Source organism: Saccopteryx leptura, chromosome 6 (assembly GCF_036850995.1).
Source record: "Saccopteryx leptura isolate mSacLep1 chromosome 6, mSacLep1_pri_phased_curated, whole genome shotgun sequence".
In the NCBI taxonomy this organism is placed as follows: Eukaryota; Metazoa; Chordata; class Mammalia; order Chiroptera; family Emballonuridae; genus Saccopteryx; species Saccopteryx leptura.
The window spans coordinates 47417560-47561738 of record NC_089508.1 but is presented as its reverse complement, the minus strand read 5'-3'; the positions used below and the strand labels follow the sequence as shown (position 1 = coordinate 47561738).

Here is a 144179-nt window from a genome sequence, read left to right as displayed (position 1 = left end):
GCCTGTGTGGTCAAAAGTACCACTTGCATATCAAATTCATGATTTCAAGAATGTTCATGTCTAGGACAGGGCTAGAGTGGGCATAAATAAAAAGTAAGTCAATTTAAATAAAAATATTAAGAAAAAAGTACTGTAGGTAAAATGTGAAGTTAGGAAAACCAGAGAGTGGCATGCCAATGACTAATAGTAAATAGCAACTATGAGCATAAAAAGGAAACAACCTTACATCTGTACTTACTATGTAGGCAGAATCAGGGTGTTCCGAATTCACCACAGAAAGGCATGGACTCTATCCAGCCAGAACGGACACACCAAGCAGTCAGTTTTGCAATGGAGGTGAATACAGCAAAATAACCTAGTTAGGGCAGTTAACTGGGTCCTGCTTTATAGATGAGGAAACTGAAGTTAAGAGAGATCAAGATCCTGACCTGTGGTGGCACAGTGGATAAAGTGTCGACCTGGAAATGCTGAGGTCACCGGTTCGAAACCCTGGGCTTGCCTGGTCAAGGCACATATGGGAGTTGATGCTTCCTGCTCCTCCCCCCTTCTCTCTCTCTCTCTTCTTTCTAAAATGAATAATAATAATAAAAAAGAACAATCATATCATAGTTCATTTTTGACCTGTGGTGGCACAGTGGATAAAGCATCGACCTGGAATGCTGAGGTCGCCGGTTCAAAACCCTGGGCTTGCCGGGTGAAGGCACATATGGGAGTTGATGCTTCCTGCTCCTCCCTCCCCCTTCTCTCTCTCTCTTTCTCTCTCTCTCTCACTCTCTCTCCTCTCTAAAAATTAATAAAGAAAAAGAAATTTAAAAAAAAAAAAGCTTAGGGAAAGAGAGATCAAGACCACAGTCAAATTAAGAGCAAAGCCATGACTAGAAGCTATAGCATTGCAGAAACAAGAACAACAGAATGTGCCCAGGACACTCACATGGAAAGCTGGACATGCTCCTCTTATCTGTAATCTGTTAATCCTGTGCCCGCTGGTGAAATTCAAATAATTTTTTTTTTTTTTTAGAGAGAGAGAGACAGCGTGGGACAGACAGATAGGAAGGGGGAGAGATGAGAAGCATCAACTCACAGTCGTGGCACCTTAGTTGTTCACTGATTGCTTGTCATATGTACCTTCACCGGGGGGCTCCAGCCAAGCCAATGACCCCTTGCTCAAGCCAATGACCTTGGGCTCAAGCCAGCAACCTTGGGCTTGAAGCCAGCAACCTTTGGGCTCAAGCCAGCAGCCATGGGGTCATGTCTATGATTCCACGCTCAAGGCAGTGACCCCCACACTCAAGCTGGTGAGCCTGTGCTCAAGCCAGTGACCTTGGGGTTTTGACTCTGAGTCCTTAGTGTCCCAGGCCAATGCTCTATCCACTGTACCACCACCTGGTCAGGCAAGATTCAAATCATTAACAACCAGTATAAATCATTTAACAACCTAATGACTTTTAAGTATAAAAAAACAATATACTGAAAGGTAGTTTATTATTTCATGCATTTAATATTTAAATAAGAACAATAAAAGAGGTACATGAAACTAGATGTTATGAGTTTTAAAATATTAATAAAAAAAATAATACCTGACCATAAAAAAACACAATAGCCCTGGCCGGTTGGCTCAGCGGTAGAGCGTCGGCCTAGCATGCGGAGGACCCGGGTTCGATTCCCGGCCAGGGCACACAGGAGAAGCGCCCATTTGCTTCTCCACCCCTCCGCCGCACTTTCCTCTCTGTCTCTCTCTTCCCCTCCCGTAGCCAAGGCTCCATTGGAGCAAAAATGGCCCGGGCGCTGGGGATGGCTCTGTGGCCTCTGCCTCAGGCGCTAGAGTGGCTCTGGTCACAACATGGCGATGCCCAGGATGGGCAGAGCATCGCCCCCTGGTGGGCAGAGCGTCGCCCCCTGGTGGGCGTGCCGGGTGGATCCCGGTCGGGCGCATGCGGGAGTCTGTCTGACTGTCTCTCCCTGTTTACAGCTTCAGAAAAATGAAAAAAAATGGAAAAAAAAAAAACACACACAATAAAACTGTTAAGATATTTCCATATTGCTTTTTTAATATCACTTTTTTTGTGTGTGGCAGAGACAGAGTCAGAGAGAGGGAGAGATAGGGACAGACAGACAGGAAGGGAGAGAGATGAGAAACATCAATTCTTCATTGCGGTTCCTTAGTTGTTCATTGATTGATTTCTCATATGTGCCTTGACCTCCTGGGGGCTACAGCAGACCGAGTGATCCCTTGCTCGAACCAGTGATCTTGGGCTCAAGCTGGTGAGCCTTGCTCAAACCAGATGAGCCCGCACTCAAGCTGGCAACCTCGGGGTCTCGAACCTGATTCCTTCACATCCCAGTCTGATGCTTCATCCACTGCACCACCACCTGGTCAGGAGATATTGCTTCTTTTTTATTAAATTTATTTATTTATTTAAACAATTAAATTTAACAGGGTGACATTGGTCAACCAGAGTACATAGATTTAGAGAAAACATCTCCACATCATTTGGACAGTTGATTATGCTATATACCCATCACCCAAAGTTAAATCATCCTCTGTCACCCTATATTTAGTTTCTTTTTAAGCCCCTCCCCCTCCCCACACTCCACTCCCTCTCCTCCCTGCACTTTTATCTATCTCCATGAGTCTCAATTTTGTGTCCCACCTATGTATGAAATCATACAGTTCTTAGCTTTTTCTGATTTACTTATTTCACTCAGTGTAATGTTATCAAGGTCCATCCATGTTGTCATGAATGATACTATGTCATCATTTCTTATGGCTGAGTAGTATTTCATAGTATATATGTACCACATCTTCTTTATCCAATCTTCTATTGAAGGGCATTTATGCTGTTTCCATGTCTTGGCCACTGTGAACAATGCTGTGATGAACATGGGAGTGCATGTGTCTTTAGATACCCATGGTATTAAGTTTGGGGGGTATATACCCAGTAGAGGGATTGCTGGGTCATATGATAGTTCTATTCTTAATTTTTTGAGAAACCACCATACTTTATTCCATAATGGTTGTACTAATTTACATTTCCATCAACAGTGAATGAGGGTTTGTTTTTCTCCACAGCCTCTCCAGCACTTGTTATTACCTGTCTTGTTGATAATAGCTAATCTAACAGGTGTGAGGTGGTATCTCATTGTAGTTTTGATTTGCATTTCTCTAATAGCTAATGAAGATGAGCATTTTTTCATATATCTGTTGGCCATTTGTATTTCTTCTTGGGAGAAGTGTTTATTCATGTCCGCTTCCCATTTTTTAATTGGATTGTTTGTTTGTTTGTTGTTGAGTTTTATGAGTTCTTTGTATATTTCGGATATTAGCCCCTTATCTGAGCTGTTGTTTGAAAATATCATCTCCCATTTAGTTGGCTATTTGTTTTATTGACAGTTTCTTTTGCTGTGCAGAAGCTTCTTAGTTTGATGTAGTCCCATTCATTTATCTTTGCCTTTACTTCCCTTGCCTTTGGGGTCAAATTCATAAAATGTTCTTTATGGCCAAGGTCCATGAGTTTAGTACCTATGTTTTCTTCTATGTAATTTATTATTTCAGATCTTATGTTTAGGTCTTTGATCCATTTTGAATTAATTTTTGTGCAAGGAGACAAGTTTCATTCTTTTGCATATGGCTTTTCAATTTTCCCAGCACCATTTATTGAAGAGGCTTTCTTTTCTCCATTGTGTGTTTTTGGCCCTTTTATCAAAGATGATTTGACCATATTTATGTGGTTTTATTTCTGGGCTCTCTATTCTGTTCCATTTAGTCTATTTTTCTGCCAGTACTATGCTGTTTTGATTATCGTGGCTCTGTAGTATAATTTGAAATCAGGTATTGTAATGTCTCCAGCTTCCTTTTTTGTTCTTAGGATTACTTTGGACATTGGAATTTTGAGAGGAATTGCATTAAATTTGTATATTGCTTTGGGTAATATAGCCATTTTAACTATATTTATTCTTCCTATCCACGAACAAGGAATGTTTTTCCATTTCATTGTGTCTTTTTCAATTTTCTTTAATAATACTTTATAGTTTTCAGTATATCAGTCCTTTACATTCTTTGTTATGTTTATTCCTAGGTATTTTATTTATTTTTTGTTGCAACTGTAATAATAACTACAATTTTATTTGCATTTTAGTTGTTTTACCATTTGTGTTGCTACTTTAAAACAATTTTTTAGTTCTTTTTCTGAAGTTTCATTGTTAGCATATAAGAAAGCAATAGACTTCTGTATATTAATTTTGTATCCTGAGACCTTACTGTATTGGTTTATTGTTTCTAATAGCCTTTCTGTGGAGTCTTTGAAGTTTTCTATATACAGGATTAGATCATCTGCAAAAAGTGAAACCTTTACTTCTTCTTTCCCAGTAGAAATGTCTTTTATTTCTTTCTCTTGTCTGATTGCTCTGGCTAGAACTTCCAGCACTGTGTTGAATAGGAATGGAGAGAGAGGGCAACCTTGTCTTGTTCCTGATTTTAGAGGAAAAGTTTTCAGGTTTTTACCATTTAGTATGATGTTAGATGATGGTTTGTTGTAAATGGTCTTTATTATGTTGAGGTATTTTCCTCCTATACCCATTTTGTTGACTGTTTTAAACATAAAAGGATGTTGTATTTTATCAAATGACTTTTCTGCATCTGCTGATAAGATTATATGGTTTTTGTTCTTTGTTTTGTTGATATGGTGTGTTACGTTAATTGTTTTATTACATATGTTGAAACATCCTTGTGTTTCTGAGATGAATCCCACTTGATCAAGGTGAATTATTTTTTAATGCATTGTTATATTCAATTTGCTAGTATTTTGTTTAGGATTTTTGCATCTGTATTCATTAGAGATATTAGTCTGTAGTTTTCTTTTTTGTGTTGTCCTTACCAGATTTTGGTATGAGGGTTATTTTGATCTCATAAAATACCATATTTTTCACTCCATAAGATGCACTTTTTCCCCCCAGAAGTGGAGAGGAAAATGCCCATGGGTCTTATAGAGCGAATGTTCATTTTTTTTAGCTGCTGCATGTTCCTGGACAACTAGAAGAGTATCTGAACATTAAAGTTTCTTCTCATTTGTTAATAACAGTGTTAATGGTTGTTAATACTGCTGTTGAGTTTACATTGTTAAAATATTATTGTGGTATATTTTATTAAATATTTTAATACACCATTTGGTTCAGAATATTTTTTTTCTTATTTTACTCCTTAAAACCCTAGGTGCATCTTATGGTCAGGTGTGTCTTATGGTCAAGTGCATCTTATAGAGTGAAAAATACAGTATATTTGGTAGTATTACTTCTTCATTTTTTTAGAAGACTTTGAGAAGGACAGGAACCAAATCTTCTTTGAATGTTTGGTAGAATTCACTAGTATAGGCATCTGGCCCCAGACTTTTATTTGGGGGGAGGTTTTTGATAGTTGTTTATATTTCCTCCCTGCTTATCAGTCTATTTAGGCTTTCTACTTCTTCATGATTCAGTCTAGGAAGATTGTATTGTTCTAGGAGTTTATCCATTTCTTCTAGATTGTTGAATTTGGTGGCATATAGTTTTTCATAGTATTCTGCAATAATCCTTTGTATATCTATGATATCTGTGGTAATTTCTTCTCTTTCATTTTGGATTTTGTTTATATGAGTCCTTTCTCTTTTTTCCTTAGTGAGTCTTGCCAGGGGTTTGTCAATTTTGTTGATCTTTTCAAGAAACCAGCTCTTTGTTGTATTAATTTTTTCTATAGTTTTTTTGTTCTCTATTTCATTTATTTCTGCTCTAATTTTTATATTATTTCCTTTCTTCTGATGGTTTTGGGTTGCCTTTATTCTTCTTTTTCTAGTTTCTTAAGATGTGATATTAGGTTGTTTACTTGGGCTCTCTCTTGTTTTTTTATATAAGCCTGTAATGATATGAATTTCCCTCTTATTACTGCTTTTGCTGCATCCCAGAGATTCTGATATGTTGTGTTGTCATTTTTGTTTGTCTGTATATATCTTTTGATCTCTTCTTTTACTTGTTATTTGACCCAGTCATTTTTTAGAAGTATGTTGTTTAATTTCCACATTTTTGTGGGTGTGTTTATTTCCTTTTTGCAGCTGAATTCTAGTTTCAAAGCCTTATGGTCAGAGAATATGCTTGGTATAATTTTAATCTTTCTGAACTTGTTGATGTTAGTTTTATGGCCCAGCATATGGTCTATTCTTGAGAATGTTCCATGTACACTGGAGAAAAATATATACTCTGACATTTTGAGATAAAATGTCCTATAGATGTCTATTATGTCCATTTGTTCTAGTGTTTCATATAAGGCCGATATTTCTTTATAGATTTTCTGTTTGGATGAATGATCTAGAGCCATCAATGATGTACTGAGGTCTCCAAGTATGATTATATTTTTTTCAGTTTGTACTTTTAGATCAGCTAGTAGATGTCTTATATATTTTGGTGCTCCCTGGTTTGGTGCTTATATATTAAGAAGTGTTATGTCTTCTTGATACTCTGTCCCCTTTATCATTATGAAATGTTCATCTTTGTCTCTGGTTACCTTTGTTGTCTTATAGTCAGCATTGTCAGATATGAGTATGGCTATACTTGCTTTTCTTCGGATATTATTTGCTTAGAGAATTGTTTTCCAATCTTTCACTTTGAATCTATTTTTATCCTTGTAGCTTAGATGTGTCTCTTGAAGGCAGAATACTGTTGGGTTTTGCTTCTTGATCCAATCTGCTACTCTGTGCCTCTTTATTGGTGAGTTCAATCTATTTACATTTACTGTAATTATTGACACTTGAGGATTTTCTATTGCCATTTTATATACTGCCTTCTGATAGCTTTGTATCTTGTTTGGTTCTTTTTTTGTTTTTCTGTCATTTGTTTTTGTTTGGTGGTAATCCATTCTTCTATCTTCTGTTTCTTCTTTCTTTAAGCTATGTGTTTCAGTAGTGGCATTTTCAGAGTGGTTACCATTAGGTTATTAAAAGAAAAATTATCCTATTTATTAGAGTCCATTATTTCATGAGTGCTTCTGCACTCCATCCTCCTTCGCTACTGCTGATCTTTATCCTCTCCTCTTTTATGTTATTGTTGTCACAGATTATCCTTGTTTTTATTATGGTTTTGTTAACATTTTTACTTGTAATTTTGTTTTGTTTTGTTCTTTGTATCTGTTTGGATTACCCCCTTTAGTATTTCCTGTAGTGGGGGTTTTCTGGTGATAAATTCATTCAGCTTCTATATGTCTGTAAATATTTTCATTTCCCCTTCATATTTGAAGGATAGCTGTGATGGATATAGTATTCTTGGCTGGTAGTTCCTCTCTTTCAGTACTTTAAATGTTGAGGGCCACTCTCTTCTGGCTTGTAGAGTTTCTGCTGAGAAATCTGATGATAGCCTAATGGGCATTCCTTTATATGTTATATTCTTCTCCCTAGCTGCCCTGAGGATTCTTTCTTTCTCATTGATTTATGATAATTTCATTATTATGTGCCTTGGAGTAGATCCATTTGAGTTGACATAACTTGGTATTCTGTTTGCTTCTTGGATTCAAGGCTCTAACTCTTTCTACAGGCTTGGGAAGTTCTCATCAATTATTTGTTTCAATATGTTCTCAATTCCCTTTTTCCTGTCTTCTTCTTATAATATACCCATTATTCTTATATTGCTCTTCCTGATAAAGTCAGACAATTCTTGTAGGGTTTTCTCATTTTTTAAAAATTCATGAGTCTCTCTCTTCTTCTCTCTGTAGTATCTCTAGTTGCCTGTCTTCAATGTCACTGATTCTCTCCTCTATCTGGCCTGTTCTATTAGCTAAGCTTGTTACCTCATTTTTCAGTTTGTATATTGAGTTTTCATCTCTGCTTGGTTCTTTATTATAGTTTCAATTTTCTTGATAACGTACTCTTTTTGTTCATTAAGTTGTTTTTTGAGCTCACTAAATTGCCTTTCAGTATTTTCTTGTATCTTATTCAGTATTTTTAGAACTTCAATTTTGAATTCTCTGTCATTAAGCTCCAAGGTTTCCATGTAATTGAAATTTTTTTCCTGGAGATTTTTCATTATCTATCTGAGCTACATCTCTGTCTTGTATATCCATATTTGATTTCCTTTTCCTTGATGGCATTTGTGAGTGGTATTGTTAACAGCCCCAACAAGAGATAATTATTTCTTTTTCTGATAGGAAGCACTGTACTACAAGATTTGCCTCTACTAGATTCTTGAGTGGAGTTCTGCTGAGGCATCACTGTCATAATGATGCAGGCAGGGTCTTTGCATTGGTAGAAGGGGCTTGTTGTAAGGGTTTTGCAATTTTATGGCTCTAGCAATGGCCAACCAGGGGTCCTCCCCCACGTCCCAACAGAGCAGAGGATCAGGCACCCTGGCACCCCCACCTCTCACAGGAAAGAGCAGCCTGGAGACCCAGCTAAGGGGGATCTACTTCCTCCCCTGGAGGAAGGGGAGCAATGTGGGACCAAGAGGCTGGGGTGACACAGTTTAGTCCCTCTTCCGATACCACTCTAAGCACTCAAAGCTCAGCCCTGAGAAGGGCAGGGGCTGTGTGCCACAAGCCAGTGTCTGAGCTTCAAGAGCAGTGCAGCAGAGATTTCAGATCAGGGGCATACCGCCAACACACTAACTCCGCCCGACAAGTTGGTGCCCAAGCTTTGGAGCAGGTGGGCACAGATCCCAGATCAAGTGCATCTGGCGTCACAAGGCTAAACTCTGCCGGCAGATCAAGCATGTCCCAGTGCCCTGTGAGCTGATCTCCACAAGTTATTCGCACACAGTTCTTGGGAGAAAACACCATGGGCTTTGTGTGCACCAAGCGCCTGCAATCACAGATGCAGCAGACATCAGGAAATGGCCCTGTTCCCCATTCTTGTTCATCGCCCCTATCTCAGCTCCTTGCCCCCAGACTCTCGTCTTTTCCCAGCTCTGGCTCTGAGACAAAGCCTGCACCAACAGTGCCTCCCTCCCTCAGGTCCGTGAGGAAGGAGAAAGACTCAGTCTTCTGGCATTTTTTTCTTCTGTGAGCAGATTCTATCTTTGGCCCACCTTCTTGTGCAATCATGCCTTTGTCTATCTGGTCTGTGTATATTCCGGGTTCGTCTGGGGGTTTTTCATCTGTGTATAGTTGTAGAATTTGTTGAAATTTCAAGGGGAGAGATCGGGAGTATCTCTCACGCCGCCATTTCTTTGACATCCATATTGCTTCTTGATTGACATCCTCACTTGCAATTTTCTTCACTTTTATCCAAGCATCATTGGCTTTGTGCTTTATCCTTAGCCATCTTCACTGTAGCAGTAGGGTTCCATTCCCTTAGAAGTAAGCCAATTAGACTAACAGTCACTGTGTTTGATATATTAGAAACAGGCGACCTCTCTTCTCTAAACATATTATGTTCATCTTTGAAAAACCCCACCTCAGAGAGAACTCTGATTACAAGTGCCATTTTAATAATCGGTTCACCAAACTCAACAAAAAATTAGGTCTTGGTTCTGCTGAACTGGTGCGAACCAGCTGAATCCCACCACTGCCTGGGCCCTTCCACCATCCTCACAAGAAATTGTGGGGCCTCTCCCATATCCCATGGTCCTACATGGGGCCCTCCCTCCTCTCCCAGAGTCTGAGACAGCCCAGGCCCTCCCCACAGGTCACTGGCCCACACATACACATGTGTACACAAGCCCTGCCTATAAATTTGATTGCATTTGTTTGACAAATATTTCTTAAGCACTACTCTGTGCTGGGACACTGTTCTAGATAGTAAGGACACAAAGCAGTAAGACACAAACTACCCTCAAGGAGCTCATGGTCCAGTGTTAGGGACAGATAGAAAATAAATACATGGAGTGGTGATGTGGTGAGGAACACTCTACCTGTGGAGGGACACCTAAGGCCACCAGCTAAGAGAGGCAGGTTCAAGGCACCCCAAAGGTGATGACCTGACCTGGGCCCTGAAGGTAAGGAAACTGTACCCAAGAAGAGGGAGGACATGTGGCTATTCTAGACCGAGAGAGGAGTGAGTGCAAAGGGGCAGAGAAGAGAGGTCTCTGTGCACTGCAGAAACCAGTGTTGGTCCAGTGTGGCTAAGCACTGAGTGTGAGAGGAAGTGGTAAGAAAATAACACAGGCCCTGGCCAGTTAGCTCACGGTAGAGCGTTGGCCTGGCGTGCAGAAGTCCGGGGTTCGATTCCCGGCCAGGGCACATAGGAGAAGCGCCCATTTGCTTCTCCACCCCTCCCCCTCTCCTTCCTCTCTGTCTCTCTCTTCCCCTCCTGCAGCCAAGGCTCCATTGGAGCAAAGATGGCCCGGGCGCTGGGGATGGCTCCTTGGCCTCTGCCCCAGGCACTGGAGTGGCTCTGGTCGCAAAAGAGCGATGCCCCGGAGGGGCAGAGCATCGCCCCCTGGTGGGCAGAGCGTCGCCCCCTGGTGGGCGTGCCGGGTGGATCCCGGTCGGGCGCATGCGGGAGTCTGTCTGACTGTCTCTCCCCATTTCCAGCTTCAGAAAAATACAAAAAAAAAAAAAAAAAAAAAGAAAATAACACACAGCATGCTATGTGCCCAGCATCAGAAGCACCCTATATACATACATAAATTCTTTGTATATTAATGCATGTGTATGTATATATATGTATATGAATCATTATACTGTACAGGTATACATATGTGTATAGCATATAGGTATATGTAATATATGTTTGATGCATATAAATTTATATGTACTGTGTGTGTTGAAAGCTTACTATATGCAAGGCTCTTCATTATGCCACGGGAAAGAAAGTCTTAGAGTTCCAGAAGATTTTTTTTTTTTTATAAATTTTTATTAATGTTAATGGGATGACATTAATAATTCAGGGTACATATATGCAAAGAAAACATGTCTAGGTTATCTTGTCATTAATTATGTTGCATACCCCTCACCCAGAGTCAGATTGTCCCAGAAGATTAATATCAGGTAGAGGCATGTAGGAGGTATGATGACACAGTACACAATGATCATAGTACAGTGGCAAGAGGACGACAGTCAGTCTGTGCTCCATGGGGGGCCCATATAGCAAGAAAGATGCCTCCTAGCAGAAGTGGCATTTGAAAGCACCTTGAAGGATCAGGAGGTTCGTGGAAGATGATGAGGGGGAGGCAAGCAGGGAAGGGTGGACTGCAGTGGGCACAGCATTCCTGATGGAGGGAACAGCATAAGCATAGGCACAGAAGCAGAGAAGTCTGAGAACTGTTTCAGGCCATGCTTATAGTTGTTACTGAGTCATAGTGAAGTACGGAAAATGAGAGTAAGCATTTAAAAAAACATAGAAAATTGATGGAATAATTCTATTTCTGTTCAAACTAAGAATAATAAAATTAAGCTTGTATTTAGTTTTCCTTTCATTTTTTAGGTGTTACATTTTTTAAATTATATTTTACAAAAATGTCAGTCTGTAATAGATTGGAAATTTTAAAATTGGTCTTTCATCGCATATAGTTTGAGAATCACTGGGGTTCAGAATGTCAAGTTCCGAGCTTCACACAGTGTTGGATGAGAAGCTAACTGGGAAAAGTGAACTTGAAGTGGAAGGTTGAAGCCAACTGTGGGGGATTTTTTTAAGGTGGTATAAGCCTATTGGTCGGCTCAAAGAAAGCAAGGAGACAGGAGAGGCTGAGAGGAGGCTCTGAAATACATGAAATCTTCTGATTTATGTGTTGGCTCTAAGTTTTGATATTTTTAACTTATTAGTACAGATCAAACAAAACACATCTGAGGGCCCCTGTGGGCCAGCAGTTTGCAACCTCTGATGCAGGCAGATGAGGCTGGCTTACTCAGTTTCAGAGGCTGCAGCTGCCGAGCATTGCTGTGGGCCTACGGGTCCCAGAGGCCATGGAAATGAAGTTCCTGGCGCACCGACGGTGCAGGGGCAGTGGGATGGTCCCGAACAGCTGAGAACCGCAGAGCAGAGAGAACCTGGAGAGCGGGCAGCAGTGACTCGTGCACCAACAACCAAAGGACTGAATGAATGAGGTTGTCCTTAGGGATGTCAAGGGGGACACCTGCCACCCACTCCTTGGCATTTCAGAAGATCCCCCAAATTTAGGTGCACGTCCTAGAAAAAGAGATCAAAATGGATTCATCATATTATAAATCAACTGTGATTTAGCTTCTATCCTGTAGAGAAGGGAGGTTCAAAGCAGAAATTAGGGGCCTGTTTGTGGACTGTTGTATAATAATATATCACTTTCTCCAGCAATGCTTGAAATAGACAGACTTGATTTCTCAGAGGTGCTATCAAAAAGCCCCATTATCAGAAGCAGATCTATACTTTGTTTTTGAAAACCAAATTCCAAATGTCTCCTGACTGTGAGGAGAGAGGATGAACATGGCAGCCGCTTAGGAGACACACACTGCACTGAGCCCTGAAGGCTAAAGCTGCCAGAAAGGTGGGCTCCTTGGGAGACAGCTCAGCCCCTCATTAACAATCCAACTGATTTATTCCTGCACAGTTGTTAGTGCGACCAAGGAGGTCAGGCCTCAGGTTCCAGCAAAGCCATCAGGGAGCCGGTATGGTTAGGGCTGGAAAGGAAAGAATGAGAGAGGTGGCTCATCCTGGGCATTTGCGACACTTGTGCCCAGAACTGAATGTTAGCTACTGAACGCTCAGTCCTCAGGAGGCTGCTGCCGCTCTCATTTGCCAAAGCTGAAGTCAGAATGACCCAGCAAATATGGAAAACTACAAGAAACAAAGTGTTCATGTGTTAGTAAAAGAGCCAAATTTTTTCTCATTACTAACCTGCAATGCAGCAGCACATTTACAATGCTTTCTAGGGAGCTTTGTAAGAGAGAAAGCATATAAGGAAAGTATTGTATATTCAGGAGCCAGGAGAGGTGTGGGGGCCAGCATCTCACTGGAAAATAGGAAAATCTATTTGAGTTAAGAGTCACAATGGGAGAGCTGGGAAATACGTATCCTGACTGATAATAGCTATTATTTCTCCCTTTCTTTAAATGGGCTCTTTCTCTCAGCCTTAGAATTTATTTTTCTGTAATTGAAAAATTATCCAAATGGCTATCCAGCTATTCCAGTAGTGCCAAGTAGTACAAGGGAAGTAGGAAGGTGAATAGTGCATGGGGGTGACTCTCAATCACCCGCAGCAGTGGCTGAAAGAGATGGTAATTTGCAGCAGCTAATCCCTCTCGTAGCCATTGTAATAGTCTAATGCCAGGTTCAGGAACCTTTTTGGCTGAGAGAGCCATGAACACCACATATTTTATTTTATTTATTTATTTTATTTAATTTTTTTTAATTTTTTATTTTTATTTTTTTTATTTTTTACAGAGACAGAGAGTGAGTCAGAGAGAGGGATAGACAGGGACAGACAGACAGGAATGGAGAGAGATGAGAAGCATCAATCATTAGTTTTTCATTGCACGTTGCAACACCTTAGTTGTTCATTGATTGCTTTCTCATATGTGCCTTGACCGTGGGCCTTCAGCAGACCGAGTAACCCCTTGCTTGAGCCAGCGACCTTGGGTCCAAGCTGGTGAGCTTTGCTCAAACCAGATGAGTCTGCACTCAAGCTGGCGACCTCGGGGTCTCAAACCTGGGTCCTTCCGCATCCCAGTCCGACGCTCTATCCACTGCGCCACCTCCTGGTCAGGCGTACACCACATATTTTAAAATGTAATTCCGTGAGAGCCATACAACAACCCGTGTACATTATGCATTATCCAATAAAAATTTGGTGTTGTCCTGAAGGACAGCTGTGATTGGCTCCAGCCACCCGCAACCATGAACATGAGCGGTAGGAAATGAATGGATTGTAATACATGAGAATGTTTTATATTTTAACGTTATTTTTTTTATTAAAGATTTGTCTGTGAGCCAGATGCAGCCATCAAAAGAGCCACATCTGGCTCGCAAGCCATAGGTTCCCGACCCCTGGTCTAATGCGAGACCTGACCACTGCAGCAGCCTCTCAGCTGGCCTCCCAGCTTATTACTCTTTACCTGCTACATTCTGTCCTCCACACAGTAGCCAGAAGGATCTGAAATGCCAGGTCACTGCTTGTCACCCTCGTTTAAAACCTTCGATGGCTTTCTGTTGCACTTAAAATAAAACTCAGACTTTTTGCCATAACCTTTAAGGCCCTGATGACCTGTATCAAATATAAACAAAGCTGGGAAGAACAGATTTTAATCAGTAATAACTATTGCAATAGACAAAGGAGTCCATCCATTGTGAGCTGAACTCAATCTGGATTTGTAAAGGTGAATGGGTGTTTGTTTGTTTGTTTGTTTGTTTTTTACAGAGACAGAGAGAGTCAGAGGAATAGATAGGGACAGACAGACAGGAATGGAGAGAGATGAGAAGCATCAATCATTAGTTTTTTGACACCTTAGTTGTTCATTGATTGCTTTCTCATATGTGCCTTGACTGCGGGTCTTCAGCAGACCGAGTAACTCCTTGCTCAAGCCAGCGACCTTCGGTCCAAGCTGGTGAGCTTTGCTCAAGCCAGATGAGCCCACGCTCAAGCTGGCGACCTCGGGGTCTCGAACCTGGTTCTTCCGCATCCCAGTCCGATGCTCTATCCACTGCACCACCGCTTGGTCAGGCTGAATGGGTGTTTTTGAGAGAGTAGGGAGAGGGGACAAACAAGGGGTTAGTACAGTTAGGAAAGTGAAAAATCACAAAGGGCTAGTCAGTATAAATGGGTGGGCCGGCTGTGTCTGCAGGCTAGCAACTATCAAAGTTAGGATTCTGTCTTCCTGCAGAGATGAGAGACTGCCCCTACCCTTAGGGTGATGGCTAGAACAAAGAGTAAATTTTTCTTTATAACCTTGAGTTTTCTCAGGTAGGCACTTTCAAGGGGGTTAGAGGTCTTAGGGATGCAGCCTTAAAACTCTGTTTGTGGTTGTTCAAGTCTTTATTGACCAAGATCAAGACCTAGTTTAGAAGAGGGCTCAGAGGAGCCTGGCTAGAGTTTGGTCATGGAGAGAATCTTGTCCCCTGCTCTTCCCCTACCATCACTTCCTCCTCACTTAACACCTTGCTCACTGCCCTCCTGCTACTGTGGCCTGCCTTCACTTCCACCATATCACTCCCTTCCTGCCAAGAACTTTTTTTTTCCCATCACCCAAAGTCCAATTGTCTTCCATCACCTTCTAACTGTTTTTTTTTGTGCCCCTCCCCTCCCCCAACACCCTCCCTCTCCTTCCCACCCCATCCCTCTCCTCCCCTCCTCCTCAAAACTCCCACACTCTTGTCCATGTCTCTAAGTCTCATTTTTATGTCCCACCTATGTATGGAATTATATAGCTCTTAGTTTTTTCTGATTTACTTATTTCGCTCAGTATGATGTTATCAAGGTCCATCCATGTTGTTGTAAATGATCCAATGTCATAATTTCTTATGGCTGAGTAGTATTCCATAGTTTATATGGACCAAAGGTTTTTAATCCACTTGTCCACTGACGGACACTTGGGCTGTTTCCAGATCTTCACTATTGTGATCAATACTGCCATAAACATGGGGTGCATTTCTTCTTTTCAAACAGTGCTATGGTGTTCTTGGGGTATATTCCTAAAAGTGGTATAGCTGGGTCAAAAGGCAGTCCGATTTTTAATTTCTTGAGGAATCTCCATACTGTTTTCCACAGTGGCTTCACCAGTCTGCATTCCCACCAGCAGTGCAGGAGGGTTCCCTTTTTTCCACATCCTCGCCAGCACTAATTCTATGTTGTTTTGTTGATGAGTGCCATTCTGACTGGTGTGAGGTGATATCTCATTGTGGTTTTAATTTGCATTTCTCTAATGATTAATGATGTTGAGCATTTTTTCATATGCCTATTGGCCATCTGTATGTCCTCTTTGGAGAAGTGTCTATTCATTTCTTTCGCCCATTTTTTTGATTGGATTGTTTGTCTTTCTGGAATTGAGTTTTACAAGTTCTTTATAAATTTTGGTTATTAACCCCTTATCAGAAGTATTGTCAAATATATTTTCCCATTGTGTAGTTTGTCTTTTTATTCTGTTCTTATTGTCTTTAGCTGTGCAGAAGCTTTTTAGTTTGATATAGTCCAATTTGTTTATCCTGTCTTTTATTTCACTTGCCCGTGGAGATAAATCAGCAAATATATTGCTGCGAGAGATGTCAGAGAGCTTACTGCCTATGTTTTCTTCTAAGATGCTTATGGTTTCACGACTTACATTTAAGTCTTTTATCCATTTTGAGTTTATTTTTGTGAATGGTGTAAGTTGGTGGTCTAGTTTCATTTTTTGCAGGTAGCTGTCCAATTTTCCCAACACCATTTGTTGAAGAGGCTGTCTTTACTCCAATGTATGCTCTTACCTCCTTTGTCAAATATCAGTTGTCCATAAAAGTGTGGGTTTATTTCTGGGTTCTCAGTTCTGTTCCATTGATCTATATGCCTGTTCTTATGCCAGTACCAGGCTGTTTTGAGTAGAATGGCCTTGTAGAATAACTTGATATCCAGAAGTGTGATACCTCCCACTTTATTCTTCCTTTTCAAGATTGCTGAGGCTATTCATGTTCTCTTTTGGTTCCATATAAATTTTTGGAATATGTGTTCTATATCTTTGAAGTAAGTCATTGGTATTTTAATCGGTATTGCATTGAATTTATAAATTGCTTTGGGTAATATAGACATTTTAATGATGTTTATTCTTCCTAACCATGAGCATGGTATATGCTTCTACTTGTTTGTATCTTCCCTGATTTCTTTTATCAATGTTTTATAATTTTCCAAGTACAAGTCTTTAATCTACCTAGTTAAATTTATTCCTAGGTACTTTATTTTTTTGGTTGCAATGGTAAAGGGGATTGCTTCCTTAATTTCTCTTTCTGACAGTTCATTGTTAGTGTATAAAAATGCCTCTGATTTCTGAGTATTAATTTTATATCCTGCCACCTTGCTGAATTCATTTATCAGGTCCAGTAGTTTTTTTGACTGAGACTTTAGGGTTTTCTATATACAATATCATATCATCTGCAAATAATGATAGTTTTACTTCTTCTTTTCCAACTTGAGTGCCTTTTATTTCTTCTTCTTGTCTGATTGCTGTGGCTAGGAATTCCAGAACTATGTTGAATAAGAATGATGAAAGGAGGCACCCCTGCCTTGTTCTTGATCTTAAGGGGATTGCTTTTAATTTTTGCCCATTGAGTATGATGTTGGCTGTGGGTTTGTCATAGATGGCCTTTATCATGTTGAGGTATGATCCCTGTATTCCCACTTTGCTGAGAGTTTTGATCATGAATGGGTGCTGGATTTTATCAAATGCTTTTTCTGCATCTATTGAAATTATCATGTGGTTTTTCTCCTTCCTTTTGTTTATATGATGAATCACATTGATTGATTTGCGAATATTGTACCAGCCTTGCCTCCCAAGAATAAATCCCACTTGATCCTGGTGTATGATTTTTTTCATATATTGCTGGATCCGGTTTGCTAATATTTTGTTGAGGATTTTAGCATCTAAATTCATCAGGGATATTGGCCTATAATTTTCTTTCTTTGTGTTGTCTTTGCCTGGTTTTGGAATCAGAATTATACTCGCTTCATAAAAGGAGCTTGGAAGTCTTCCTTCCTCTTGAATTTTTTGAAATAGCTTGAGAAGGATAAAGGTTATTTCCTCTTTGAATATTTGGTAGAATTCACTTGTGAAGCCATCAGGCCCAGGACTTTTCTTTTTTGGGAGGTTTTTTGATAACTGTTTCAATCTCATTTGTTGTAATCGGTCTGTTTAGGTTTTCTGATTCTTCCAGATTAATTTTTAGAAGATTATATGTTTTAAGGAATTTTTCCATTTCATCTAGGTTGTCTAGTTTTTTGGCATACAGTTCTTCATAGTATTTTCTTACAATATTTTGTATTTCTGTTGTGTCAGTTGTTATTTCTCCATTCTCATTTCTTTTTTTTTTTTTTTTTTTTTTTTTTTTTTTTTCATTTTTCTGAAGCTGGAAACGGGGATAGACAGTCAGACAGACTCCCGCATGCGCCCGACCGGGATCCACCCGGCACGCCCACCAGGGGCGGTGCTCTGCCCCCCAGGGGGCGATGCTTTGCCCATCCTGGGCGTCGCCATATTGCGACCAGAGCCACTCTAGCGCCTGAGGCAGAGGCCACAGAGCCATGCCCAGCGCCCGGGCCATCTTTGCTCCAATGGAGCCTTGGCTGCGGGAGGGGAAGAGAGAGACAGAGAGGAAAGCGCGGCGGAGGGGTGGAGAAGCAAATGGGCGCTTCTCCTATGTGCCCTGGCCGGAAATCGAACCCGGGTCCTCCGCACGCTAGGCCGACGCTCTACCGCTGAGCCAACCGGCCAGGGCTCCATTCTCATTTCTAATTTTATTTATTTGAGTCCTCTCTCTTTTTTTCTTGGTGTGTCTAGTTAAAGGTTCATTGATCTTGTTTACCTTTTCAAAGAACCAGCTCCTAGTTTCATTAATCCTCTGTATTGTTTCTTTAGCCTCTATGTCATTTATTTCTGCTCTGATCTTTATTATTTCCTTCCTTCTACTAGCTCTGGGCTTTACTTGCTGTTCTTTTTCTATTTATTTTAGATGCAGGGTCAGGCTGTTTATTTGAGCTTTTTCTAGCTTCTTGAGGTATGCCTGTAATGCTATGAACTTCCCTCTCAGGACTGCTTTTGCTGTGTCCCATAAATTTTGAGTTGATATGTACTTGCTATCATTTGTTTCTAGGAATTTTTAAATTTCTTCTTTTATCTCATTGTTAACCCATTCATTATTTAATAACATGCTATTTAGTTTCCAAGTGTTTGAGTATTTTTCAGTTTTTCTGTTGTGGTTGATTTGTAGTTTCATGCCATTGTGATCAGAGAAAGTGCTCGATATGATTTCAATCTTCTTAAATTTGTTGAGACCGCTTTTGTGCCCTAACATGTGGTCTATCCTAGAGAATGTACTATAAGCACTTGAAAAGAATGTATATTCTGCTGCTTTAGGGTGAAAGATTCTGAAGATATTTATTAAATCAAGTTGATCTAGTATGTCCTTTAAGTCTGCTGTTTCTTTGTTAATTTTTTTTCTTGAAGATCTATCTAATGATGTTAATGGGGTATTGAAATCCCCTACTATTATAGTATTGCTGTTGATCTCACCCTTTAAGTCCATCAAAGTCTGCTTTATATATTTAGGTGCTCCTATATTAGATGCATAGATATTTATAACGGTTATATCTTCCTTTTGGATTGCTCCCTTTATCATTATGTAGTGACCTTCTTTATCTCTTACTATAGTCTTTGTTTTAAAGTCCATTTTGTCTGATATAAGTATTGATACCCCAGTTTTTTTTTTTTTTCATTTCCATTTGCATGAAATATTTTTTTTCTATCCTTTTATCTTCGGTCTATGTGCATCTTTTGTTTTAAGGTGTGTCCTTGTAGATAGCATATGTATGGGTCCTATTTTCTTATTCATGCAGCTACCCTATGTCTTTTGATCGGATCATTTAATCTACTTACATTTAAGGTTATTATTGATATGTAATTGTTTTTTGCCATTTTATTCTTTAAAACTGTATTCCTCTTTTGCTATATTCTTTTTCTCCTTTGATCTATTTACAACAGGCCCCTTAGCATTTCTTGCAGCCTTGGATTGGTTGTTGTGAATTCCTTGAGTATTTTTTTGTCTGGAAAGCTTTTTATTTCTTCTTCAATTTTAAACAATAGCCTTGCTGGATAAAGTAGTCTTAGTTGTAGGCTCTTGTTCTGCATTACATTGAATATTTCTTGCCATTCCCTTCTGGCCTCAAGTGTTTCTGTTGAGAAGTCACAAATCATCCTTATGGGGGCTCCTTTGTAGGTGATAGTCTTTTTTTCTCTAGTGTTTTTTTTTTTTTGTTTGTTTTTTTGCATTTTTTTCTGAAGCTGGAAACAGGGAGAGACAGTCAGACAGACTCCCGCATGCGCCTGACGGGGATACACCTGGCACGCCCACCAGGGGTGACGCTCTGCCCACCAGGGGGCGATGCTCTGCCCATCCTGGGCGTCGCCATGTTGTGACCAGAGCCACTCTAGCGCCTGAGGCAGAGGCCACAGAGCCATCCCCAGCGCCAGGGCCATCTTTGCTCCAATGGAGCCTTGGCTGCGGGAGGGGAAGAGAGAGACAGAGAGGAAAACGTGGCGGAGGGGTGGAGAAACAAATGGGCGCTTCTCCTGTGTGCCCTGGCCGGGAATCGAACCCGGGTCCTCCGCATGCTAGGCCGACGCTCTACCGCTGAGCCAACCGGCCAGGGCTCTCTAGTGTTTTTAATATTTTCTCTTTATCACTTAGCTTTGGTATTTTAATTACGATGTGTCTTGGTGTAGATTTCTTTGGGTTTCTCTTTAATGCAGTTGTCTGTGCTTCTTGAACTTGTGAGATGTTTTCCTGCCTTAATTGAGGGAAGTTTTCAGCCTGATATGATTGAACAAAGTCTCTATCCTTTGTTCTTTCTCTTTTTCTTCAGGAACCCCTATGATATGGATGTTATTTCTCTTCATATTGTCACAGAGCTCTCTTAGAGTTTCCTCAGACTGTTAGAGTCTCTTTTCTTTTTTCTGCTCTGCTTCCATGCCTTCATTTATCTTGTCCTCTAACTTGCTGATTTGATTCTCAGCTTCATCCATCCTGCTTTTAATTCCTTCCATTATTGTGTTCTTGATTTCTGATATTGTATTTGTCATTTCTGACTGATTCTTTTTTATTATTTCAATGTCCTTTTTTATATTTGCTATCTCTTTATTTAGGTGTTCATAATGACCATCTATTGTTGTTCTAATATCTTTGAGCATCCTAACAATCATTATTTTAAACTCTGTATCTGGTAATTTGGTTATATCTGACTCATTCAGATCCTTTCCTGGGGATTTCTCTTGATTCATTTGTGTTGCATTTCTCTGCCTTCTCATTCTGTCTGTGTAAACGAAGGTTTTGGCCACTGGAGTCCACTGGGTGTGGCCTCTGTGTTCCCTAGGTGTGGTCTGTCTGCAGGCCCACCACTCCCTCGGCTGCTACTGCCTAGGGCATTTGGGTATGGGCGTTGCCGGTGCCTGCCCATTGGGGCTGTTGCTGTGGTCCCTGCCTCTCCTTCACGGGAGTGGCTGTGATCACGTGCTTGGGTGTACAAGCCCCAGTGGCCTTGGCCTTCACCCCGCCCCTGCGGGTGGCATTATGCTCGGCCCTGAGGGCAGGGGTGAGCACCTTTGCACAGCTGCAGGTCTCCACCTGATTCTGGGCTTTCGCCTTGCCCTTGCAGGAGGAGCCCGCTCGTGGGAGTGCTGCAAGCCTTAGCTCCACAGGCTGGGAAGGTCTGCATGCCCACTCTCAGTAGTGAGACTCTGCCTGTTCTGGGCTTTTGGCTCCACACCCGTGAGAGGTGCTGGCTCCCAAGTCAGGCCACAAGCCTCAGTTCCATGGGTGGGGAAAGGCTGTGCTCCTGCGCCCTTGCTCAAGGGTGGGTCTTTGCCCCTTTCGGGGTTCCCGCCCTTCCCCCCGCAGGCTGGATTGCAGATGGCCTGTAGCTGGGACTTGACCGCTTTTGCACACCCCCTCCTCCCCAGCCAGGTAAGACCGAGCTAACACCTGGCCCTCACTGGTGGCCAATCTGCTTCTGCCCTTGCGGACGGAACCATGCTTCAGCGTCCCACCGCCGCCTGCCCTCGGGCGAGCCCTCAGCCGTGTGGATGTGGGCTCTGCAACTCAAACCCTAAGACTCCCTACTGTAGTCCCAAAAGCTCCCTCCTTCTAAGTGACTCTGCTCTGAGTGCCGTGGTAGACCTGGTTTGGCTGGTGTCCTCCTTCTCTTTGCTGGTATCGCTGTTTCCAGAGGAAATATTCACTTCAGATTTGGGGAGTGACTCATCCCAGAGGTTAGGGTGGCTGTCTCTCAAAATGTTTCTCCCTGTGCCTCCTAGATTACACTCTCTTCCTGTTACTCTGGTCCTCTCCTCTCTCCCTGTCCCCTGGAGCCCTGGGTGAGTGGTTGTGAGAGAGGTTTTCTGCATGGTCCCTTTAAGAAGAATCCTGGGTCTGAGAAATCAGTCTCTTTCTCACAAACAGTATCCTGTCTTGTTTCCATCTAAATACTGTCCTTATGCCTCTTCTGGGCTCTGGGGCTGCAGTCTGGGGCTTTGTTCCTGGGACTCAGGACCCTCCCCTCTCTGCTAAACTGACTTCCTGCCACGTGAGTCTCTCCTGGCTGCTATTCACTCCGGGGAGCTGGGCAGCCCTCTCCACGTTTTTGCTTTTCCTACCAGTCTCAGTGTGGCTTCTTCAGTGTTCCTTGGTTAAAGAGTCCTCTTAGTTTAGTCCAAAGTTGGTTTTTCCAGATGATGTTTCTTAAAATTAGTTTGTAATCCACATTGGTTCTGGGAGGTGGAAGTTGGCACGTCTGCCTACTCCATTGCCATCTACCCAACAACTTTTTTTACTTATGCTAGTTTCTCTGCTCTTTCTCTCATCTGGACATCTAGTAACAACTCATATTTATGACACCCTCTGATTGTCACCTCCTCTAAGAGGCCTACTCTGTGCACCTTGTCTAAAGTAGATCCCTTTCTGTTGTTCTTTATCTCCTTTGCCTTGTTGCTGTTGTTGTCTCTCTCTCTATTTGGCCATAAACTCCATAAAGGTAAGAATCAGGTCTGTCTTCATCATTATTATATCTCAAGTGTCTAGGATGGTACATAACAGATGCTCAGTAAATAGCTACTGAATGAATGAATGAATATTCTCCACCCTCATCCACATTTGACTTCCTCCAAAATTGACACACTGTGAGCTACTCAGGGCTTTACATGTCATTTGAGCACAAAAAGAGTCCGGAGACTCAGAAGCAGAAGGTAGAGAATCTGTGTTCTTGCATCAAAATAGAATTTTACTTAAAATATCCTCATATTAGAGAGCCAACATGATATCAGGGCAAATCTGGAGGACTTCACTGACACCTACCTACTTTATAGCTTGCAGATTGAGCTCCAATTCTGTGGTTTACAAGGAGGAACCCTGGGAAGTCTGGATTCAAAGTGAAGCTTAAATTTGATGTCTGCCGCCTGACCAGGTGGTGGTGCAATGGATAGAGCATCGGGACTGGGATGCAGAGGACCCAGGTTCAAGACCCCAAGGTTACCAGCTTGAGTGTGGGTTCACCTGGTTTGAGCAAAAGCTCACCAGCTTGGACCCAAGGTTGCTGGCTCGAGCAAGAGGTTACTTGGTCTGCTTAAGGCCCACAGTCAAGGCACATATGAGAAAGCAAGCAATGAACAATTAAGGTGTTCATTCAACAAAAAACTGATGATTGATGCTTCTCATCTCTCTCCATTCCTGTCTGTCTGTCTCTGTCTATCCCTCTCTCTGACTCTCTCTCTGTCCCTGTAAAAAATATATATTTTTGGTGCCTACCCACAGGACAATGCCTTTTACAAGATGAGCAAATGTCCTTTGAGAAACCTGACTTCTCCACACTACAGGGATTCTTCAGTAGCAGCTCCTGCCCAAATCCCAGCACCCTGGAGAAAGACCAGTTATTAGAAATTTTAAAAAAGGGAAATGGTAAGACTTTGTGGGTGTCTCAGACAGTTAGCAAATCTGCTAACTGGGGTGATGGGGAGAGGGAAGAGAGAATAGGAATATCCATAGGCTTGACCAGGCAGTGATGCAGTGGATAGAGTGTTGGACTGGGATTCAGAGAACCCAGGTTCGAAACCTCAAAGACAATGCCTTAAGCATGGGCTCATCCAGCTTGAGCATGGGCTCACCAGCTTGAGTGCAGGGTCTCTGGCTTGAGCATGGGGTCATAGACATGACCTCATGGTCACTGGCTTGAAGCCCAAGGTCTCTGGCTTGAGTCCAAGGTCACTGGCTTGAGTAAGGGATCACTCACTCTGCTGTAATCCCCAGTCAAGGCACATAAGAGAAAGCAATCAATGAACAACTAAGGTGCTGCAACAAAGAACTGATGCTTCTCATCTCTCTCTCTTCTGTCCCTATCTGTCCCTCTCTTTGTCTCTGTAAAAAGAAAAAATAAAGGAAAAGGAATATCATTGGGAGATCTATAAAGGCAGATTATCTAAAGTTGACTATGTTGGTTAATCTATGAAATCATAATCTCTGCCTTGTTATTGCCTGCTTTCAAACATTCAGTGGTGACTTTTCTATCATTTTTAGGGGAAGCCTTCATAGAATTCTATCACCCAAATGTTGATCTTCATCGCCCCACCCCCACCCCACCTCTCTAAACTCTCTCCTCTCTGTCTTTTGAGATACCATGTATTCCTTGTTCTTTTTATCCTTTCAACCACTTTTCTCATGAAAGTCACTTGTCCATGATTCTTTTTCCTACTCCTGCTTGAGTATGAACACTTAGTTTTCCTAAAATGCAGTCATCAGCTCTCTTTTCTTTCCATGGTTTCTCAGGTAGCCCATTCTACATGTAGGTTTCAACTATGACTTTATGCTGATGACCCCTCAGTTGGCAGCTCTTGTCTGGACCAGTCACTCAAGCTCATTCCTGAATCTCAGGAGTGTTTACAGGTGTCAAAGAAGAAATATAATTTTTCCTTTACTCTTCTGAGTTCTTGGCTGAGACCTCTATATAAGACAGATTAACAAAAGAAAAACAATTTATTAATGCATGCAGAACACATCACTGGGAAAAAAGAAAATGGAGGCTTAGAATTCCAATTTATATAGTGTCTTAACAAAGAACAATACATTTGTAGAGAAATGACAGGACAAAATAGTTCTTTAAAATTTTGCTTATTGTGGCAAAACACACAAAACATAAAATTTAACATCTTAACCATTTTTTTAAATACATAGTTCAGTGGTATTAAGTACATTCACATTGTTGTACAACCAATAATTCAGTCTTGCCCTTACCCTGGCTCCAGGAAACCACCATTCTAGTTTCTGTCACTATGAGTTTGACTGCTCTAGATGCCTCATATAAGTGGAATCTCATAGGACAAAGAAGTTTTAGTCTTCTGGGAGGCCTAAACTATGGGAAGGTAAAGATGTAGAAGGAAACTAACAAAGCAAAGTTTGTTTGCAGATTCCTCTATTGAGTCACTGGGCTAATAAAAGACTGTCTCGAGTAAAATGAGAATTTATATCTCACCTTTAGGCAAAAAAAAAAAAAAAAAAAAAAAGGAGGAGCTCTTTCTGGGTTTGCTGCTTCAGATCAAGATAATTTTTATGTCAAAGAGGCGTATTTTGGGATGACATATACTGGTTTCCTTCATGGGTTCTATCTACCATCACCGCAAGGTGTTGCGCTTGATTCTTCAGCTTCTCTACCTGGTTCATTTTCACCAGTGCTGCTGTTTCTATGCCTGCATCCACTGTTCCTCAAATCTCTGATGTGATATTCCTGAGGTCACCTTGAAGCCATCATTTCCTTCTCATCCACATTCAGTTTCCCCAATCCTATGAATCATTTTCTTTAACATGAGGAATCTGTCCTCATGTTCGGATATTGCAGTTGGAAGTGACAACCCCAACCCTACCTGGCACAAGTACCAAAAGAAATTTATAGGTTCATAGATCGGAACAGCGGGATCTAGGCCCTAGACATTTTCGGGAATTCCCTTTCTCTACGTCTTGGCTCTGTTTTATTCTGTGCTGTTTTCATTGTCAGGCAAACTTTTCTCCAGCAGTACCAAGTGTGGAAGGTAAATGCTTCATGCTCCCAGTTATGGCTAAGAAAATGCCTATTCCACTTCTACCACTAAAATTGGGCTCTACTGGCCTTTTTACTTCTAATGTTAAATCATGAAATTCTAGACCCTGATGTAAAAAACAATAAAGAAGCAAGTCTTTATAATTAACAAAAAGAGTCTCAGATAGACATGAAGATGTTCTCTCTCCAGGAGGCTCCAAGGAAGGAGCCTTGAAGCTAGTGTCACTTTGCATTTACAACTTATTTGAAAAGATCTGATTTAATGGAGTATTAAATTGATAACATTCATTAGAACAGCAAGCTTGTTTTTCTGTGCAGTATGGAGACTTTTGTGTATAGTCCTAAGTGTTACCAACTTGTTCTGTTCACTATCTTTGGAAGAATTACTTGAACAAAGGGGTCTAGTAAAACTGTCAGGACTTAAAAAAAATTTGCCATTTGGAAAATAACCTTCAAAGAGCAACCAGTATCTCTGATTTGTTGTCTTGCTTGATAATGTGTTGGCCTGAAAATAATGGTGAAGTTGCCACCTCTGCTTTTCTGAAACCATAAAGTCTTGCATATATTTTAGTCTTTATGGACCAGACGGTCTCTGTTGCAACTATTCATTTCTGCCCTTGTAGCACCAAAGCAGTCAATAATAAGGTAGCCAATCGTCCTCCTTTAGGGAGAATAGTCCTTCTTTTGTAAGTTCCATCCTCCCTCAAAAGTGTCCTTTTTGATATTGGAAGACTAATCTGTAAATGTCCGTATTTGATTGGTGCAGAGTCAATCCATTGCGTGTGATGTGACGTATTTGTATTTGACATGACGACTCATCAAGGATCAGTACAGTGTGGCGAGATGCGATTATGAGATGCATGCACTCCCCACAGGAGACCATGAGAGAGCGTGAGATATACCAATCCCGCAAATGGCTTTGTGTACTTCTTACTGAAACATGTCATGGCACATACGACATTGTAGACTAATGATTATTTCTTTCTCAGTGAATATACAATCACAGACAGGTAGGCACAATTCATGTTTTATTAATTCATTATTTATTTAATAATTTCCAAATATATATAATTTTACTTACAAGTATTTTCTTGAAATTCAAGTTTTAAAATGGAAATCTAGCCTCAAACCATATCTATTAATAATGCATTTTGATTAAATAGTTGCATAAAACAGACGTTTTTAAATTAGAAAATGATAAATACACCCGAATATCACTCCAAATTAGTGGTTTTGTTTGATATTAATTTTTGTTAATTTAGCTTCTGGAAAATTTACCTACCATGATGTAATGTTTTCAGTTCCTAATGTGCTTGCATCATTCATGTAGCTCTATATTTTATTTTTAATTTTAAATTTTATTTAAGAAATGGAAAAATAAAAAAAGAGAACATGCCATTTCAATGATAAATTGTAAAAGGAATTTCCATTCCTCATACCAAAGAAAGATACCATTGTTTTCTGCAATATTTGTAGTGGAGAATTTTGTATTACAGTTGGGGGCAGAGCAGCGATAACGAAACATTTGACCACCAACAAACATAAGCAATCATTAGATGCATCAGCTTCCAGTTGTAAAGTAACAAGTTTTTTTAAAACCTCAAGTTATTCTGAAGATGAAAAACAGTTGGCTGCAATGGAGGGAAGATTTGCATTTCATACCATAATTCACAAAGTTTTCGTAGTATGGATTGTACAACTAAATTATTGAAAAGTTTCACAATGCAAAATTGCATGTGCTAGGATAAAATGTGAGGCTATTTTGAAATCCATATTTATGAATTACTGTGACAAAATACTTACAGAGGGCTTGGAAACTGCAGCATTTGTAACAATTTTACCTGATGCATCAAAATAATGAAATTAAATTGTATCCATATTAGTAAGATATTTTAATGTTACCAAGGGCATTCAAGTAAAAATTTTAAATTTAGAATCCATTGAGGGTGAAAACTTCTGAAATTTTGTCAAACCATCTATCTATACAGAGTAATAAATAAAAACAATTTGAAATCCAAAGTTGTCGCACTAATGGCTGATAATACAAATACAAATTTTGGTGGGCGAAGACGCAAAGGGGTGAATGATGTGTATGTAAAATTACAAGAGTTACTCCAAAAGAAAATACTAGGAATAGTTTGTAATGCACATATTTTGTCAGATGCAGTCAACACAGCATCATGTGCCATGCCAATTGATGTAGAAGTAATAATAACTACAATTTTATTTGCATTTTAGTTGTTTTACCATTTGTGTTGCTACTTTAAAACAATTTTGTGAAGAAGCAAATGTTGAATACAAAAAACTTTTAGGATATTCAAAAGTTAGATGGCTTCCTCTAACACCTGCTATAGAGCATGTTCTACAATTATTTGAGCCTCTCTGTTCATATTTTTTTAGTTTAGACAAATGCCCTAAAATCCTGGAATCATTTTTCAATAATAAAATATCTGAGATATTAATGTATTTTGTACATAATCAAGCCTCTATTTTTGACAAAACGATTCAAAAGATTGAAGGTGAACACATTTCAGCTACAGAAGTTAGTCTTATTTTGAATGACTTTATCCTTCAATATAAATCTCATTTTGAAGAAAATTTTCTTCCTTTAATTATAAAAAGAAAATTGTCAGACGTAGAGGAATCAAATAAGACCATAACAGAAAAGTTTATAAAAAAAAGTGCAGAATTTTTACCAGACATGTTTTCAATATATTGAAGAATGGTCTGAAACAAACATCATGGGAAATAACAGTTTTCAATGGTGTTTTTTTACTTCATCGCAGGTATATTGAATCTTGTCCTGAGTTTTTATCTAAAGAAATGCCAGACATCAAAATAGACAACAATTGTCTCTTTGAAGAAATTAGAAGACTGAATGTATATTTAAATTCTGAAAAATTAATACAATGGGAAAGTAAACATATTGAAACTGATAAAAGATGGGTGGAAATATTCAGCCATTTCAAAAATGAACATATTCTATATGAAAATTTATTTATTCTTGGTCAATTTACATTGTGCTGCCCTGGAACTAATGCAGCAGTTGAAAGGTTTTTTCAATTGCTAATGATTTTTGGACAAGTGAGAAATCGGATTGAATGTTGATACTCTAGCTGCAGATAATATTTAAATGAGTACTTTTTTCTTACAATTATTATTAAAAATTAATAGGCATGTAAGCATAATTACAATATAAAATATAAGTGTTTTTATTATGCATTTATCATATAGTGTATTATTGTTGCAATGAATAAAATGTTTCTTTTATTTACAATATTGTTTTCTTCGATTTATTTTTGTCCTTTTCATTGTAAAAAAGTTGGTCACCTTATCAATAAGGAAGTGGGCATGGCTATGTTCCAATACTACTTTGTTTATAGACAATAAAATTTGAATTTCATATAATCTCCATATATCATGAAATGTTCTCCTTTTGGTTTTTCAACTATTTAAAAATATGTAAACCATTCTTATCTCTTATTGGCACTGAGTGTTATATCTAGAACTGTCTTTCCCATTTATTCATGTGGCTAACTTCCTTCTTCAAATTTTAGCATTTCACCTTCTCAATGAGACACCTAACTTGACCATCCCATTTAAAACTGCAACTTGTATCATTTTCCATTGTCCCCACTCCTTATTCCTTTTATCTTATGATTTTCCCACAGGACTTTTCACCTTCTATAATACTAAATAATTTACTTGCTTATAATTATATTGTTTGTCTTCCCCTGCCATGTGGCAAGCTCTCCAAAGGCAGGTGTTTTTGTGTCAGAGTTCACAGATGCATCCAAAGTGCCTAGAAGACTGCCTGGCATGCTGATGACACTTAACTTTGTTAAATGATTACACAGATGAATTAATGATTTCTAAAACCTCTGATCAACCATTAGACTGGATGATAATTAATGTTGGTTTCCCCTTCTCGAAACATATGGAGGGCTTAGTCTTCAGAAATAGAATTGTCTGATTCACTTCTTGTTGGACATTTCATTCAAGATAGACTAGGGGACTTCTTCAAATGCAGGAGGAAAAAGGTTTGTTATTTTAAAATGCAAAAAAGAGGTTGAATGTTTATTGCCAAGACCAGCTCAGCTGTGGGTGTGCACAAAAGGAAGGCACTGCAGGACTTCAGAAAAACACACAAGACACAACATATAGTAGAAAAGATGGGTACAGAGGACTCCCAGGCTTTAGAACTGAGAGCCCGGATCTCTGCAGCTTCATTGTATTTATTGGTCTCTTTGCTCATCAAGCAAATGAGCAGAGCCTGGGTCAAATTAGTCTACAATAGATTCAGATGCAAAGAAAGATGACCAACCGATGCCCCAGGTATACAGAAAAATGGCGATAGGGATCAGCTGCTTCCTATAAACAATCACAGTAGTGTTCTCTGGAGCAGCGTTCTGTCCCTGCAGGACTTGGCGTTCTGAAGTCCACACCAAAGACTTGTGGACTGCAGTTTAATCTCTCAGCCATTTTCCTACAGTTTATAATCTGTAATACCGCTTTTCCAAAAGTAGCTTTATCCTCTCCTCAAGTCTGGTAGGTACCTTCAGCCCTCTGTGTGCCTGAATCCTCTTCTAACCTTCCCACAGCACCTGGGGGTGGCCAGGGCTGACAACTTACGTTTCTGAAATAGAAAGACATTAGGAGCAAACAATTTAGCTTTTGCATTAAAGGGTAAATTCCAGAAAATAAATTTTAAGAGCTGATTTTCTCCCCTTAAAAAAAACAAGTATTCTCTGCAAGTGCATATAAGTGATTGCATTATTATTTCCCCTTCCTCGACAGATTTATTTTTGTTTTTATTTTTTTGGCTAATATTTCATTAATTATACAACCAGTGTATAACACAGTTTGTGATTGTAGCTGCAGCTTTGATCAAATTTTGTTTCAGAAGCTGGTTTTCTTGAGTCAGTCTGTAAGCACCGTAACTGGAAAATACATTGTCTCACCAGTGCCTTCTTAAAGCTGTATTCTGATATGACAGCACATTCTGTACTTCTCATAATTTATCATTTTCTAACTCTAGATTATGTGTCTATTTACATGTCTATTTTTGCTATTAAACTTAAACTTCCTGAAAATATCTTACTAATCTGTATGACCCACAAATGCTAAGTGTTTAATTACAATCTGTTGAAATGAAATGAAATACATAGTTGGCGATGTTTATAACTATCACATCGTATTATAGTTATATCTTTATCTGTGGATCACTCCCAACTAGTCTGAAAGGGACCTTGCTAAAAGTCTTTGGACTAGCAGTATTAGAAGAGTACCTATTATGTAGGAGGCATTCAATGAATGAAAGAATGAATTAATACACTGAAAATACTAAAGAGTAATTCTATGATCAGATCAGCGGTATGGCCGATAGTAGAAATTCTATGTATGTATACTCTTCTCTACATGCTGTATCAAGAAGGCTAAGAAAACAGGAGGAAACTGTCTCTCCAGGTGCTTCATTCCTATTGTAAACTAGGAAGCTGACAATAAAGTTTATTTGAGCGTCGACGTGCCCCGACGTGGCTCCGCCTCCCCAGTCGAAGCCGCGATTGGTTAGCATTCCCAGGAAGCCGCCTTTCCTAAGCCACGATTGGTGCAGGCCGCCGTCATTTCGGAGCGTCAAGGCGCCTCGCCACCCTCTCGCCGCGTCGCCGGTGCTTACGCCGCCCGCCGCTCCTCGCCTCTCCTCTCCGGCCGAAGCCGGGGGGACCAGAGCGAGAAGCCGGGATCATGTTCCGACGCAAGCTGACGGCCCTCGACTACCACAACCCTGCCGGCTTCAACTGCAAAGGTGAGGCGGTGGTCCCGGGCCGGCCGCCGTTTCAGCGTCCCCACCCAGGCTCCTTACCCGGACCCTCCGCGGCCCTGTCTTCCCCGGGGGCCCCTGGGCCCGTGCTCTCCTCCTGGCTTCCAATCACCTCTGCTTTCCGCATCCCCCGCCCCTACCCCCACCGCCGGCCACGCCCGGGCTGCGGACCCCCCTCGCCCCCTCCTGCCTCGCACCGTTACTTTCTGCACTTGTTAAACTCCAGACACCCAGCCCCCAGCACACTAGAGGGAAAGTATTCGGCTTCTGACTTATCCCTTCAACTCCGTGGTTTCCTGGGTAAATGGGTGATACTTTGAGCACCTGCTGTGAGCCAGCGCTGAGCTGGACAGTGAGAAAGATGCTGAGTAATTTGTAGAGTGGTATTTTGCCCGCCAGGAACTAATGGGTGAGGGGGGAGGCACCGGGAGCCATCCAGCAGTTTGAGATCAAGACAGTTCCTAATGAAGCCCCAGACCTATACGCGATATAGTAACGGGCTGATTACTTTGTGTGGGGTCGTGCAAAAAAAAAGAAAAAAAAAAGTTGATAGCGGATGAACGGAATGTTTGAATTGTAAGTACAAAGCTATTGGGATTTTACAACTTTAAAAGATTTTTTAATGTGTTGACATTGCTACCCGTTGTTACTTAACTACTATCCACCACTGCGTATTATCTTTCAAAGTTCTTAGCCTGTGATAGATTAGTAAGTTTGAAAGTGATCCAGGTACAACCTGGGATACTTAGATCATTGTGTAATTCTCAAGACTTCAATAATGGAAGCTTGCATTTGAAAGTGGACATAATTTATAAGTAGGATAACAGTGTTTTGTTATCTCCTGTAAAAGCATGTCAAGTTATAAAATCTTGTTTTTCTGCCTTTGCCTTTTATTGAACAAAAAAAGGGTCAGTGCCAATAGAGCTGAGATTGGGATTTGAATTTTTGAGCCTCAGTTTTTCTCATTTGTGAAAGGGTGATATTACCTACCTCCAAAGCGTATAGAAGGTTAAATGAAATAATGTACTTTTTCGTGAGTGCACATAATGTACTGTAACAGTGACAATAGCATGTTTCTTCTCTTTTGTCATTTAATTTTTCTACTTCATTATTACTTTGCTATACATTTAACCCTGCCCCTGTCCCTCTTTCCAAAATAATTGGAATAACACTTACATAGCAAAACTGTCTGGCAGACACTGTTTTTAATATTATGTATTTCACTTAATCTTCATAACAACCCTATAAGGTAAGTCCTGTTATCACCCCCATTTTGTAATTGAAGAATCTGAAGCACAGCAAATTTAGGTGATTAGCCCAAGTTTACACAACCACTGAGTGTCTGGAACCAGAATTTGAATTTAGGCCAGGATATGAGCAGAACAATTTGTTGATCCAAAGTCTGCACTTTTAACTCCTACTTTGAACAGCTCAGTTAACTTATTTTGGAGTTTAAAATATTCACCATTTATTTGTGGTGAAGGAATGGCTTCCATTAATTTATCTGGTATTTTTGTTACAGATGAAACAGAATTTAGAAACTTTATTGTTTGGCTTGAAGACCAGAAAATCAGACACTACAAGATTGAAGATAGGGGTAATTTAAGAAACATCCACAGCAGTGATTGGTCCAAGTTCTTTGAAAAGGTAATAAGTTGGAAAGTAAAATAAAAGTATAGAGAGCTTTTCTAAAAATTATATGAAGACAGACAAGCTTAAAAATAAAAATAATGATCGGTGTTGGAAGAGCTGGATTTCAGTTTAACTTTCTTTTGTTTTTAGAGTAAATTTTATTCTCTTCTCCTCCCAAGATTTTGGTATTAGAAATATTTTTGTCTGGAAACAATTAGGTTTCTCAAATAAACAGTGACATACATATATTCTATAAATGGTAAATATGGCCAAAATAAAAAATTTTATATTAGACTAAAAATGCAGCAATAATACATCAAAATAAGCCATTGATATGCTTGAAAATGTAGATTGTCTTCTTTATACTTGTAGTGAAGGTACACACGTGTCCCTTGTTGTGTACAATAGAACAATAGAAGTAATCCTAAAAGAACCTGTATGTATATCTTACTTTTGTGGCTAGAATAATTTTTATATTGACTTAGTTTAATTTTAATTACACTTTGGTAGAAAGTATTATTTCCAAATTAGAATAAAAATTACATTTTACAGTATCATTACTTACATTAAACATTTTCATTGGTTATATTACCTCACTGAGTAAAGTATTTACCTTTACAAATATGAAAAAGACTAAATTTTTCATTGGCTGTAGCAGAGTGATTAGATACCTTTCTCCTTAGAATTAGAGATTTTATGATTCAGGGCAGTGGTTCTCAAAGTGTGCGCCAGGGTGCACCAGTGCACCCTAGAAGATTTCCAAGTGCACCCTACGGTATTCCTTAGAAATATGTGCCTTTTGAGGACCAAAAAACCAACAGGGTTTTTGCAGTTTAGATTTTGGGGGGACAGAGGTGTAAGGAATTGGCTGTAAGCTGACAGTCTGCCCAACCCCAACCTTACTTGCCTGATTAGGTTGCAGAAAGCTGTTAAGCTGTAGTACTGGATTGTTTTTTTGTTTTGGGGTTTTTTTTTGTATTTTTCTGAAGCTGGAAACAGGGAGGCAGTCAGACAAACTCCTGCATGCGCCTGACCGGGATCCACCCGGCATGCCCACCAGAGGGCGATACTCTGCCCATGGGTGTTGCTCTGCTGCAATCAGAGCCATTCTAGTGCCTGAGGCAGAGGCCACAGAGCCATCCTCAGCGCCCGGGCCAACTTTGCTCCAATGGAGTCTTGGCTGCGGGAGGGGAAGAGAGAGACAGAGAGGAAGGAGAGGGGGAAGGGTGGAGAAGCAGATGGGCGCTTCTCCTGTGTGCCCTGGCCGGGAATTGAACCCGGGACTCCTGCACGCCGGGCCAATGCTCTACCACTGAGCCAACCGGCCAGGGCCTGTAGTGCTGGATTGTTTACACTACCCCTCATGTTCCCCGGAAAGACTGGAGGCAAGTTTCTTCTGTCCTTTATTTGGTGTAAAGTTAAGATGATATGTATGGTGGGGGTTTTCTGTACTCAACACAATTAAGAGTAAAAACAGAGGAATCTTCAATGTATTGAGGAGGAAATGAGAGTTTGCCGCTCAAATATATGCCCAAATATTGAAGAAATCGCTAGGACACGTCAGGCTCATGTTTCTCATAAACACAAGAATGAAAAAACTTAACACATTCGTGCCGAGACCTGCCGAATTTACTAAATCTTCTTAGTATCTATATATAGATATATAAAGATAACATTTTTGTCGTTTTTTAAATTTTTAACCCCTCTTTTTTACGAATTCTAAAAAGCATAACTTAAAAAATGTAACAAAATTTTAATGTCAGAATAAATTTAATTTTGTTATATTTATTGTTTAACTACCATAAAAGCACACTTGGACTTTATCCTTCATCTCACTTCATTCATCTCATAGCATTGTATCACTTCACATCCTCATGAGAAGAGGGTAAGTACAGGTTAACATTTTGAGAGAGAGACCACATTCACATAACTTTCATTAGAGTATATTGTTATAATTGTTCTATTTTATTTGTTATTAATCTCTTACTGTACCTAATTTATAAGTTAAACTCTGTCATAGGTATGTATGGGGGAAAATGTAGTATACATAGGGTAGATAGGATAATATATATTATCCAAGAATTCAGACATCCACGGAGAGCCTTGGAACATAACCCCTGCGGATAATGGGGGACTACCATATAAAAACATTTCTGTTGAAAACACTCAGAATTAACGGAAAGACAGAGATGTTGGAACTTAACTCATCCAGACAGATATCCTTCGCCTTGGTCTCTTTGAAATGATGGTGTCACTGCTTAAAGCCCATTTGTAACTTCTTTTGGAATTACTTTTAGATCATGAGACATCTTTTGCATATCCTGAGTCTTAACAGTTTTTAAACTTTGAAGGTGGATTTACTTTTTAGATTATGACCAAACCTTTTGAATGAGGTTTTGTGTTTTTTTTTTAAGTCAGGGGATAAAATTTTTGGTTAGAAAACTAGTTATGGCTTAAAAGTGCTGATTAATTATCCCCAAAAGGGAGTTCCAGAAGTTCTGAGTAATGGTATTGTTGCTAGAATTAGATTTTAAGCTCCTAAGAGACTCATTTAATGGATAATACTGATTTCAATATATAGTTTCTGACACTTATTTAAAATGTTTGCTTACATTGAACATGTATGTTACATGACTTACTCTCTTAAGCAGCATTTTCATAATATGAAAGTGAAGGTTAAGTTGATAATTGCTTTAGTTTATATCCTCCTTTTTAGAGTCCTTTTTATTGAATTGCTCTTTGTATGTTGAGACCTGGAATCAAAAAGTTTAGATTCAGGTCCCAGATGTAAGTTGTGTAACTATAGACAAGTGTTAATCTGTCTAGGCCTCAGTTTTCTTACAGATTAAACAAGGAAGTTGTTCTAGATCAGTTCTAGATTCCAGGTGCCTTATCTGGAATCTGCAAAAGAAAGATAGTACTAAAAAGCATGATGGAAATATTTCATTTATGGTGGTTGACAGTTAAGTGTTTCCTTCCTCTGGTTTATATAATTGCATCAAAATTTTAGTAATGTAAATGTTAAAAGAAATTCTTTGAGATCCAAACTAGGTATCTTTCAACTTCACAATTTTTTGATTCTGTGACTAGTAATAATGAAACTGAATTTTTTTCCCCTCACAGTATCTCACAGATGTTAACTGTCCTTTCAAGATTCAAGATCGACAAGAAGCAATTGACTGGCTTCTTGGTTTAGCTGTTAGACTTGAATATGGAGATAATGGTATGTTTTGTGGGAAATATGTGTTTTAAAGAAAGAAAAGAAAAGGTGGGAGTGTAAAAATGTAGGGAACGCCAGTTTCTGTTTCTTTGTCTTACTTTACTTGTGGTTAATTTTAAGTTTTATATATCCTCCTCTTCCTTTTTAGCATCTATTTAAAAATTTACATTTTTAGTAACCATTCTTCTGTGTCTAGTACTCACCCCCAAATTCCCAAATTGTCTGGGAAAGAATTTTCTTTTCTAAAATTAGAGTCTCTTATTATCATAAGAAGTTAAAAGCACTGTCAATTCATTGGTATTTAGGGTTTCTTTTTAGAATTTAGAAATGATGTCTTCTGAAGAAGGCTAATTGAATGCCTTCTCACAAAGTATTTGGTAAATTTGCTATCTTGCACAGTCTGTACTTTAGCCTTTTAGGTTAAATTATTAGCAACCCAGAATTAATAGGATTTCAGAATTTTGGTTGCAACAGGTAATTTCACAAGAGACTGAAATATACTATAGGCCAAAATATATTTATTACTTATGTGTAGTGTCATTTTATTATAGATCCTTTTATTTATTTATTTTTATTTTTTCTTCTTTTCCAAGTGAGAGGAGGGGAGATAGACTGACTCCTGCATGCACCACGACTGGGATCTACCCAGCAACCTCCATCTGAGGCCAATGCTCTGCCCATCTGGGGTCATGCTTGCAACTGAGCTATTTTTAGCACCTGAGGCGGAGGCTCCAGAGAGCCATCCTCAGCACCCAGGGCCAATGAACCAGTCAGGCTATGGCTGCAGGAAGGGAAAGCAGGGTAGGGGGTTGGGGGGTGCTGCAGAAGCAGATGGTCATTTCTCTTGTGTGCTCTGACCAGGAATCAAACCCAGGACATTCACATGCCAGGCCGACACTAGCACTGAGCTAATGGACCAGTGTCAGATACTTTTATTATTGTAAGCTTTTGGATGTTAACAGCTGTAGTAAAAGAAAAAATTTGCACTAAACTTGGCAAATACAGTATGTGAATATTCACATATTCTAATATAGAGCACCAACCAGCTTCATAATTAAATTTCAGAAATGTTATGGCAGAAATGTTAAGAAAAGCTTCATGCTCTTTTTTTTTTTTTTTTAATTTTAGTTTAGAAAGAAAATACTTATGAATAAATGTAATCGTAAGCCTTGATAGTCTTTCGTCTGGTTTGACTTGGTAAATACTCCAAAGTATTTTTCAGTTATTCTCAAATGAAATTGTAGTCACATCTCAATTTATTTGTTTTATTTATTCCATTTATCCCATTTTTATAATACTGCATCTTAGGTTAGCTGGGTACCAATAACTGTAGGTACCATGTGGTTACATATCCCTACAGTTGACTATAACTCTTAAGTACAGTTATTTCTCAGTAATAGCATGATATTTTTAATTAATAAAATAAGTGGACTGAGGTTGTATCTGAAATAAAGTAAACTTTTTGATATTGAAAATTAGAGTTGAACTTCATTTGAAATTTTAGTTGAATTACAGTTAAAAGGTAAATGATATTAAAAGTACATATAAAGTCTAAACTAGAAAACAAGTTTTTTTTATAATCTTAAAATCAGTTGTAAGAACAGACCTTTAGGGGAAAAGGCTAAAGTAGTAATACTGTCCCTTATTAGTAGGAGGCGCTGTTGTTCTTTTTTGGTTTTACATGAACATGTTGCACTCTCCTTGGCTTTTAAGTTATTTACAATTTTTATTCTTATTTGATGAAACTTCACATTGTGAATTTTTATTGTACTTTAATATTTTTAAAGCATCTTGCTAGATTGTTGATAAGGTGGTTAAAATCTGACTTAAAATTTAACTTTTTGACATAATTTCAGATTTACAGAAAAATTGTAAGAATACTACAATGAATTTTCTCATACCTCTATTCTGCAAATGTTAACATTTAATTAATTTGTCTTGTGCTTCTCTCCATACATAATATACCTACATAATTTTTTCTAAACCACTTGATACTAAGTTGTAAGTAATTCTCTTTTACCAGAAAGTATTTTAATGTGCATTTCTTAACTGTACATAACTACAGGACAGTTATCAAAATCAGGAAATTAACTTTAATTCAGTACTCTTCTCTATAGCTGTTATTCACATTTTACCAATTGTCTTAATACCATTTTTGATACCAAATCAAAAATGCACTCCTTGGTCATGTGTTGCATTTAGTTGTTAGTCTTTTAAGTCTCCTATCATCTGGAAAAGTTCCAGAATCTTTTCTTGTGCTTCATGACAGTGACATAATTTATAGAATGTCCCTTGGTTTGGGTTTGTCTCATTTCCTCATGATTAGATTTAGAGTTTGTACTTCTGTTAAGAATAACACAGAAATGACATTGTGTTGTTTTCTTTAATGCAGGGTATCAGGAGGCATGTGTTAGTGATATGTCCAATTACTGGTCCTGTTACTCTAGTCATTTGGTTAAGGTTTCTTCTTTCTAAAGTTACTATTTCCCCTTTGTAATAAATACTTCTATTGTTGGGAGGGAATTTGAGATGATGTCAATATGCCTTTGCTCCTCAAACAACCTCCCCTGCTTTAGCACCCATTTGATGATTCTCACCCGAGTCAGTTATGTTGCTGATGATAGCCAAATAATAACGTTTTTATAATTCCATCATTCTGTATACATTTATTTGTTGGCTTTCTACCTTACGGAGGCACTTTCCTGCCTTTCCAGTTTGTTTATTTAAATCAGTGTAGATATATGGATTCTTATTTTACTCAATGGGTCACAATCTTTTTGTCGTGGTGTATTTCGATGTTTCCACTATTGCAGATTTTGATCCTTGAAGCTAACGCCTGATTTAAATTTTAACGCTTTTGTTTTCTCTCGTTTCATTAGCAAATCATGTAAGCACTTTAGCCAAAGATGGCATTTTGGACATTAAGTTTAGTGTATTATTAAATATTTTTCAAGTAAAATTTATAAAAGTCTACCTTTGGAATTCTGGCTTTTGAGTCTCCATGAAATAAATATAGATTTGTATTTAGATTTGTACATGATAATGTATTATTTGAGGTGATAATTTTTTTTAGAAAGCAAAGTTTTTGGGTTCTGTGTACAGTACTCAAAAATATTTGAGAAGAAACTTTTTAGTGAATTTGCATTTAATCTCCTTTAACCTCTTTAGCCTCTTCTCATTCTTCTAGCCCTACTACCTTTCAGAGGAAGTTATGAAAGCAGACTTTCTCTGCTAACATTTAGATAATGTTTAAAATATTGTATATTACTTTTAAATATATTTAAATGATATTGATGAAAAGATACTTGTGTAAGGAACATTTTAGCTTAATCAGAACTCTATAATAACATTTTCTTCTGTTGTTTGTTTGTTTTTGTTTTTTTGTATTTTTCTTAAGTGAGAAGTGGGGAGGCAGAGAGACAGACTCCTGTATGCACCTGACCAGGATCTACTCAGCATGCCCACCAGGGGGCGATGCTCTGCCCATCTGGGGCATTGCTCTGTTGCAATCGGAGCCATTCCAGTACCTGGGCCAACTTGCTCCAGTGGAGCCTTGGCTGTGGGAAGAGAAGGGAAGAGACAGATAGAAGGGGAGGAGGAAGGGTGGAGAAGCAGATGATCGCCTCTCCTGTGTGCCTTGACCAGGAATCAAACCCAGGACATCCACACGCCAGGCTGATGCTCTACCACTGAGCCAACCTGCCAGGGCTTATCTTCTGTTAGATTTTTTAATAGCAAAAATAATTTTGATTGGATGAGTTGTCTTATAACCAGTTTGGCTCAAATTCAGTAAATAAGCAGTTTGTTTACCTTAAGTTGCAGTCTTACAAATTGCATCTTTGCCTATTTTTACAGCTGAAAAATACAAGGACTCAGTGTTGGATAATACAAAAAATGCTGACAGTGCAGCCAAAAATGCAGAGCCATTGATCAATTTGGATGGTAAGTATAGTAGACCCCTTTATTCACACTTTCATTCCCGTGCTTTCAGTTACCTGTGGTCAACTGCTATCCAGAAATCTTAAATGGAAAATTTCAGACACGAACAATTCATTTTAAATTGCACACTGTTCTGAGTGGCATGATGAAGTCCTGTGCCACCCTGCCTGGTCCGTGAATCATGGCTTTGTTCTGCATATCCATGCTCTAGTCTGGGTGTCACCAAACTGCGGCCCCCTGAGGCCATTTATCCGCCCCCCCCCCCCCCCCCCCCGCCGTACTTCCAGAAGGGGCACCTCTTTCACTGGTGGTCAGTGAGAGGAGCACTGTATGTGGCAGCCCTCCAACGGTCTGAGGAACAGTGAACTGGCCCCCTGTGTAAAAAGTTTGGGGACCCCTGCAGTCTAGTCACTTAGTAGCTGGCTGAGTTACCAGATCAACTGTCATGCTATCCAGTGCTTGTGTTCAGGTAACTTACTTTACTTAATGTCACCAAAACATGAGAGTCATGATGTTCGTAATTTGGATATGCCAAAGAGAAGCCATAAAGTGCTTCTTTTTTACATGAAAAGATATGTATGTAAGAGGGAAAAAAATATAGTATCTTTAGGGTTCTATACTATTCCGGTTAGGCATCCACTGGGGATCTGGAAATGAGATGACTATGTAAATACATAAAAATGATCAACATTTTTGGTTTCTTAAATGCTTACTTCCTAGATTGAAATCTGGGTGTATTTGGTTTTAGTAAATTAAGAATGCTTCATGCAGACATTTTCAAGGATGCTTTATTCTCTGGTGTGTTTTGTTGTCAGTAACAATGTGCTTTCTTCTTCCTCTTATAATTGAGTATTAGAATGTTAAAATGCTGTTCTCTGATCTGCGGTAATATAGAGGTTTTTATTTGTAATTAATTTTGCTGATGATTATTTGCCTTCCTGGGTAACATTTTTTCTAATCTGACACTGTGAAAGTGGTAACATTTTTCATTAAGTCCCATCTTTTAGTAATTCTTTTAAAAGTATAGAGTCTAATTACTTAGATTATAATATGTTAAATAATTCTTTCACTGATTCCATGTGACTTATAATTTGAGTTATCCCTGTGAATTAATAAGCTGCTTGGACACTTTAGAGCTGCTGCTTAGAGAAAAGGTTTTGGGAAAATGATTTATTGAAAGGATCCATGTATTAAAATTAATAGCTTTGGGAAGAAATGTTAATTAAAAGTGCTGCAAAATGGGCCATGTAGGAAAAGTCCTAGGACAGATTTAATGTTAGTTAATTTAATCACTTATGCTTTGGCTGGTTAATAAAATCATTGATCTCATCAGTTTGCCTGTTTGCTGATGCCCCTGCACTGCTCCTCAGCAGCAGAGTTAAAAATTGAGGTTTGTTGTTACTGGAGAATTCGGAATGTTACTTGTAAGTTTATATGTTTACATTATATGTCTAATTATGTTTGCAGAGCTCTCAGTTTCCATTTTAATCCTTTCTAGTAAATAACCCTGATTTCAAGGCTGGTGTCATGGCTTTGGCTAACCTCCTTCAGATTCAGCGTCATGACGATTACCTGGTGATGCTTAAGGTCAGCTTCATATTCTTGATTCTTGACGGAAACTGTATATATATTTTAGAAACTTTTATTTTCAAAAAGTTAACTGTTTTTGATATTGAAATTTATGGTTGAATGACTAAAATGTGGAGGAATGTGGGACATAAAGCAGATTTCATCTGTTTTAGATTTTCTAATAACAACTAAATAGAGGGTTTACTGTGTGCCTGCCACTGTGCTTACATCCTTTGTAAGATGATTCCATTCAGTCTTCCCAGCAGTCCCACATAGATGTTAATATCTTCCTTTTTAATATATATACGAAGAAGCAGACTTAGAAAAAATATTTAAGAAGATAAAAAATGATCAAGCCAGAATTTTAATGAAGGCACTGACCTTGTGGTTCATTCTTTTTCCTGTATCACCCTACTTATGTTTAATCAGTCCTTTAAAAAGATTCATGATCTATATTCATTAAGATAGTAGGAAATGCCAAATTAGTAATGATGAATTTGGTCAAAAATACATACTCCAAAATCTTGAAGAGAACGACGAGTATTTCTGTCTTCTAAGTCACCCATCCTAGATAGACCCTCAGTTCACACCTTCACTTCAGGGAACCCAGGGGTCTGAAAGAAGTCTCTTATTTCTGAGAGAAAAAACATACTCACACTTCAGAAGATTTATGCCAAGTAATTGTGATGGTACAGTGTGTGTATGTGGGGAGGGGGGCAGGTGAATGGTATTTAAGATACCAGACTTGGAAATTATTTTAGAAATTACAGATTTTTATCAGAAATCAAAGGTTTAGGTTCTCATAAAAATCTATACTTTGTGCATGTAAATTACTTTTAAACTACTTTGTTAGTAAGTTAAATAATTAAATTTCTCTTTACCCACAAGAGATTAAGCCATAATTTATTCTACTTTTCAGAATTGTATGTATTAAACAGCAGTTACAATAAGGGAAAGACTGTCCTGTTTCTAAATTATTGTAATTCTGTGTGTTGAATCTGAATGGCAACTTGGATTTCCCCAACTCAGATTGGATGCCAAGAGACAAAAAGTTATTTTTTGTGAAATTACAGCTTTTTCAAAGGCTTGTTCTTTACCGAGGCAATTATGTAAATTGCTTTGGAACAATTCAAAGTATTCACATCAGCTTTAATCATAAATGGGGAGAAACAGACAATGTTAGCATTTTGAGGGTATTTTTGTTAAACTTTAAACACCCAATAGGAAAATTTTAAATGATCATAAACTTAATAAAATTCTAATCTTGGCGCATGAGTGTTCTTTTGAGTTATTTTAAGAAGCATTCAAACAATACATAATGATGTGGGAAACATCATCATAGGTTTGCCAAGTGTGAGCATCAGTATATTAACTGTTTGATGACCAGACTTTGCATTTGCAGTCACTGTGAAAGATTGGTTTGATGATTCTTTTCAAATATAGCAGTTTTTTTTTTAAAGATTTATTTATTGATTTTAGAGGAGAGAGAGAGAAAGGTGGAGGGGGTGCGGGAAGCATCAACTTGTAGTTGCTTCTCATATGTGCCTTGACCAGGCAAGCCTAGGGTTTCAAACTGGCGACTTCAGTGTTCCAGGTCGACACTTGATCCACTGCAGCACCACAGGTCAGGAAGGTTTGTTTTTTTATTAAGAAAAGAAAAAAAGAGGCCCAGCGTGTGGAAGCCCCAGGTTTGATTTCCAGTCAGGGAACACAGGAGAAGCAACCATCTGCTTTTCTATCCCTCCCCGTTTTCTCTTTTTCTCTCTTTTCTCTCTTTTTCTCTCTCTCTTTCTCTCTCCCTCTCTTTCTCTCATCCCCTCCTGGCAGCCATGGCTAGAATGGTTCAAGCAATTTGGCCCCAGGCACTGAGGATGGCCCTATGGCAGGCGTCCCCAAACTACGGCCCTCGGGCTGCATGTGGCCCCCTGAGGCCATTTATCCCCCCCCCCCCCCCCCCGCACTCCCGGAAGGGGCACCTCTTTCATTGGTGGTCAGTGAGAGGAGCACTGTATGTGGCGGCCCTCCAACGGTCTGAGGGACAGTGAACTGGCCCCCTGTGTAAAAAGTTTGGGGACCTCTGCTCTATGGCCTCCCCTCAGACTCTAAAACAGCTTTGTTCAGAGCAGAGGAGCAGCCCGAGATTAGCAGAGCATTGCCCCCTAGTGGGCTTGCTGGGTGGATCCTGGTCAGGGCACATATGGGAGTCTGTCTCTGCCTCCCTGCCTCCCCACCTCTCACTTAAAAAAAAAAAGTCATCCCAGCATGCTGAGATCACAGGTTCGATCCTTGGTCAGGGAACGTACGTACAAGAAGCAATCAATGAATGCACAACTAAAGGGAACAACTAAAGTGGAACAAGTTGATGCTTCTCTCTCTCCCTCTCCCTCTCAAATCAGTGGAAAAAATTTAAAATTTTTTGCCCATTTTCAGTTATTTTTGAGTTTTAATTGTCATTCATTAATTAAAATTCCATTAAGAAATCTTTTTTTTTTTTTTTTGGAGTTTGTGCCAGAGTCTGCTGTAATAAAATGGCTTGGGGACAGAAACACTGTTCTGTGAAAGCTCTGAAAACATTTTACTATAATTAAATGAGAAAAGCAAGGACAATGTGTGATATGCTACCCTTTGTGTCAGAGATGGCTTGTGTTTCCCTGAATATGATTGTAATTTAGTCAGAGTCCAGGTAAGGGTTCACAAGGATCTGTTAACAATGCTTGTCTTCTGGAGGGATGGCTGAAGCCTGTAAGAGAACCTACTTTTTACCTTGTATCTTTTATAAAAATAATTTTTTTAACATGCACATGAGTTATTCAAAAAATATTGTAATTCTTTTTTTTAGAGGGACAGACAGGAAGGGGGGAGAGATGAGAAGCATCAACTCATAGTTGCAGCACGTTAGTTGTTCATTGATTGTTTTCTCATAATGTGCCTTGATCGGGGTGGGGCTCCAGCCAAGCCACTGATGCCCTTGCTCAAGCCAGCGACCATGGGGTCATGTCTGTGATCCCGCACTTAAGCTGGCAACCTCAGGGTTTTGAACCTGGGTCCTCAGCGTCCCAGGTTGACGCTCTGTCCATGGCGCCACCACCTGGTCAAGCTATTTTAAATTGTTTTAAGCATCATTTTACATTATTAAATATTAAATATGAAAACTTTTATTACAGTATCAGGGTTTTTTTTCTTTAATGGGGAGTTTGTTAATGAACTGTTAACTTTATCAAACTGAGCATCCTTATTATCTAGACTCAGAGAAGAAAAGCTGACCAATCAGCCACTAAAAACTAAAGTCAGTATTTTTGGGTTTCTTAGGCAATTCGCATTTTGGTCCAGGAACGTCTGACACAGGATGCAATTGCTAAAGCAAATCAATCAAAAGAGGTATGTGTTTTTTTTCATTGTTTTTTAAGTAAAGTCTAAGTTATTAATGAAAGTTTCTTCTGGTATTGTCATGTATTTAAACTGTGTGTATCTGTTTAAGATATCCATTCTATGTTAGAACTGCCCAGAGAAATGATAGCTTACTTCAAGGGTACTGAATTCAGTCCCTAAGCAAATTGTATCTAGTCATTGTCATTGAAAAATAAATTCATGTTTGTCTCCCTTAATACCTTAGAGAAGCTATCAGTAGCACATCCAGTACAAGCCACTGCATGTGCATAATCGAAGTTCATTTAAAAGAATATGTGCCCTTGTGAAATTTGCTGGATTTTTTGTGTGTGTGTGTGAGAGAGAGACAGAGGGACAGATAAGGATAGACAGGGAGAGAGATGAGAAGCATCAATTCTTCATTGCGGCACCTTAGTTGTTCATTGATTGCTTTCTCATATGTGCCTTGACCAGGGGGCTGTAGCAGAGTGAGTAACCCCTTGCTCATTCCAGCGACCTTGGGCTCAAGCTGGTGAGCCTTGCTCAAACCAGATGAGCCCACATTCAAGCTGGCGACCTTGGGGTTTTGAACCTGGGTCCTCTGTGTCCCAGTCCCAGTGCTCTATCCACTGCACCACTACCTGGTCAGGCTACTGGATTATTTTGATTAATTGATGGGAAACAGGACATACTTCCTCTGTTAATAATTTTCTTTTCAACCTAAATCCTGTCCTCTTTTGTTTCTTCAGAAAAATCTCTTCTTCTTTTATCGTTTGTATTTCCTAGCATGAAACCTAAGTTACTTGCATAAAATCACCTAGTTGATAAGTGGTTGAGCTCAGGCAATCTAATTCAGAGCCTGTGCTGTCATGGTGGGTGGGGACAAGGGACTGTGTGGTGGGTTACAGGAACTAGTTGGTGTCCCAGGTGATGGGGAGATTTATAGGGGCTATCAGAGTATAAGGTTCAGGGTACAGGTGACTGAAACTCATCTTTCAGTCCTTCTGTTTAGAATGAGAAAACTGTACCATAACTATCCTGTAATAATTCTGAGACTTTTTAGATGAACTGTACCAGAAATCTAAATGTCCCTAATGTGTTGTTGCCTATGGGGCAGTACAGAGAATGTCCTCATGGGTCAGCAGCAGCTGCGGCAGGTGTCTGATAATACCGCTTCCTGCTGTATAGATGTTGCAGTGAATGCCTTTGGTGTAGCCACCATTCTGGTCCTTGGTCCTTTTTGCTTCCTCCAGTTCCTCAATGTCATTTGTTCTTTGACTCCATCTTTAGCAGGGCCCAGTAACGTTAAAAGGTTATTAATGCCAGGGAAGTGTAGTCCCCTCTGAAAGACACTATTTCTTTTAAAGGTTCTTATTGGCTTATTAATTATGTATGAATCCAGCCACTGGTAATTGGGTTAAAGATCAGCCTATTTCTCTCACACTATAGAACAGACAGTAAATTGTTCTGGCATAATAAAATCATGCATTCAGTAAAACTGTGCCTTTGGTTTGAAAGGCAGTGCAAATAAGGGCAGAGCAAATCACTGCTGCTGTTTGCAAAGTATAGTTTAGTTTTGTTTTCAGTGATCCAAATTAACCTTAGTTTCAATGTCATCTCAAAAGATACCATGCGATAATACAGTGGAGAAGTTTTACAGTTGTGGTCTCATTTGTAACCGATCATAACTAGCATGTGGTCATCTTTAGCCGTAGCTGTTCCTTGGTCTTTCGGCAGACAAAGGGAAAATGGAGCCTCTGGTACCAGACTAACATAGAAAACCACTCAGCACATTCTACTCTTCAGCTTTGCTCACCGAATTGTCATACCCATTTGTTTCTATGGCTTTATTATTAGCTATTTTGAAGCAGATGGCACCTAGGTAGATCTTCTTTTTTCTTTTTAGCAAGAGACAGACAGACAGACTGGGACAGACAGTAAGGGAGAGAGATGAGAAGCATCAACTTCTTGTTGCGGTGCTTTAGTTATTCATTGATTCCTTCTCATGTGCCTTGACCAGGGGGCTCCAGCTGAGCCAGTGACCTTGGGGATCATGTCTGTGATCCCACACTAAAGCCAGATAAGCGACTTCAGGGTTTCTAACCTGGGTCCTCAACATCCCAGGTTGACGCTCTCTCCACTGTGCCACCACCTGGTCAGGCCTTTGGTAGATTTTCATTAATCGATTAGGCAAGAATTGAGTAGTGACGGCTTAGCATTTGTAGCATTGAAATTTAGCAACTTTTTTTCTTTACTGTTAATGATTTTTTTTTACAGAGTAGTCAGCAGAAAGTGTAGATGGCCTGTCCTTATTTTTATTTGCTAGTTTTGTGAACTCCATGTAGTTTGGCATCATCATAATTCACGATCTTTGGTATATTTAGATATAGGTGCTTACTGATTAGCTAAATGGTTTAGATTCTATTCATTTACCTAGATCAGCGGTTCTCAACCTGTGGGTCGCGACCCCGGGGTTATTTCAAAGTAACTTCAAAATGAACAATTATTGTAAGTTAAATAATACATATAGATAATCTGGTAAAAACACTGGCTGAAAAGATATGTATATTTTAGATGTGTGTGATTTACAGACTGTGCTCAGAAATAAACCTGCTTGAGGAAAGGAATATTAAAAGCAGTCCCGTTGCATTTGGCTCGCACACTGCTGCTGCCGTAGGTGAGATGGGATAGGAGCGCCCTGCAGCAGGACAGCACTGTAGCAGAAAGGAGCTGTCGAGATGCCCCGTCTTACAGGCTTGGATGGGTTATGGAACTAGCTTCCCACGGCTTTCAAAGGCCATTCTTTCCCAACTGGTTATATATAGTAGGAAAAAACCTCAAAAGCAAATTTAAAGAGAATCTCAGTCCTCTTGCTACTGTGACTAAAAGGGTTAAAAAAAAAACTAGATGCTTTTCAGTTTTAGATGAGAAAGGAATGTGATACTTGACTATAGTCTCATTTTGTCCATTTTTTTTTAAGGGATTGCCTGTTGCTTTAGACAAGCATACTCTTGGTTTTGACACAGGAGGTAAGTGATCTTGTTTTGATTACTTCAAACTACTTTTAGAGACTAGGTGAACATTTGGGGGAAATGAGTAAATGGTCTTAAATACAGGTTACTGATTAATGCCATGTTTCTTATAAATAGATGCAGTTCTTAATGAAGCTGCTCAAATCCTGCGATTGCTGCATATAGAAGAGCTCAGAGAGCTACAGACAAAAATTAACGAAGCCATAGTAGCTGTTCAGGCAATTATTGCCGATCCAAAGACAGACCACAGACTGGGGAAAGTTGGAAGATGAACATTTTAGTATTTCAGCCTCTCACCTACGTAGTACAGTTGGGAACCATGTACACCCTGGTGTATGTTTCGAAATCTAACGTCACATTTTCATGGGAAGAATCTCAGAAAATTGAGTATGTTCTAGAGATTTACCATCATTGATTTTTCTTTAATAAAGTTCGGGAAAGTGGATTTTTTTTTTGACTATGTGTTGTGTTTATGTATAATTAATCTGCTGCTTCCTTTGTGATTAAGGTATATGTCAACTCCCAATTTTATTGTAGAAACAGTACAGAGCCTCAGAAGTCATAGGAAAACTTAAAATATTTTATTGGAGTAATCTATGAAATTTGGGAACTGATACATCTTTGGCATTTATAAATGTAATTTCTGTGGGTTATTCTATAGAAGGACTTACAGGATCAGAAAATAAAAATTGAAACATTCTAGCACCTTTTAATATAAATAGAAATGCACTGATGCAGAGGTAAAAAAAATCTTAGAATTTTGTTGGGAAACTATAAATAAATTGGGTTCTTTCCCATTAGTTCTACATAGCCTTCTCTAACTATGTCAAGGTTAATATCTTTAGGATTTTATTTTTATACTCATCATGTGTGCTTTAATTTCATGGCCAAAGAGAAACCCTAGTATAAAAATCAGATTTAGGGTCTTAACATATTTCTAATTGTTCTTAGTTGAATGAATTTGACCTTTTAAATAATGATGTTTATAAACAGTTGCTTTAAAGCAACAATTAAAATTCTATTACCTCTTTTAAACTTGCAATAACTTTTGTTTTTAAAAATACAGTAGTAAAGATTGAGGTATAAACTTTTCACAAAAAATACTTAGTCTTTTGGCACTGAAAATGTCCATCTTCTTTGTCCAGAAACTTCTAATGGCCAATTCCTTTATCACTGTCTTCACCTTTGTTTGCTATAAGTGTTCTTTAGGGTCCAATTCTGATTGTAAACTCAAGTCCTTTACGATGCTGTATTTACTTTCTTCCTGTAAGTGGGGGGGAGGGGACAATGGGTGAGTCTTTTATAACTGAGTTGCAACAGCAGATCTTTTAAAGGGAAAATATCCTAATTGGCTGACCTTGTTTTGTATAGTTAAGCTAGATAGACTTAGGTAGTAAACACTGGTCACCCCAATGTATTCGCCATTAACTTTTCCAATTTAAAGCAGCAGCCAATGTCTGGGCCAGAGGTTATCAGTTTCCAGATACCCTTGTCTCCCCTGTTGACCCAGAGGAGCAGCCTGAGGTTCTGGTTTACCTGCTGGGCAGTAGGGGTAGACTGCTGTTATCCCGTAGAGGTGAGAGCGCTGCTCCGGAAGGTACTCGTCAGTAAGCTGGCCACTGTCTCTACTGACTGATATAACACCATCCCTGGTAAGAGAATGGGAGTGTGAAGTCATGGGGACTTAAGGTTGGATAGAAAAAGTTGATTTCAATAGAGAAAAAAATCTCTGCGGCCTTCTAGAATACATATTTTAAATTAATATAACAATGCATGTTGGCCTGTTTCAAGTCTGAAGGTGTGTCTCTACCAGTGGTTCTCAAAGTGGTCTTCAGACCAGCAGCATCTGGGAACTTGGTAGAAATGTGAATTTTGGGCCCTTCCTCACACCTACTGAATTAGAAATTTTGGGCTAGGATCCCATCATGTTTTAACAGCCCTCAGGGTGATTCTGATGTCACAAGGAAGTGTGAGAACTACCCCTCCACTCCAGTGGCTCTCAACCCTAGCTGCAGGTTGGAATCACATGAGGATCTGTTAAAATATTGATGCCTGGGCCTCTTGCTAGACCAATTAAATAAAAATTGCAGGGATAGGGTAGAAGGGCTTAGACACTATCCAGGGGTGGGCAAAAGTAGGTTTACTGTGCCATTATGACAGTCTTGAGTTAAAACTAGTGTAATAATCACAATCAGCATGTCTTCCACACAAACAACAGTAAACCTACTTTTGCCAACCGCATATACATTTAATGGTCCAGTTCCTCCTTGGAGAACTGGTAGACAACTAATAAGTCTACAATGTCATTTAAATAAATAAAATTTAAGTCATATACCTAATATACTTCACGGTGCCCTTTAAGCTAGTCTTATTCTCTGGAATCAGATATAGAATAAAGCACTTTCCTTTTTGGATAGTTGATTATCTATAATGCTCTGCCACTTTTAAGCTACTTGTAAGCAATACAGTTAAATTTCTGGGTAACATTTGAATGAGTTCTCTACTAATGCAGAGGTAACAAAATGAAAACTCCAGGAGAGGCTTCAATTTCTCAGGTCACTTATTGACATTTGGTAACACCAATGGTGTGTCCTCCCGAAGAGGGTGCCTTTTCAGGCCCGCCCAGGGTATGTCAGCTCACCTCCTCCAGTCTGTGTGGTAGAAGTGGTCGGCGTAGCTCACAACGCTGAAGGGGTAGTTGAGGTTGTTGTGAATGACATGCCGTCCACTTCCGTCAGGCAGTGTGCACTCCAGTTTCTTCGTGCCTTTAAAAACATCAAAGAGAGAAAATGAGACTCTTTCATACCCTGGGGGAGGGGGACAGGGACAGGACAGGGGACTTCTTCCCCAAAATAACAGTGGCGGGTAGATTCCATCTTAAAGGTACAGTAAGAAATAGATATTTTATTCCCATTACAGTGAAACGAATTAGAAACTGAAAATTTCCGTTCAATTACCAGTCTTTAGTTTGTTTAATAGAATTTTAGTTTTTTATAGAGTTTAAACTTTTTAAATCCTTTTTTGGAAGAAAGGATTGCATTTAGAGACATCTGGCCAAGTTTCTCCCAAAGTAGGGCATTAGAGATAAGCTTTATTATAATTGATATAATTTCAAGTGTTAGCTCATAAATTGTAAACATAACATTTGGATAAATATTTGGCCTTTGTAAGTAATGTCTAATAGCCAAAGCTGCCTTTTAACTAAACTCAAGTTGTTTTTAAAGACTGTATTGGTTTCTAGGGAGGAATAAAAAGTAAAGTGGCAACATGGCTTATATTTTCATTGTAAAGGAAGTCAATTGTGAAAATTTTGCAGTAGGTAAACCAGTTAAAAATGTCAAAGTTTCACATTTCTTAATGGATCCCAGATTTAAATTTCAAATATTTTTTATAAATGTTACCTATTTGGACAACTGGGTTATCATAGTGACCCATGTGCATTATAGTCCCTTTTATTAGATTACAAATAAGTTCTTTAAGAATGGTTTTTTCCATATTCTTTAGTATATGACTAGACCTAGCATCTTCTCAGTTGTGCTGATAATGAAGTCACACAACGGAGAGCTGACCCGGCCGTTGGCGACCCGAGCTGACGCCGGAGAAGCCATGCTGCCACGCACTTTTCAGACCGTGTCCTCAGCATGACAGCATACTGACTGTTACACAGCTGTTTATAAGTTTATAATAAAGAAAAAAACCACCTAAACCTCTTGTTCCTTTATCTAAGTCTGTCATTCTAACGGTGGGAATATTTCCATTTAACTTAACAAGTATGCCGAGTTCTGGGGGGGGGGGAGGGGGGCAGCAGCACAGAAACGAGCTGGACATCGGACTCGCCCTGAAACCGAACTGCCTGATTCACATTCACACGCCCCCAAACCCTGGGAAGTTCTTATCGGCAAGATTATAAAGTGTTCTTTAAAAGTTGACACCAAAGGAGTAGATTATATATACTGTACTGTTAAAATTTAAGCCAAAAGATCGAAAAGATGGGATTTGGTTTTGTGGTAGAATCTGTCCGTGTGCCGGCACCCCTGCCGTGAGCGCTCTGTGTGCAGCCCGTGTCGTACCTGCATCTGCCCAGCAGAGCAGTTTGGACAAGTGGTCAAAGGTCAGACCATTGGGGAGTCCAATGTCTTTATTCACCAGAATTCTTCTGTGTTCTCCACCTAAAGATGATGTTTCAATTTTAGGAGCCTCTCGATTCCAGTCTGTCCAGTACAAGTTGCTGTGGATAAACGGGATAGAGAAAGAAACACCTTCCTCAGTGTGTACAACTCAAATTTCAGGACCGTCTGAGGTGTTTCACTATTTGTGTGTCAAAGACACTTGGCTGTAATTTAAAGTTGAATGTTTTCTTTACTGATTGAAGGGTTTCCTTTGGAATTTCATTTGGTAGAAGTCCCATTAAATATGGCAAGAGTTTCTCAAGGTACAGAAATCCTCCCTGGTTCTAACAAGTCCTGAAACTGACCAACTCATATGCTCCAGGTGATGGATGACCTTAGTTACGGAGAGGGAAAATTTCATTTTTGATTTTTGCTACAATGAAAGGGAGGCATGAGAAGTAAAATGCCAGGTGTGTGAGTTTTGGTGACCCTCACCATGATCATAAAGCCTCCTGTGGTTTTAACACTGACTTCCTAATATGTTGTTGAGGGAGACCCATGTCACTGCAGTGGGTTCTCAGACCTTACCCAGTCATCTGAGCAAAAGGAGAACAGTGCCTGGCCCCTAGTAGATCGTCAATAAATACTGTTAAATGAAGGCATTGGAGCTTTTCTGCTTTTGTTCTGACCCTCCCCACACTCCATTTAAATCCAGGGGCTTCTAATCGGGAGCTACAGGGAAGGGAGAATTAGGCAGCCCAGCTGACCCTCGGATTGGATCCACAGCGATGGCTCGGGGGTTCACCAGGTCCGTGTGGAAGAGAACCTTGCGTTCAGAACCATCCAGCTTGGCCCTCTCTATCTTGTCCAGACCACTGTCTGTCCAGTACATCATTCTACGAAAGTGGTCAATGGCAAGTCCTTCAGGGCTTATCAGACCTGGAAATAAAACAAAGGTACGACTGGAGTAGGTAAACCTAAAGCAGAGAGATTTATGTTTGAACAGTTAGAAAAGAAAAAGTCCTGAGGGCCTCTTAAGTCAGAAGAGTCAGGTGAGGAACGGGGTCTTTTTACTTTTCCTGTAACTGGTCACCTCTAGTTTCCTTAGACTAACAGACCACCAGCCTGCTGGCACCGGGCAGCCATGAGTGTGGCCATGCCCTGAACTCAGCATGAGCCCTTTCCAATGAGAGCCCTGTTTCTCAATAACTAGGGCTCACAGTGAGAATCACTTCTCACCCTTACTTATGAGCATGTTTGTTTACAGAGTCTTATTCTTTAGCTCAGAAAAAGTGATCCTAACATCCTCCACTGGATGAAAACAGAAGGGAGACTGTGGCATAAAACAGGCAAATAACTTGGACTTAGTAGAATGAAATGAAATGCGCAGTGTCTTCTGGATGAAGCTGCTGACCTGAGTTAATGATTGTCTGGGGCTCTGCTCCTGGTTCCAGACTGGCACGGCTAATGGTCCGTCCAGCGACATCTGTCCAGTACAGCATCCTCTCCCGGCAGTCATAGTCAATTCCCACAACTATGGAGCCCTGTGTGGACCAAACACAGAGTTGGAAGAAGAATTACGACTCCTTTAATTTCCCCTGAGTTCATTCTCGGTTGCCTCACTCATGCATGATATGACTACAGTGAACAACCCTACACTGTAGTCTGAAGGGCAGCGAAGCAGAGTGGTTAGACATGGGTGATGGAGGTCAACTTCTTGGAGTCAAAGCCAAGCTTGGCCACTTCATAGCTGTGTGATCTTGGTGCTTAATTAAGCTTTCTGTGTCTTGGTTTCCTCATTTCCAAAATGAAAACAGTACCTATGCTTCTTGTGGCTGCTACAAAAATCAATGCCATAAATGCTTGCAAAGTGTCTTAATCAGTAATTCATATGCAGTAAGCTCAATTACACTACTCCTGTTGGTAGTAAAAACAAAAGTGACTTCATGAAAAAAAAAAAATCGGCCCATTCAGTGATTAGAGGACAATCGTTAGTCTCAGCAAAGTAAGGTCTTAATATTTTACTGGGCAAAATCTGTTACTCCTTTCAAATGATATCAGCACTTTTTGAACAAGACATTCTAAAAGTTGCCACCATCAGCAAAACCTACTCTCCCCTCCCCAGTGATATGAAATCTCTCCTTAGCTGAAGTGCAAATACCCTGACCCCCCCAACTCTGCCACTCACTGTAACGCAATTCTCTGGTTATACTCTTAGGGGGGGAAAAGTCTGTGGATTCAGGAACTGGGGGAATGGTGGTCATCCAGCTTCTGGCTAGAGAGGTCTCCCCTCCTTCCTTATTGCTAAATAAATTACAAAATCTTTTTTAAAATGCTGAGTCTGTGGGTTTCTTTCCAAAAGTCTGCACAGTACTTGCTTCATTCCATTTCCGACCCAGATTCCTGCTTTGTGAAGCCCAGCAGTTGTGCAAAGCCAGCATCTAGGGGCCATCTGGCCATCCCTGAGGTCACACCAGCTCCTGCTTGCCTAACAAAGCCTGGGGCTGGCCTGCCCTGTGCCTCCGGGAGAGGAGTCAGTACAAGAAACACTACCAGCAGGTTTGGCTCCGTGGAAAGGTGAATATCTTACATGGGGGCGGGGCGGGGCTTTGAAGGTCAAATATAATTTTATCTCGGAGCTAAAAAAGTCATCTGTCTCAGGCAAGAGTACACATCCATTTGGGCTTCCATTAACCCATGCAATGACTTCAAAGGTGTTTGGGGGAAAAGTCTCAGTTTTAAGTAAATTTCCCCAATTTGTGCTTATAACCAATGTTCCATTTCCGTTTCAGTTCTGCCACCATCAGCACAACCACCGCCCTGCCCTTGTCAGGGGCCAGCTCAGAGACACAGTGAAGCCATTCGGCATGGCTAGCATCAACAGGTGGCACGCTTGTGAGAGAGAACGACTTGAGTTTCTACCCCTTAGAGAAACTTTAACAAAAGAGCATGCTAGTGTTTGCCAAAAAACACACTAAAGACTCAAATCTTAAAAAGGAAGGAAAGAAAAAAAAACACATCTTTTTCTGAATACTAGCTGCTTCTACACTACTTTAGAACCAGATAAGGAGTTAGTTCAACAGAAGTAAATGTAAAGATGGACATTGGCCCATTCTTCATAGATGAGCCAGTACCTGGGGCGTGAAGTTTAGAAATGGAATTGGACCATTTCCCATTATCAGGGTCACTGCCTTTCTGGTGAACTCCCTTCTCCTCCACTGTAGAGAAGAAATCCCTCCTCGGAAAGGGAGTGCCTTTGACAGCAGAGAGGCTGCCCCAGGGGCTGCGGCCTCCCTGAGGGACAGATCAGTCCGTGCCTCTTCCAGCACCACACTCTCCTCAGCTCATCTATGACGGAGCCGGGAGAAGATGTAAAAAGAACCAAAATGGGAAGGGACGGGGCTGCAACAGTGAAGCAGACGTAAGGGGTTTCCACCTGGGATTCCCCACTGACCACGGAAACCACACCCTGTAGCCATGCCTGCCCTTCTGGTTTCTAGATCTCTGGAAGTGTCTGGGGCATGAAAAACCCTGGGGACTGGGGCTAAGAAGCTGTCAGGCCTGACCTGTGGTGGCGCAGTGGATAAAGCATCGACCTGGAACGCTGAGGTTGCCGGTTCAAAACCAGGCACTTGCCTGACCAGGCAGTGGCACAGTGGATAGAGCGTCGGACTGGGATGCGGAAGGATAGAGCGTCGGACTGGGACTTCGAGACCCTGAAGTCGCCAGCTTGAGCACGGGCTCATCTGGCTTGAGCAAAAAGCTCACCAGCTTGGACCCACGGTTGCTGACTCCAACAAGGAGTTACTCGGTCTGCTGAAGGTCCCCGGTCAAGGCACATATGAGAGCAATCAATGAACAACTAAGGTGTCACAACAAAAAACTGATGATTAATGCTTCTCATCTCTCTCCGTTCCTGTCTGTCTGTCCCTATCTATCCCTCTCTCTGACTCTCTCTCTGTCCCTGTAAAAAAACAAAAAGCAAAAACCAGGCACTTGTCTAGTCAAGGTACATATGGGAGTTGATGTTTCCTGCTCCCCCCCCCCCCCACCGTCTCTCACTCTCTCTCTAAAATGAATTAAAAAAAAAGAAGCTGTCGGTTTTCCCTTGGGTCACCATGCTACTTCAGGACCCTGGCAGCTCTGAAATGGCCTGTCCCCACGTATCTGACACCACAGGAACCAAATGGGGCGGCAGCCTTGGTCAGTCATACACGACTCCCGGCAACAGAGAGCCCCACTTTCTGTGGTGCTGGTGTCAGGCCCATGAAGACAGACTGCAGCCCAGAAATCACCCAGACGTTGCCCCATCTCAGGCCCCTCCCCAGCTCTGAGAGCCCCATGCAGCTCTGCTCCACAGGAGTCCACGTTACATGCAGTGACAGCAGGGTCTTGGCTGCGTCTTTCTGAAGCCGGGTCCCATTGAGGGGCAAGTAGCCAATCTGCTGGCCCTGGGCATAGAGCAGGAAGGTGCCCACAGACGGCGGGGTCACATCAGGCCGGGGTGAGGGCCGGAACGCGGGTGGAGCCACCGTGGGTATACCTGCCGTGAGACAGGAGAATGGTGTGAGGTAGGAGAGGAAAAGAAACGGGTGGTTGGAGAGAGAGAAGACAAGTTACTTTCCTATAGACCAGAGGCTCCAAAACCAGCAAAAGTTCTTAAACCTAGACAGATGTGCTCCAGATGTTCCTTTAAAGAAATTCTAATTTCTTGGGGTGTTTTTTTTTTCAAGGATCAATTATGTAAATCACTGCCAATTACTAGGGAAGAAGACAACAACACATTTCCCTCAGAACAAAGCAGGGCTTTTTCTTCTTTTAAAGGGGGAAAAAAAAACAGAGCCAGTGTTGTGTCAGCTTCTCTTTGGGGCCCTAGGGTGACATGTGTCCCCTTTCACCCTGGGCTGGGGCAGGGGAGCAGCTGCGTGCTGACCTGAGGTCCAGATGTACTAATTACAGAAACTGCTAGTGACAAAACCAAACAGTGAATCCAAATTGGGATGTTGGGTGGATCAGATTATAAATCCACACAGCATGGCAGTGACTTTCTTCACTGGATCTGTCGACCCCTTGTCTGCCCACCTTCGGGCACAGCCGACAGGCCCCCCCGCCCCCCACTGAGAAGCCTCAGGTGCAGTTGAGGTGAGCGAGGGCTGTCCCTGGGTGCTTACATGCGGGGGCAATGCCTGGCTGGGAGCGGGTGCCTGGCACCTCTCTGCCATCTCTGTCCACACACCAGCAGAAGTCACTCTTCCCATGGCACTGCATGGGGGTGAAGTGGCCCAGGTCATCGCACTGGGGCACATACTGGTCGTCCCTGGGCGTGCCGCCATAGTGCTCCAGCAGGCTTTCCTTCCAGCGCTCACAGACGGTCCGGGGCCTCCGGGTGGGCGCTGAGCAAATGGGACCAAAAAAAACTTTGTAAGCCAAGGACAGAGGGCAGTATGTATAGCTCAAGATCCCCATGCCTGGCCTCCTGGCCTTCCTCCTCCTGGTGTGCATTAGCGAGGCCGTGGCCAAGCCTCTGGAAGCTGGACCAGAGCAGTCAAGTGCTCTAAGAAGTTCTCCACGGGAATTGGGGAGGGGTTCGTCTTGACCCTCCTGTCTTCCCACGAGGCCCCGCCACATCAGGAAAGAAAAAGAGGAGGTTAAGGTCAGGGCTGCACAGCTCACTCAGCCTGGGCAGGGGGAAGATCTCTCTCCAGACAGGAGAGGCCCACGCAGACCGCTCCACCAGGCCCGGGGCCTCTGCTAACAGAACGCGCGTGTGGCTCAGTGGCTTATATGATGCTTAAAGCCAATATTTATTCCTTCCCACTTGCTTCAAACTCTAGGGCCTGCATCTGAGAGGGTTAACTTCAGACCGGCTGGCTAGTGTTTGTCTTAGATAGCATTACTGAACATCTAACTTGTGTGGCCCTCAGTATCTGTCCACTGAAGACCGTATCGAGTGAAAGTCTTAACTTACCATAACTGGTATATGGTAAGGTGACCAATCGTCCTCCCTTAGGGAGGCTAGTCCTTTTGTTAAGTTCCGTTCTCCCTCGAAAAGTGTCCTACATGTCCTTCTTTTTGATACTAGAAGACTAATCTGTAAATGTCCGTATTCGATCGATACAGAGTCAATCCATTGCATGTGATGTGACATATTTGTATCTAAATGAGTACTTTTTTCTTACAATTATTAAAAATTAATAGGCATGTAAAGCACGATTACAATATAAAATATTACAAATGTTTTTATTATGCATTTATCATATTATAGTGTATTGTTGCAATGAATAAATTGTTTCTTTTATTTATGATATTTTTTTCTTCTATTTATTTTTGTCCTCCTTTTCATTGTAAAATAGTTAGTCACCTTATTTATGGGAGCACAGCAGAGGTGGTGTGTGGCAAACAACTCAAAACTGACTGTTCCGATCCTCCAGTTCCCAGAAGTCCCCTGGTCATGCTACTCCCGGGCTTGTCTCAAAGCGGAACCTTTTCCTGCAGGCTCCGGCTTCCCACCGTGTTGTTCTGTGTCCCCTCTCCAGCATCCACCCCTCTCCTCCCTCCCTCCCAGCTTACCACCACGTTTAAAGTCCTGTTAGCTTCTCTGGCAGAGCAGTTTCACCGCCTGCAACACTCCTACGCTGCCCCCACAGGGCCATCGAGGCAGTCTGAGAGGGCTGCGCTCCAGCTGCCGAGATAATTTGCACGGCCACCTAGGGGAGGATTACCTACAGGAACTAGAAGAGAGAGTGCTGGTCCTGCTTTATTTCCTGAAACTCAGAGCCTACGGTGTGTAGAATCATTTGGTCAACTTCCTGATACCACTATACGGATGTAGAACAAATCTCAGAGGAGAACAAATAAAAACTGGGTTCCTGGACTTTTCCTTATTACTAAATTGCACCTCTGCCTTTCCATTGCTCAGGTTCAATCGCCCTGGACTACTTTCTCTCTCTCTCTCATCGCATGTCCAGAAATGTCAGCTGTGCCTTCAATACATACTCAGAATACCTCCAATTCTCAGCACATCCACCCCTATTGCCCTGGTCCAAGCCCCATCGCCTCGTGCCAGGGTCCTACCATAGCCTTCTTACCAGTTTCCCTGCTTCTACCCTCCTTCCCGCCCCTCACTGTAAACTCAACCAGAAAGAGTCCTTTTAAACCAAGTCATTTTATGTCAGTCTTTAGGTCAAAACCTCCAACGGCTTCACAGAGCAATGTCAGAAACAGTACAGTTGGGCTCCAGCGCCTACAATTCCTCTAGGAAAGCAGGGGGATGGTGAACAAAATCCTCAGGGGTCAAACTCAACCAGCTCAGCTATAAGACTCACTGGGTGGAGGACAGAGGGTGCCCTTCAGGTTGTCTCCACAGCTCACAACCCAGGGAAAGCTGAGCTCTTGTTAAGACCTCATAGACAAGGAAAGACTCTGACTTCCTCACCCAGATGTGTCTCAATGAACCCAGAGAGAGAAATGCCACTTCCTCAAACACTTGCCATCCATTCATAAGGGGGCATGTGGAGAAGTTTCCAACACTGCTACAGGTCCACATTCCAAATGCAGAGGGCCCGTTCTTGGTTCAGGGGACCACCCAAGGGTGAACATCTCTTTGTCTGGAATGAGGATACAGCACCACCCCTCACACATGGGCATCCTTCTCATTCCTTACTATTTGTAGCTACTTCTCAATCCAACCATGGATTTTATTTTTTTTCTGTTTCTGGTTGGCAGGGTTTTTAAATATTTTGAAATCGTGGGCAGAAAGTGTTTTCTCCTCCTTCAAGCTGACCCCATTATGTAGATGAGACCAGTCAGAATTGGCAGCCAGGGCCAAACCAGCGCCAAGGGGTAAGTCTGGGCCACGGTAGAGAGCCTGCCCACAAGAACATGCTCCTCTTAGTCATTCGCTTCTCATTCTCTTGACTCCCTTTCGAATCGCTGTCCTTACTGCATGTTTGTCTTGATAAATTTAATAGAATTCTGAACCCTAAGGAACTCCCAACCGTCTGATTTCTTCAAATCCCAGCTAGAGTTGAGTTAGAACCAAGGCTTTTTAAATAGTAGACATGAGTCAAACAGGATTTCTCTGTATTTTTTTTTCTAGAGGGGAGAGGGCTGAAAAATCTTTTCCTAAAAATAAGGACAGAAAAGAGGATCTAGGAGTGTCACTGGAGAAATAAGAGGTAACAGCTAGATGAAGCATTACCCGTTTTTACCTCTATGTATCTTTAAATCACTAATGCCCTTGGTCATAACAATTAATATTACTAAAAGGATCAAAACTTGGAGTAAGTCTCCAGCTCTTCATACTGATATACATTAAAAACCAAGATTAGTATTTATAGAACCCTTTTGAATACTAAAAATGGATCTTTGAATAGCAAGTTCATTGATACAGGAATTATTTTGGCTAAAACAGTATCATACAAATCCTATATTCCTTCATAAAGGTCTTCTCTGTGTGTGTGTTTTGAAGTTCTTCCCATCTCTGACCAGTTCAGCAAGGAACAGAAACCTGCCTTAGCAACCTGTGGTTGGCACGTGCTGTGAGCACTGGACAGCCAGGCCCCGTCCAGATGGGGAGCACTCGGATGTTGACAGACATGTCTACCGTCAGCAGCTCAGATCACGCGGGCTAGCAAAGCAGGGTCCTGCCTCTCTTCTGAAGGCAGCTGGACAAGAGTGATTCCCCACAGACGTGCTGGGCTGGCTTGAGAGGGCTGGGGTTATTAGCTGACAGCAAACTAGCTGCACCCACCCACGAGTGACATACTTATTTTTCCTAATGCTATTAAAACAGCCTTCAGATAGTTTCCTACAATTCAGAAGGCAAAGTTAAGCGATATAAAGTCAGATGGCAAGGCAGCTTTTCTTTTGGATAAAAGGCTGGTCTGGCAAGATCCTCTAACTCAGCGGTTCTCAACCTGTGGGTCGCGACCCCGGCAGGCGTCAAACATATTTTTTCCGATTTTCCGATGGCTTTAGGTGACCCCTGTGTTTTGGTCGTTCGACCCCCGCCGAGGTCGTGACCCACAGGTTGAGAACCGCTGCTCTAACTCAACAGCTCTGAGCTGCCATAACAGATCTAGGACAGTGGCCTCAGCTTGACTACACAATCTCAACTTCTCATCTTGTACTAGACAAGGATCTAGGAGGCTGGAGTGCAATGCATGACAGCGATCACATGTCACACGTGCAAATAGAGGCCTATGTCCCTGTAATGTGAATGTGCGTGGAGGTGTGCACATATCACTCACGTGTTCCTAGGCCAGAGGGTGGCGCTCACACAGGAGGGGGAGCAGCCCTGAGTCTGCACGGTCCGGGCCAGGGTTACAATCTACCCCCCTGGACCAGTGCACTCTGCTTCTCAAGCCCAGGCCTTCCCAGGCCCCAGGTTTCTTTCCAGGTTGGCTCACCTGGTGGTGCACAGCGAGGCGGGTGCGAGCCGGGCGGAGTCCGGGTACCAGGGACTTCATGGCCATCAGGGGTCACACACCAGCAGAAGCCGGTGCTGCCATGACACTGCAGCGGCATGAAGTGGCCCTGCTCGTCGCACTGGGGGATGTGGATCCTGGTGCCGGGATAGGCGTGCTGAGCCTGGGCGTCTTGCTGCTGCCGTTCACAGGTTTTCAGTCCTGAGTTGGTGTCTTCCGGGAGGGAGCAGAAGAGATAAAGGAGGAATCAGAGGCACTGCAAGCCACCTGGTTTTATGAGCCAACCTCAAGGTCTCTTGTCTGAGGTTTTTCTTCTAGGTCAGTGGTAGTCAACCTGGTCTCTACCGCCCACTAGTGGGCGTTCCAGCTTTCATGGTGGGCGGTAGCGGAGCAACCAGAGTATAAATAAAAAGATAGATTTAACTACAGTAAGTTGTTCTATAAAGATTTATTCTGCCAAACTTAGCGAAAATCCGACATAAAGTACTTGGTAAGTAATTATTATTATATGCTTTAACTTGCTGTAACTCTGCTTTATAAATTTTATAAAGTAAAGTTACTTCCTTACTTTATAAATCACCATTACTGTGAAACCGGTGGGCAGTTAGAAAATTTTACTACTAACAGAGATACAAAAGTGGGCGGTAGGTATAAAAAGGTTGACTACCCCTGTTCTAGATTGTAATTGGAAGGCAGCATGATGTGTGAAAAATAGCAAGTTACTGGGATTTCAGAGTCCCACACTTTTCTTTTAGCTCTGCCACCAACTACTTACTATCCCGACTCTCGCAGCTCACCCTAGAGGTCCCTAGGCAGGCTACACTGTAATATGGCCCCTCCCCTCCACCCGCCAGCCCCTACTGCTGTCTGGATAAAATGAAGAGCAACCATGGCTTCTGTCTAAACATCCCAAGAGACTGTGGAGAAATAAGTAAAGCTCTGTTCATCCCCCGAGGTCCAGAGTTGGAGTCTGAGAAGCTCCTGGTCAGTGGCTATCACCAGATTGCACCCTGCTGGCCAAGTACTAGAGTAGCCTCATGGAAGCTCGCTCCCAGCTCTCTAGCCCGTAGGACTCCTGTTTAGGAAACTTAATCTCAATACTTTTTCTAAATCACACTTATCAAAGCAAAACAGATCACTAGGGAAGTTAACCAGAACTGCTACTAGGTAGGACACTTGAAGGGTCATACTCTGAACTACCCAGTAAACCGAGCAGCTGGAAGTAACTGATGAAAAAATCCAGAGCCTGAGATCCACTAACTGCAGGTCAGACCTGCATAAATTGAGGGGGGGCTGAAGTGCCGTAGAAAACAGCCCCGCAGGAGCTGAGAACTCTCTGCACCTATCTGGCCTCCAAACCTTACCAGGTGTGCACTGAAGCCCGTCCCCACGATAGCCAGGTTGGCAGCGGCAGGAGAAGGAGCCAGGGGTATTGTAGCAGGTAGCTGAGGGGTGGCATCTGTTTTCTGAGCATTCATCCACATCTGCAGAGGTGAGAACAGGGACAGGGGTGGGGGAGACAGGATGACATCCTTGCACTCAATCAGTGCTACTACCTGGCCGTTAGTACAGGAGGATCAACCATGGGGTCAACTCCCGAAGACCTCCGGGCATGAACAGAAATATCCTGACATTGAAAGGCAAGCCAAAAAAAAAAAAAAAGGGAGGGGAGGGGAGGGAGGACTGTGTGAGTTGGTCCACTAGAATGTTCAGTGTAAAAATCAAATGTGAGGTCACTCAGAAAAGCAGATCCTGCCATATAGTTCTAGAGCAGCTTTCCTCTCTAGCAAAGTCCAGGAAGTTAGTACCCGTGAACTAACCTAGACTATAAATCATTCATTTCCTTTCAGTAAGACTACAATAAATACATGTAACAGTGGTTTTTCCCTCTGGCTGTTGGTACCACTTCCCTGTGGCACTGAGCTATATAGATGCAGAGAGGTCAGGGGACCCCAGTTGCTTTGTCAACTTCTAAGTTAGTTAAAACTTGGTTAATCAAGAGTCCTACTGCCTGACCAGGCAGTGGTGCAGTGGATAGAGCATTGGACTGGGACATGGAGGACCCAGGTTTGAAACCCCAAGGTTGCCGGCTTGAGCACGGGTTCACCAGCTTAAGTGTGGAAACATAGATACGATCCCTTGGTCACTAGCTTAAGCCCAAAGGTCACTGGCTTGAGCAAGGGTTCAACAAGCTCTTCTGTAGCCCGCCCCCCAGTCAAAGCACATATGAGAAAGCAATCAATGAACAACTAAGATGCCGCAAAAGAACTGATGCTTCTCATCTCTCTCCCTTCCTGTCTGTCTGTCCCTATCTGTCCATCTCTCTGACTCTCTCTCTGACTCTGTCAAAAGAAGAAAAAAAAAGAGTCCTACTGTTTAGTGTGCCCCGTTCATCAAAAATCTCCTTTGCTTCCCACTTTCAGAAGAAAAAGAATAAGAAAAATATTATCACAGGTTTTGAAACAACACATTTTAAAAAATTTAAATTTCTCTGGCTTATAAAGTACGAACAATTCAGGATGCCCCCACCTCCCACCATACACATACACTCTCTACCCAGTACCAGGAGAATTTTCATAGTTCCAAAAACTACAGTTTTCTTACACTTCAAACAAAAGCTAACTTATATTCCTTTTTTTTTTTTGTAAAATCAGCACATGCTGGCAATAGCAAGGCATCCCCCCCCCCAACAAAAACAAAGAAAAAAAATAAAACCATCTCTGAGAGTCACTGTTAAAACCAGTGTCCAGCAGGTGAGACAAGCTGTCTTCAGGGACAGGAAGCCTTCCAGAGTTAAGGGGAGGATAAGGGTGTAGGTCTGATCAAGGCGCCATTGAAAATAGTCACATCCGCAATGACATCCAAAAACTGTTTTCAAAATGTGTTAACAGGAAAAGATGTGGACGGGGTGATCAGTATGAAACCTAGAGAACAGCCTAGAAGAAGCGAACTGCAACAACTTGGTACTGCCCATGGCCGGGACACAGCCAACCTGGGACGCTGGAGACTTGGATGTGAGTTGGCTAAGGACACATGTGGCTCCTTGCCCAGTTTCCCACGACCCAGACAGAACCTCGCCCAGGGTTATCAGTGCCCTGGCTGTGACCACACTCTCACTGAGCCACTTTCCCATGACCAAGGGGCCCCTGGCACCCGGAAGCAGACGCACTGGACATTTGACAGAGTTCCTCTTCAGAGGAGAGGAATCTCTTACATTACAGTTAGCAAATTGATAGTCTGCTTATCCCCAGTCTTTGGGGAGGTGAGTCAACCTTAATTAGTTCCCTTAAGTCCAAAAAATTTCTGAATGCTCAACACAATCAAGTTTAATGTCAAAGGCAGAAATATAGTTATAAATTCACCTGCAAGATTAGAAACAAACAAGGTTTTCTGGTTAGCTCTTCAGTTATCCCAAAATAAACCAAATGAAAACAATGACAACAAACACCTTATCTCCAATCTAATGAATGTGAGTTCTCTATTGTCCTGTTTAATTATCCCAGAGGTTGGCACTCAGTCTCTTCTAAAGCCCAATTCAAATTCTCAGTTGGGCAAAGCTGGTGAGACCATCCAGTTCCTTGGGCCTGGAAGAGGCTATAAAACCAAATCTGTAAAAATTAACATCCAGCTAAATGCCGGAAATTAAAGCTATTCATAATACACATACGCTAAAAGTACTTCTCATGGTTATCAGCAAGCGGACCATGACAGGAAGCAGGAATTCCTGAGACATAGGGCCTATTTCTAGAACCCCTGGGTCAGCTCCTTGTGATTATTTTTGAACTGAGAGGGGACTCCCCAGAGCTCCCAAGTTACTCAGGTTCTTCAAGCCTGTGGCCTAGAAGTCTGATCAGACCAAAAAGAGCAGCCAGCCTGCTGACAGACACTGCAGTCGTGGGAAGACGACTGTCTCCCTAACTGTCCTAGTGACCAATAGGGAGAAATCCCCTGAAGAGACCCAAAGCATCACAAGTGAGAAAACCCTGTCCCCCCAGAGCTGGAGAAGGTTAAAGCTCCCTGAAGCGCTGTCCCTCACACCTCCTTGGAGGACCTCAAACCACCAGAGAAAACTGGAGTGTGGCCAGCCACCCCAGGGGCCGAGCTCAGAGCAGGCAATCCCCCTCAGGAGCACAACCACTGCGGGTCCAGGGGGAACGGGAGCTTTTCTGTAGCGAAGGACTCTTCCTTACTTCACAGGAGGTCAGGTGCCAGCAGAGAAAGTATGGAAAGACTTTTGGTCCCTTGCCCAGGGAGGAGCTCTGCTTGTATCCTAGGGGAGCGGGGTGTATTTATGCTTAACAATCACTGTCAGGGTCCTCAGGGGCTGTTGGAACACTGAGGTGGAGACAACGATGGTCAAGGCACAGGCGAGCTCCTTCACTACTCGGATAACAGAGGATGGCACAATCTCAGCATAGTTCTCCTTTCTACCATCTGTTAAGCGGGCAAAAAAAACCTCTTTGGGAAAAGTGTTAAAAATCTTCCACTTTTTGAGTTCATGTCTTGGTGCTTCAACATTCTTGTGACTTCTCTAATTCGGAGCCTACACCCAAAACCAGCTGTAATCGCTTCAAAACAAACCCAACCAATGGACTCTAGCTCCCCCCTTCCCCTCCCTGTCTGCTCTGTCAAACCGCGCTGTGAAATCTCCTGGTGCCAATTAACCTCCCTCCCACTCAGGACCCAATAAAGGCTTCAGCCCACTGTTCCCACTCCCCACCCATCTGGTCAAGCACTCTGCTGGTTGTGGCCCTGCACAGCACACAATGAACTCCTCTCTGGGACTTAGGAGAATAACAAACTTCTTCCTTTTCAGTCTTGTTCTCTTCTCCTCCTGTGGCTGCACCAACTTTCCATACCTTACTCAATATCATGTCCTTAGAACAGAAAACCAAGCACCTTCCCCTCATGTTGCTCCTGAGCGACAATGGCTCTGGGTAGTGGGCCACCTGGAACCCAGCTCCTCAACTCACACTTGCTCCTCCCTGGAAATAGTCCAACTCAAGAAATCTGTTTTTATGCCCAGCAAAGTCTCCACAGATCTATAGGGACAACCGTGCCTGAAAAAGAGCCAGCTCTTACCAATACAAAGCTGAACTCAATCCAGACTGAAGGAAGCGAGGCACACTCCAACTCTGCTTGGGGAAAGTAGTTCCTGCTAGTAGCTCAGGCTATCAGGGGTCTCAAACTCAACTCAGCATGTGGGCCGCAGAGCAAGATCACAGCCGTTTGGCAGGCCGCACTAGGTCTACAAAAGGCAACTGTTACGCAACACTTTTCTCACTGCAGTTGAAAACAAAAAAAAAATCAGTACAAAATTGTTCGGCGGGCCGCGAGTTTGAGACCCCTGGTGAGAACCTAAAGCCAAGTGCAGCCTCTTCAGGGAACCAAGTTTTAAACAAACTAGCTGGAGAAAAAACCCATGGACCCATTTATTTCTAGTTCTGTGGAATTAAAAAGAAATAAAGCTTTCATCTCCATTGTTCTCTATTTTCTCTATGATCACTGGGACGCACACAGACACACACAGACACACAGTCACACAGACACACACACACTTCCTTGTGCTGCAAGTCACCTTCATGGCTAGCCCAGTCTGATTTACGCATAGCCTAGGTCTTTAGGAAACCGACTATTCGCTCTCCACGGCCACAGTCTGAAAGTTCGGAAGGCAACCGCATGGCAGCTGACTGTGGGAGGCAGACTCCCAGGTGGCCCCAGAGATTCCCTCCTCCCTCCTGGTTCACAGCCTTGTGTGATTCCCCCTTCCCTTGAGTAATTTGCTTCTAACCAATACACAAAAATAATTTTGAAAGGATGGCATTTTTGTGACTATAACTTCCATCTGGCTAGCAGAGTTTCTGCCCTTGGTTTTGATGAAGTCAGCTTCCTTGTCCGAGAGGTCCATGTGGCAATAACCTGACGGCCACCTCCAGGCAGCAGCCAGCAAGGACCTCAGGCTCTCATTCCAACAGTCCCTCAAGGAACTGAATCCTGCCAGTAACCATGTGTGGCTCCTTCCGCAGCTGGTCCTTCAGATGATACCCCAAGCCTGCCAGACCCCCTGACTGCAGCTTTGTGAGGGTCCTAAGCGGAAGACCCACCTAAGCCAGGCCCCTGACCTACAGATAAGCGTGCATTGTTCTAAGTAGCCATATTTTGGGGGTGCTCTGTTATACAGCAATAGATAATTAACACACTGGAAAAGCAAATGATAGGTCTGGCATATTTTTAAATTTGTGGGTGCCGGAGAGAATTCTAAAAGCAGAGAACAAGAGAAGTAAGTCAAGTCTTACAGGATAGACTAGAAGGTAAAAGAAGGAGAAGGCGAAGAGAAGGATTACAGCAAAGAAGCATCTAACTTCAATTAACATTCTGTGGATAAACACTCATCACATCTAGGCTGCAATTAGCTTCAACCACTTTGCTTTAAACCAAAGACCTGAGAAACTAAATACTTGACAAGCACCATCTCTGTTGACCTGAGCAGCCGGATGTTTGAATATGAAATTCTACTGACAAGATTTTTCTCTATGCAGTCTCATTTCTCAAAACCAGTGGTGTGTTAAATTGAACTGAACGACAAGTTCCACAAGGACAGAAAAAGCATTCTTCCCACTGCGGCTCTTAGCCTCACCAAGGAGTCTGTGCTCCTCACCCCGACCCTCCACACCTGTACAGGGCACCCCCATCCATAAAGAGCCCCTCTATTATAGACAGAGGTCTTTGGCTGGTCAAGTGGGACAAGCATCTGTGAATTACAAATCTACCTCATTCTAATTTGAGAAACACTAGAGCTCTGTCTAAAGCTGGGGTGTTTTTTTTTGGGGGGGGGGAGGGGAGGGGATAGGAGGAAGCAGGCCTGAACGGAGACACAGCTTTACGCCATTCCAACATAAACTGTGTGTTTAAGAAAACCATAAGCAGAGCTTCTGTACAGAAGGGGAAACATTAATTGGTTAAAGAGCAAGATTCAGACGAGACCAAATAGTCGTCCACATCTGGGGAGGGGAGGAGGGCGGGGCTGCCCTGACACATCTGGTCTGTCAGTAACATATGGCTTCAGTCTGCGGGTCCAGTCAGTCAGTCCTGCTGAACCAAAGGGAAAGGAGTGGGAGAAGGATGAGAATCAAACCTCTGGTGAGGAGGGAGGGAGCCCGGGTGTCTGGACCTGTTACGGAGCTACAGGAGTTACAAGTCTGTTCTTAGCACGTGGCTCAGTGAGCCCAGGTGCACAGTGGCAGACACAAGCAGCCACTCAAGGAGCGGGGAACGGCCTGCCTTTCAGGTTTATGTTCCCAGGAGAGGCACTCTTCCATTCCAAATCCTCTTCCCACCACTCTCTCATTCCCAGTGTCTGCTTGTGCCATAATCTGTGTATATTATATAATACTGATGAACAGACAGCATGAAGTTGAGTTTCAATTCAATCACATGCTCTTGAGTATATTTTGAAAACCTTCAGTGGATTACGTAGATTTACATTGAATAATCCTTAGATTAAACTACTACCAATCCCAGTTTTAAGAACATTTATACCCACAGTGTTATGCCTCGTTTTTTAGAAACTACCTCACACATTATTTCTAAGTTAAATTTGATCAGTTAGTGCTGTGTTCTGGTGTAGTGATTTTATAAAATACAGTATTAAGTCTTAAAGGTAGATTTCTGAGAGAAAAGTTTTGAATACTTAGGTATGTGTTAACATTCTTTTATACCTATGGAGTTCATCTATCTATCTATCTATCTATCTATCTATCATCTATCGATCTCTATGGAGAGAGAAAAGCGGGAAAAAATTAGAGACAAAGAATTATACGAGTGTTTAGATATTGCTTAAAATACTACTTCAAGGAGGGGGGAAACAACTAAAAATTAGGCACAACTGAAAGTGTTAGATTAAACCATTAACCAAAGAGATTAAAAGAAGAAGACATTCTACCAGGAGAATATATGACTTTCCCAAAGCTCCTCCAGCCTATTCGAGGCTCCGAGGATTGGAAGGTTACCAGCTGGTGCGGCTCCCCAGCGCGCCAGGCGCGTCTCCATCAAGAACAACCACAGATGCACAACAACGTTCTAGTCCAAGGGAGCTCTCCCTAAGCGCCTCTTTTGACTCAAAGGACACCTTTTCTCTTTCTCTTTTTGCAATTCCAAAGCTATGTGAGTCACAGGCAGGGAGAGGCCCCCTCTAAACCAGGTCCCATCCGAGGTGACGTCCCATCGCTGCTGCAGCTGAGCCACTGGTACTCACCAGCACACTGGTGCCCGCTGCCGGTGTAGCCAGGCAGGCAGACGCAGCTGAAGGTGCCGCCTCCATGGTGAACGCACCGGGCCTGGTCAGCGGGAGCACAGGTGTGGCTGCCATCCTCACAGGGGTTACGGGGTGGGGCAATCACTAAAAAGAGAAGAAGGCAAGGATGTCCAAAAGTTCAGGCTGCCAATGGGTGAGCTTTGCTCTTCACAGCGTGACCTGTGTACCAACAGTACTGGAGCACCAGAATGCAGGTTCTCAGGCCCCATCCCAGAGCCAGGAGTCAGAAGCTGAATTTTAGCAAGATCACTAGGGGCTTGTGTGCACAATATAATTCAAGAAATGCCAGTCTGGGTTTGTGGTTAAAACAGGAGGCATGAAGATCATCCAAACCAGTGGTAGTCAACCTGGTCCCTACGGCCCACTAGTGGGCGTTCCAGCTTTCATGGTGGGCGGTAGCGGAGCAACCAAAGTATAAATAAAAAGATAGATTTAACTATAGTAAGTTGTTCTATAAAGATTTATTCTGCCAAACTTCGTGAAAATCCGACATAAAGCACTTGGTAAGTTATTATTATATGCTTTAACTTGCTGTAACTCTGCTTTATAAATTTTATAAAGTAAAGTTACTTCCCTACTTTATAAATCACCATGACTGTGGAACCGGTGGGCAGTTAGAAAATTTTACTACTAACAGAGATACAACAGTGGGTGGTAGGTATAAAAAGGTTGACTACCCCTGATTCAAACAGTCCTGATTCAAGCTGCTAACTTCCCAGAACAACCGTTACACACACGTGCTCTCTGTGATCGCCGCTGCTGCTTCATCCCACTGGACTGACAAGTGTGCTTTCCCCAATATCATCTAACTCTACCAACGGATGAATGTGGAATTCTAGCTCTTTTGGATCTACTGCTTTTTTTTGGGGGGGGGGGGGGCAACGCTAGACAAGGGTATTTTATTATAGATGGGGCTCTTTGGCTAGTCAATTGGGAAAAGCATCTTTCAATTACAAATCTATTTCATCCTAACTTGAGAAATATTTGACTTCTATCTAGAGCTGTTGTTATTTATTAAGGAGATCCATAGTCTTGTTACATAATTAAACCAAATACCAAGACACACAGGAATCCCAACTGAGGCGATCATCCCTCAATATCTCCAAACCAAAAGTATCTTCACAGAGAAAAACAAATAAAGGAACAAAAAAACAAACAACCTCTTCCCCTTCCCCCTCCAAAAAAAACTTCAGGGCTGAACTGAGCCATCGCTTTGGGTTATTTGAATGAAAAGTATACCATTTCTAGAAAAACCATACAGCAGAGCTTCTGTGTAGCAGAAGTGGAAACATCACTGAATCAAAGAACTAGGTTCAGTGCCATTTTGGCCAAAAAAAGAAATGATTTTGGCACTTACAGATGCAAGTGTGCTGGTCTTCTGCAAACCTGTAACCGCTTCGACATTCACACATGTAGCTCCCCGGCAAGTTGATGCACACAGAGTTGGGGCCACAGTGATGGAAGCCAGTTGCACATTCATTTACATCTAGGAAGAAATAAGAACAGAAAAATGCTGCTTAACTCAAGAGTGCTTAACACAGCAGAAGATCTGAAAACTCAATGTTTTCTCATCACGATGAGGTCTCAATGGGACTAACAGCTGGAGGACTAAACAGGAGTCAAAATGCAGGATTTCCAAGCACCAGATAGGGATGCATGTTGCTGATCATTACAAATAATGTTTCAAGTATAAGCCATGAAATGTATTTTGAAAAAATATTTTGAAAACTTTTTAAAATGTTTAAAAGATACTGATCATTTAGAAGAAAAATACGTTGAGACAATGTTTCTTTTAAAATGTCAAGAAATTCCTACTGCTGCTTTGGGGGATATAATATGTTTAAAAAAATGTACTTTTGTCCCGGCTGGTTGGCTCAGTGGTAGAGTGTTGGCATGGCGTGTGGAAGTCCCAGGTTCAATTCCTGACCAGGGCACACAGGAGAAGCACTTATACCCTTCCCCCTCTCCTTTCTATCTCTCTCTTCCCCTCCCACAGCCAAGGCTCCATTGGAATGAAGTTGGCCCGGGCACTGAGGATGGCTCCATGGCCTCTAGAATGGTTTGGGTTGCAATGGAGCAACACCCCAGATGGGCAGAGCATTGCCCCCTAGTGGGCTTGCCAGGTGTATCCCAGTTGGGTGCATGTGAGAATCTGTCTCTGCCTCCCCTCTTCTCACTTCAGAAAAAAAAAATGCACTTTTTAGTAAACGTCAAAAATGCTTAATACAGGCTTAAAATGATAAAACTTAAAAACTCAAACTATGCAGGAATTGCAATAGGGGTCTTCTTTTCACACTCCCATCCCAAAACCCACTTCCAAACTGTCGTCTCAAACCTAACCAGAATACACCTTAGGTTTCAAACCACTGACTTTAGATTAACAGCTGCTAACCTCATGATCAAGGGAGATCATTAAGGAGACAGACACTTGTCTTCTATAAACACAGTGCTGAAGAACCCCATGAAAGAACACAGAGTCTGGCTCTTACCCACACAACTCTGTCCATCTCCCTGGTACCCAGAGGCGCATTTGCAGGTGTAGTCTACACCTGACCCTGGATGGCACTGAGCTGTCGTGTCACATGCGTGGCTCCCGTCGTAGCAAGGATTCACTGGTGTGGGGCCTGAGTCCTCTGTGTGGGTAGAGAGGAAATAGAAACAAAAAGCACAATTCGGCTGTTGCTAAGAGAATGGCACAAAAGGAAGGAGATCAAGAGTTGCTAGAACTAACTGTACATCCGTCTGTATTTGGGGCCCACATGGCAACCTTGCTAAATTATTAATGCCCAGTGCTAGCAGGGATGATCCACGTTGCAGCTGAAAGTCCCAGAATGGCTTCCTCTTGTCTATTCTACATTCAACTAGCCTTTTCTCGCTTATGGTAGGTTTGTGTCCAGGGAATGAAAGTATCCAACACATGACAATCTTTTATTTTAAAATGTTTGGGCTATTATTTCATGTGATTCTTAGGGTAATTTTATGAGGTGGGCTGTCACCCCCATTATCAGTAATTTTCACAGGTAAGGAAAGTAAGTGAGAGATTTGGGAAAAACTGCCTGAGCTCACAAAGCCAGGAAATGGTGCAGCAAGAATTCATACCCAAAATTTCTGCTTCTAAATTGATCAGTCTCTCACTAAATCCACTGTAAGTCGAAATTCAATTCATGAGAATATCCTACTTTTACAAAACAGAGGGGAATGACTTTTGCAGTGTTTATTTTTTAGGATCAACCTTGCCATGGACCCATCCATCCACTAGGTAGTGATGACTCTTAACATGTGAAATCTTCCCTTAATAATTTTATTTCTAGCCTGACCTGTGGCGGCACAATGGATAAAGCGGCGACCTGGAATGCTAAGGTCGCTGGCCCTGAGCGCAGGCTCGTCAATGTGGGGTCACTGGCTTGAGCAGGGGAATCGTCCACATGATCCCAAACCTCGCCTGCTTGTGCTCAAAGGTTGCTGGCAGGGAAAAGCCCAAGGTCCTGGCATGAGCAAGAGGACACTGGCACGGCCCTGGTCAAGGCACACAGGAGAATGTACAACTAAAGTGAAAGCAATTATGAGTTGATGCTTCTCACCCTATCTCTTCCATCCTGTCTCTCTCTCTCTCTCAAAAAAAAAATAATAATAATTTTATGTCTAGATAGAGTATAAGTTATGCTTATTGAGCCATGTACCAGGCACTATTCTAAACCCTTTACGTACCATCCCATTAAATCCTCATGACTACACTGTGAGGAAGGTATCATCATCATCTTCATTTTTACTGCAGCCAGAAGAGATGGGTGGAGCTGGGACGAAAGCCGGGCAGTCCGCTCCAGAGACCGTGCTTTCCAGCACTTTGCTACAACCTCAACCGAGGGAACGTCATCGAGTTATCTAGTCTAAGCCAAGGGCACAGAGATGACGGTGTTGGAACAAGCCCCAAATGCCTAAATGGGATAAATCTATGAACCATGGGTACATCTATTACTTCTCTGGTTCCTCAGGTATAAAATAAGAGTACAAATAATGCTTATGTCTCTAGAATTGTTGAAACGAATAAAGAAAACCCAACACAATGTACATGAAAAGCGATTCCCCCGGGCAGGCCTACCCAGTGACTATGATCCTTCTTCCTCCCCACTTGAGGTTTTATCTTTGTTTCAATCCCTAGAATTAATTCTGATCTTACACTGGAAAGACTTCAGGAACCCCGCCCAAACCTACCAGGCTCTATACCCAGCCATCTCTGCTACCAAGGGGGCTCCATCTACGTCATGACAACTTGGGCTTCTGCCTTAGATTTCTGTGCCTGACTCCTGTCTTGAGAGCCAGCTTAGTGCACTCCAAGTCCTGCCTGGCTGTCAGCAGCTCCCTCACTTCCCCAGAAACTAGCATGTGGGCTTCTGTAGACAGACTGCGGCTGTACAGCCTGCTTTCACTTCCAAGCTCCTTCTGGATTCCCTGTCATTTCTATCTCCCCCACGTCTCCTCACCTGCCTTGCCTCGTGTGGGTGGGCCCGCCCAAATTAACTCCTCGTCTGGACCCAGTTGCATGCTGCTGTCGCCTGCCCCACAGAATGGACTTCCTCTCAGACCTTCAGGACACCTGGCCCCCTCCCCAGGCCCTGCCCATGGCCCGCACCAGGACTCTCCCAGCTTTCTGCTGTGAACTGGGATGCTTTGGCTTTGTCTCTGATGGGACAGCCTTGCTTTCCGGGGAACTCCTATCATCTGCTTTATAAGAAGCATCCCAGTGTGTTCCCATAGTAGAATATTCTCAAGGTATTGACTCCCATATTATGGCCTAAAAAAAAATTTTTTTTTTAAAGGAAGGCCGTGGATTTATCCTTGGTTCACCTCAATGACACTAGCTGGAGTAATAGCATCCTTGCCAAGAGAAGAGGACCACCAAATGGCTCCAGCACCTTCTAAACCTAATGAACTTTAAGCATGCCAGTGTAAGCCCAGCCCCCCAAATCACGCAGACCCCCTTGGACGCCCCTCATCCCTCCCTCTTGGCAGACAGGACAGAGCGCACAGCCCTGAGGCTGTGGTCACCGGGTTAACTTACTAGTGGAGACCAAGCTTGTGAGTCAGTCCCCCGCCTGTGTTACAGTTAACAACAGCAGGGTCATGTCCTCGCTGGAGGCCCCATGTAAAACAAGAGCCTGATTCTCCCCCATTATTATTTCTCCATTTTAGGAGAGGATTCTGTACAATGTGCCTGGCCTGCCTAGCCAAAGGGGCATGTGAGCTCTGAAATGTTTTAATTTATGAATACTAATACTTAGCCTTCCTGTTCAGTACTTGCTGACACCAATTTTTCACCTTGGCACATGCCAGCAGAGATTAGTGGACATCTAAGAGCTTAGCACCCTGCCAGGCATAGAAAGAAAAATGCAGCACAAAAGTTGTTTTGCAAACTTGGACAGGATACATCGGCTTACCTGAAGTTCAGGAAAAAAAGTCCCCAATTACATGATACTGATCTAAATCCCCTTCACTGACAGGACCAGCCACATAATATGCAGAGCCCAGCACAAAAGAAAAACGTCAAACCCCTTGTCCAAATTAACTGTTTCAAGAAGACAACAGCAGGGCATTAAACCAAGTGTTAAAGCCCTTCTGAGCACAGGGCCCTGTTTACTAAATCTGTTTTTCAAAGCCACTATTTTAAAAATACATTTCTAAAACCATGTGCCTATTCATTCTCTATGGCTTGTTAGCTTTTCTCCTATTATAGTAAGCAAAGAATAGCAGTATCCTTCTTAAGACATTTTCAATTTCACCCTCACTCTCTTAAACAGCTTGACTCTCTGACAGTAGGTCTGGAACTAATTTACTCATTTAATCAAGAAGGGAAGAGCGGTTTTCCTTAAAGGAACAGCCCGTTCAGCTTCAGTGCGGGGGCCCTCTGCCCAAAGTCTCCTCAACTCACCCGAAGGAGCAGCAAAGTGGGAGCGAGGGCAGGAGTCCGCTGGCCCATACTGCAGCTCTGACCCTGGGCGGGAGGGCTGGGGGCACTGGGAGGCTGGGAGGCTGGGGGGCTGGGGGGCTGGGAGGCTGGGGGCTGGGGGCACTGGGAGGCTGGGAGGCTGGGGGCTGGGAGGCTGGGGGCTGGGGGGCTGGGAGCACTCCCTGGGAAGACCGCAGCACCCCCAACCCCTGGGAAGCCAGGAGTTCCCACATGGGGGAGGGGCAACTGTGCTGTTTCACACACATTCCAACCAGATAACCGCTCCCTCCAGAAAAAGTGAGAAATTCTTAAGAAGATACTGCTAGGTACTGAGAGGGGAAAGAAAAAGAGGTTTTCTTTTTGTCCTTTTTATTTTAGATTTTCTTTTGTCTACCCCCGCCCCGCTGCGCCCGCACACCCCCTCCGCGTTTTCTCTTATTCAGGGACGCTGAACAGTGCTGCTGTCTTCTGTAGGGGTGGGTGAAGCAGGGTACAAACACAAAGGGTTAAAAATACATGTTCCGGCCCTGGCCGGTTGGCTCAGCGGTAGAGCGTCGACCTGGCGTGCGGGGGACCTGGGTTCGATTCCCGGCCAGGGCACATAGGAGAAGTGCCCATTTGCTTCTCCATCCCTCCCCTTCCTCTCTGTCTCTCTCTTCCCCTCCCGCAGCCAAGGCTCCATTGGAGCAAGGATGGCCCGGGCGCTGGGGATGGCTCCTTGGCCTCTGCCCCAGGCGCTAGAGTGGCTCTGGTCGCGGCAGAGCGACGCCCCTGAGGGGCAGAGCATCTCCCCCTGGTGGGCAGAGCGTCGCCCCTAGTGGGCGTGCCGGGTGGGTCCCGGTCGGGCACATGTAGGAGTCTGTCTGACTGTCTCTCCCCGTTTCCAGCTTCAGAAAAATGCAAAAAAAAAAAAAAAAAAAAATACATGTTCCCTCTTGTGAAATTCAGTCTAAATTATGAGCAGCCCCTAGCGCAGCGGAGTCCAGGAGGCGTTAAGAGTGGGCTCCGCAGCCGGTGCCTGGGTTTGAGTCCCACTCGCCACCCTCCAGCTGTGACTGGGCAAACTTCTTCACGTCCGCAACTCAGTCTCTGTAAAATGGGATAATAATCTCCCTACAGGGTCGAAGTTGTTGTGGAGATTGAGTTGATTCATGAAGGCACTTCGTGTTTGGCACCAAGTAAACCATCCTTTGCTATTATTATTGTTATTATTAAACTTGTAGTGGAAGGGAAAATCATATAAAATCCTAAAGACAAATTAGCAACTTGGTATCTGCCAGCTGGCTGGGTTTCTCTGACCTTTTGTTGCTCCCATGGGGTAGGTCTCTAGGAAAAATATACCCAGAGGTCTATCTCTTCCCTCCGACTCTGGAATCAGAACAGGACTGCAGCCTGGGAGGCTCTTTCTGTTCATCGCCGTTTCCACAGATCCAACACCTACACTCAGGGAAGGGCTGGGATGGACTGCACATTCAAAGGTGAAGAATGTTTTCCCCAGTTGTTTTTGTTTAAATCTCTCCTTGAGAAATCGGCAATAACAATCTTTTCCAACCTTCTGATGTGCATGTTTCTCTAATATCAAGTGACACTTCCATGCTCTTAATTCACTACCTTAGAGTCCTACCTTCGGACACCCAATGCCCAGGCCCCATCCAAGATCCCTAAAACCAAACCAACCTCCCTCCCAAACCGGCAAACTCGGGGTTCTCATTTTAAGTCACCTCTGCAAGTCATCCTATAAGAGTCTAGTCCTCTGACCTTAATCTCCTGTTACATTGCCGAAGTGACACTTGCAGACAAAGACGGAGGAGGCTCACGGAGCCCTCCCCTCCAGTGATAAATCACAGAATCGTTTGTCATTTCTATAATAATCGCCCCAGAAACCAATTCTGGGCTCAACAGTCTCAACATGGAGCTGAATGAGGGAGACATTATCTCTCCCCTCACGAACCTCTTGCATTCTAGAATAAAGCACTACCATTGGTTTTCAGAATGAAAATGTCCCCTTGATTTTACAATATCATTTCCTATCTGTCAAGTTCCTTGACTTCACAGGCTCATCCACTGGCTTGCCTAGAATATTATTTTTAATGAATATACTTTATTTTTTAGAACATTTTTAGGTTTACAAAAAAGAACTAAGCAGAAAGTACACATTCCATCCCCCCTTCTGCTCTAATTTGCATAGTTTCCTTTCATTAACATTTCATATACTTGTACCTTTGTTGTAACTGCGAAACCAACATTGGAACGTTATTATTAGTGTACATTAGGCTCACTGTGTTGTTATACATTCTGTAGGTTTTGAGAAATGTATAATGACATGTATCCACCATTACAGAATAGTACAGAATAGCTTCACTGCCCCCAAAATTCTGTGTTTTCTACCAATTCATCCCTCTCCCCCCTCCCCTCCTTGAACACCTGGCAACCACTGATCTTTCTACAGTCTCTATCGTTTTACCATTTCTAGAAGGTCATATAGTTTGAATCATGCAGTATGTAGCCTTTTCAGACTGCTTCTTAGCAACATGCAGGTAAGGTTCCTCATGTCCTTTGATGCCTTGATAGGTCTAATATTTTTATTTGCATTATTTATTTATTTTAAAGATTTTATTTATTGATTTTAGAGAGAGAGAAAGGGGTGGAGGAGAGTGGAAAGCATCAATTCCTAGTAGTTGCTTCAAGTATGTGCTTTGACCAAGCAAGCCCAGGGTTTCGAACCGGCAACCTCAGCATTCTAAGTCAGCACTTTATTCACTGCACTACTATACAGGTCAGGCTTATTTGCATTTTTATCAAGCGACACAGGTGAGGCTACTGCTGACTGAAGAATAAGAACCACTGCTTTAGAGTTAGGGTTTTTCCTGTACACTTTTTAAAAATTAAGATATTCACATAACATACAATTCACCCATCTGAAGTGCACATTCCATACAAATGGAAATTTTTAAAAATAAAAAATGCACAATTAAATGGTTTCTAGTATAGTCCCAGAGTTGTGCACCCATCTGTCAGCACAATGACTTTTAGAACATTTTAATCTCCCTCCCCCCAAAAAGAAACCTTGAACCCTTTAGCTATCAATTGCCTATTCCCCTATCATTTCTTCAGCCCTAGGCAATCACTAATCTATGTCTGTCTCTGTAGGTTTGCCTATTCCAGACATTTTATATAAATGGAATCATGCAATATCTTGTCTTTTATGACTAGTTACCTTCACTCGGCATGTTTTCAAAGTTCATCCACATTGTAACATGTACTAGTCTTCACCCCCTCTTTACATTTAATAATATTCCACTGCATGAATATATGACATTTTAAAAATCCATTAATCAACTGATGGACATTTAGGTTTTTCCCACCTTTTGGCTATTATGAATAATGCTGCTATGCATATTCAAGTCCAAGTTTTTGTGGGGATGTAAGTTTTCATTTCTCTTGAGTATATAGCTAGAAATAGAATTGCTCCAATTGTAATTCTGTGTTAAACTTTTTGAGAAAATTGCTGGACTGTTTTCCACAGTAGCTACATCATTTTACACTCACACCAGCAATGTAGGAGGCTTTCAATTTCTCCACATCCTTACTAACACTTACCTGTTTTTCTTTTTAATTTTATCTACCCACATGCATGTGAAGTAGTATCTCACTGTGGATCTGACTTTCATCTCCCTGATAATTAATGATGTTAAGCATCATTTTTATGTGCTCGCTGGACATTTGCATGAAGAATCAGAGAAATATCTATCCATAATTCTTGCCTATCTTTTTCTTGGATTATTTCTTTTTATTAAGCTATAAGAGGGCTTCATATAGTCTAGATTCAAATCCCTTACTAAACATGTTTTGTAAATTTTTTTTTTTTATAGAGACAGAGAGAGAGTCAGAGAGAGGGATAGACAGGGACAGACAGACAGGAACGGAGAGATGAGAAGCATCAATTATTAGTTTTTCGTTGCGCATTGTGACACCTTAGTTGTTCATTGATTGCTTTCTCATATGTGCCTTGACCACGGGCCTTCAGCAGATCGAGTAACCCCTTGCTCGAGCCAGTGACCTTGGGTCCAAGTTGGTGAGCTTTTGCTCACACCAGATGAGCCCGCGCTCAAGGGGTCTGGCAACCTCGGGGTCTCGAACCTGGGTCCTGGGCATCCCAGTCCGACGCTCTATCCACTGCGCCACCACCTGGTCAGGCTATTTTCTCTTTTTTGATAATGTCCTCTGAAGCACAAGGGTTTTTAATTTTGATGACATCCAATTTATCTATTTTTTTCTTTTGTTGCTTGTGCTTTTAACATCATTCTCTTAGAAGCCATAGCCAAATTCAAGGTCACAAAAATTCATTCCATGTCTTTTTCTAAAATGTTAGCTCTTACATTAAGGTATTTGACCCATTGTGAGTTAATTTTTGTACATGGTGTGAAGTAGAGGTCCACTTCATTCTTTTACATGTGGAAATCCAGTAGTTGTCCAACAACTACTTGCTAAAAATGACTAGTCTTTCTTCTTGTCATATTGTTTTGGCTCCCGTGTCGCAATCAACTGACAGTAAGTGTAAGTGTGTATTTCTGGATTTTCACTTTGGTTCCATTGATTTGTATGTCTATCCTTAATGCCAGGACTCTATAGTCTTGACTGCTCTAACTCCTGAAATTAGGAATTATGAGTTCTCCACTTTGTTGTTCTTTTTCAAGATGATTTTGCCTCTTGTGGGTTCCTTAAATTTCCATATAAATTTTAAAAAACCACTGACAGGATTGTTGAATTTATAGCTCAATTTAGGAAGCACTTCAATATTTACAATATTAAGTTCTTAAATTTATGAATATGGAATGGTTTCCCATTTATTTAGGCCTTCTTTAATTTTTTTTCAAAGTGTTTTATAGTGTAAACATATTATACTCCTTTTATTTATTTATTTATTTATTCATTTTAGAGAGGAGAGAGAGAGGGAGAGAGAGAGAGAAAGAGAGAGAGAGAGAAGGGGGGAGGAGCTGGAAGCATCAACTCCTATATGTGCCTTGACTAGGCAAGCCCAGGGATTCGAACCGGCAACCTCGGCATTCTAGGTCGACACTTTATCCACTGCGCCACCACAGGTCAGGCCTATTATACTCCTTTTTAAAAATTTAGAATTTATTCCTAAATATTTTATTCTTTTCAAAATAAAATTGCTTTTTAATTTCCTTTTCAGTTTGCTCATTGCTACTTACTATATAGTAATACAATTAATTTTGTATATTGATCTTATATCCTGCAACCTTGCTGAACTTGTTTATTGGTTCTAATAGTCTTTTTAATGTGAGTTCCTTAGATTTTCTATATATAAGAACATGTCATATGAGAATAGAGATAATTTTACTACTTCCTTTCTAGGGCCTTTTATTTCCTTGCCCAATAGCTCTGGCTAGAACTACAGTACAGTGTTGAATGGAAGATCACAAATCTGTGTCTTGTTTCCGACTTAAAAAAAAAAAAAAAAAGTATCCCGTCTTTCCTTATTAAGTGTGATGTTACCTGTGGGTTTTTCACTTGTGTCAATTCCATTTTGTTTTGTTTTCTTAGGCAGTGGATTTTTGTCCTACTTTGATTTGAGAAATCCTTCTCCTCTTTCAAGTTTTAGGTAAGATATCACTGCCTTAGGGACAGGACATCTTCCCTGACTCTGCAGGCTAGGCTCATAGCACCCTGTGCTTATCACAATCATAACAACTACATGTCAGCATCCTTCTCCTTCCTAACTTGGCCCCACCTAGTTCACAGTTATATCACCAATACAGACTGGCCCTCATAATTGTTGCTGCAAACTAGCCTTTGGATGATGCTCTATTCCTGAGCTTGGCAAGGATCCTGTTCTAAAAGTTCCATTTCTGCCTCTGTCTCTACCTCAAGGACAGGACCATGCTTTATTCATCTTTATACCCTGCACATAACATACAGCTTGACACAGTAACCTTTAGTAACTGCTGTGAATCATTCTTAGGCTACTCAAAAAAAAGAATTAAGGGTACATGTAATTGTGTCCAAGAATAACAAAAAATAACTGTACCTTCAACAGGGCCAATTTGATTGGTTACAGCAAATCTAAGCACTCTTTCTTCAACGCTGTACAAGGCAAAGACTCGGTCCACAGTCAGCTGCTGGGTGGTGGGGATGCCCCGGGTTCTGGGGGCATGCCTGCAAGGCTGGTAAGTGATGTTCTGGTGGATGCGGTAGGACAATGTTTGGTTGATGGCACCAGAGGTGAGAGAGTAGTCTCTGGAACTTGTGGAAGTCACAGCTGCAAGAGACACAGTACACAGGCAAACCAGTAAATTTGAAAAATATTCAATGCAGAGATTTTTCATGTAGAGTAGGTTTTTCTGCAGGAAACTTTTCATGGAATCCCTGGAATACATTCCCTTGGGCAGTTTCTGAATTTACATGGAAACCTGCAAGGCAGTCCCAAGAACCTGAGCTGACACAAAGCCAAGGTGCTGAGAGGGAGGAGGTCTAAATCACTGCTGGTGAAGGATAAATGCTACTATGTGCCCACCACACCAAGGGCTCTCTACGCGCTGCCTTGTTGATTCCTCACAACAGCCCCTGAGGAGCCCCGTGGTTGCGGCACAGAGCCTCACAGAGGTTAAGAAGTAGTCCAAGATGCAGGGCTGGAAACACACAGATGTGATGGCTCTCAACACCCTGCATTTGAGTAAGTCTTAAGGCTTCCAGGGAAAGAAAGGGGTCATTTCTCTCAGTCTGAGTCTGGGGTCGGGAGTGAGGGCCAGTCATCTGGCCATCCACTGTTACTCAGTGTACAGGCAGGTCTCAGCAGCCATTCTGCTCCCTACACCTCCTGCTGCTTCCAATCCTCACACAGCAGGAGAAGCAAGGGCCAAGAAGAGGCAGACGCAGATGCAGATGCAGAGCAGAACCGACCGCCATGCTGCAGGATAGCAGCTGTGACTGAAATCACATCCTGCACTCAGGTGGTGTTTTACAAAACACATAACTTCACGCATCTCAGCCACATAAGGCAGACGGAAAAGGTGTTATTATTCTCATTATAAAGATGAGACAATTGGCTCTCAGGCGAGTGACCTTTTCCCCACATATTTTAAGCGGCAACTCCAGGATATGACTTTCTATCTTCTGACTCCAAAGCTAGCATTAATTTTACAACGCTGTGTAGTATCTCTTTCTGTGATTTTAAAGCTGGTTGAAATAACATTATAGAAAAAAATATATAAATTCCAATAATCAATATTATGACATGTCCCAGAGAACAGATGGTCAAAAACTATATATAATTATAGCATCCCTACCTACCCCTGAAAACAAGTTTACTGATTACATTATTATTATTTGAAAGTATTGGGTAGAAATATTAAGATTCTTGTGTCTAATAGCTGGCCCTCTGCTCACTTATATTTGATATTGAGCTTATTTTATGTGCCACACACTAGTCGAAGGACATCCCACATAGTAACATTCTAGCCTCATGACTGTCTTGGGAGATACGTACTATTCCCATTTTACAGATCTGAAGACCGGTTACCATACCTGAGTCTGAGAAGTGATAGATCTCCTTGTAGGGAGCCACGTGGGCTGTGAAATTTTCTGGGATGTAAGGCACCTGGCCTTCAATGTTGGTCTTCATGGTCAGATAGTTCTCTGGGTCAAGCCCCTCAGCAGTTTGAGTGATTCGAACCCTCTCCTTTCCTGGGTGGAAAGTGATTTCCATGTCATGGGTAAATGTAGCTCCTGGAGTGGGGAGAAAAATCAGGACAGAGATGAAAAGAGATCTTGCATCTTCTAGTAATAATTTCCTGTGTATATGTCCACCTCCCAGTTTCTACAGCTGATGGAGACGGCGCCTAAGGAGGTCATCTGATATCTAAGACGAAGTGCTACCAGCAGCTCATTATATCACTTCCTCAAATTTTCTATTAGAGTCTGGTTTTATCCTGCCACATCTCACACCGCTTCTCTTTGTAGGAGCTTGTTTTCTGTGAAGAAATAAACTCCAGGGAACACCAATGACCTTTTTTTCCCCCCAAAGGTGCCAGACTTAGCAAAAACCAACAAAAACAGGATACCCTATTATATTTCATTTTCAGAGAATGAATGTGTTTTTAGTATAAGTATATCTCATACAATATTTGGGGTATGTTCATACTAAATTATTCAAATTATTCATTGTTTATCTGAAATTCATGGGTATACTATACTTTATTTACCTACTTTTTGACTCAAGGTTTTATTTAAACTTGATTAAGAGCCAGATCCTACAACAGCTGTTGAACCAGGCAGCTGGATGTGGGGGAAGAACTTTTCCCTCAGCACTTTCTGTGCAATAGAGTAAATCCAAGGGAAAACAAGCTTTCTCAGGTAGGGAGGTGAGAAGCCAAAAGTTATTCTCTACATTCTTGCTATCAAAGGGTGGTTTGGCCCTGGCTGGTTGGCTCAGCAGTAGAGCATCATAGGCCCAGTGTGTGGAAGTCCTGGGTTTGATTCCTGGCCAGGGAACACAGGAGAAGAACCCATCTGCTTCTCCACCCTTCCCTCTCTCCTTCCTCTCTATCTCTCTCTTCCCCTCCCACTGCCAAGGCTCCATTGGAGCAAAAGTTAGCCCAGGCACTGAGGACAGCTCCGTGGCCTCTGCCTCAGGTGCTAGAATGGCTCTGATTGCAGCAGAGCAATGCCCCAGACAGGCCAAGCATCGCCCCCTGGTGGGCATGCTGCGTGGATCCCGGTCGGGTATACGCAGGAGTCTGTGTTTGCCTCCTCCCTGCTTCTCACTTCGGAAAAATACAAAAAATAAAAAAAAGGTGGTCCTTACATAAGCATGAGTATCTCCTGGGTGCTTGCTAGGAGAAGGGAATCACGGATCCCACCCTAGGCTTACTGAATGAGAATCTGCATGTTCACAAGGACCCCAGGTGATTGTGTGCTGGATAAGTCTGAGAAGCACTGGTCTGTACTCTTATGGGTCAGAGTGGTGGGGTGGAAAGGCAGGCCCTTCCCCACAGAGTACAATCATCTCCAGGTGACCTATCGTTACCACTTGTGCATCCCTATTGGACAGATCTGTGCATAACAACTCAATTAAATAAAGTCTAACAAACCAGCTTCAACAAATTGAGGTGAGAAGATACAAATGCTCCAAATAAAATCATGCTATTTCTCAGGACAACTTGGAGGAAGCCATAGTGGACCAGGTTAGCTCCATGTCCCAGTGTTTCCTTCCATCTCCCACATTTTCTGCCCTTTGAAACAAGAGAGCCATTTGTGCTACCAAAACACAAAGGAATCGGAGCAGATGCCGCTTAGAAGAAATCACTGTCCTTCAAAAACGGTCCTGCTAAGCCAAGTCCTTCCCAACTCCCTCCAGAAAGAAAATGACTCCTGTGGCTCTGGAACACCAAAGAAGCAAACCTTCTACTGAATAAAAATCCAAGGAGCAAGGCCACCAGGCCATGGTGACGTCCGCCCCCTCAGAGGCCCTGCTCACCTGTGAAGCTGAAGCCGTTCTCCCAGCCTGGTTTCTCTAGAGCGAAGAGCCAGCCGAACAGTCCTCCGATCGGCGTGAGGGGGAGAAGGGCCTGGGCCGCGGGCTGTGGGATGTGACTGATGGCCGTGTAGGCTCTGCCGTCGTTGCTCACAATGTAAGCATGCAGGTCCACGTCGGAGAAGGTCACGGGCGTGTGGCCCACACGGAGGTGGCCGCTCACTTTGCCGTTGACTCGATGGGGTGCCCCTGAGAAACAGCAAAGCCAGTCAGCCTTGACCGTCACCCAGGCTGGGGGTGGGCCCACAGAAAAAGTAATTCCACTGCAACCCACGAGACTCAACCTTTAGCTAATTTCACAACTCCGTCACCCACCAGTTTTCCATCTGAGTACAAAATACTCCTGTCTTCGATCTCTGTTCTCCCATCCACCCTCTGTCCCATCCACTTGGATTCTAATGAGCTGGCAAAAAGGAGGAAACATTTCTGGTTAATCCTCAAATTGGGAAATCAGCCCAAATGTGTTCATGCCTCAGACATGAACTGAGGACATACAAGTTGCTAGGGCTTTGATTCAAGCAACAGAGACATGACAAGCAGAGCTCACAGGGGCAGCTAGAATGAGGCAAGCAGCAGAAAGAGACAGGGAGCAGCCCCGGCCCCAATCAGGTTGGCATGCCCCACCTGCTGGCAGGCAGTGCTTCCCGTTTCCATAAAACCTGGACTGGCAGTGGCAGCAGAAGCCGGTGGCATAGTCGGTACAGAAGGCGTGCTGGGAGCACTGTCTGTGGTTGTGTTCACAGGTCTCCTTGTTGGAAGATTGATGCACGAGGCCTGGAAAGTAAAACAAACTTGCATTAAAAGGACTGAGCGATTCCAGCATCCTGGATGCTGCCAACTTCGTCGTGGACACTGCATCTGCTTCATGAAATCAGCTTAGATGATATAAACACATGGCTTTTTGAAGTTTAAAAGACAGGAATGACATTCAGCCCCGGGGAATGAAGTTGCTTGGTCTTTTGGCAAGAACAACTACTGACTGCTCCCATCTGGTCCCACAGCCGGGGTGCTGAACTAAGATGAGCTGGGCCACTCCCCTTTGAGTGCAGGACAGGAGAGCGACCAGTGAGAACCTGTCAGGCTGAACTGCACCAAACTGCCATCTTGTGGGTAAAAAATGGCAAAAGACCAGCGATTTTGGTTCAATCTGATAGTAATGACCCTCTGAGAGGAAGACAAAAGAGAGAAACAAATGTCATTTTACGTCTAACCATTCATTCTACTCTTTTTTTTTTCAGGTGACCCTGAACTTAGAGAATAACCTATAGCTTGTCTCATTACCCAGAATAATGCTTTTTGTTTGTTTCTTTTTGTTTGTTTGTTTGTTTCTGAGAGAAGAGCTTTGAGGAACATACACACCCCTTTAGGAAAGTGTGGGGAGAACGTGGAGGGGGTGCGGGAGGGGGAAAGCCCGGGGAATCAACCGGCTGTTAGAGGCTCCATGCCTTTGCAAGGCTCCTCGCGGGGGGGTGTGGCACAAGCAGGATTTCCACGCAGTGCAGAAGCCTGACCACCGCCTCAGGTCTTCTAGGAAGCCACAGTCAGAGCAACGCTCCCGTTTCTTCCATCTCCACTTAGGAAAAGGAAAAAGAAAGAGAAAGAGGGCCATCTGTGCTACCAAGAAATAAGGGAATTGAAGCAGATACCATCGACCCTAAAGGAAATGGCAAAGTGGGTGGGACGTGACCGGCGTGGGCGCAGTGGGGACAATGCCGATCCTAAGAATAGCCACCCGGAGGCAAAGGGGCTGTGCACACCCGGAGCTGGAGCCGGGAAGAGGCCCCAGAAGCGCACTGACTGGCAGGGTTGGCACAGGGCTCTGGTGCCAGGCTCGTGCCGCTGTGAGGAACCAGCTCCCGAGGAAGACAGATAGCCTGTCTTAGGAAAAGCGAGGTGGTAGCTGTGACCCACGTCTAGGTCCAAAAAGGAAGAAATAAAGGAAAAAAGACAATGAAAAATGAATATTTACCCAGTATTCCAGGAGAGAACAGAAACAAAGAAACCAACGGGGGGGGGGGGGGGGTAGCACTACAAATGCCACAACACAGCCCCACAAAGACTTGTATCAACAAGGAAAAACAGAGCCGATACTGAAATGGTGCTTAATATATGCCAGATGCTATCTTATAAACTTTAATTCTTAAATTCCAAAGAGCAGGGGACTATTTTGATCCCTGTTGTACAGGTGAACAAACTGAGGTGCAGAGTAATGCGAGAGTTGGGATTTGAACTCAAGAACTCTGGCTCCAGATTCTTCCCAGCCGCGCTCCTGGGAAACCCACATCCATACATCATGAAAGCAGGTTGAGGATCTGATCAGGTGTCTGGGATTCATCAGCAGAGGCCTCAGCAAGGAAGAGCTGAGTCATAGTTTATAAATGAGGCTTCACGGTAGAAGACAGCAGAGATTACCCAGCTGAATATTATAGAACTCTGGGGAAAGAAGCAGGTAAAAGGAAGGGAGAGCAGCAGCAGGAGTAACACTAACTTTTGGACAGTACTTGAGTGTGCTGACGGATTCTTGAGAAAGCAGCAAGCTGAGGGGTTGGCGGGATGAATTATCTTGACTCAAGTGGAACATCTGACTGAGAATAGAGTGAGAATAAAGTTGGTGACTCAAGATTTCATACAGGGCCTTGGTGACACGGCTGAGAAATTGCAGTTTGATAAAAATAGAAAAGGAGGCGTAACCCTGAACTTTTTCTTAAACAGAAAAGTGACAAAAACTCAAAACAGAATGGATGATAAAAAATATTACAGAAGGTTCCTGTGAAGAAAGCAATCTATCACTGTCTACCTTTGGTTTAAGAGAGGAAGGCCCTGGCCGGTTGGCTCAGTGGTAAGAGTGTTGGCCCGATATCCCAGGCTCGAATCCCAGTCAGGGCATACAGGAGAAGCACCAACCTGCTTCTTCACCCCTCCTCCTCTTGCTTCTCTCTCTCTCTCTCTCTCTCTCTCTCTCTCTCTCTCCTGCAGCCATAGCTTGATTAGAGCAAGTTGGCCCCGGTTGCTGAGGATGGCTTCATGGCCTTCACCCCAGGAACTAAAAATGGCTCTGTTTACAACAGAGCATCACCCCCTAGTGGGCTTGCTGGGTGGATCCCAGTCGGGGTACATGCAGGAGTCTGTCTCTGCCTCCCCTCCTCTCACTAAATAAAAAACAAAAAAGAAAGAGGAAAAATAAAACCCAGTTTAAGTAAAAAGAAATGAATGTAACTTGTGTCAAAGTCTCAGTTTTCTCTAGCTCAAAGTCACAAAATGCAAAGTGGCACCTGGATGGATCAACACACTTGTGTGACACACTTGTGGCTGCTGTCAGGACTACCCCTCTAGAACAAAAGGCAAAGGCAGTGATGGGGGAGGGGCAGAGGACCCCAAGCTCTAGAACTTGACCACAACATGGCTCAGGTGGCTCAGCAAGAACTTCAGAAATGCACAATTCTCAGTTTCCTCATCTCTAAAATCCAGGTGACACCTCCTCTCCCTTCACTGCCAGAAATCATGTTGTTTCTTAATACACTTCTGAACACCAAGATAAAAAAGCAATCTCATGCAGATCTAAAAGGTAGTCATTTTCAGGAAATTTGGGTAAAAATAAAACCAAACTCTAACACTGTTCTGCTCCAAATTAAGGAAATGATGGATTTGTATTATATCCTATTCGTTATTTTTGTGAAGATTTGTTCTCTGACTCAATTCCCATTCTAAGAGTAGATTATGAAACAGGGAGAGATGGGATGGAGGAGGAGGACCGACATAGAAAACGAGGTTAGCTTAACTGACAAAGTAGGTGCAAGCACAGCTTTCATTCCAGGGAAAAAGAGAGACAAAACCGTGCAGCCGGGGACTCGCAAATGCAACTGTGTGAGAGTTGAAGCTGACTGGCACGCAGACTACATTTTTCTAACAATGAAAAATAACGGTTAGGCTCCCACAAGATGCTATTATGAGACAAATTGTAAGTAAAATTAGCTATTGGTATGCTGGCCTGGGGATCTTTTTTAAAACTGGAGTGGTGGTGGCTGGCAGTGTGTATGTGTGTAATATTGTAATCTCAGGGTGGAACTTACTGAGCCAGGAACACAAGGTCAGGCTTCAGCCCCAGGACAGCCACATCAGGCACGGGGGTAGGTTTGCTCCTAATCAGAGCGAACACAAGGCTTCCTTTGGAGACCTCGTTTCCATGCCTGCCTTCATGAACAGATGTGCTCACTTAACACAGTGTCAGCTTGTTAGGTGAAAAGTAAATGGCCTGTTGCAATTTTCTTTCATTCATTCAATAATTCAACAAATATTTACTGAGCTCTCGCTAAGGGCAGGGTGCTGGTTTAGGAATCAGGGCTACAGCAAGGAACAAAAGACAATTTATTCCGGTCCTGAAGCTTCCTGTCCCCTAGGCAGGGGTTGACGGACAGGTAAATTATTTGGTATGGAGGATTGTGTCAAGAGCTGTGCAGAAATCTAACTCAGGAAAGAACGAGAAGGGGCAGGGGAATCTTCTCCTTTAAATTTCAGGCCTTGGAAGAAGGCGGGCAGGGAGGGCTTGAGTGAGGACAGAGGAGAAGGGCAGAGGTAGCCCTGTAGCTCTCCTAGGACCTTCGGGTCACAGGGAAGATTCGGACTTGAGTCGAGAGAGCTGGCGAGCTGACGGAGGGTTTGCAGCGGAAGACATAGGATCCAACTCGGGGACCTCAGGAACGAGCCGGTGCCTGGGCAGCAAGAAGTGTTGGTGGGGAGGAGGAGAAGGGACCAGACCCAGAATTTTTGAAGGTTGAGTGGACAGGGTTTGCTGGAGGACAGAGTGAAGGGACAGAGGGAGAGAAAAAAGAACAAAGTAAATAATACATGGGAGGCCAGAACCAATTATGATTGGGCCATTGTTGCCTGGATTAGACATGACCTGAAAAGAATCTAGATTTCTCAACAAAAAGAAAAGTATATAAAGAGTCTCTAAGAGAAAAAAAATTAAAGAGCAGGAAGAGATGGGGGCGAGGGGGTTTTAATTAAATACTAACTTAAATTCTTGTTTTAGCAAGATGACTACTCTGAAGCTTGAAGGGGAAACTAAAATTCATTGGGCACGGTGCTCCCGATGCCCAGTTTTAATGTTCACAATGACTTAATGAGGTCTACAACCTCTTCATTTTTTTAGACATGAGGAAAATGGCGGCCAACAGAGCATGTGTCTTACCCCGAACCACACAGAAGAGCTGGAAATCAAGCTCAAGTCCACCTAACACCAAAATCCATACTCCTCCCTCCATGGGTAGAAAAAGCCAGGCAGGACGGGTCATGGCTGGGCAGTTAGGAGGCAATGACCTCTGTCTTTGCTATCCCTACCCACCAGAGGCGGATTTAACGGCAGGCGCACCGGGCAGGCACCCTGGGCCCCGACTTCTGAAGGGCCCTGCAAAACCCCAGCTTTACACTTTTTTCTAATGTAAGGGGACCAATATTTACTTCTGCGCCCGGGGCCCTCAACCAACCTTAACCCGCTTCTGCTACCCACCAGCTTTCCCAGGGGAAGTCCATTTTTTTTTTGTTTAGATCTCAAGGGTGCCAATGTTTCATTTGGGGGAAAAAAATGTTCACTGACCAAAAACAAAAAGTATCTAACAACTGCATGGTTCTATACTTCACACAGTCTTCCTAAAATCTGAGGTGAAAACAGGGGCTCCCCTTATTTTCCCTCTTGCTCTCTAACACAGTGGTTGCTGATTTTTTTTTTTCTCCTGGGTTCAAAACCTTCTAGTTAGATTTTTTTTTTTCTATTGTAAATGTCTCGGTATATGAACCAGCATTTTCATATGCGTCTTGCCATTTCCAAGATGTCAGCAGTAGACGCCATCCAGCAGCTGACAAATACCACAGTTCACAGCCCAGCAGGGTTATGGCGACTGCCTCCATTGCCCGAGCTTCTTCCACAGCTGCGCCAGTGGTCTCGGCCTCTCACAGCTCAATGCAGGGGGTGCAGCCCCGTCCTCCTCCCTCTTTAATAAATCCCTCCATGGGGCCGCTTTTTAATATTCCAACCTCTTTTCCAGGGCAGGAACTCACAAGTGAAAACAGCATTTAGAAATACATCTTTACCTCAGAATTTCTTTGCTAAAAATCTTTGCTACTCAGCTTTACATTTTCTTTGGCTCTGTGGAACTTACGCTGAAAGTCAGGAAATTGTCAAGAGGGTCTGGCAGTCCTGAAGCCTTCCACTAACATTCACATCTTTAGCTGGACAGAAACATAGCCCTTGGGCTCAAATTAAGGCACAACCATTTCACAAGCCCATGCTTCATTCTCTCTTCATCCCCCATCCCGTTCCCATTGGCTATTAATTTTCTATAATTAGTAACAGCAGCCACCATTTGGGAGGCACCAACTAATGCAGACAACTAAGTTAAGTACTTCATTATCTCATTTAACCCTCTCAACAAATTTAGGAGAAATCAGAAGCCTGAGGGTTACATAAGTTGCCTCATGTGACCCAACAAGGAATGTGGCAGCCAGGATTCAAACCTAAGTCGGACACCAACAGTCCCCCCCTAATCATTATGCAATGCCACGTTAGTCACAAAATAGTTTTTTCTCCCCCGAAACAAGCACTCCTTCGTGCAAAATTCAACACAGAAGCAGAAAAACCCAGAAGATGCTCCTTGCTAGGTCAACATGTTTTTTATCACAAAAGGGATGGGATACAGAGAAGGTGGGAAAAAAGTAGGAGGGCCTGAAGAATGCCTTCCCCTCTGACCTCTGTCCTCCCATTAGAGGTCAGATGAGCAGGCCCTGGAACAAATGGAATGACTCTGTGGTCAGTTTCCCATTCACATGTTTACATCCCTGACTGGGAAGAAAGAGCTGACACGACAAGTCTCAACTAGGAAGAGAAGGCGACATGGACTCTATGTCTGTATTAATTAACCACTGCCTCCTCTCGGCATGTCTCTCCCGGCCCCTCACGCGGGTCAGTGAGTCATGAAATGAGGACGAGGCTCCAGGGAGGGGAATACTACAGCTGCACAGCCATGAACCAGAAATGACAAGACACAGGTGGTTAGCAACGTCCTTCCCCCCGGGTCTCCTCTCCCACGCACTACCAACCAGCTCGAAGCAGGGGGAACACAAGGGTTGTCCCAGAACAGAGTCAGAAGCTGGAATGTTAGCCACTTAAAGCTCAAGTCTTCTGCCCTCCATCACGGTAATGTGTACGAAGCCCCAGAATGTGTTACCTTTGCTGAACTTTCAAACTGAAATACTTCATTACACTTGAGAGCGTAGCTGGCATGAGCAACCTCGTTCTTCTTCCTCACTCGCTTCATGAGGCCATTTTTAAAAAAAAACATTATTAATCGTCAAGAGATTCCAAACTGAATTTGCCTGCCAAGATGTATTTGGCAAAGGAAAGATACTCCATCTCCTGAAACATGCATTTAAAAATCAGTTCCAATCTTCTTTTTGCTCAACTTTCCACGTACTTGCTTGAGAAAAAAAATCATGACTTTCTGCAAAGCTGGCATTTAAAAAAAAAAAATGGAATCTCAGTACCCAGTTTCTAACCCACTTACCCCTAGTGTTAAAATTGTTGTGGTCGTCCACTCCCTCCACGCGCCTCCCGTGGTCCCAGGGGGTTGTGCGGTGCGGCAAGGCGTAACTGAGCAGAACCACCTGCCCTCCAGGGTGGGCTGGAGGAGCCTCCCTCTCTGAAGGCGGTGCTGCCCCTCGGTCTGGGTCGGGCCGGATGCTTCTGTTTCCAGGGTAGGGAGACAGGGCTCCCTGGGGAGGATCCGGGGGATTTTGTTCCACTTCTGACGGAGCCAGGCCTCTGGTCCCCGGCTGTACAGAAGATATACCTGGGCCTCTCGTATGTGGGGTGTCTATCTCCTTTCCAGGTCTCCCCTCTTTGGTTTGAGGGTCCAAGGTGGCAGATTCTGTTTCAGGGTGGAATGGTCCATTTCTAGGTGTTGAATGCAGCGGGGAGGTCAGTTCGGACTCTGGAGGAGAGCCACCACCTCCTACAGGACTCGAATCAGCTCTTGATCGGAAGGAAACGTCCAACCTGCTGCGGTCTTTCAACACTTCCTCTGGTTTACTCGGAGGGTATTCAACTTCCTCCTCCTCCTCATCGTAATAATCCAAGTTGTCCTGACTGTAGTTGCTCTCCAGGTCTGCAGCGTGGCTGAAGGGCTGTTCCAGGGAAGCTGAAGAGCGGGCTCTGGGAAGGAATCCTGTAACTGCTGCTGGCCTGACATTGTCCAATGGGAGGGCGCTGCCGATAAGAAAGGCCCACACTCCAGGAATGCCCATGTTGCTGTGTCTGCATAAAAAAGAATAGTGCCTTGTAATAAACATGGTCATTCAGCCGCCTTCCTACAAAGGTGAGGAGTCTATTTTAAAACTGAAAGGCTATTAAGATCAGATTCGGCCTGATCTGTGGTGGCACAGTGGATAGAGCATCGACCTGGAACACTGAGGTCGCTGGTTCGAAACCCTGGGCTTGCCTGGTCAAGGCATATATGGGAGTTGATGCTTTGCTTCCTGCTCCTCCCCTATCTCTCTCTCTCTCTCTCTCTCTCCTTTCTAAAAAATGAATAAAGTATTTTAAAAGATCAGATTTAGAGTTTTCACTGGTGGAGAAAAAACAAATAAAATGACACTTGCATGTTAACTGAAAGGAGTTTATTGGGATTTTGATAGAAACTATCTCTTACTTAACGTTCACTTTCAAAGGTTGTGACTAGCACAGAATGCTAGACTCTCGAGTTACAATCTGCTCTACTATCCACATGCTTTATCCAAAATCTCGCTGATTGAGAACAAAGAGGGAATGCAGGAATATTTTATCTTCCACTTTTTAAGAAAATACATGTTGAAAAATGTTTGCCAAACACTTAAAAAATACTGACTACTACAAGATTTTAAGAGTTAGTTAGGTGCCAAGTGCTTAACATTCTTCAATACAATCTGCAAGGGTGGGGCAATGACCATGCCCAACTTCAGAGGAGAAAATAGGTTTGTGAGGCTAACTAATCTTCTTAATGATTGACAGAGCCTGGACTCAGCACTAACACCAAAATCTATGCTCTAGACTGGGCTTTACATTATCATAAAATAAGAAGTATTTTATGTCAGAAAACCAATATACCATAATCAATCAGCATTTGAATTAGCAAAACTCGATAATGTTAAGACAATTCACTGTTTACTCACATAGATTAATCAATTAACTCAGTGGTCCCCAACCCCCGGGCCGTGGACCAGTACCAGTCTGTGGGCCATTTGGTACTGGTCCGCAGAGAAAGAATAAATAACTTACATTATTTTCATTTTTTTATATTTACGTCTGAACGATGTTTTATTTTTTAAAAATGACCAGATTCCCTCTGTTACATCGTCTAAGACTCACTCTTGACGCTTGTCTCGGTCACGTGATACATTTATCCATCCCACCCTAAAGGCCGGGCCGTGAAAATATTTTCTGACATTAAACCGGTCCGTGGCCCAAAAAAGGTTGGGGACCACTGAATTAACTAATTCACAGAGAATGGTGAGTCAATGTAAAAAAAAATCAAAGAAATATAAGTGCACAGGTCTAATAGGTTGAGTAAATGCAGAACAAAGTTAAGGGGAAAATAAGAAAGTAGTTTAATCAAAATACCACGGGACATAGGCGAGAAGTATTTAGAAATATCTGGAGATGAAGAGCTCACTTGCCTTTTCTACTAGAAAAGAACGTGGACTAGTCAGTCTCCCAAATTTCCTAATGGTCCACTATTTTAGAGCCAATGATACATTCTGAAGTAAACAACTACATGCAAGATTTCTAAACATAAGGAAAAAGCTAGACAAACCTGGGTCTGGCTACCTTGAATATATCAGTTTGTGTGGTCCTCTGACATATGTACAAAATGCCAAGCTCAGCATCTCCCAGCATTTCCTCAAAACTCAGCCAATGAGGAATGAGTTAATGAATTAATAAGTTAATAAAAAATTCATTGATTCATATAATGACAAGAGAACTTCACTCATTGGCTAGGTACTCAACATATTCATATGGATGTCTATAGCAATAATATTTTTCATACAATTCTGAGAATGACTCTTAACCTACCCCCCCCCTGTGTGTGTGTGTGTGTGTGTGTGTGTGTGTGTGTGTGTGTGGTGTGTGTGTGTGTGTTATTGTTATTGTGGTGGTTGCTGTTGCTGCTATTGTAATTAACTTAGGGATGGAGGACTATAGTAAGCAAAACGGTGAGCCTTTGTGCAATATGCTACGCATTGTTGGTAAGTGCTAAGAATTAATGCTGGTATTTCTTGGCAAGGAAATAAGGAACACTAAGGAAGATAAGAGAACCCTGAAGATCTGAGGAGACTGAGTTTATTATCACACCAGAGGTGTTGCAGCTGTGAAATTTTTTCTTGATGTTAGAAACAGAAAACTATAAAAGCTTCAGGGTAGAAAAATATAAATTATAGCAGATAAAAGCTAAATAAAATAACCTAATTAAATATAAACCACTATCTTGGCTTTTGTCTTTGTGCACGATGAGAAAGTAACCAATTTGAGTTTATTCTAAAATCCAAGGTCATTTGAAAAGCGGAGTGATAGCATTTATTTCCTAGAAAAGAAAACAAGACTACAAAATGGGACAACAGGGTCATCCTCCCTGAGTATTAGGAGGATTAAGTGAGAAAACCATATCAAATGTCTAGCATGGGGCCTTGCACATAAATACTTAACAACTACTGTCTTCCAGGAGTTAGAAAAGTATAATCTCAAAAATGCAAACATGTACATTCATATTTAAATTTTCAGAAGATTTATGACACAGCATGAATTATATAATTTATGACCTTTGAGCTTATAATAATGAAACAGGATTGAGGAAGACAAAAAAGATTCCACTGACTAGGAAAGTAAGAGTTCTTCAGAGTTGTATTCTGGAGTACTTAGGAGCGAATGGCATGATGTGTGAGACTTACTTTAAAATATGTAAGCAAAAAAGAAAAAAAGTTGACGAACATGACAAAACGTCAACTTATATTATGAGCATTTAGATGTTCCTTTAACTATTCTTGCCACTTTTCTGTAGTTTTGAAAATTTAAATAATGAAAAGTAAAATAGAAGATTCAATTAAGGAATATTTCTATAATCTGGAATTAGAGAAGGCCTTTCTGAGAATAACCCCAAGACTTGAAATCATAAAGGAAAATAACTTCTAGATCATAAGTAACTTTAAAAATGAACAACTAGAGGCCCTGGCCGGTTGGCTCAGCGGTAGAGCGTCGGCCTGGCGTGCGGGGAACCCAGGTTCGATTCCCGGCCAGGGCACATAGGAGAAGCGCCCATTTGCTTCTCCACACCCCCCCTCCCTTCCTCTCTGCCTCTCTCTTCCCCTCCCACAGCCAAGGCTCCATTGGAGCAAAGATGGCCCGGGTGCTGGGGATGGCTCCTCGGCCTCTGCCCCAGGCGCTAGAGTGGCTCTGGTTGTGGTAGAGCAACGCCCCGGAGGGGCAGAGCATTGCCCCCTGGTGGGCAGAGCGTCGCCCCCTGGTGGGCGTGCCGGGTGGATCCCGGTCGGGCGCGCAGCGAGGCTCCGTTGGAGCAAAGATGGCCCGGGCGCTGGGGATGGCTCCTTGGCCTCTGCCCCAGGCGCTAGAGTGGCTCTGGTCGCAACAGAGCGACGCCCCGCAGGGGCAGAGCATCACCCCTGGTGGGCGTGCTGGGTGGATCCCGGTTGGGCGCATGCGGGAGTCTGACTCTCCCCGTTTCCAGCTTCAGAAAAATACAAAAAAAAAAAAAAAAAATGAACAACTAGATAAAAATATTCACAACACATGTAAGAAGACTGAGAGCATTACCGTATTTTTTTTCTTATGGAAAAGAGTTATTTGTAAACACCCTAGTAGAAAATAGCAAAGGGTGTGGACAGATAAGTCACAAAGAAAGATTGGTAAATGGCTAGTAAACATATGAAAAGGCGTTTCAGATAGTAATCAAAGAAATTAGAGTGAAAATATAAAATTTTTATAGCTATCAGATTCAGAGATTAAAAAGGATGGAAACTTACAGGGAACAGGCACTGTCAATCACTGCCCTATGTTACTGGTGAGGATGTTAGTTGGTGCAATGTTCCTGAAGGGCAGTTTGTTAACACACATCAATATGCTAAACCTAATATGCCATTTCTCAGCAATTTTACTTTGAAGAGAAATGTGAATCTGAGCAATGTAGGTGGGGGGGAGATTTAGAGTTGTTTGTATGGAAAAATAATACAATAATGAATAAATAATAATACAAGAATAAACTCTGTGTTTTGCGTACTCACAACTGTAAACGTACTTTTGGCCCACTCTGTATATTATGCTACTTACTGCAATGATAATTACAAAAGAAAAAACCAGAAACAAATTAAATGTTCATCGATAACTTATTGTCTTAATAATAATGTATAATATAAAATATATGTGATGCCCTGTTTTATAGCCTTAAAAGGATAATATAAATAGATATTGCACTGAAAGAGGCCTATCAGACAGTGATAAATGGGAAAATGCCACATATATAGTGAAAGGCTTTAAAATTTTTTAATATATACCTAAAGATTCTGGAAGGACTACTAACACTGCTTATCACTTAAAGTAGTAATACTGGGTAATTTTTACTTTTATTTCACATTATTCTGTATTGTTTGTAATTTATTTATTTTTTCACAGTGAGCATTAGTCTCACTTAAAGAAAAATGCCTCTGATAATCACTTTAGCCCCATAACTATTAAACTCGCATCAAGTAACTCAGAGGTTTCTGGGAAGCATCAAAGATAAAAACGAGGAAGGCATGGGAAGGAACTGTGCGTGGGCACGCGTGCCTGCATGTGTGCGTGTGTGTGTGCATGTGTTTGTGTGCGCGTGCCAGCGCGTACCTTCTTAGGGGTCTTCATGTTTGTGGTAGGAAAGCACAGCAGCTTTTCTTACAGGCTTTCTGGCCCCCACCACCTCCTGCCCCCATGTAGATGTTAGCTTTTATTCTAATGATCTGGATTTGTTAATCCATTTGTCTGTCAACTCTACTCCAGAGCAAGTTGCTAGCACAGGGCCTGTGCCTTAGACATCATTGTCTTTCAAGTGCTTGGCCCCTTGTGAGGTCTCTGTAATATTTGTGGAACAGAGACTCTGTGGCCTCCAGGGTCAAAGAGGCAGGTGGAGCCCAGAAAGAAAAAGCAAGGAACTAAGTCTTTCCCACTAAAAGGCAGCCTAGATGGAGACCTACAAGATGCCCAACAAGAGTCATAAAATGAAAAAGAAAACCAGGAATCAGCATACGTGTAGCCTTGTCCTTCAGTTTTGGCTTTGCCACTTAATAACTGAGATTATAGGCAACTTAACTTCCCTAAGCTCATCTGTCAAATAGAGACAAGAGTATAACTTACCTCCTAGAATTCTTGTGAGTTTTAATTAAGACAGTTTCTAGAAAGCGTTTAGCACAATGTTTGGCAAACAGCAAGCTCTCCATAATTGTTAGCTCAAGTAAGCCTCTTTGGTTGTAGGGCCTGCTCTCCAGTAGCTGAGCAGAGCAGATGGCATGCAAATAAGCAAGGTGCTACAGGGCCCAGGACAACCTAGTGAAACCGAGAGGCAGGAGGGGAGGCCAAGCAGCCAATGCGCTCCGTCTGGCTTCTAGATCAGTAAGTAATCAGGACAGCAATAAAAGCAAGGATATCTTTTTAAAGCCCCGAAACTAACAAATATCAATCGGTGCGCACCCCCATCATGGTGTGATGTGGGTTTAGGATTGCAGGAGCAGAGTAGGCGCTGGGGGCACCGAGGGCTGTGCTCATACCCGGTGGCAAAGAAGTCCGTGCGATTTCAGGTGATAAAGCCATAGGGAAATCTTGAGACTTCTAAACATCTACCAGTCTGTTTGTTTCTTTCCCACACTATATTACTCTTATTTTAATAGTAACATGTTATCTGTCTAAAAATCACAACTCCTTCTGTGAAATAATTAACCTGGAAAAACTTCAATCTGGGCAGTTATATTACTGGTATTTTCATGCAGTTCCAAGAGCAATGTTTTCTATAGCAAGCCCCAGTGGCTCTTCAAACACACACACACAGTTCTGCTTCAGGTATCGTTGGCCAATAGGACAAGAAAAATAAAGGACCTTTTATATTTGGTGAACTTGCTCTTCCCAGGGTCTAGCCAAGTCCTGGTTTTGACCTGATGCCTTATTTAGAAACCACCAACACACTATTTAATGATCACATGGCCACTCAGGTTTGGGTAGCTCATAAGGGTCCTTATACTCCCACAGGAAAGGGCTTAAGCCCTACAGTACTTACTGGTAGAGATTTTTCACAGATTGTTCAGTGTTAGTCAAACTAAAATACGGTCCCTCTCTCTTCAAGTCATCAGTCTCCCCTCGGCAGAAGCCCACCCGAGCAGGAAGCTCAAGCTGGACATTGTAGGACTCTTTGGGGCGGGTTCCAAAGAACTGAAGGCCATTGGCAGGATACAGAAATAAGGCGTAGGTATCAGACTCATCAGATGCCAAAACTGCCTGGAAAGTATTCAGCTGTGGGAAAAAAAAATATTCTTAATAAAACAAGCAAACAGCCTGACCAGGTGGTGGCGCAGTGGATAGAGCATTGACCTGGGACACTGAGGACCCAGGTTCAAAACCCCAAGGTTGGCTGCTTGAGCACAGGCTCCTCTGGCTAGAGTGCAGAATTGCTGGCTTGAGCGTGGGATCATAGACATGAACCCATGGTCACTAGCTTGAGCAAGGGGTCACTGACTCAGCTGGAGCCCCCCACCCCCACTGTCAAGGCATGTATGAAAAAGCAATCAATGTACAGCTAAGGTGCTGCAACTGAGCTGATGCTCCTCATCTCTCTCCCTTCCTGTCTGTCTCTGTCTCTCTCTCCCACTCTCTCACTATAAAATAAACAAACAAACAAACAAATAAATAAAACAAGCAAACAAAAATACAATGCAAGCAAAGCATCATAAAGTACAAAGGGTTTTCCCCCTTCTTAGGATTTCTCCAAATTGTTCTTTTACATTTCCTCTTCAAGTTACAACATAATTTTATAAGCTATGTTATTGTAATCATCTTTTATCAATTTAGACTAATAGTTGAAAGAGGCATAGGTAAAAATCACAGGTTAAAAAGATAATAACTTTCAAGGTTTTAAACTTCCTTCAGCCAAACTTCTTTTAGAGCTGAGAGCAAGTAGCAAACTTACCTGTACATTTCCACTGTCACTACCCTCGTTGACTGCCCCGGGCACTCATCCCGGTCATTCATTCATCCACCCATGTATCAAATGGCCATTGTGGGCAGGCACAGTGTTAAGCACTGGCTGATGATCAATAGGGCTCCTGGCTGTTCGCTCCCTTCTCTCTTCCTTAGATTTTTTCATACCGCACCAGAGTTACAGATGAGGAGACGGAGGGGCTAACAAATCTGCCTAAAGTCAGGTAGCTGGTACATGGCGGCAGACTGGCCAGCTCAGAATCCATGTCCTGTACCACTAGGCCACCCTAACTACTCCTTAGCATCCCATTCAGGGTGATGTGCCCTGAACTTCCCTCCAGGTCAGACGGGCGGTTTCTCCACGAGACTACTGAATCGTCCCCACCTGCCCCAGGGACTATGGTACTCCTATACTTTTGCTCCTGTTCCCCTGTGCCTAAAACCCCTCCTAACCTTCTAATGCCGCCCCTCTGGGAGGGGGCTTTGTGATTCCGTGTAGGTTTATTTCTGTCCTCTGACCCTCCATAAGACCTTTGTGTTTCTAGTTAGCATTCACCTCATTGTGTGTGGTTAGCCGTTTACGTGTTTATAAACCCAATTTATTAATTCATTGGTACAGTAATGCAAATAGCCAAGTGCCTATTAAGCACCAGATACTGTGCTTGGTGCCAAAGAATAAAAGGAGCAAAGAGCTGAGAACTGTGCCCAGGACAGTCTCTGCCATGACTGGAGTTCTGGGAGAGTTACTGAAGGACAGAGTAGAGGCTACAGAAGAGGACATGTGCCCAAGACCTCAGGGTAGGGGGAGGGAGGCAGGGCAGAGAAGGCCTAGGGACATTAAAAAACACAGCAGGAGCCCAAGCAGACCAGAAAGAGAGGCCAAGAGCTGAATTAGCCACAAACTCAACACCTGGGCGGGTCCTCACAGCATCACCCCTTAAAGTTCAATTTACTCTCAAATTTTGTTAGATATTTTTTGCCTTTACCTACATCCAGTTATCTCCCCTCACCCCAGCAAAATGATCTGTTGTTAATGGTGCCTGGTTATCTTAAAAAGATGTTATATTTAGGACTCTGAGAACACCTCTCTCACTAAATCCCACTCCTATTACAATTTAGTAGGGCTCTGAGGAGGGATTTATAAATACCACTGCTTCTGAAATAATGTGACTCCCAGAAACATCACTTACGATGATAGAGTGTTATCTCCCCACCTTGCTAGACCGTCAGAATTAGGACCAGAGAAGAACATGACAGTTTACTAAATAAACATCAACAAACAAGATTAATGGGCCTGCATTCCATTCTGTCCCACATCCTTCTTCATACTGTGCTCAAGCTCCCTCTTAATGTTAATTCTTCCTCTCAACGTTTAATTTCAAAGTATAGTGTAGAGGTCTTGCTCATAGGACAAAGACGCACAGGTGTTTAAATGCTTTTCAAGAAAAAAAACCCAAAGTGATCCACAACCTTTCCTTCTGTTCTCTAACACTAAAAAGGTCACCTTGCTTGGCTTTGCTCTTTGCTTTGCTTTAAGTTTGCAAATGTATAGAGTTAAGGGGCGGTTAGGGGCTAGTATATTTGTTATTGTTGTAGTTGTTAATTGTTTCTTCAGCTAAGCCTGAGTTTAAAAATGGGGGTGGGGAGGGCAAGAGATGTTTCCTAGAAAGCCGGGAAGCCAGTATTTCTGGCAAATATAAACAAGACCATTCTGCAACATGTCTATACCTAATATATACTACACCATTAATTAATGCTGATCAATAACTTCCGAGTTTTACTTTAGTCAGAATCAATAAAGTTCAACTGGTGTGTGTGTGGTGGTGGGGGGGAATACTCAAGGAAGGACAAAGAACCTGTTTCAAAGAGCTAGGCTTTCAAAGCTCCTGGCATTGATTGCCCACAAAAAATGTGAGATAGGAAGAAATTCTGGTTCTAAGTTTAGAGAAATTCTATGAGATAAGGAGGGCCTATAGATTGTGAAGGAATTGAAGGAGATGGGGGAGGATGGAAGGGGAAAAGTAAACAGAGATGGGAAGGGGAAAGCCTGGCTTCTTCCTGTGGGGTCTGGGCATTTAGCACTTTATTTTATTCATTCTTTTAATCAGTCAATAAGTTCATTTCAATGAAAATTTACTCAGTGTCTTTTACAAGCCATCCTCATGACAAGAGCTTATTATAGATGGCAAGCATTTAATCTACTTGTCTCCGCTAAGGGAAATAAAAGAAGAATTTTAAATAGAATTTAGGATCTAAAATACATGCCAAAAGTTTGGCTACTTAAAAACCACCCACACACCAAATGATTGCTTCTAAAGTTCTCGCTCACACTCAGTTCCATAAAATTCTACACCTAATTGCTAAAGAGTGGCCCTCACAAGCCCTGAAAAGCTGCTCCTCCTCCCAAAGCACTCCTTGACTGGTTTCCAGACCGGAAAGGTCTTCACATTCCTAGAGCAAGCCTTTGCAAGAACCCCACACGCTCTGCCTCTGAAGGGAAACCCTCAGATAGGCTGCCAACCCCCACAAAAGGGTCACAGGTTCCCAGCTCCCCCAGGATCCCAGAGAGGGGAGAGGGGCCTCCACGGGCAGAGGAGCAGCACAGAGATGATCAGGGCCAGTGGCTGCCGAGCTTCAAGGTTTCCGCCACCCTGTAATCAGAAAGAGAGAAAAGCCAGAGCCCTCAGCAGAGAGCAGGCAAAAGGAGTCCGTCTGACTGTCCCTTCCATGTATAGGATAGCGCCAGTCAATGTCACCTTGACGCTCAGCAGAACCCAGTGACGGATATAAAACATGCCCATCTATGAGTTTCTAATTATTGCAATTCACTTAATTCATTTCATCATCTGGCAAAATAAAAAAAAAAAAATCAGAACAGTGCCATCCCTGTCCCAAAGGGATTTACATATGGTGGCTTACAAAAGTTACAATGAAATTTAATCAGTAGGGTGACCCCTACAGGGTCATAAAGTTCTCTTTTCTCTCTTCCTTGGGGTTACAACTAGTAACCCTACTTCTGTGGCATCACTGACTTCTGACCTCCAGTATTTGGTGTCGACACTAACCTCCATCCTTGGCTATAATTCCCCATCTCCCATTACCGGTATGATACTGTCACATGCATAATTTTTCCCTCATTCATCTTCTGCTCTAAATGCTACAGATCCTTCCCAATATTCAAAGATGAATGCTCAGTGCTATCACATCCTTCCTGACCCTTAGTCTTTAGCAAAACTTCAGCATTTCTTTAACCAATTTCCTTATCTGTCTCATTCTGTATGTCTTTCTAGCCACGTCTCAGACTCAGGTTAAGCCCTTCTGGATAGATGCAGATGCCCTCTCTTCTGGATGTCAGCTCCAGAAGTCAAAAAGCTACAACAAAGTCCTGCCTTAACTCTCATTCTCTGTGGACCCAACGCCCTCCATCGATGATTATCAACCTTTGAAACAAGTCAACATACCTCAGTACCTACACTGAGTCCTCCAATGGGCAACTTTTCACTCATCTTATGTTACTGCCCCGTGACTCCTTCGTCCATTTCTCCAGCCTCAGCTCTCCCAGCCTTCTCCCACGCCTTAGCTCAGAACAATCTCTCCTGCTGCCTCATTCTCAAAATCCATTCTTTCAGCCCAACTTAAATTCCAGATCAACTAAACATTCTCCATACACAGAGATCTGTGTAACTAACTAGTTCTCTATAATCCCTCTGCCTCGAACAACAACAAAATAATACCCCCTTCCCAAAAGAACACAGTTAAAATAAACACGTCATTTTTATGTCTCTTGTCAATTAAGTTCTTTGAATGTCAATACCGTGACTTCTTTGCTAGGTGAAGTATCTATGACAGCCCAAGGAATCTCAGATTAATTAAATTGATAAACATTATTTGTTCAAATTTTTTATTTATTTATTTATTTATTTATTTATTTTGTATTTTTCTGAAGCTGGAAACGGGGAGAGACAGACAGACTCCCGCATGCGCCCAACCGGGATCCACCCGGCACGCCTACCAGGGGTGATGCTCTGCCCACCAGGGGGCAATGCTCTGCCCCTCCGGGGCGTCGCTCTGCCGCCTGGGGCAGAGGCCAAGGAGCCATCCCCAGCGCCCGGGCCATCTTTGCTCCAATGGAGCCTTGGCTGCGGGAGGGGAAGAGAGAGACAGAGAGGAAGGAGGGGGGGTGGAGAAGCAAATGGGTGCTTCTCCTATGTGCCCTGGCCGGGAACCGAACCCGGGTCCCCTGCACGCCAGGCCGACACTCTACCACTGAGCCAACCGGCCAGGGCCTCAAATTTTTAGATGCAGTTATACCTTGACATCCCTGCAATATCAGCTACAACATCCTGTCACACCCACTATAAATATCCACAGAGAGAAAGGGAACAACTGAGATTGTTTTAACTGGTGAAGATGCCATTCCTCTGATATCTTCAAGTTTCCAGTAACTTTGCAACATAAGGTTAATATGCCAAGGTTTAAGAAAGCCATGTAGAACCCCTTCAAGCAAAGTAGACAACTTGCCAAAATCTACCTCCAAACAACTATTAAAACAAGAACTCAAGTCATAGCTCTTTATAAAGTATTTTCAGAACAACCTTCAACATGGGTAATTAAAAAAACATTCTCTCTAAACAGAATCCTCATCTTTTTTTCTAAATGAAACAAACTCTGAAGCCAACTCAGCATATGGCAATGTCTGCAGATTGATTTTAATTAGAAAAGTGAAAGAGAGCTAGAATCTACAAATCTTCCTATGCTCCCCACCCCAAAAAAGCCCGGATGGAAATTGCAATTTGGAAAACTTTGTATTTAAAGAGTCCTTGTGTGAAGGACTTTTGTCACAGCATCCTTACAAGATAGAGAAATAAAAGAACCAGAACCTGGTCCCATCAAGCCAACAAGGAGAACACAGACTGGCTGAGCACCCAGCAGCTAAGTCTAAGGGGTTACAACAGCTATGTAAAAAATGTCACTTGAGTTAATTCTTACAACAATCTTGGAAGGTAGACACTGCTACTCCATTTTACAGCTTAAGAAACCAAGGCTGAGACTGAGTCATCGTTTCTAAAATCACTAGTAACCTTTCAAAAACACTTTTTCTCTTCTTTATCTTTATTGTCATTGTCTTCACAGCCACCTGAAAAGTTGGGTAAGACAAGCATTATTCCCATGTTATATATGAAATGGAGAAAAATAGTCTGACCTGTGGTAGCACAGTGGATAGAGTGTTGACCTGGAATGCTGAGGTCGCCAGTTCTAAACCTTGGGCTTGCCTGGTCAAGGCACATACAAGGGACAATCAATGAACAGCTAAAGTGAAGCAACAATGAGTTGATGCTTCTTGCCTTCTCTCAAACTCTCTCTCTCTCTCTAAAAATCAATTTTAAAAATCTTTAAAAAAGTGGGGAAAATTAAAATCACTTTGTCTGTGTTGTAACTTTTGGTTTCAAATTAGTCTTGACAAAATTGAAACTTAAAGCTATTGCATGGTTTCAGCATTCGGGAGCTTCTGAGCAACTGCCCATCTCCCCTATCCATCTCACTCAACTCTGTCTTTCTATCTATTCTGTGTTGAAAAAGTAAGACAGAGACAGCCGATTCTCTCTTGAGTATTGGAATATTAATATGTATCAATACTGTCCTTAGCAGAATATTTCATTCCAAGTTCACTCTTCCTTTGAATGCAATATGATTCCAATGACTCTTCTGGTACTAAGATCACACATCAAGACAATAAAACTCCAGCCTTATCTACTGGTAGTCTTAGGAAAAGGCACAACTGTTGTTGGGTCTACCTTCATCGCTTGTGCCAAGGAAATGGGTCTTGAATGAAAAAAGTCTGGATAAAAGCAACAGCAACAGAAAAAAAACCCACAAAAGAACTAAGAACCATGATCTCTATATTCTAAACCTACTTTTGCCCCACTAAGAGCAGAATTCTGGAAAATAGCTTTGACTTCTATTTGTCATTATCTGTGAAGTGCAAACAATAGGTCATGTGATACTTATCGTGCAGGACTGCTGTAGGAAGACGGTATGATGAAATATTGTTATCAGAATTATCAAGATAGCTTAAACAGCCTATATCATAAGTATCTAAGTAGTCAATCTTTCCTTTGTACCCTCATCTTCTGAATACCGTCAGAAAGAGCTCTTAACAAAAAATATCTACCCCCCCCCAAAAAAAAATATCAATCCCCTGCTTTAAATCCTTCAAAGGCTGCCTACTGCCAAAGAACGGAGTCCAAACTCTCACCCCATGGCCTTTCCAGCCTCCTATCCCACTGACGTTCCTCTTCAGTAATAATGTGCCACACATAATGCCCAAACACATCTACTTTACAGCACATGGGTTATGTCATACGATAACCTTCTTTTGGGAATGTTCCACTGTGCTCAACTCAAATTCAAAGCTACTTCTTCACTAAAACATTCCCTGATTGAGTCCCCTAACCAGGGAGGAGCAGAGCTAGTCTCCTTCAATCAAAATGCTACTACACTTATTGTGTTGAACAATAATCAATGTCCCTACTAAACTATGAGATCCTTGGGAGTCCTTTCATGGTGTCTGTATCAGTACTGACATACAGTAAGTTTGCAAAAATGATTTCTTGGATAAAGACATCTCAACTATGTTTAAATGTAAATTACTTACACACACATATATCAATATGACACATAAAAGATAAATGTTTAGAAAAATACTGAAAGGAAATATACTATTAGCAGTGGTGACCTCTGATTAGTGAAATTATAAATAAGGTTTATTTTCTTTTCCAAATGTTTTATTATAGGTATATTATCCTTAATTTTAAAGGTTTTTCAAACTTAGAAACAAAAATGAATGAATGAATGAATGAAACATACTGGTGGGGGCCTTATATTACTCAACTTTCTCCAACTCTCCATCTAGTCCAGTGGTCGGCAAACAGCAGCTCAAGAGCCACATGCAGCTCTTTGGCCCCTTGAGTGTGGCTCAAAGGCCAGTTTAGGAGTATGCTAATTAAGTTAATAACAATGTACCTACCTATATAGTTTAATTTTAAAAACTTGGCTCTCAAAGAAATTTCAATCATTGTACTGTTGATATTTGGCTCTGTTGACTAATGAGTTTGCCGACCACTGACCTAGTCCAATGCCCTGTTCAATATATCTGTTTGAATTGAATGTACTCTGTTGAATTGATTAAAACATCAAACCATGTATTTTTTTAAAAAAAAATTCAATGAACAAAACTAGATGTTGCCTGACAAAAATAATAAGTAGCAAAAAAAAAAAATCATCAATTCAAACAATTTTTATTTATAAATCTTCTATGCTGAGTCCAGCCTTTGGGAAATATTTCTTTTCAGAACACATAAGAATGGCCACCATCTTGAACTACTCAGTGACAGTGACTTAATCTCTAAGGGATGAGTTGTGCCATCTTTCTGTAGCTAAGAAACACTTTGATGATTTAAAATAGAGATAAACTGTGTTTCAGATCTAATTTCATGGGAGGAAGTCCTCACCTACTCCAAGAATGAGGCAGTTCACCATTTGCCAAGCCACCCTGGCCCCACCCAAGGTCCATTTGGAGTACTTTAAAAATGTTGCTGCCAAGCCTAAAGACTGGGAGCTTGGCTGGTTTCTCAGGTAGAGACTGTACAACAATTTGAGGACAGTCTCCTGTAAACTAGGGGGCATGTAAACTGGAAGGCAAGTTGGCTCAAGAACCTTAATAAGAGTGCATCCCCTCTGGCCCACCGACTCCAAATCCTGGAATGTCAACTAAGGCATGTGCAAAGAGTTAGCTTTAAAGAAGTGCCTCACAAAATTATTTATAATGACAAAAAATTAGAGCCTGACCAGGGGGTGGCGCAGTAGATAGAGCGTCGGACTGGGATGAGGAAGGATCCAGGTTCGAGACCCCAAGGTCGCCAGCTTGAGCGCGGGCTCATCTGGTTTGAGCAAAAAGCTCCCTGGCTTGGACCCAAGGTTGCTGGCTTGAGCAAAGGGTTACTCGGTTTGCTGAAGGCCCACAGTCAAGGCACATATGAGAAAGCAATCAATGAACAACTAAGAAGTCGCAACACGCAACGAGAAACTAATGATTGATGCTTCTCATCTCTCTCCGTTCCTGTCTGTCTGTCCCTGTCTATCTCTGCCTCTGTAAAAAAAAAAAAAAAAAAAAAATTAGAAATAACCTTAATGATCACTGGTAGACTGGTAAATGCACTGGATGGAATATTACACAGACTTTATAAATAACGTTGTAGAAGAAGATTTACTGACATTGAAACATATTCACAATATACTAGTTAGTGGGGGGAAGGAGACTACAAAACAGAATGTGCACTCTGAATCCATCGTTGTTAATAGAAACTGACAGATAAATACAGATATTGATAGAGGCAAAAAAAAAAAGTCTGGAAGATACACAGGAAAATGTTTAACAGTGGTTATCTTTGAGTGGTAGGAAAATGAGAGGTTGTTCTTTTTTAAATTGCCTGTATTTGCTTATGTTTTTCTTTCAATGAACATATAATTAGAAGTAATTCTTGTATATTCAGAGGTGATTCTAAAAATAAACAACCAAACAGTAAACACTCTTGTGTTCTGAGGGCCTTCCCATCTGCACTAGGCCCTCATCCCCCAATCACTTTTCCTTGCTGGAAGGGACTACCTCTCAGATCCTCAGTGGAAGCCTGAAGACTTCACTTCTAAGCCACTTGAGTCCTGGTGCCACCAAACGATACATCAGTTTCAGCCCAAGAGCAGACTCAGAAACAAACAAACAAACAAACAAAAAAACCTAAGCCAGTCCTGAGTTCCAGCCCAAAATTCAAGCCTGTCCTTCAACTGGCTCAGCAGCCAAGCATCCCTTGTCACTTACATCTCCCGAAGGCGGCATCCCGAGCCTGGCCTCCTGGTAGGCTCCCACCTGTTCCCAGGTGGCCAAGAAGGTGTGGGTGGGGGTGAAGTCCGCGGCGGTGCGCGGGAAGCCGGCGCGCACATAGCTGGCGGCCAGACCCAGCACCTCCAGAGACATGTCCTCGCGGTACAGGATCCTGCCCCTGTGCTGGCTCGTGTCGATGTCGGCCAGAAAGGGAGCGATGGCCGGGAAGTCCGTGGGAAAACCGTCGTCCACATACTGAGTCTCCCTAGGGAAGTCCTGGGTGGAGATGATGCCATTGGTGCCAACCTGGAAGAGGAGGGGGACAAAAAGTGGCGGTCGCTTACTCTGCAAGCCCAAGGGCAGCTACCACAAGTTCAGACAAGCGCGCCCATCCTGCCCCTCCTGGAGGGAAGGGAACCGCCCCAGGCCTGAAGCTTCTCCTTCAGAATAGCCTGGGAGGTTGACTCCCGGTTCAGGGCAACCAGCGCAACCTCAGCCGCCCACTCCTACCCTACAGCGCGACGCAATAGGTCCAGCTGCCCTAAAACTCGTTTGCATATTTTCTCACTACCCGCACCACCCTGGGTACCTCCAGGTCCGAGGAGGTAGCACCCCAGCTCTGCAGACGTGCACTGCCTTCTCACGGCCCTAACTGGAAAGCCCACTGGCTGCCCTAGCAACACCATCTTTTCTGCCCAGGATGCATATGTGGCCGCAAACAGCCCTTGCCCTTTCATTCGAGGTAAGGAAAAGCGGTTAGTGCAGCAGCAACATCACTGCAAAGCCAGGTCTCACCCCAGGGGCGCTCTGGGACAGCAAAGCGTGCGCACTATTTCCTCCCCTCAGAAGACCGGGGTTCGGTGAGATCCACGCTACATGGAACCCTAGGAAGAAGCTGCGAGAAATCTGCCCAGTCCCGCGCCCAGAGGTGGCCCAACTTACGTAGAGGTAGCTGAACAGGGCTTCGTAGAAGCGCAGGGGACGCGCCAGCTTCACTGCGGCTGAGCTTTCGTCGTCCCCTTCCTTCAGAAGCTGGTCCCCCCGCAACTGCCCGTAGGGGAAGAGGTCGCCCGGGTGCAGCGCCGCGGCCCGGGACAGCAGCAGCAACGGCAGCAGCAGCAGCCGCGGCGGTGGCGCCCACCGCGCCCGCAGCCCGGCCGCGCGTTCCCCCGGCATGCTCGCTCGGCCCCGGGGCTGCCCTGCCGCGCAGCGCGTCCCGCCAGCCAGCCCACTAGCGGCGCGGCGCGGCCCTCCGACCTGAATCCCCGCGGGTGCGGGCGGGGCGGACCTCCCCGCCCTCCCCGCGCGCTGACTGGCTGCGGCCCCACACGGGGGACCAATCCCCGGCTCTGAGAAAGTTCGACAGCAGCCACCACATCTGGTTCTCGTTAAAAGTTTTCTAAGGCAGGGGTCGCGGAAGCGGCCCCGCTTTTACCCCGGGCGAGGTAAAAGCCCCCGGCCGGGGCTGCCCGGATTTGCTCCTACTCCGCCGCCTCCGATCCCCGAGGCCTCCCGGGGGCGCTCCCTCCCTCCCGTCCGGTCTGCGCCGCGGTCCCCGAGAGCCCCGCCCCCGGGACCCAAGGGTGCGCGAGGTCCGAAGGCAGCGGCGCAGCAGGAGATGACCCCAAGGCGAAGGGAGGACCCCACGGTGGCGTGTGCCCTCCCCCACCCTGCTGGCAGGGCGAGGATGTGTGCTGGGGTCCCAGGCGCCCCCTGTCCCTCGGGCCAGTCCCTCAGGCCGAGAAGCAAAGGGGATTTGTCACAGTCGCACCCTCCTTGACCGCTTTGCTCCACCCAGAGACGCCCTGTCGAGAAGCGCGTCTTTGTATGAAGCCAGGGGGGAACTGACTCCTAAGTTCCGTCCGGGTCAAGAGCGCTGTTTACCTTCCCCGGGGATAACCGCACCCGGGAAGAACATGAAAAGCGACTGTGTCTGATCGGCTCCGTTTGGGGCGTGGGATGAGGCATCCCGTTTGCGCACCAAGCAGCAAGGGTGAAGAGGGCGGAGTGGGGGGGAGAGGGGACCCTGGGTTTCCCACCCGCTGCCTGTCGGTGCTACTTTCACCCGCAGACAGAGTGGGGGCCGAAGAGGCTCCGCGAGACTGGAACCCCGCACAAACCAGCTGCGAGGGTGTGGGGGAACCCCATACACCATAAACGTTCCCTCTGTATCAGGAGCCGGACAAGATTTTATTACCATTTTTATTATCAAGAGATTGAAATTTCCCAGATTGTCTGTTTTCTCTGTCCGGTTCCCAATGGGGTCCTTGGAAGCAGAAAGTATGTAAAAAGAAGGTAAAAAGCAAACCTTTGGAATTGCCTTAAGGGATGCTCAAAAGATAGATATCTTTTTGTGGATGTTTATTCCAGTTGTACAAATCTTCTTGGGCCCACAGGGCCAAGCCCTAAAAACTTTGAGTATATCAGACTGTGAGAGTCACAGAATCAACACAAAATGGAAAACTGGCCCAAAGCAGTTTGCTTCCACAGACTATGGAAAGTTGTATATTTGATGTTACAAAATGTATCTGTGCTTGCATATAAATGTTCTCATTTCTTTGGGGGCTGGTTTTTTTTTTAGTATATTCAGGAAATGAAGGCTCAATGATATGAGGTAACTTGATTTGCTCAGGGTCACCTAAAGCTATGCCTCAATATGAAATCCTTCACTGGTTCTCTAGCTTTTCCAACTCTCAACTGAACATAATAAAAATAGCTAACATTTATTTAGTGGTGAGAAGCTATAGGCTAGTGGGTCAGGTAGACCCTAAGATGGCCTCCAAAGATCCCCATTCCTGGTGTTCATATCCTTGTGTAAGCCTCTCCCCTGGGGTGTGGGCTTGCTTAGTGACTTCTAACCCATACAAAGTAGACAGAGTGATGAGAGGTCACTTCAGTGATTAGGCTACAGCTGTCTTAATAGCAGACTCTTTCTCATTGGCCTTGATGAAGGAAACTGTTATGCTGGGAAGGTCAACATGGCAAGGAACCGCAGCAGCATATAGCCAACAACATTAAGCAAGGCACTGAATTCTGCCAATAAACATATAAGTGAACTTGACAGCGGATCCTTCCCCAATCATGTCTTGAGATGACACCTTAGCCTCTGGCTGACACTTAGATTGCAGTCTATGAGAGACCCTAAAGCAGAGGACCCTGATAAGCAGGAGCCAGATTTCAGACCCACCAAAACTGAGAATTTAATAAATGTGTATTGTTTCATATGGTTTAGGATAATTTGTTACACAGTGATAGATAAGTGATACATCTAGATATTATGCTAAGGTAACTAAGACTTAGAAGGGTAAAAAAAAAAAAGTCAGTTGTTACATGACTGGTAAGTAACAGAGCTGAGATTTGAACTCGGTTCTGTCTGATTTCTAAACCTCTGCTCTAAAGCACTAGATCAGATTGCCACATGGCCCTTTGAAATGTAACTCTAGCCCACCTATCTAACTTCAGCTCTAACCATAGCCAGTCTTTCAGCTGAGACTTCAGTTCTCAATTACAACCTCCTATTTTATGGTTTGGAACATTCTTCCATGCTAGTCCCTCTACTTAGGATGCTTTTCCCAATCAATCTCATTTAGTCAACATTCACTCATCCTTTAAGACATTAATCAAAATCCTTCTCATTCAGGATACTCTTCTGGAAAGCACAGTCTGACTTAGAAGCCCCTTATCCTTGTTCCATGTGCTTTGTGCTGGCCAGATCGTATCACACATATCTCTATAATTCCTTATTGTTACACATGTTTCTTACCACCAACACCACACAGGGACCTTGTCTTATTCATGGTCTGCCGCAATGCCTGCCTGGCTCCTTGGAAGAAGCTTAAAGAAATGTTTGTTGAATGCGTGAAGGTAAGCAAGCCAGCCAGAGGCTAGGATCCATGTCTGCTGGCTCAGGAAAACATTCTTTCCCCTGCACCACCTTTCCTGCTAACCTGACCTGATTTTTCTAATCCTCTTTACCAGGCTGCCTAGCAACTCACCTACCACAGCTCTCCTTTCTTTCATTCATTCATTTAACAACTATTTCCTGCAGGTTTACCATGACAGACATAGCTCTGCAAGAACTGACCGAATACAAACTATGACCCCTAACCTTAAGGAGCTCATGATTCAGGAAAAAAGTATAAATATTGGGGTGGGGGTGGGGGGTAGCAATGCTGTAAGGTAGCATGGATTTAGCAGCAAAACGGGGAAAAAAGGGCCCGCGAACCAAAATGTTCCTAGTTTTGAATCTGATGCTGAGTACAAAGTAGATCCAACAGGGAAGAGGCTGAAATGAACAGTCCTGGCTCCCTGTCTGCATAAAATGGCTGCATTCTTCTTGAAATATGAGGCTTTGGACAGCTGTGCTTGAGCAGGCATTCCTTTGAGCTCTTATTCTAATATTTTTAAAAAAGAGTCTATGGCACTAAAAGAGTGGTTTCTCCTTTAAAATGTCACTTTGTGTCTTGGGGAAAAGAAAAAATTTGTCATAGCTATTTCACTGGTCAAAGTAAATACTGAAGAAATACTTCTCTTGTATCCACAGTTCCAGAGTAGAATTTCCATGACCAGCCAGACTGGCTAAAGAGGCAGAGGCCCCTTTCGGACTAAAGGTTATAGAGAACTTCTTCAGTAGTCCTCTTGGTCCGGGTCTTCACAGTAGAGCTGAGCATTGCTTGAAAGGTAAGGTTATTTAGGTGCAGGATTTTTATCCCAAGCCGGGGATGGCACCAGACACTTTGCCAGTAGACCTCAGCAAGAGCCTCCGCAGTTGTATTTTTTGTATGGTTATATTTCTGCAACAAATACTAAGCCTTCCAGTGTGATGATAGTTCCTGTTATTTTAATCAAGAGAATGAAAACATTCTCTGCATTTGCTCCACGGTGTGGCAAATACATGTGGGTGGTTAAGAGCCGGTTCCAGGTATAGCACTGACTGGTGCGTGCACATGTTTGCATTGGAGGTAGGCTTGGCAGAAAAAGTTCTGGTTTTTGTTTCACACAGTGATTCTTTGCATAACTTTACTATCCTTTAAATTCCAGGGTGGGTGTGTGAGCATGTAGAAAAAAATAGTTGTGTAAATTAGCATGTTTCCACAAACTTGGGCAAAACTGAAATTATGTTAGGAGGATGAAAAGGCATGCACTCCTCAGAAATTCTGAATAGTGCTTGGGATATATTTGGGAGTCATTAGAATGTAGGGCATTCCCCCTTATATCCCACCTACATTCTAATCACCTCCAAATATATCCCAAGCCCTAAGCCTTCATTTGAGTTTTTAATTTATATCCAACTCCATGCTGAATATCCCCTTGGAATGACACCTCAAATCCACATCTAGAAGAACCACACGCACCACTCAGAGTTTATGAGGTTTTAGTTTCTGTCCATGGCAACAATATCTACTTCTTTATTAAGAAGCTAACCTAGCCAACATTTATTCCCAACCTCCTTCTTCCCCACTGAAATCTACTCTAGAAGTAAGAAGAGGATTGCTTTCTTAGCTTCTCTTGCAGCTAGAGGAGGCCCTCTAGTATAGTCCTGACCTAACCATCAGCAGCCTGCTGAAAGGCTGATGGTTTGGGGGAAGCTTCTTTTTTTTTTTTTTCCTTCATTTTTTCTGAAGCTGGAAACAGGGAGACAGTCAGACAGACTCCCGCATGCACCCAACCAGGATCCACCCGGCATGCCCACCAGGGGGCGATGTTCTGCCCCTCTGGGGCGTCGCTCTGTTGCATCCAGAGCCATTCCAGCTCCTGAGGCAGAGGCCACAGAGCCATCCTCAGCGCCCGGGCCATCTTTGCTCCAATGGAGCCTCGGCTGCGGGAGGGGAAGAGAGAGACAGAGAGGAAGGAGAGGGGGAGGGGTGGAGAAGCAGATGGGCGCTTCTCCTGTGTGCCCTGGCTGGGAATCAAACCCGGGACTCCTGCATGCCAGGCCGATGCTCCACTGCTGAGCCAACCGGTCAGGGCCCGGGAAGCTTCTTACATTGGTGATTAAAGGGAATAGTTCACCATCCATGCTGCTTTCAATATGGATATGATGCTTTAAGTTCAGACAGCCAACTTCTGAACATGACGTGACAACTGTGAGGACAAAAGCACAGCAAAGCAAAAAGACAGAAAGGGATGAGCAAAGACGCACGCATGTCTGAGCCAGTGAGTAACTGTCTACATCCAGACTTCCTATTTTGTGAGAAAACTTCCAGTTGGCTTAAGCCACTGTTCCATGTAGCAGTACTCAGTCCTAACTAATACTTTGCTAAGTCTTTTCTCTACATGTGTCTAAACCACAAACCTTGCCATCACTTGTTCCTAAGACTCTTTGGTGGATCTCCCTCGCCTTTAGGGTGAAATTTAAGCTGTCCAGTAGGGCTACAAAGGTCTTCTTGGTTGACCTCCACCTGTCATCTCTGATCCTGTCCTACTCACACCTTTAGCAGTACTGAACTGTTTGTAGTTCGCCATCCACACAGTAGCTTGACTCCAGTGTTCCTCTGTTTCTGCTGTTCCTTGCCTGGAACAGCCTGGCCCATGCCTGATGATCTCTCATTCTCTGCAGCGCTCATTTCAGATGGCACAGCACAGTGGCAGCCACCCCAAGCTCTGCCAGAGAACTGTTCCACCTCAACAGCTGTGCTGCCAGCACAGCTGGGCACACCCTCGTCTTAGCTCCTCACCAAACACATGGAATGGCCTATTTCTGTATGTCCCTTCACCTGGTTAACAGGCCTTGGGCTAGTTTTCATGTAATGGCACCCTTTGGTCTTCATTTTTCTTATGCACTCTTATCTCCCCAGGATCTCTGTTTTAGGCTATTTCCACTGCAAGCCCAAGCACAGTAAGAGACAGCCCCTGATAGTCCCACATGACCTTGAGAATGTGAACCAACCCTTGAGGGCAGAAGCATATCTTTTTCATTCTAAATTTCATGGGTCTAACACAGTACCTGGTACAACCTTCTGGGCTGTCTAATAAACCATTGTTGATTTGAATTGGGGAAAGTGTTGTAAAGAAAGCTTTCATAACTCCTGTACTTTTTCCTAAATAATCTGCTTCCTGACTCTTCACATATGTGATATATTCTGGATTGTTTCTGGAAAATGAGAAATTAAAGAGTGTGGCTTTTTCCCTGGCTGGTTGGCTCAGTGATAGAGTGTCAGCCTGGCGTGTGGAAGTCCCAGGTTCGATTCCCAGCCAGGGCACACAGGAGAAGCACCCATCTGCTTCTCCATCCTCCCCCTCTCCTTTCTCTCTATCTCTCTCTTCCCCTCCCGCAGCCAAGGCTCCATTGGAGCAAAGTTGGCCTGGGCACTGAGGATGGCTCCATGGCCTCTGCCTCAGGCACTAGAATGGCTCTGCCCATAATGGAGTGACGTCCTAGATGGGCAGAGCATCGCCCCCTAGTGGACATGCTGGGTGGATCTTGGTCAGGCATATGCGGGAGTTGGTCTCTCTGCCGCCTTGCTTCTTACTTCAGAAAAATACAAAAAAAAAAAAAAAGTGTGGCTTTTATGTTGGTAGATAAGATACCTTCACTGTTGATTATATTTGAAGGAGTTATTACTAATGGCATTATTTTCCTCTAGAAAGAATGGTGTTGACAGGCCAGTATTGCTCTCTCTCCTCTTCTAAGTACTACAGCAAGCACATGCTGAGCTACCAAGATAGCACTTAATTATATAACATCAGTCTCTGTCATCTTTACAAAGACTTCTCTCCCTGCCCAGACTCCAAGTTCCTCAAAGGTTCTACTTTTCACTTCCTTTAGGGCTCCCACAGCTATCTAACACAATGTTGAATAAATAAAGGCTGGTCAACTTCTATTGAATTGAGTGACTGCCCAAGAATGACCTCAGTGTGTGCTGTCTCCATTGGGTAGTGGCTGTGGCTGTGTTTCCAGAGGCTGTTGTCCTTGGCTTCATCTGTACTTCTTTCCTAGACATCCTGTTCTTCTAACCAAATTAAGTCACCTTGTTTCTCTTGCATGTAACATGCTGACCACTGCTGCTTCCTCTAGAAGTTAGTGCATAAATCAGAACAAAGCTAATGAAGCCAAAAATAATCACCACAAGCGTTTATTAAACCTTTGTAATGTACCAAGTTCTAGTTAAGAGCTGTATATGTATTAATTCATTAATCTATTGAACATGCCCAGGCTGTAGATAAAGAAACTTAGCTGAGCGGGATAAAGTAACTCGATCAAGAATTCAGGCAATCTGATGTTAGGACCCGAGCTTTAACCTCCCAAGACTATGGATCTGATTCTCTGGTGGACCAGTTATATTGCCAGTAACATGGTTGTAAACTGTACCTCTAATTTGGCAAGCCTGATAAACACAATTAGTTCTAATATTTCTGTCATTTATAAAATTGGAATTATGTTATCTTTTTTGAGCACCACCTCATATATGCTTGAGAATTATAGACATCTAAACTTGGTAAAGAAAACATGGCCCTTAAGGAGTTTGCAATCTAGATTTGGGGATAGTAATAGCTATTTTTTTGAGCACTTATTATGCAGTAGACACAGTAACATATTATTCATAATCCCTGCAACAACACTACAGGTAAGGAAAATAAAATCCTGAGAATTTAACTGACATGCTCAGGCTACAACAGCTATTAGTAGCTAAACTAGGATCTGATGCACATCCAAAAAAGTTGTGCTTCGTGCATTTGTTGATAGGAACCTGGTCCATAAGCCATCCAGAATGATATGAGCTCCAAAATGATCCAGAAATCCTCCAAATGTGAACATCAGAAATAACAACAAAAACAACAACAAATAAATGAAGAAAAGATGGAACTATGAAGCCTACAAAATCTCCTCAGTCTTTGGTCCTATTGATATATTGATAAATCTTTGCCTGACTGGTGGTGGCACAGTGGATAGAGTGTCAGCCTAGGACGCTGAAGACCCATGTTCGAAACCCTGAGGTTGCCGGCTTGAGGGCGGGTTCACCAGCTTGAGCGCAGGGTTGCTGGTTTGAATGTGGCATTATAGACATGATCCCACGGTCACTAGCTTGAAGCCCAAGGTCATTGGCTTGAGCAAAGAGTTACTGGCTTGGCTGGAGTCCCCCAGTCAAGGCACCTTTGAGAAAGCAATCAATGAACAACTAAGGTGCCGCAATGATGAGTTGATGCTTCTCATCTCTCTCCCTTCCTGTCCCCCTCTCTTGCTAAAAAAAAAAAAAAAAAAATTATAGATCCTTAAGCAGTGGAATGCCCATAGCAGACACTACTCATGTTTCTTCGTATTGTAATATTACTGCCAAGATTAGCATGGGTAAGAACAAGCTCTCTAATTCTGAATGATGTAAAGTGGGCTATTGGTCTATGTACCATGGCTGCCCCTCCCCACTATTTTTCTTACCAAGGACATATAACCTGATAAAGACACTACATGAATTGGCTAGCGTGTATTTCCATGGCCAAGATAAAGAGGAAAAGGAGCCCCTCCTCCACACTGATGGCATGGATGGCCAGTGAAAGGACCACGTTAGCATGTGGTTATAGTAAACAAGTATCTCTAGTAGGTCAGTCAGCTTCTTTGGACTTTAATTTTTCAGCTAGCTTATGTTGACAAGGACCTGTGGGATGTGGTCTTACTCCAGATTGGGTGTTCTGCAGCCAGGGTCCTCAATAACTGCTACCAATCAAAATCCCCTGGGAAAATTCTAAACTCTCAAAGACAAATTAAAACAGAACCCTTGGGCCTGACCAGGCAGTGGTGCAGTGGATAAAGCATCGTACTGGCACACAGAGGACCCAGGTTTGAAACCCCGAGGTCTCCAGCTTGAGCACAGGCTCACCAGCTTGAGTGCGGGGTCGCTGGTTTGAGCGCACGGTCGCTGGTTTGAGCGTGGTATCATAGACATGACCCCACGGTCACTGGCTTGATTCCCAAGGTCGCTGGCTTGAGCAAGGGGTCACTGGCTCTGCTGTAGCTCCCTGGTCAAGGCACATATGAGAAAGAAATCAATGAACAACTAAGGAGACTAATAAGCCACAATGAAGAATTGATGCTTCTCATCTCTCTCCCTTCTTGTCTGTCTCTACCACACACACACACACACACACACACACACACACACACACACACTCACATACCCAGAACATACCCAGAACTCTTGGGGTCAGACTCAGGAATCAGTATATATATATATATTTTTTTTTTTTAATTAAATTTCTCTGAATGTGTCCTCTGTAGTGGAGATGGTGTCTTAAGTGGTAACAATGTACTGTTTGAGAGCCATCGGTCCACTTCTCTCCCTCTAGCTTTGTCACACCATGGCTAAGTTCCTTCAGGAGCACCTAGCCCCCCAGGCCCAGGAGATTGATCTCAGCAATGAATTCAGGAACCTTTGAGTGAGTCTTGAGGCCCACACTGGGGGGTGGGGTGGACAAGGGGCAGTCTGAGAGCTGAGCAGGACTTGGAGTTACATGGCAGCCTAGAAGAGTTCATACCAGAAATCAGTATATTTTAAAGTTCTCAAGATGATTCAAAATATAGACAGGGTTAAAAGCCACTGTTCTACTGACACCTTCAATATATGATAGCTTATGCTATTTTGTCACTCTCACCTAAGAAAAGTCTGTTTATAGGTGACCAATTATTTGAATCTGCTCTGAATATTTTTTTCAAAATACAATGGTCTCTTCTAGAGCTTATGGTACAAAGCAGTAAGGTTTTAACAAATCCTTTAAAAGTCTGAGGAGAATTAATATACTTTGGGGGCAAAAAATGATCTTCCCATCTCTGTGGCCCACTTCTACAGGGAAGTGGAATGATCACTGGCCTGGGAAAGAATAATAAAGTAAAGCTTCTAAATTTCCCAGTAGCATGTCAGCTCTGTCAGTGTGCACCTATGGCCTGCGAGCTTTCCTCGGTGAGCCACACTGAATGTCACTGTGTCAGGTACCAGGCAGAGAAGTTAATCAGAAATTAATCAAAATCTAGCCCTAGGCAATAGTTTCCCAAACACAGCCTACAGGATATATTCTCTACATGCCATCCCTATATTGTTACATCATCAGAAATACGTGTACTTGGATTATTTTATCCTGCCTTCAAAAAAATACCCTGACTGAATTAAAATTTAATCTTATACTTTCAACTTAAAAAAAAAAAACTTTTTTCTCATTGGTTTAAGGGTGGGGGAAGAGAAAGAGAGAGAGAGAGAAGCATCAACTTGTTGTTCCACTTAATTGTTCCATTTAGTTGTGTACTCATTGATTGCTTCTCCAGGGCTCGAACCCATGACCATTGGTGTGCCGGGCCATTGCTTTATCCACTGAACCACCTGGCCAGGGCTGCTTTCAACTTTTTTTTTTTTAAGATTTTATTTATTCATTTCAGAGAGAAGAAAGAGAGAGAGAGAAGGGGGGAGGAGCAGGAAGCATCAACTCCCACATGTGCCTTGACCAGACAAGCCTGGGGTTTCGAACCAACAACCTCAGCATTCCCTGTCAGTGCTTTATCCACGGTGCCACCACAGGTCAGGTGCTTTCAACTTTTATACAAGGTCTTTATGAAATAAATCAACTTGATACACATTTCAGTATCTTTCCATAAAACTATATTCAAAGATATTATTTATTTTAATGTGTTTTCTGAAAAAAAAGTTACAAGAAAAATGCCTCTTAATGTTTGGGGCCAGGAAAAATGTCTCCAGTTCAACCTGGTTGTGTCATTAATTAAACACTGAGAAACTGCACAACTTGACACAGATCACTTGGTGCCAGCCACAAAACCCAAAAGTTACACCCAGAGCTCATTCTATTTCAGAAAAGCATTTAAATTAGATATCAGTTCTCAAATTCATTGTGAGGAACACTAATGTGTCACTTTTCACACCTGTGCAGACCTCCTCCTGCCTCCCGTTGCTCTTCAATGACACCATTTCCCCAGACACTCAAGCTGGAAACCCCAGTCACCTCTATTTGACATTCAATTATGGGACAAATGCCACAGACCATAAATACACAGATGAAGATTTTGTCTGACTAATATGTGCTCCCAGCCCCTAGTGCAACACATGGCAAGTGTTCAATAACTATTGAACAAATTAAAGCATTAGAAAGATTTACTTCTTTATCTCTTAGTCTTTGGGTTTATTTCCATCTCCCTTACCATCATCTAAGTACAGGCTCTTACCACCTTTCCTTGTCACTAAATAACACTCTATCTGTCCTGACTGCAGCCCATATGTTCCAGTCTATCTGAGTTCAACTGATGCAAAGTAAGTTTTTAAAAACACCTGACTATGCTCCTTTCTTGCTCCAGTTCTTCCTTCACCTGGCATTCTAGTTGAGCATTTGAATTATTCTTACATCTGCTTCCAATAATAACTCTGTAAATAAAGAGAAGTGGGATAAGAAGCCAGACCATGGCAGCTGGGAAGGAAGACACTGATTAGAACGAAGGGACAGGATCGCAATGGGGACAAAAAGCCCATGCACCTTTTAGGTTGTTCGCGAAGATATCCCTTGAGTCATCAAGAGGAATGCAAAGTATTTCAGCATGTCAGGAGAATGAATATCTCATTTCAGAAAAACTGTCATAGGTTTTCTTCATAATTTTACTAGTTCATAGCTATCCTTGCATTTGCAGAGGGGTTTAGGGTTTCCAATGCATGCTTACACATGCAGTATCTCATGCAGCTTTTTCTAATATCTCTGGGAGATAAGCATTAGTATCCTCACGGGGAGACCAAAACTCAGAGAGGTTGGGTAACATGCCCAAAGTCGCCCAGCTAGTTAGAGGCTGTATGTGCCTAATGTGATTCACACCGTGGGTTTGTTTGTGGGAAAACTCTTTATCTTGGTGTTATCTGGAGCTAAAACCCTAGACTTTGGTGCCAATCTGGTGCATTAGTCACTCCACCACAGCTGTCCCTTCTCCCCAGCACCGTCCACTGTCCTACACAGGTCTGGAGTGCGTCATTCTCGCTATACTATATGTAGCGGTAGCAGCAGCCGCACTAGGAATGGCAATATATAAATATAATATTTATCAAATGTTTCATACTCTAGACAAGCATACGTTATTTCATTAAATCCTTGCAGTAGCTCCCTGGGGTAAATAATATTATTATGGTTTTTTACGTCCGATGAACTGAGGTCTGGAGAAAGAAATTTAGCTAAGGATTTACAGGTACCAGGTGGTGAGGCTGAAATTCGAACGTGGCAGGCTAACTCAAAAACCTGAGTCTTTAACATCATTATGCTATATGCCCTAAAACTTTAGAAACAGTCTTTCTAAATTGTCCTCCTGTAACAGTGCCATGTCCCCTTGCCACTTCTTTCACTTTTATTCTGGATATTGAATGAGCAGCGTACTGATAAACAGGTGAGTTTAATGACTCAGGAAGAATCCTGAGCATTATGTATACTTGAGCTCCGTTACTGATTTAATCTATTTGGCTTTCATATACTCTTCCCCCTTATTTCATAGACTCATGGCCTTTAAGAACTGGAAGGGGCCGGAGGAATTCTGTAATGTAATCCCCTGGCTTTAATGTGACCAACCCTGCCTCAGAAAGAGTCAGTCACACATTCAAGCATCATAGCACCAGAATCAAGTCTCCCAGTTCCTGGGCTCGGGATCATTGAAACAAAAGTTCCTGCCCCTTCTGTTGCATGTCATGGCAGAGATAAACAGACGATGAGAGGAAGCTCTCTCTCTCAGATCAGTTCAAAGCACTAGTGATGCACTCTCTCCTGAGCCTTCTGGCTATTATCTCTTCAAACACAAAGTATCTAGGACAGGCTGAATAGACCCTGTTCACTTGATTTAGATATGGCAGCATTAACGTAATACCGTATTTCCCCATGTATAAGACGCACATTAAAAAAAAAATTGGGGGTCTCAAACCTGGGTCCTCCGCATCCCAGTCCGACGCTCTATCCACTGCGCCACCACCTGGTCAGGCTGTGCTCATTATTGAGGACAGTAATTTGTCATCAGAAACAGATGAGGACAAGCTAATGGATGGGAGTTTTGACAGTGATGAGGAGTTGTATGAATTTTATGATGAATACAACTTGAGTTCAATAACTATTTAATACATTTCTTTGCAAATTTCGGGCCCCAAAATTAAGATGCGTCTTATACATGGGGAAATACGGTAGTTTGAGTTGAAAAGACCTTGTAGCCTGTACTTGAAGCGTCTGGCCACCACAGTAAACAGTAACAGACAGAATCAAATAAGTATCAAGCTAGCTCCCCAGTGTTGTTTTCTGACAGGGGGAGAAGGTATTCTATTACAAGAAGGGAAGGAAAAAGATAGGCAATTAGGGGAGCTTCCCTAGTGTAGACCCTCGGGTGTGCTGTTATGTGAAGTGGTCACTTCATTAAGGACATCTGGTACATCATAACTATTACTTATGGTGCCACTTTACAGACTTATTTACACAGAACAATCTGTTTCAGCCTCTTCTATTTACAAACCCAAATTTGTCAGGCCTGACTCATTAGTAGCCCACGTGAATAGGGGAGACCTCATTTCTAAGCTGAGCTGGGAAATAGACATACCCAAAACCACCCAGTCTTCTGGCCTCAGGCCCCAGATTTTGTTGTGTTATTGTTTTCTCCTCCTTCTCCTCCTCTTCGGTCTTCTCCCCATCATCCTCCTTCTTCTCCTTTTAAAAATTGCCCCTCCACTGACCAGTGGTGGTGCAGTGGATAAAGTGTCGACCTGGAAATGCTGAGGTCGCCGGTTTGAAACCCTGGGCTTGACTGGTCAAGGCACATATGGGAGTTGATGCTTCCAGCTCCTCCCTCCTGTCTCTCTCTCCTCTCTCTCTCCTCTCTCTCTCTCTCTCTCTCTTTCTCTCTCTCCTCTCTAAAGTGAATAAATAAAATAATAAAAAAAAATTGCCCCTCCATAAGTCAAGCAAACTGAAAGAAAATAATATAATTGGAAACACCGCTTTCATTTGCCAAATACCATGCTAGCTGCTAAAGCGATTAGCCTCATGCCGCCCAGCTAGGTTGTACAATTTATATTTTGGAGCCCAAGAGGGTGTATATGCAGTTAGGGTCCACAGGGCTCTCAGAAGAGACAGAGCCTTGCTTCTCTGGCCCTCAAGGGCCTTCTTTACTCATGGTTTTAATAAAAAGAAGAGGAGCATAGGAATTTAATACAAGCATGATCAAATAGTCTTTGGCATCTGCTTAGTTGATAGGTAAGGAAAAGCAAGCCTCAAGGGTGAGGGGGGAGCTGCCTGGTGTTAAAGCCTAATGGACATCATCAACAATCTTTATTGTGCACTCATAAGTAACCGAGCGTTCATCTACACTTCGGAGAGTTGGCATTTATATGGAGAGTTTGTGAGCTCTGGCTCTGAACTCCAATCTCTCTTCCAGTAGGAAAAATATCACGGTTGATTTATACTTGGCAACCACCTTTGTCAATTTAAAAGCAGTTTCTTTTTCTTTTTTTTCTTTTTCTTTTTCTTTTTTTTTTTTTTTAGCGAGAGAGACAGGGACAGAGAGAGGGACAGATAGGGACAGACAAGCAGAAAGGGAGAGAGATGAGAAGCATCAATTCTTCGTCGCAGCACCTTAGTTGTTCATTGATTGCTTTCTTGTATGTGCCTTGACCAGAGGGCTCCAGCAGAGTGAATGACCCCTTGCTCAAGCCAGTGACCTTGGACTCAAGGCAGTGACCCAGGGTTTCAAGCCAGCAAGCCTGGGCTTCAAGCCAGAGACCATGGGGTCATGTCTATGATCCCATGCTCAAGCCAGTGACCCTGTGCTCAAGCTGGTGAGCCCATGCTCAAGCTAGATGAGTCCGCACTCAAGCCAGCAACTTTGGGTACTCGAACCTGGGTCCTCTGCATCCCAGTTCGAGGCTCCAGCCACTGTGCCACCGCCTGGTCAGGCCAGTTGCTTTTTCTTAATTCTACCCAGAAAAATTACAGGATGCATTAAGACTTGTGGAGAGATTTTATCTTAATAAAACATTAAATAGATTTTTTATCCAATACTATTTTTTAAAGTTATTTTTAAATTTACATACAGTAAAATTCACTTTTTTTTTTTTTTTTTTTTTTTGGTGTATAGTTCTAGGAGCTTTGACAAATGCTTAGAGTTGTATAACAACCACCATAACCAAGACACAGAATAGTTCCATCCCCCCAAAACATTGCCTCCACTTTCCTCAACCCCACCACCAATCCCTGGATACCACTAATCTGTTCTCCAACCCTAGAGCTGTGCCTTTTCCAGAATGTCATAGAAACCAAATCCTGCAGTTATGTGTCAGACTTCTTTCACATGCACAGTGCATTTCAGCCTCATCTCTGTTGTATGTATCATGGGGTTTTTTTCTTTCACTGCTGAGTAGGATTCTGTTTCATGGGTGTACGACAGTGTATGTATCCACTCACCAGCTGAAGGACATCAAGCTGTTTCCAGATGTTGTTGATTATGAACAAAACAGCTATGAACATTAATGTACAGGTGTCCGTGTGAAAATAAGTTTTCTTTCTCTTGTCCTAGGAGTGGAATTGCTGGGTCATTTGCTGAGTGTATGTTTAACTTAATGAGAAACTGCTCAATCGTTTTGCCCAGTGGCTGTACCATTTTACCTTCCTACCAGCAATATATAAATGATTAGGTTTAATAATAACAGTCATGATGATGATGATGATGATGATGATAATCTGGGTTTTCTGTATCCTCTCCAGCATTTGATGTTGCCACTGTTTTTTCCTAAAGCTGTTATGATAGATGTATTTTAGTAGCTTATTGTGGTTTTAATTCGTATTTCTCTAATTATTAATGATGTTCAGCATGTTTTCATTTGCCATCTATATGTACAGATTTTTAAAAATTGTTTTTATCTGATTTCAAATGAGACATATGCTTGTTATAAAAATAAAAATGTTTACAAGAATATGTTATATTGAATACAAAAATTACCTTTAATAATTTAACTTTTGCCTGGCCAGTGGTGGCTCACTGGATCAAGTGTCAACCCATAACGTTAAGGTTACTGGTTCAAAACCCAAGGTCATTGGCTCAATCCTGGGGATCCGCGGCTCAAGTTTAAGATCTTCAGTTTGATCCTCAGTCAAGGCACATGAGAAGCAATCAATGGGCATACAACTAAAGTGGAGCAATGAGTTGATGCTTCTCTCTCTCCTCTCTCCTTTCCTTTCCTCTTTCTCTCTCTCAAAAAAAAACATACTTTGTAGTTATAACTACTGTTCACAGTTTAGTATATATTTCTCCATATAGTTCACATGTATATGGTAATATACGCAGTATTTAAACAAGTGCAAAAATGGTGGCCTTTTATAATACTGTTTGAAAACTTGTTTTTATCACTTAACAATAAGTTTGGATAGCTTTCTATGTCATGGTATTCAATTGCATGCTCTATTCAATTATCTGCTGTAATGTATATTTTAACAAAACAGAAATTTTGTCTTTTAGGTAAAAAGTCACATTTTGACAATTCTGTATGTTTCAACACAATAGCAATTGTATTTCTAGTATTTGAGTAAAGTTTTTAAGTTGTACAGACTCTCTGATGAAATTATATGTTGCACATTTCCCAGCTTTGAAATGATTGTGTTGCCGCAATAAGGACTAGTTTAGAAAAAAGGTGACCAGTTGAATGATGGGGAAAATATGAAACAGAGTCCAGTTCATTTCATGTTTATGTGTTAAGAAATTTGGCATAGGGTTAGCTGCTGTATCACAAGGAATAGCAAGACTACAAAGAAACTTATTACAATGTATCACCCGGGTTTTTCCATAATAACCAAACTGATTCTGGTATGTACTCTTATTTCATTTCAAGGCAGTTCCTTTCTGCCTCAATGATTCCCACTAACTCATAATATTCTCATGGGAGTTAAATTACTATCAGTGTCTTTTATTGATGATCTCATAGGGAATGGATATGCTGACAAGGGAATGTAAATAATTTATTTCTTGTGACTTAATTTTAAACCTGTATGGTTGCTTAAATTCAGGGAGATGTAGCCCTGGCCGGTTGGCTCAGTGGTAGAGCGTCGGCCTAGCGTGCGGAGGACCCGGGTTCGATTCCCGGCCAGGGCACACAGGAGAAGCGCCCATTTGCTTCTCCACCCCTCTGCCGTGCCTTCCTCTCTGTCTCTCTCTTCCCCTCCTGTAGCCAAGGCTCCATTGGAGCAAAAATGGCCCGGGCGCTGGGGATGGCTCTGTGGCCACTGCCTCAGGCGCTAGAGTGGTTCTGGTCGCAACCTGGCGACACCCAGGATGGGCAGAGCATCGCCCCCTGGTGGGCAGAGCACCGCCCCATGGTGGGCGTGCCGGGTGGATCCCGGTGGGGCGCATGTGGGAGTCTGTCTGACTGTCTCTCCCTGTTTCCAGCTTCAGAAAAATACAAAAAAAAAAAAAAAAATTCAGGGAGATGTAGAGAAGATGCTGATGATATGGTCATTCTTAAGTAGAAAATTCTTTTAGATTTCTAGCCACAGATCGGCATATTTCATCCTAGAAAGCTATATAAAACTAGCAAAGGAAAAGGCAGCGTCAGAGAACTTAGTGGGTATTTCCTCTCTCTCTTCCTCTCTCTCTTATGAGTATTTAATCTTTTGGTTTTCTAAGCAAATCTCTTGCAGCTGCTTAGTTCTCTGTTCGTGCCAAGGACCCTTTGTTTATACTAACTGCACCCAAAGAATTCTTCTTACACAAGTTGTACTACTTAAGCTCTTTTGCAAGTCTCAGACTTTATCACATTCATGGGGAAACAGCCATACTTCTTTCTTTCTCAACATTCCTTCTGGTCAAAGGAAAATGTAGAGGATTTCATTCCGTAAGCAAGCCTTAACTTAATACTGTTTGTGACTTGCATGCATAAGAAAACTTTCCTAAGCCTGTGGCTAGATACACCTACCATTTCCGCGCAGAGTGAGTTGAGAGAGACAGCCCTAACAAGGACCTAGACTAGAGCCACAGTTCACTCTATCTGGATTCAGGTGGTTTTCTATTCTAACCTTAAAATCAGCTAGAACCAGGAGGTCTATGAAACCAAATAAAATGGACCAAGTCCTTCTGGAGAAGAGTGACTCCAAATATTCATCCATAAATTTGCAACATTTTAGTTTCATGGAACTAAAGATGAAAAAATGTGTATCATTTTTTTTAAATCATCCAGTCCCAAATTTCACAGTAACTGTGCTAATTCTTAACTTTTAACATTTTTCCTGAAAGCTAAAAGACTGAACAAAAAGAAGTTCCTTTTGTTCAGCTGTGTCTGTTCAACCCCCAAATTTAATATTAAATAAACATTTGGGTCCTAAACACCATTCACTTAAATCAGTGGTCCCCAAACCCCAGGCTGCGGACCGGTATGGGTCCGTGGGCCATTTGGTACCGGTCCGCAGAGTAAGAATAAATAACTACATTATTTTTGTTTTATTTATATTTAAGTCTGAATGATGTTTTATTTTTTAAAAAATGACCAGATTCCCTCTGTTACATCCGTCTAATACTCACTCTTGACGCTTGTCTCGAAGTTCGACAATTATATTTAAAAATACCACAGCTTTTACGCTGGTCGCATAATTTTATTTTGTGCATTTATCCGTTCCACCCTGAAGGCCGGTCCGTGAAAATATTTTCTGACATTAAACTGGTCCGTGGCCCAAAAAAGGTTGGGGACCACTGACTTAAATGATCTCAGTTAGTGCCTATTCAACCACTTTGAAGGTGAGATCATCAAAGCTAGGAAGGGTCAAGGGACACATTCAAGATCAAGCAGCTATCCATTGCCTGAGTGAGGGTGGACGCAAGCCAGGCTCTTTGATTCCTCCACATTCGTTTCTCTACCACAGTTGTTTCCCCTCAACTATCCACATTTACAAAATTAAAAACACAGCTAATCATTCTGATGTTTTTTTTATCATCCAAGTATAAGTGACCAATACCTTTCTTTTGGCATTGCATAGATAGAACTTGATCTATGTCCAATCTTTACTTGGTTAACATTATGTCTCTCCAGCACCTTATTTATTTCCCAGTTCCTTCTGAAAAGGTTGCCATTTACAAGATTCCCAGACTCGGCTCTAGTCTTAGCCTAGCCACACCTCACTCACTCGGGAGCTGTGTGACCTTCAACAAACTCTGTGAACCTCTCTTTCCTCACTCTGTGAAATAAGGAAAACAACAGCGGTCTCCTCAAAATGGCTGTCGGGAAAACGGGGCGAGAAAACGCACATGAAGCCTTTATGGCTGTGCCTGGCCAGATCAAGGACTCCGCGGCTGTGTGCCAAGAAGGAACCCTGCGGTAAGTGTACATGAATAAAAAGACTAGAAAGACTGTGGACCTTTTTATAATATTAAATGGTGGGTGACACAAGTTTGCCCTAGGCCTCAGGATGTATTTAATGACAACATGATATACAAGTTAAGCGATGGTGTGCTGTAGTCAGCAGATACCAGCGAGACTGGGTTTTGTGTATTTCTTCTCAACCCTGTGTTCAGTGAGGTCAAGTTGGTAGCTTGAAGTCAGCCACGGTGAGAATATTTATACTACGGGAAATTGGCAAACTCTATATATAAAGCAGTCTTCCTCTCCTCCACCAGAGAACTGGTTGTTGAATGAACATTCACCAACATACCTCTGATAGACATCGGGCTTTAAAGTCAGACAGATCTAGGTGTGGATACAAAATGGAACTCTGGTCTGACCTGTGGTGGCGCAGTGGATAAAGCATCGACCTGGAAATGCTGAGGTCACAGGTTCAAAACCCTGGGCTTGCCTGGTCAAGGCACATATGGGAGTTGATGCTTCCAGCTCCTCCCCCTTCTCTCTCTCTGTCTCTCTCTCCTCTCTCTCCCTCTCTCTCTCCTCTCTAAAAATGAATAAAAAAAACACAAAAAAACAAACAAAAAAAACCAAAATGGAACTCTGACACTTACTAGTGTGCCCTAGGCAAGCTCCTTGAGCATGAGGCTTTGGTTCCTTGCCTTTAAGATGGGGATAATAGTACACCATTTAAAGGCTGTTGACCCTGGCCAGGTAGCTCAGTTGGTTGGAGCATCATACCCATATGCCAACATTACAGTTCTATCCCTGATCAGGACACCTATGAGAGTTAACCAACAAATGCATAAATAAGTGGAACAACAAATCAATGTTTCTCTCTCTCTCTCTCTCTCTCTCTCTCAAATCAATAAATTAAAAAAAAAAAAAAAACAATTTTAGCCGGACCAGGTGGTAGCACTGTGGATAGAGTGTCGGACTGGGATGCCGAGGACCCAGGTTCGAGACCCCAAGGTCGCCAGCTTGAGCGCGGGCTCATCTGGTTTGAGCAAAAGCTCACCAGCTTGGACCCAAGGTTGCTGGCTCGAGCAAGGGGTTACTAGGTCTGCTGAAGGCCCACGGTCAAGGCACATATGAGAAAGCAATCAGGCCTGACCTGTGGTGGCGCAGTGGGATAAAGCGTCGACCTGGAACACTGAGGTCGCCGGTTCGAAACCTTGGGCTTGCCTGGTCAAGGCACATATGGGAGTTGATGCTTCCTGCTCCTCCCCCTTCTCTCTCTCTCTGTCTCTCTCTCTCACTCCTCTTTCTCTAAAAAAGTCAATAAATAAAATATTTTTTTTAAAAAAAGAAAGCAATCAATGAACAGCTAAGGTGTCGCAATGCGCAACGAAAAACTGATTGATGCTTCTCATCTCTCTCTCTTTCTGTCTGTCTGTCCCTGTCTATCCCTCTCTCTGACTCTCTCTCTGTCTCTGTAAAAAAAAAAAAAAAAGAAAATATTAAAAAAAAAAACAATTTTAAAGACTGTTGACTAAGTGAGATGAGGTATATGAAATACTTAGAATAGGACCTGGGACCTAACCTCAAACAGTGGCTGAAAGTGGTTGTTACTATTATTGTAAAGAGTCTGGAGTATTTTTAAGCTCAGCTGGGTCCTATATTGTTCACTTATTTTTCATGATACTTATATATTAAACATCAATGTGATTTTAGAGTGACCTTGTCGGCCTGGGTTAGGAAAAAAATTGTTCCATGGAAAAAAATTCTATTTAAGTTCTTTTATTGTTTCTGTTTGAGAAAATATTTAAACAAACATGAATATCTAAACAAAGACAGTTTTAAAGCCAAAAATGTAAGTGCTCTGAGTCTCCTCTGAGCATTTTTTTAACAATGTTGGGTCTCAAACCAGAACATGCTATAACCTTTATGAATCCACCCCACCCACCTTCTCAGCAGGCCTCCCCCAGAGAAAATAATCTGATACAATGCCAACAAGAGAATCTTCCTCCTTAGACTATCCTAGACTTTCAACCTTTTGTTAAAAAAAAAAAAAGGCTTAAAAACTTGGCATTTTATAAAAGGCTTCAAATATCCAAATGCACAGAGCCCAGAGAAAGAAATATTCAAGATATTAAAATCTGTAGTTTGGAGGCATGTGGTTAAGGGTTTGGCCCTAAGGTCCTTCTTGCCACGCTGCAGGAGTGGCTCAAACACAGGGCGGGATTCCCGGTCCCTTCCCAAGCCTCGCCCTCAGTTTCTTCATCACTGAGGAAGTAGCTGGTCACCCTCCTATGGATGCCCTTGGCAGACGCCTGCTGCAGTGGCTCAAGGCAGTCCAATTGGGCAGCTGATTAAAGAACCATTCAGTCAGTTAAAAAAAATTTTTATTGATTGATTTTAGAAGGAGAAAGGAAGAGAGAGAGAGAGCAAGAAAAGAAAGTCAATTTATTGTTCTACTTATCCATGCATTCATTGGTTGACTCTTGTATGTGCCCTGACCAGGGATCAAACCCACCATCTTGGTGTATTGGATGATGCTCTAACCAACTGAGCTACACGGCCAGGGCCTCTTCAGTCATTTTTCACTCTGCTGCGAGGGCATGCAGGGGTGGGGCAGGAAAAGAAGAGAGCAGACATGACTGAAGGGCACGAGTGGAGCCCCAGAAGCCGCACCCCAGAAGCTCAGGAAGGGAGAATGTGGAAATAATGTTTTTTTGCAGGTCCTCCAACATTCTAGGGAAGTGCTATCACTTCCTCTTTATCTTGTCATCTGCCTCCTCCTTTTGCTGGAGGGACTGTCTGGAGCACACGATGCACTTAGGCACCCTACAGCAGGGTAAAATCGAGATGTTATATGAACGACTGCCTCTTGAACCTTATACAGAAATTCCCTGGCACAACCACGCCTTGAGCTGAACCACCACGGCCCCACTACCGTGGAATCTGAAAGACAAACAGGAGCATTGAATTGTACTTTGTTCCACGGGGAGGACCCCAAGAGGTAGAATCCTTTCCCTGAGCTTGCACAGCTTATTCATTGGCTGTGTGTCTAGAGTGCAGATTTTTTTCCTACCTCCTTCCAAGTGCAATTTTCCCAGTCCACATAGTGACTGCAACTTTTCACCTCCAAGACTTCCAACTTCAAGTCTCCTTCTCTGAACTGATTTTCTGAATTCTAGTTCTTCAGGCTAAACTTGAACCAAATTCCCACACAGTGAGACCCCTCCCCTTGCATTTTCTATGAACACCAGCTTCCTTCTGGATTCACTTCTCCCCGGGCAGAGGCTAGGCCCCCTGAGTTTGGCTTCATAGGTCTCCCAAGTGTTATTGACTTTGTCGGGGTTTCTTCAGACCTTGACTTTTTCCACTGGCAGTCTCAAGGCGCTGGGCTTGGCTGGATTCATACGACCTTAGCCGGGTCTTAAATGTGACTAAAAATCCTGTTTGTGCCCTCCTCCAACATTCACACTGAGACTACGCCAGGTTTTTGCTGGAGAACTTCTGAACCACAGCATACTATATGAGTAGATGCATCAAAGATTATGCCATTCAATACTCTCATTCTTTTTATTTTATTTGATTTTTTAATTTTATTTTATTTATTCATTTTTAGAGAGGAGAGAGACAGAGAAGGAGAGAGAGGAGAGAGAGACAAAGAGAGAGAAGAGAGAGGAGCTGGAAGCATCAACTCCCATATGTGCCTTGACCAGGCAAGCCCAGGGTTTCGAACCAGAGACCTCAGCATTTCCAGGTCGATGCTTTATCCATTGCGCCACCACAGGTCAGGCCTCAATACTCTCATTCTACAGAGAAGGATTCATGATCACTGATACTCAGAAATAATGAGTACTGGGGTCTTCGGATTATGACGCAGTTTCATTCCTACGACAGTGACCTAACCCAAATTTTGGTGTAAGTTGAAACACACCCTAGCCTAACAGAACAGAACACTCGCACTTTTAACAGTCCAAAATGGCGTAGATAAGCGCACTGGGGGATGCCAGCTCCCTCACTCATATGCCACGTTACTGTGTATTCTTCTGCCACGTGAGACCAAACTAGTTTGCCCACGTAGTCTGTAAGTATGACGTTAACAGTGTAAGCTGAAATACACCTCAAATTTTTTAAGTTTTTATGGGAGTCAGCGTCATAAACTTGAACTGTCGTATGTCGAGATTGTCATAACCCAAGGACTCCATACTTCAAGGCACCTATCTGGCCTACACCTTACCTTGGCAGGTAAATAAAATGTCATCTCCCTGTTAGAGATTCAGAGATAATAATGAGATTTGCTGAACATCATAGACCCAGCCAGAAGTCCAGAGCAATGTCCTCTTCCTCATGACTCCCCATCTTCAAATTGCTCTCTAACCATACATCCCCTTCACCATTTAAAAATATCCCTGTTATTTTCTCTCTTCTTTTCATTCAACAAGTGTCAAGTGAGCATCTACTATATAGTCAGCATAAAGGAGGTGCAACAGCTAAAAGGATGAACAGAACAAACCCCATTCTCCTAAATCTGCATCTCTTCCTAGAAGAATCCAGAGTTTAGCCTATCCTATTGGTTTGAAGCGTTTATGTATTGATTTTAAAAAGAGGACAGAGAAAGAGGGAAAGGCAGTGGGTAGGGGAAGGGAAGGAGCAAGAATCATTAACTTGTGGTTGGTTCTTCTATATGCCTTAACCAGGCAAGCCTGGGGATCAAACTGGCAACCTCAGCATTCCAGGTCACTGCCTTATCCTCTACTCCACCCAGGTCAGGTTCTTGTTTTATTATTATTTTTTAATGTATTGAGTTTTAGAGAGAAAAGAAGGGAGAGAGAGAAACATCAATTTGTTTTACCACTTATGTACGTACTCATTGGTTGATTCTTGTATGTGTTCTGACCGAAGATTGAACCTGTAACTTTGGCGTGTTGGGACGATGCTCCAGTCAACTGAGCTACCCAGCCAGGACTGTCTTATTTTAAACAAGGCAGTTTTCTCTTTCAAATTACATTTTTATTTATTACATGTATTAAATATGTGTGTTAATTACTTTACCCTCTGAACACTGGCAGTGTTCTCCATAATTATGAGGCTGGGCTTCTCAACCTCATATTTTACACAAGGAGTGATTATATTTTAGGTCTAGCTATTCTACTGATTTAACCTGAGTTCCCCAGCAAACAGAGCCTGAGGGTGCTTTTTATATGTTGCTATTTTATTAGAGTGTGCAATCTCAGGTCGCAGCCATGAGAGACAAGGGGAGTAAGGCAAGCAGGAAGGAAAGCCAACATAAGGATACTCGATAAGAGTTTTCTGCCATTAAATTCAAGCGATGCCTTGATATTGTTGGTACTGTCCTTTAAAAAGCCAATGATATAAACTGTGTCTGGGGAAGGAAGAATTTATCTATCAATTCCCTTCTTCTATTGGTCAAAAGTTTGCCCCTGGAGCCATACTGCCTTCTGCACTTTCAGGTTGTTCACGTGTGAATCCCAGATAGGGGTCTGTCCCCCAGCTCAGCATCAGCAGGGAAGCTGTGGGCTGGAGACAGGAGAAGCACCACACTAGAGAAGGTGAGGCCCTGTCAGAGTGCCGCTGTACAATGTTTGTCTGTGCCCACACCAGGGCTGGTTCCCACAGGGAGGCTCGAACGAGACCAGGTGAGAGCTGCTACAGGTGTAGGATACAACTACTGTGCACATGTGTCTGCTCTCTGTTTCCTTATAAAGACAGGAATGACAAAAGTTATTAGCAATTGTCATTGACTTTTCTTTGACCTGTGTTTCTATAGTCATGAACTGAATACTGAGCCTCTGGGTAATCATATTCATAGAAAACTTATACCTTAATAGCTCCTGAGGGTTAGGGTTGACAAGACTAATCTTCTAATTGATCAGATAACCAATTTGCTACCCTGTAAAGACAGGTGTTCCATGCCTCCTTCTTTTGAACTTGAATTTTAATGGCTAAATGGTTGCAATTAAGAATCAAAACACATACTCTCCATGCAAAGGATATAGTTTGCCTGGCCTATGGTGGTGCAGTGGATATAGTGTCGACCTGGAATGCTGAGGTCGCTGGTTCAAAACCCTGGGCTTGCCCAGTCAAGATGCATATGACAAGCAAGCAATGAACAGCTACAGTAAGCAACTATGAGTTGATATTTCTTGCTGCCCTCCCTCCTCTATCTGTAAAATCAATAAATAAAATCTTTTAAAAAAATAGAAATATGATATTACTGCAGCATACTAGGACTGAGCTTTATAGACTTAGTCTTGCTAATAAAATTTTGCCAGAAACAATGGCTTAAGAATAAATCCCAATGAAAATAATCAACTTTTGCATATGTTTCCAATATTCAGTCAGCTTATATCCATAATTCTGCATGACAGATGTGCTTGCTCCCCCTTCTTTCTTGTTAGCAGAATGCTGATTTTGTTTCAGGAGCCACCTCTGCCCCAGTGGCTCAGTCTTTGATCCTGATTGGTCTAAGGCTCTCAAGGTGGTTCCATTCAGCTTGCTCGTAGTTCATTTAGGTGCGGATCCGTGCTACCATTATGGTCAGTGTGATATTGATGGGATCCAGCTGAGGAGTTCTGGGGAAACATCTTGCAGGATCTTAAAAAGATAAACAATGAGGCCCTGGCCGGTTGGCTCAGCGGCAGAGCATCGACCTGGCATGCGGGGGACCCGGGTTCGATTCCCGGCCAGGGCACACAGGAGAAGCGCCCATTTGCTTCTCCACCCCACTCCCTCCTTCCTCTCTGTCTCTCTCTTCCCCTCCCGCAGCCAAGGCTCCATTGGAGCAAAGATGGCCTGGGCGCTGGGGATGGCTCCTTGGCCTCTGCCCCAGGCACTAGAGTGGCTCTGGTCGCGGCAGAGCGACACCCCGGAGGGGCAGAGTATCGCCCCCTGGTGGGCAGAGCGTCGCCCCTGGTGGGCGTGCCGGGTGGATCCCGGTGGGGCGCATGTGGGAGTCTGTCTGACTGTCTCTCCCTGTTTCCAGCTTCAGAAAAATACAAAAAAAAAAAAGATAAACAATGAGGAATGGTGTTATTGCCACCGGATGTTGTTAAATTAAACTAGGATGCTTAGCACTTCTGCAGCCATCTTGTGATAGGAGCAACATCAACCTGAAATTGAAGCTGACACTCTAATGATGAAAAGCTTTTTTCTATTTATTTAAAAAAAAAATTTACTGAAGATCTGAAAAACAATTCTTAAAAGGTTGGCTTTTCCAGAAGCTGTAGCTACACAATGCATTGCATCTATCATGTTAAAACATGCATTAGAACCCTGGCAGATTAGCTTGTTTGGTTAGAGTGTCACCCTGAAACACAGAACTTGCCAGTTTGATCCACAGTCTGTGCACATACAGGAGATCAATGTTTCTGTCTCTCTCTCTCCCTCTCTCTTCAAAATCAATAAATAAAAAATTAAAAACAACAACAAAAAATGTGCACTAGACACAAATACAAAAGCCATAAAAAGGTACTACTCTTCAACAATCTGAGCAAAGATAAAATGCCTAAGTAACAATGTGGATGGCTTGCAAAGGATAAGCTCTTTACTTTAAGCACTAATAGTAATAATAATAATGATAATAATAGAAGAGTACAGATGGATAAGTGTAATCAGCTATATGCACTAAACTGAACCTTTGGCACTAAAAATCAGAGCATTTTGTTATATAGCATTAACATATATTATAAAATTACATAGTGTCAAAGGAATAGAGTCACCAGCATTCAAAAGCAGCTTTGTCAAGTAAACAATAAAACACTTTATAGTATGTCTCTCTGTTGTCCATCAATGCACTGGTAGCAACTTTGAAATTGAAATTAAAAAGAAGGAAAGAAAAAGGAGCTGGGACCTCTTATTTTCTAGGTTTAAAAATCAAACAGGAAACGAACATCAATTCTGTGACACATTAACATTTTCAAAGTATATCATCTGTACAAGAGAAAGATTAATAACAGAAATGTGTTACAGAGATCCAAACATCCAGTTCATTATCACTGGCACTAGACAAAGTTGCAGAATTCTTTGCCAGGCATTTTAGGAAATCATGAAGTTAATTCAGTAATAAAGCAAGGCTCTTCTCATTCAGAGGTGGATAGGCCAACATCACTTCAATTTGTACAAATAATCTCAGTAGATGGGGCACTTCACACACCTGGGACATGATGCGTCAGGGTGATCTGCGAGGATTTCAGCATGTTGCAAGCTCTCCAATTGCAGAGTAACTGTGTGTCCAACATTACACTGAAGTACTCTTTTACCTCCATCACAACTTCATTAAAAGAAAGCTCCTTATTATCTTATCTGTCTTTCCCTCGAGTCAGCAGGAAGAGAAAAGATCGTTTCTGCCCGGTAAAGTCCCACTCATCAACAAGCCATGGTTTGAGTTCTTTAGGAATCTTCATCTTGAACTCTGTTCATGAATGTTTCCTAAAATTTTTTGACACACAGAGAGAGAGAGAGAGAGAGAGAGAAAGAGAGAGACAGATAGGGACAGACAGACAGGAAGGGAGAGAGATGAGAAGCATCAATTCTTCGTTGCAGCACCTTAGTTGTTCATTGATTGTTTTCTCATATGTGCCTTGACTGGGGGGTTACAGCTGAGCCAGTGACCCCTTGCTCAAGCCAGCAACCTTGGGTTTGAAGCCAGCGACTTTTAGCCTCAAGCCAGTGACCATCGGGTCATGTCTATGATCCCACACTCAAGCCAGTGACCCCATGCTCAAAGCAGCTACCTTGGGGTTTCAAACCTGGGTCCTCTGCATCCCAGTCCAACGCTTTATCCACTGCACCACCGCCTGGTCAGGTGTTTTCTCACTTTCAACAGCAGGATCTACTCAGTTATTTCTTGTGAGGAGGGTATCTCACTGGTACTGTCACCATCTCCATTTCCAGGTGTTTTCTGTTCATTCTTTTTTGTCTTTCTCTCCACCACTTATCTGTTGCAGACCAGATGTCTTCTTTCCGGGGCAGCCCCTCTCATCGACCCCTCTGCATGTTGCTCCTGATCGGCTTTTTGATGTTCTCACTGTTTCTGCAGATTAGTGTCCACATATTTGAGTACTCTGCTTTCTGGAACCCATTCATCCCAATTATTATTCCAACCACTGTAGTGTGTACAGTATTTCACTTGTTTGTCTTTGATGGCAACCTTTACACGCTTTGCTTCATAAAGAAGAGGCCCATGAAAACACAGCTGTCACTCACCCTCCTGGAATTGAGGTTTCAGGTCCTGCTTCGGCGCCATTTCCAAGGATTCACTGCCACTGCCCCCTTCTCCTGCCACCCCAGTGACCCCCAGCCCCCCGCCACTTGCCACCCCACCCAGATGCGTGTGACGCACCGTGGGCAGCACCAGCTCTACATCCTGGGAGCAATTTGCTGGCGCCCAAACACCTCACTGCCTGGATTGTTGATGATGTCTTTTAGTAACTAAACTAACCAACTCTGGAGCTGCCCAACCTGTGCACTTTTTTATATAGGATAATAAACCCATCATAGGTTTGGGTCAGTTGAATCAGGGTCTCTGTTATTTGAAGTTGCAAGTGTCCTGATTACAGCAAGTCAAATTAAGTGATTTACCTGGGGATACAATTTACATTTAATTTCTCTTGGGAGCAAACCAGAAAGGTATGCTTAAAATCAGAAGTTCCATGGGAACTTTATTTAGATTTTTCTATGACTTCTGTGGTCAAAATAATATTATCTTCTTTAAAAATGTTGCAACCTGACCCGATCTGTTCCACGCCACAGAACTTCGGAGTCCGGGAGTCATCTCTAAAGTAGAATAGACCTAGAATTGTTTCCTGAGGAGGCTTTGCTTCTCCCACCTCAGAGTGGGAAGCCATCTGTCTGGACCACCATCCTGATCATGCTCTTTAATTTCAGTAAGAGGATCAAAATTTTATTCTCGGCTCTATTGATTGCCAAAGCATTTGGATCTGGTATTCATTAGGAGCTCTGACTCCTCCACTCCAAGTTTTTGCTAAATATTACAACTTTCAACTTTGTGGTCTAAGATTTATCCAAAGCTCAGTTATAAGAATGTTGCCAAAAGGCACATAATTCATTGTTCTACTGGAGATGAGAAACTTTGCCCTCGGCTCAAGCAGACCGCGCAGCAACCGTGGCGGCACCGCTGTGCCTCCTTCCCTCTCCCCAGTCGCTTGTCAGCTGTAACATTACATTTGTTGTTACATTTTCAATTGAAGAATATTAAAGAAACCACCATCTAAATTCCATATTATACTGAAACAATGGCCCAGAATCCGAGTGGAGCCCTAGTCAAAGGAACATAATCTAGCAAGTTAAAAGTAACTTCAAAATAATGCAAGTTCTTAACTCGTGGTTTTTTTTTATTTATTTAAAAACATTTTTTACTTATTTATTTTAGAGAGGGGAGAGAGAGAGAGAGAGAAAGAAAGAAAGAGAAGGGGGGAGGGGTAGGAAGCATCAACTCCCATATGTGCCTTGACCAGGCAAGCCCAGGGTTTCGAACCAGCGAATTCAGTATTCTTGGTTGACACTTTATCGGCTGCGCCGCCACAGGTGAGGCTTAACTTGTGTTTTTTAAACATAGCAAAGGCAATACACAGTTCACAGCAATATTTTTAAAAATCTCATCTATAAATACATGATCTTGATTGTGGTGATGATTTCATGGGTGTCTACATATATCAAAACTATCAAATAGTACACTTTAAATATGTGGAGTTTATTGTATGTATGAAATATAGTATAACTCAATAAAGTTGTAAAAAGTAATAAATAAAGCAGAAAGAAACATCAGCTGTGTTCCACCCCCATACTCTACAGTTTCCACAGAGCCTCTCAATTCCTAAATCACCAGGAACGTTCCTGACTAGTCCTACCCATTGTCCTTCACCATCTCACTCTCTTTCCTATCAGTTCTTCAACAGGAACTTCAGAAAGAATGGTCTACCAAAAAGCAGGGCCCAGTATAGAAAACAGGGGAGGAGGAAAACAACTCGTCGGCCAAAGCCAGAATCATCTCTGAGGTGAGGTGGAGACATGGAAAGGAGAGGCTAGGAACACACAGCTTTTGCAGCCCTCACAAAGAAATGTCTTTACCATTAAATGTACCATTAGGACCATTAGGACAATCTCAACTGTGCAGAGCATGGATCTCTTCTCGGAGTTTTCTTAAGAAAGTAGGTATTCATATATATTGACATAGAAACCAATTTCAAGTTGGCCATTTCTTGAGACTTCTTGTTTGGTTTGGTTTCTAATAAAACAATGCTAATGAACACATGTGAGGGGACTCTCTCTTAACCTGCAACTCCAAGGGGATCAAGTCTTAAGTTTGGCCTCTGTTCTAACAATTCAAGATCTCCGTCTAGCCATCAGAGAGGAAACTGCTCTCAGCTCACACGTGCAATAACGAGTTAGTCTAGTGCACAGCTAGGGTGCAGCAATACAAGTCTCGCTTGGCAGCCCCCACACTTATCCGTGATGAAACAGTCTCTGAAAGATGCCAACACCCAGGGGAAAAAAAATCTCCAACAATTAACAAAGATTTCAAAATAAAACCGTGCCTGATTAGTATTTTCCAAGTGTATGAAGGAGATACATAATCAACCGCAATGTTCCTTAAAACCGTTTTGTTCGCACTGGGCTTCACTCATGCCTCGCGGCTCCTCTTAGCCAGCCTCTCCTCCCAAAACTCTTTCAAGTGTTCTCTCCAAGTGTCCTCTCTCAACCTTAGTTCACACATATCTTGGCTTTCCATTCCTCTTTCTTTCCTCTCAATTATTGAGCAACAAAATCCAGGGGTAAAAAAACAGTCTGCAAAGGCAACACTGCCTTTAAACAGTTGAAGGAGGAGAAAAAAACTGAGTGAGCGAAGCCAAAATACTCTCTAAGGAGCAGGGGAGAGGGAAAGGCTGGGTGCGTTCATATATATATTAATCCATTTGATCCATTTATATCCCTGGCGGGAATAGACAGGAAAATTACATCATCTTTTGCATCGTTGTGTCCTTTTTCTATGAACAACAGGAAAATATTCAAGTGTCAGTATCATGAAAAGCTGTGCTCCTACTAAACAGCAGATTCACTTTCAGGGATACTGGGAACCCTCTACTGGAAGTGCTCCTGGACCTGCACAGGTCATTAAGAAGTTTGGAGCCAAATGCACACTATCACCCTGGTAACATTTAGTGTACTGTCTATAGAGTACAACCCTATGTGCTAATAGCACATCTGGATTTGATATTTCCTGTGCTTATTTTTCTCATCTACCAGTTCCCTCATCTACTTATATTGTACGTAGTTTTATAAATGGTTTTAGAACTTTGTGGAATGAGGTGATGTAGTGAATGAATGAATGAAAGAAAGTTAAGTCCTTATAGCTTTCCTTCTCTTCTTTTACAAGGTTACACTTGCTTTTTTCTTTCTTTTCTTTTCTTTTTTTTACTTCAGTTCCACCATAGTACCAACTCATTTCTGTCTGAAATTTTCTTCATCCCAGTGACCCAGGATCAAAGCTGGATGTCATCTCTGGCTGCTCCTTTTCCTTGTCTCTTAGGTGATCGCAAGTTGTCAGTTCTCACTTCATTGCGGCCACAGATCTGTTTCTTCCTCTCTCCTCTCAGGGATAGATAGCCCTCATCACCGCGTGCCTATACAACTGCAATATTTTCCTAAATTCCTTGACCGCAGACCTTCTCCACCCTAACGCATCTGACAGCTTCGTCTGATGCATAGAAATGTTGTTGGTCTTTCCTAAATTTAAACTCCAAATTCAAATTAAAATTCTTTTACATCTAAAATATCTTTGAGGTTTTCCAGGTGGTCCCTGAGTAACCAAACAACATTTATACCTTTACCTTATGAAAGGAGTGATACTAAAATAATAAGGTATGTTTCATGTTCTTCATATTTTAATTAGCTGTACCAATGATACGAGTGACTGAAAGAATTGTGTCAATGCCCACTTTTTGAATCCAGATGTCAAATGAGACTTTTCCTTTCTTAAGCAAAAACTAGACTAACTCTACTGTGGATGTTATGATTTATGCTAACCCCTTCTCCCTATCTGCATTAAGGGCAAGGTTATATTTTAATGGTACTTATTCAACACCAGGAGCTTCTCATAAGCCCACTGCTTATGTTTCTCTCAACCCCTCATCTAAAGTTTATTCACCTTGTTTATCTGCTGTAGGCAGCCCAACAATAGCCAACCCTTTAGGTCAGTTGATTATCATCAGAAACTCTTCATGCTGTATGCTTTCCACATGCTGATTATGTGCTGCTCTGATCTGGACCCAGTAATCCTACCTTCTCTTCCTAATATAAACAAAACTTATGACATAAGAGCTGCTGTAAATGTACCCTGTTATGATTTGACTGATGCTCAATGCTGATTACAATCTTTTTAATTTAATTTAATTTTTATTCAGTGAGAAAAGGGAAGGCACAGAGACAGACTCCCACATGTCCCCCAACTGGGATCTACCCAGATAGCCCACTAGCGGGTGATGCTCTGCCCATCTGGGGCATTGCTCCATTGTTCAGCAACCGAGCTCTCCTTAGTGCCTGAGGAGGAGGCCATGGAGCCATCCTTAATGCCTCGGGCCAATTTGCTCCAATCGAGCCATGGCTGCAGGAGGGGACAAGAGAGAGAGAGAAGCGAGAAGGGGAGGGATGGAGAAGGAGATGATCACTTCTCCTGTGTGCCCTGACCAGGAATCAAACCCTGTATATCCACATGCCAGGCTGACGCTCTACCACTGAGCCAACCAGCCAGGGCCTGACAACAATCTTAATATTATATTATTTGATAATTACTCACATATTAATAATAGTCTATATATATTTTGTGCTGTATTTAAATATTCTGTTACCAATAGCTTATTCCCCTCAGATAGTTCTGACATGAGTCCTCCTCAATTAAGACAGGTCTAAGAAATGTTGTTAATGTTGTATTTTTGTTTGTGATTTTGACATATTTTTAAAATGGGTTTTTCTAGCTTCTTTGGACATTCCAATCAAATTTTTAAAAAGGAAATTAATGTCTATTGGAATAATCCAACATCTAAGAAAATCTCAGTAATTGAGACTGAAGCTCATTCTGAAAAAAAAAAAAAAGATAGTCAACTATTATACAAAACCAATAACTCCAACTGCTGTTATTATCA

At 42.6% G+C, this 144179-nt stretch overlaps 2 protein-coding genes and 1 pseudogene across 3 annotated transcripts; 1 reads left to right on the top strand and 2 right to left on the bottom strand.

Annotated features, from left to right (window-relative positions):
• Positions 1-31314: 31314 nt before the first annotated feature.
• RTRAF (RNA transcription, translation and transport factor) lies at positions 31315-48700 on the top strand. The gene is made up of 8 exons (XM_066388000.1): positions 31315-31477; positions 33015-33139; positions 36248-36347; positions 40200-40286; positions 41782-41870; positions 45162-45230; positions 48199-48247; positions 48368-48700. The coding sequence occupies exons 1-8, from the start codon at positions 31417-31419 to the stop codon at positions 48520-48522; spliced, it is 735 nt and encodes a 244-aa protein (XP_066244097.1). The 5' UTR covers positions 31315-31416; the 3' UTR covers positions 48523-48700.
• Positions 48701-48849: 149 nt separating this feature from the next.
• On the bottom strand, positions 48850-111012 carry NID2 (nidogen 2). Of its 2 annotated transcripts, XM_066387999.1 has the most exons (21): positions 110675-111011; positions 109730-110038; positions 99938-100170; positions 93161-93909; positions 86226-86375; positions 85545-85790; positions 83594-83794; positions 82098-82328; positions 72591-72734; positions 71459-71587; positions 70042-70185; positions 63152-63271; positions 61770-62000; positions 57531-57752; positions 56733-56902; positions 53774-53903; positions 53127-53298; positions 52321-52478; positions 50892-51015; positions 49787-49899; positions 48850-49514 (listed from the first exon to the last, which is right to left on the bottom strand). In XM_066387999.1, exons 1-21 carry the CDS (start codon positions 110906-110908, stop codon positions 49504-49506), a joined length of 4221 nt encoding a protein of 1406 aa, XP_066244096.1. In that variant the 5' UTR covers positions 110909-111011; the 3' UTR covers positions 48850-49503. The 2 variants fall into 2 exon arrangements, with proteins under 2 accessions (XP_066244096.1, XP_066244095.1); XM_066387998.1 differs by lacking the exon at positions 48850-49514 and having other exon boundaries at positions 49521-49899; positions 110675-111012.
• Positions 111013-137965: 26953 nt separating this feature from the next.
• On the bottom strand, positions 137966-139264 carry LOC136377061 (mortality factor 4-like protein 1 pseudogene; annotated as a pseudogene).
• Positions 139265-144179: the final 4915 nt, after the last annotated feature.

Excerpts from the sequence above, each read along its gene's own strand:
- NID2 (XM_066387998.1), bottom strand. The coding sequence starts at position 110,908 with ATGCCGGGGGAACGCGCGGCCGGGCTGCGGGCGCGGTGGGCGCCACCG. Across the intron at positions 85,791-86,225 it reads GAAGCACTGCCTGCCAGCAG|GGGCACCCCATCGAGTCAAC; the intron begins GTGGGGCATGCC and ends GCTGTTTCTCAG. Across the intron at positions 72,735-82,097 it reads TCAAATTGGCCCTGTTGAAG|AGGACTCAGGCCCCACACCA; the intron begins GTACAGTTATTT and ends CTACCCACACAG.
- RTRAF (XM_066388000.1), top strand. The coding sequence starts at position 31,417 with ATGTTCCGACGCAAGCTGACGGCCCTCGACTACCACAACCCTGCCGGC. Across the intron at positions 36,348-40,199 it reads ACTTGAATATGGAGATAATG|CTGAAAAATACAAGGACTCA; the intron begins GTATGTTTTGTG and ends CTATTTTTACAG. Across the intron at positions 45,231-48,198 it reads AAGCAAATCAATCAAAAGAG|GGATTGCCTGTTGCTTTAGA; the intron begins GTATGTGTTTTT and ends TTTTTTTTTAAG.